Source organism: Nelumbo nucifera, chromosome 5, assembly GCF_055504915.1.
Source record: "Nelumbo nucifera cultivar China Antique chromosome 5, China Antique-T2T, whole genome shotgun sequence".
Lineage (NCBI taxonomy): Eukaryota > Viridiplantae > Streptophyta > Magnoliopsida > Proteales > Nelumbonaceae > Nelumbo > Nelumbo nucifera.
This window is the reverse complement of record NC_142653.1, coordinates 34,938,578-35,082,756: the sequence shown is the minus strand read 5'-3', so window position 1 is coordinate 35,082,756 and position 144,179 is coordinate 34,938,578. Positions and strand designations below refer to the sequence as shown.

The 144,179-nt window shown below is 37.8% G+C and overlaps 9 protein-coding genes and 1 non-coding gene across 16 annotated transcripts; 3 read left to right on the top strand and 7 right to left on the bottom strand.

The window, feature by feature from the left end:
- Positions 1-14,494: 14,494 nt before the first annotated feature.
- Positions 14,495-21,502, bottom strand: LOC104590330 (putative Histone-lysine N-methyltransferase ATXR5). Its single transcript, XM_010248946.3, has 6 exons — positions 20,933-21,502; positions 20,737-20,823; positions 15,701-15,930; positions 15,481-15,581; positions 15,182-15,394; positions 14,495-14,986 (listed from the first exon to the last, which is right to left on the bottom strand). The coding sequence occupies exons 1-6, from the start codon at positions 21,366-21,368 to the stop codon at positions 14,827-14,829; spliced, it is 1,227 nt and encodes a 408-aa protein (XP_010247248.1). The 5' UTR covers positions 21,369-21,502; the 3' UTR covers positions 14,495-14,826.
- Positions 21,503-27,535: 6,033 nt separating this feature from the next.
- On the bottom strand, positions 27,536-32,985 carry LOC104590347 (ABC transporter G family member 22-like). 2 transcript variants are annotated; one of them, XM_088887054.1, is made up of 11 exons: positions 32,835-32,985; positions 32,152-32,621; positions 31,855-31,958; positions 31,489-31,727; positions 30,989-31,144; positions 29,418-29,601; positions 29,021-29,329; positions 28,635-28,920; positions 28,219-28,499; positions 28,023-28,130; positions 27,536-27,921 (listed from the first exon to the last, which is right to left on the bottom strand). In XM_088887054.1, exons 2-11 carry the CDS (start codon positions 32,606-32,608, stop codon positions 27,664-27,666), a joined length of 2,382 nt encoding a protein of 793 aa, XP_088743180.1. In that variant the 5' UTR covers positions 32,609-32,621; positions 32,835-32,985; the 3' UTR covers positions 27,536-27,663. The 2 variants fall into 2 exon arrangements, with proteins under 2 accessions (XP_088743180.1, XP_088743179.1); XM_088887053.1 differs by having other exon boundaries at positions 28,219-28,518; positions 28,639-28,920.
- A 28,000-nt stretch (positions 32,986-60,985) lies between these two features.
- Positions 60,986-68,297, top strand: LOC104590331 (uncharacterized). The gene is made up of 4 exons (XM_010248947.2): positions 60,986-61,309; positions 63,627-63,744; positions 63,823-64,048; positions 68,099-68,297. The coding sequence occupies exons 1-4, from the start codon at positions 61,155-61,157 to the stop codon at positions 68,125-68,127; spliced, it is 528 nt and encodes a 175-aa protein (XP_010247249.1). The 5' UTR covers positions 60,986-61,154; the 3' UTR covers positions 68,128-68,297.
- Positions 68,298-70,402: 2,105 nt separating this feature from the next.
- On the top strand, positions 70,403-71,758 carry LOC104590332 (protein MKS1). The gene has a single exon (XM_010248948.3). The coding sequence runs from the start codon at positions 70,603-70,605 to the stop codon at positions 71,401-71,403; it is 801 nt and encodes a 266-aa protein (XP_010247250.1). The 5' UTR covers positions 70,403-70,602; the 3' UTR covers positions 71,404-71,758.
- A 2,037-nt stretch (positions 71,759-73,795) lies between these two features.
- LOC104590333 (Amino acid kinase family protein) lies at positions 73,796-80,139 on the bottom strand. The gene is made up of 7 exons (XM_019196501.2): positions 79,649-80,139; positions 78,160-78,304; positions 78,022-78,075; positions 77,708-77,799; positions 74,918-75,144; positions 74,289-74,465; positions 73,796-74,202 (listed from the first exon to the last, which is right to left on the bottom strand). Exons 1-7 carry the CDS (start codon positions 79,843-79,845, stop codon positions 74,093-74,095), a joined length of 1,002 nt encoding a protein of 333 aa, XP_019052046.1. The 5' UTR covers positions 79,846-80,139; the 3' UTR covers positions 73,796-74,092.
- Positions 80,140-80,795: 656 nt separating this feature from the next.
- LOC148791403 (beta-amylase 1, chloroplastic-like) lies at positions 80,796-84,795 on the bottom strand. The gene is made up of 4 exons (XM_088888164.1): positions 84,611-84,795; positions 81,277-81,487; positions 81,066-81,176; positions 80,796-80,975 (listed from the first exon to the last, which is right to left on the bottom strand). Exons 1-4 carry the CDS (start codon positions 84,793-84,795, stop codon positions 80,796-80,798), a joined length of 687 nt encoding a protein of 228 aa, XP_088744290.1.
- A 3,788-nt stretch (positions 84,796-88,583) lies between these two features.
- TRNAP-AGG (transfer RNA proline (anticodon AGG)) lies at positions 88,584-88,655 on the top strand. Its single transcript has one exon. It is a non-coding gene; the product is annotated as a tRNA-Pro (tRNA).
- A 3,012-nt stretch (positions 88,656-91,667) lies between these two features.
- LOC104590334 (PHD finger-containing protein 1-like) lies at positions 91,668-103,172 on the bottom strand. 2 transcript variants are annotated; one of them, XM_010248955.3, is made up of 6 exons: positions 102,706-103,172; positions 94,384-94,469; positions 93,002-93,598; positions 92,680-92,898; positions 92,467-92,591; positions 91,668-92,376 (listed from the first exon to the last, which is right to left on the bottom strand). In XM_010248955.3, the coding sequence occupies exons 1-6, from the start codon at positions 102,706-102,708 to the stop codon at positions 91,787-91,789; spliced, it is 1,620 nt and encodes a 539-aa protein (XP_010247257.1). In that variant the 5' UTR covers positions 102,709-103,172; the 3' UTR covers positions 91,668-91,786. The 2 variants fall into 2 exon arrangements, with proteins under 2 accessions (XP_010247257.1, XP_010247256.1); XM_010248954.3 differs by lacking the exon at positions 102,706-103,172 and having other exon boundaries at positions 94,384-94,709.
- Positions 103,173-110,169: 6,997 nt separating this feature from the next.
- On the bottom strand, positions 110,170-113,787 carry LOC104590348 (Concanavalin A-like lectin protein kinase family protein). Its single transcript, XM_010248977.3, has one exon. The coding sequence runs from the start codon at positions 112,353-112,355 to the stop codon at positions 110,220-110,222; it is 2,136 nt and encodes a 711-aa protein (XP_010247279.1). The 5' UTR covers positions 112,356-113,787; the 3' UTR covers positions 110,170-110,219.
- A 114-nt stretch (positions 113,788-113,901) lies between these two features.
- MFL1 (Mitochondrial substrate carrier family protein) lies at positions 113,902-138,526 on the bottom strand. 5 transcript variants are annotated; one of them, XR_016076180.1, is made up of 3 exons: positions 137,100-138,526; positions 132,221-132,621; positions 131,394-132,150 (listed from the first exon to the last, which is right to left on the bottom strand). XR_016076180.1 is itself a non-coding variant. In XM_088887513.1 (2 exons), the coding sequence occupies exon 1, from the start codon at positions 138,392-138,394 to the stop codon at positions 137,147-137,149; it is 1,248 nt and encodes a 415-aa protein (XP_088743639.1). In that variant the 5' UTR covers positions 138,395-138,526; the 3' UTR covers positions 113,902-116,287; positions 137,100-137,146. The 5 variants fall into 5 exon arrangements, 4 of the variants coding, with proteins under 4 accessions (XP_088743639.1, XP_088743641.1, XP_088743640.1 ...); XM_088887513.1 differs by lacking the exons at positions 131,394-132,150; positions 132,221-132,621 and adding an exon at positions 113,902-116,287; XM_088887515.1 differs by lacking the exons at positions 131,394-132,150; positions 132,221-132,621 and adding an exon at positions 113,902-116,278.
- Positions 138,527-144,179: the final 5,653 nt, after the last annotated feature.

Below are 144,179 nucleotides of genomic sequence, written 5' to 3'. Positions count from 1 at the left end.
CATCTGCGAAATCTTCTTCTCTGCGATTTCTCCCTTTCTGCGCCGCCATCTTCGATCCAAAATAAAATTAAATAGAAATCCTATTTCTATTAATTATTACATCAGATCGAATGCCTATACATTGAGTCTAAAAAATAAAAATAAAATAAAAAATTATTTACAGACCAAATGTAATAAATAAATCAGGAAACTGCAAATCTTGCAGGTTCCCTGCGCAAACCAAGATTTCGATCTCCTCTTGTACGAACAGCCCATAAATCAAGAAAATCATAAAGAACAATTCTAAATAATAATCAGATTTATATAAAATTAATTTCAGATTATTCGCCCATTAATTTTGGGAAAAATTCCCAAAACCCATATCTGCGCAAATTGGGTAGAACACCATCTGCCCATTTGCGCAGGTTCAGATCTGAAACAAGATGGTTCAAGATTTGAACCATGGCTCTGATACCACTGAAGGGATGAGAGATCCATCCTATGGACGCCCAAAGATTGCGGAATAAGGGGCGAATTTCAAAAATTTTTCTCTCCCTTCAACTGGGAATCGTATTCCCTATTTAGAAAATCATATTTTCAAGGATCAATCTTGAACCATAAACTAAACCAGATCTGAACCAAAAATAATGGGAGAGGATTATACCTGATACAGAGATGTAATATCTCCCAATGGAGGTGTTCACGCCCAAGGAAGAATCCAAAGACTGCTCCCACTGAAGATGGCGCAGTGCAGGGTAGAGCAGAATCAGCAATGTTCTTCCAAAAGAACTTGACCCTTCTTAAGGATCAACTGGACGACATGAGTACAGCTCCAATCAATCTTTTCCCTAAAAGATTGAAATCAAGATCCAATCTTGATTGCTCCCAATGACTGGAGATTGAACTGAAGGAATGGCAAAAGCAGGAAGGTGGCGGCAGGAGAGAATTCGCAGTATGCAGGAAATCTCTCAATCTCTCTTTCTTCAAAGAGAAGAATGCTATGGATGTTGTTGTGTAGTAGGCTGCCGCCCCCTTCCCCTTTTATAATCTCAAGAGGGATCAGCTCCTAATCAGATTAGGAGCTGCTAATCCAAATCATATTTGGGTTAGAAGTCCCTTAGTGATAAGGGATAACCCTTATCTTATCTGCAGATAAGATCAGCTGTCTCCTAATCTAATTAGGAGGTTTCCAGATCTAAATCTCATTTAGATCTTGGACTCTCTGAGTGGATAGGGTCTAAGCCCAATCCTTTCAGCTGACCCTCTTTAGAATTCGCCCCCTTTAAATGACTGATCAAATCAGCCCAGTTCGAAATGGGCTTAAGGCCCATTTAAGGTTATGTACTCAAAAGGCTTCCAAATTGCTGCCCAGTTGGGCTTCCTTGTATGGCGTGGGACCCAAACATTGATCTACACATCAGCCACATGGGTTCGGCCCAGCCTTTGTTACAAGGCCTGGCCGAATACACTGTTAATGACAGTGCACCCCCTGAAACCCATCAAATGAGCTCTATGGACCCAACACTTACACTAAGTGGTCCCTGGGCCAAGCCACCTTGTAACACCCAGGGACTGTGGGCAGATGCAAGATTAGCCCATCAGGTATTATCCTCAATGGTCTTACACTTAACCTCTCAGCCCATAATGATCATACACTACCCGACAAGAGAGGACCTCTCCCTCGGCTGCAAGGAACAGTGTTGCACTCTCCACTTATGTGGATCCCGGGAATTAAAACCTTTTGCAAACATTTTAGAAACCATAATATATATATACTTTTATATCTCATATAAAATATATTTTGCAAAAACAAATCTCAACGGTTGAAATCGGCTGCCGGCAGTCTTGGTTTCCATCAGTGAGAGTGCATCCCCGATCATTACCTTTGTCCGACAAAGGGGCTGATCCTGTCACTATGATCACCCACTCAGATGAATTCTCGGACTGTCCCAACATACCCAGGTTTTGACCCCCGCTAAGGATCTCACTGATTGGTACATCAAAGACAGCCCAATCCGACACCTAGTGCAGTATCATAATCGAGTCTAGGGGTCTTGTGTAACTTTCCAGTTTTGCCCATCAATCTCCAAGGTCCAGGGCAATACTGGAAATCTGGTCCAGTTCATAGGTTCAATGAATCCTACACTGTATGTGCCTAGGGTCTCACCCTGGCAGCTGAGACAGGCCACCCCAACCGACTTGGTGGCACCACAGTGTCAGCCTTGTCAGGATAGGTCTCCCCAGACCGACCCACTGGCTGTGAACATTCTAAACTAACACAAGTCTCATTAAGTGTCCAGTTTAAGGGTATTACACAGAAACATACCAAAGGGAACATGAATCAAATATGTATCTTTATTCATTTACAATAAACTCATAAAGTACATCATTCTGATTGAAGCTAAAGGCATACAAAACTGTCTAACAAGGCCACATGGCGGGTCAATGATGGAACGTTGAAAAACATTGTGTTTTATTGGGTGAATTCAAACCAGCGCCTAAAAGGATTGCCCCCGACAACGTCCCACAGCACATCCCTGCTGTGTACTGAAAACATCACCCGATGATGATATCATCATTTCTGAGATTATCATTGAAAGATATTTCTAATACACGGCAGGGATGTGCTATGGAACGTTGTAAGGAACAATCTTATGGGGGGCTGATTAGGTCTCTCGTTGAGTGGGCACCGAACAAATAAAACAGTGGTTATTTCTAAACTCTTAAATTATTTCTTGTTTGCAGGAAGGAGGATGCTCCAAAACGGCAACGGCAATGGTGGACATACCTACCTTCCTGACCCTGGGGGAGACTATCACCCTCCTAACCCATAAACAGAACTTCTAGTAGATGGAGAAATCTGGTTTACATACAATATCTACATGTATTTTATCAGTTATATATATGAGAAATTTCTGCTGATTATTGTGCAATAAAAACCTTGTTATTTTACACCCTTTATGCTTTATTTATATAGTGAAGTATTGGTACATGTGTTAAATTTCAAAAGGAATATTATATATATAGAGTTCAACAACGGTGCATTGGTGCATTTACTCAGTTAAATTCACATCTCAACCGATTATATAAATACATCTTATTTTTCATTCATTCATGTTTCACAAGTGTATCCTAGGCCCATACTAAGTATGGGCAAAAGAGAAACCGATAAGCGTTGGTGGATTATTTAAATTTGATTATCTAAATTGACTGCCACTATTATGATATCAACGGTCATCATAAACCACTATATACATGAAGAAGACTCCATTCACCACAAATGCTGTCAATATTATCGCCCCGTTTGGCATATCTTTTCATGTGAATTGTTGGTTTTTAAGAAGTTTGAAATTCTGCAATTTTGTCTTTTCCTATTTGGTTGAGAGAAGATTTAACCATCAAAATACATTATGCCAAAAAGATGTATGAAGCCTATTCTGAATAACTTTTGAGAAGCTTTAAATGGAGTTCTTTTATTTTTATCAACTCGTTTTCGCATTGAAAGACAAGACTTAACTAAACAATTTTCAAACTATCAAATTCTTAATGCAAAAGCTCACTATATCTTTTGATTGCCAGAGTTTCAAGGAGATCTTTCAAAAATAACTTGCCAAAGCACCCCATATTGTGGCAAATTCTATGAACACTATCATAACTACTCTTGATTGATTTGATTGGCTGAATTGTGATCAGGCCCCTAGTTGGTTCAATCATGCCCTAAAATTTGAAACTCAAGGGGTGGTTCATTGATATGTTAACTGGTTTGTTTGAGCATTGACTCAAAATTTGGAAAAAAAGAGGGGCTATTAATGTTGCAGGCATCAAATACCAAAAAAAGTTCCAAAGTATGGAATTAAAAGATAGAATGAATATATACCAGGTTTTGGGCTTGGTTCCACACTTTTGGGTTTTATATTAGGGTTGGGCTCTCAGGCTCAAGAATTGGCTCAATGATTAGGCCAACCTTGGATTTGCCCCTTATAAGAACGGTAATTTAATTTACATGGCATAGTACCTCACTCTTTATGTAGCAACATTATACTTTTTTTGAAAGATGGATTTGGGGTGTAATTCAATTTACATAAGCCACCACTCGGTTGACATATATATGGAAAAGTATGGACAGACCTAATGCAGATTTTTTATAATCACGATAAAGTTATAAATATTCAGAAGGTCCATCCATACCTGCTCGTGAATTGACATCAATTATATAGAGAGACAGATTTTCAGAAGGTCCACCCATACCTGCTTATGAATTAACATCAATTATATAGACATGGAGATAGATACATCTTTTCAAACGTCAAACTTTTGATCAACATAAAATGACACTTTGGTCAGGTCTTTTCTTTTTTTTTTTTTCTCTCTCTCGATTTTACTTGGAACAAGTATTTGATGCCACGTGTTAAAATTCTGACTTAAATACTTGAAGGTCGATGACTAATTGAATGCATCAAATTGGATAATTTCAACAACAATGCAACTGTAGTTGGAATGCTTGACTAAACAGATTAACCGAAATCAAACACAAAACAATGCAGTTCACTTGCATAGAGGTCATGGTTGATGACTCTTGAATTAAATAATTCTACCACATAGAAGAGTCTTATATCTTGCTTTACCTCCTAATTACGTAACTTACCAAAGCAATAACGTAGGTGGCGAAGGCGCTCCATGCACCTTAAAAATGACTATCAACGCCAATGTCTATTAAAGTTAAAAACCTCTTTCTATGCTTTGGTTGTAACAAAACCTCCTCTATGGTTATGATTTTGAAAGTATGTATGGTTATCTCCCTTTCGATATTTTCAAAATAAAAATAAGGCCGATATAAATATATTTATTTTTCAAAATACCACATTTACCCTTGATATTGTTCATCTGAAGACTGCAAGTTATGGCTCTCTACATGCAACAGGAGATGGGATGGGACTCCAACACCAACATCACAAAATGGGAAATGGGCAGATTGGATTCGTTATCCTTAACGAAACCCTCACCCAGTGGGAGACTTTTCTTGGTTTCTGGCATCTCAAATTGGTCATGCCAACCTTAGTGTTTCCATGCCTCCACTTCCCTTCAAATGGGATCCTTATTGCACCACTAGTTCAAGGGTGTTGTTGCCAATTCGCACATAGGGTTATCAGTGATCAAGAAATAGAGAAATATTTAGAGAGAAATTCTGCTGTAAATTGCATCTTTTGGTGGGGCGTATTATACTGTTTCAGTACTTATTTTTGTTTTTTATTTTTATTTTTATTTTAATCTAGATCATTGCACATATGATTTAAGGCACATGTATCAACAATCCAAACCCCATGTCCATATAAATCAAGTGTGTTCAAGGCAAAAGTAAGAGCAAAATTTATACCTGCATAATCTTCATAAATAGCAAGGCTAGCATGGTTACTGTTGACAATCATTTTTCCTTTGAGCAGCTTTGCAATTTCTTATTGAATGAAGCTGGATAGTTGTTCTGTATCTTTCTCAGTCTTGTCAGTCAACAAATCAAGTGTTGACTCAGTAGAATTAGCTGCATTAATTCTCTCAGTTGCTCTCTGATCCTTCAAGGGTTTATTCCAGTCAAGATAGCCATGTATTTTGAAGCAAGTCTCCCTTGTGTGTCCATTGCCATTGCAATGATTATAAAACTGGCTTTCCTTTTCTTTCTTGCTAAAATCAGATGGTAGTTCAGATTTCCCTTGTGTGAACCTGGCTTTTGTGCATCTTACTTGTAGTTCAGATTTCCCTAAGGCTTTGCAAATAAGTTTATGCTCTCATTATTATCAGTAAATGTCATCTGGACTACTCTCTGTTTCTCTACCTTCTATAGCATAGAATATGCTTTGTTAACAGATGGTAATAGCTCCATGAAAAGAATCTGGTCCTTTACATTATCAAAACTATCGTTAAGCCCCATCAGAACAGAGAAATATTTAGAGAGAAATTCTGCTGTAAATTGCATCTTATGGTAGGGCATATTACTCTGTTTTAATACTTTTTTTTTGTTTTTTATTATTATTTTTTGAAATCTAGTTCAGAGGAATTGATTTAAGGCTGATCTACCCCCTTGAATCACTTGCCGACCCAAAACACTCCTGTAAAGACATATCAGAAAGGCTCCAATACGAATCAAAACGTATGGATACTTTGAACCTTGCATCCTGATATCATCACCTTCTATTTAGAACCAGGAATAAAGGAACCTCCCTGAATTTAATAAGATCGATGCTTCTGCTACAAAACGTTAATCCATTCAAAGTTTCAAACGAAGTTTGACAATCTCACAAGGAATTTAAAAATATCATCTCTACCATCGGTTTTAAAAGAAAAAAAAAATCAAAGGTTCTCAAAAATCCAATTGTGAAAACGTAATCAGAATTTTACTAGTAATGAGAACTGAGGTGACAGATATTCAACAGAATAGCACAGCAGAGAAAGGGAGAGGTCATTTCTCGTGAGTCTATTGAAGAAACCGATGAGTTTGAAGGATAACCTGAATCGTCAATTATGCGATGGTAATGCAAATTGTTCTTTCTTTCAGTGAAACCTTGAAGTTGAAGGATACTTTTGTAATTTCAGTGCCTTTATCATTGAAAAAATGACTAAAGGGTGGCAATTCAAAAGGTCAGGGGAGGTTTTTTAATGATCAAAATACAGGGGAGGTTTATATAATTGTCAGAAAAACCAGGGGAGGATTTTATATTTTACCCTTAATCTAAACGATATATTAGATTCAAGAGAAATTGAGAGTATAGCAGATCCAATACACAAATCTTATGCAACTATTATATTTTAATTACCAATCAATTATTTTCTACTTTCTTGTTTTTATTTTTGTGTATTACAAATTAACACATCAACCTAATATTAAACCATTAAATGTTATGTATATAATATTTTTATTTTTAAATTACATCAGATTCATTAGAAATATTTCTAAAATACATATCATATGCAAATGTATAAATCTTAATTACTACAATAAATATTCTGTTTTCATATTTTAATTTATTTATGTAAATTACTAAAAATTAAAATTTATATTTTAATAAGGATTGAAGGATTTGACAGATCATTCATTTCATTAATGTTCATAAAATAACAATCCTAATATCTTTTTTTTCCTATTTTTGGTCCATTATTCATATATAACATTAGTTATTTGAATTACATGTAGCCCCCAAGTTATATAAAACATATATTATTTTAAGTATTTGTATAACACTGGAAGATGGTCTATTGATACCAGAACCCTGACTTGGAATACTTTTGTGTTCAAATTCTTACTTTTTCTTCCCTTTATTTTTTGATGAAAGTCTGAAGCCAGATGAACTCATTCATTATCACTTAAGGCTACTTTGGACTGAGTACAAATACAAATATGTACGATGTAAATATATGCAAAATAATACAAAATACAAGATTTTGCACTCTATAAATTTGTATTTATACTCTTTCATGCTCAGTTTGGAATAAGTAACAATGCAAATACATACAAAATAATACAAAGTACAAAAGGTTTTGCGCTCTATAAATTTGCATTTATACTCTTCCAAACTGAGCCTATATGCGTCGATTACAAGTCATTAATTGTTTAGAATGGATAAAAGAAAAGAAGACATGAATACCAAGTGATCCAGTAACACAATCACCTTGACAAGGAACGAGAGAACCGAAGGTCGTGAAATTGAACCCTAGCTGACTGCCAAACCACCTAAATATTGATCTATTCTGATGCTTCCAAATATGGAGCCCTTAGGCTCAGTTTGGAAGGAGTACATGCAAATACAAATTTGTAGAGTGTAAAACTTTATATTTTATATGTATTTGTACAGTACATATTTGTATTTGTATTCCTACCAAACTGAACCTTAGTAAAAATATGAAGCCAGGAACATAGAGATCTCTATCCCTTGATTACCATTAATTCTTTCAACCAGTCCTCAAATCTCCACGTAGGAAAGTAGCATTGCAAATTGTAATACATTCCACCCAGTATTGAATCAAATCATACTACCCTCGATACAAATCCTCAAAGTTTAAAAACATCCTCAATATATGGAGTTTGTTGTCGCATTAATAGCACCAACTGGTAGAGCATTTTCTAAACATTATCAGAGGAAGCACAATATACACAAAGAAGGATATGGTTTCATTTCTAGAAAGTGCACCATGAAACAATTCCAAAAGCGAGTCCAACATTCATGGGCAAACCCAGTTCGAACAGTCTTTACAGTCTTGGATTGAGAATATCTCCGTATTTATGTGCTTTATTTCATGGGAAGATATTCCCAATGTAAGGTTGCAAAAAGCAGTTGCAATGGTGTGGGTATGGGCTTGCCCTGATGGAAGCCTCCCCAAATCAACGTATGCAAAATGCAGTTGGAACGCTGTAGGCATGGACTTGCCCTGACGGAAGGCAATCTCTCAATAAAAGCAACAAATGACGTTATGATCTCCCTACCCCGATTCATAGGAGCTCGGATCTCCTACCCACAGGACACTACAGATATACATTGGGAACGTCTTTCATGTTTACATGCTAGCATTCATGGGGAGATATTCTCAATATATAGCTGAACATCTGTTAATAGCTCGGTCTAGCAGTGTTCATGGGTGGTAAGAGATTAACAAATTTGGACCTCTGTTAATGGTTTTATTAGATTAATTGTAGGAATCAGCAACTGACTGATGATGCCAACTATCTTGTTTAGACGTAATAGATCTGAGTTCCTGTTAATATACATGTGTTACACTTTGACAGAACAGCTTTGACCAATCAAATCATCCTTTGAATTATCAAGAATACCACATGATTGGTCACTTCTTTTATGATAATAGTTCATTATTTGCCCGATATCATGTCTTTTCGGTATCACAGTTGAACAGACACATTCTTGGATGCTTGTTTTTCTAAAACAAAGTGAAATCTTTTTTAGTTTATTTAAGGAAAGCACCCCTGTTTCTGAAACAAAGAGATGAGTATTTTTTTAAAATGTTTTCATATCCAAGCAGCTGACATGGACTCTGCTATTGTGTCACACGCTCCCCCCACCCCAAAATATCTTATACACATCTTACAAGTATGAACCACAACAGTTAAGCCTCCTCTCGAGTTTGATCTCAATCCTTGCACTTCTGTTTTGTTTAGCATTAGGTTTTGAATGAATTAGGCAAGTTTATATTGAATAATTAATAATTAGATTTTCATACCTGATTTTAAATATTTAAAAAATATGATTTCTAACTTATATTCTATTATTTCCTTATAGGTTGAACATGGTAAAGGATATGCTTCACACGTGGGGATGGAGACAAATATTTTCATTTTGATGTTATACATTGCTTTGTTTTCGTTTTTATATTTTTTAGTGCATTAAAATGCAAAAGCTTCTCAAGTTTTTTGTCATTTTTTATATTGTATTATTGATGTGGGACCCACATGATTCTAAGATATATATTTGCCATTTAGTGTTGTATCTATATCTATATATGTTATTATTTTAATTAATGAAAAAACAAATATAAATGAAATTTGTAATCAGACCAAACAGGTTACAAATTTTACTCTCGTTGTTGCTGTAAAAAAGTTTTTTTTTTTTTTTGAGAAAAAAAGCATTTGATTCGTAGCAATGTTTTCTAATTTTTTCTATTTTTACTCTTTTTTTTTCCATCTTAAAATTTCATTTTGAACAAGGATGAGAAAGAATGACAATTGAACTAAACATGGCCCAGGTATCTGACATGAGCAATGGGGAACAACGAAATCCAAGAACTTGTAACTAAACTTTCATTTGCAATAAAGACTTTTTGAACTTTCAGATTTCATTTGCAATCCGGTTAGGGACGAATTTCGCCTGCTTCGAGGGAGACAAGAGATGTCCAATAAAAACCAAACGGTTTTAAGGAAAATTCTTCAATTAATAAGCTTTGAAAGAGGAAAGGAAGTATAAATACAGACTCATACAAATACCCATAACCCGTTAACACTCTCCCACTACTGACCCCAAAATTCTTCTAATTTAAACCACATTCAATAAGTGGGACCACTAATGGCCTATTAGTGGGTATGTGACATTCCCACCCCCTTAAAATGGACCATGTCCTCAAGGTCCAAGCTTCAACGAAACAAACGCAGCCTTATAATGCATGTGACTCCTCCATGTTCTTCCCACGATTGTGGTTGAATCCAATCAGCTGTTTTTGTAAATAACTTCAGGTGGGGTCCTCGATCCATGCTTGTAGATCTCTTATGTATCCTAGCAGCCGTGCAAGAGTCCTCTACTTGGTTTCCCAGTATAAGAGCTAGGCAGTTCCGGGTCATCTCATAGGGCTTCGGAAAAGTGAAGCTGCTCAAACTTCCCATTATGGAGCGTAGGCGAATACTCCAAGACGTTCCACAAAGCTCCATATAGGGATTGTAGATGCCTTTCGAGAACAAGAAACCAAGAGCTTGATTCTATTGTTATCTCAGCAAATAATGGAAGAAGAGCAATAGCACAATCACTGTTAAGAATGCCGGTGCAAGTTCCCCCGCCATCGTATGTAGAAATATTATGAGGTGGAGGTTTGGATTTCTCTGCTTCTGTTTCAGTGTCCTCAATTGACCTCGAGCAGCAATTGCTAGGCAACGTTATTTCCCTCTGTAATGGAACAATCTTAAGCTGGTTTGTCCAAGTGGAACTATGCAGAGCGTGATGGACTAATAGAGACGTGTTGACGAAGCTGGAAATCACCCCCATCATTTTCTTCTACCCACCAGAATCGAGTAAATTCTTTGATTTGGACTTCAGAATTCCCCATCGTTTTGGCTTTAACTGATCCGCTAAATCATCAATCTTCTCCCAATATTGATTTCGCCATAGTATCTGCAAGTGAGCGATCCAGTGGAAGGAGGAGTAAACCTCCAAAGGTTCCGACTCTTCTTAGGTCATCAATCGTGATCATTGTTGTCTTTCTGCTCTTGTGACCATTCATATTACAAAACTCCACAACAGAAGCCTGACTGAACTCTTGAAAGCTAGTTGGAGTCGCATTGGTTGCCTTGAACTTGACCGTAGAAATGCCTTTGCTCCTCCAATCTTTAACCGGTGGATAGATGTGACCACATAATTGACCGAGTAGGAATCCAAAAGTCTGAGTGATGAGATGTTAAGTGACATGGATGCCGAGTCCGATGGTGGGGACATGAATTTCAGCCCATCTTTTGGAAGGAAGAATTCCAGTTTTGACAGAGTGGTGATCGGTCATACAACTGAAGCAACACAGACGTCTTTGGACAATGTCGGGGTGGCACTCGTAGCTGCTCCAGTGTGCGAGGAAACTTCACCCTCGTGAAGTATCACCAACGAGAGTCCAAGGAGGGACATGAGCGACCGGATTTTCTTGGATTCCTTCTCCAATCAACTTCCTCGTAATTGCCTTTTTTCCAGCATACTCTTTTGTGAGCCACCTGGTGCGTTGAGAGTTCATAATATTAACATCCATAGAAAAACTCATTGCCGGAAGTGAACAAATAAGGGATGATGCAACCGAAAGACTACACTGTACTGCTTGACCAGCCTTGACAATGGCATGGACCACGTCTTCTTCATCTAGGTTGCCAGAACCAGCAGGCCTAGAATTGGTTGTAGGAACTTCAAGGGCAGAATTAGAATAGGTGGTGATTGCAGCTTTATTCTTTCCAGCATCGTCGTTGTGGTTAACGTGGTTGAGATCATATTTAACTATCAGAGACAAATGGAAATCATCAAAAGTGAATACTTGTTTCTCACTCTCTGCGATGCCATCAAGCACAGCGTCAATGGTGTCATGGAGAAAACCGGGGTACAAATGAATGGAGATTGAACGATTTCCCATTGTCCAAGGTGGGTCCCAGGGAATGCTCCCTTCCTCCATCATCTTAACTTGATAGCGCAGAACTAAGTTCTTGTCCCTACAAACTTCATTCCCTTCCCTGTTTCGAAAGTTTTGGAGATGATCACGCCAGCTCTATGTTAATTTTCGTCTCCGGTGATGATGTTGGCATTTAAAAATTTGATAAGCTCTCGTTGTAGATCAATGCCTTGGTTCATGTGGTAGTGAGAGGTGATGTCGAACCTGATTGTGGCTTCATAAGGGTCGGTTCCTTTATAGGACTGAGCTGAAACCCAAGCACAATTCTCCAACTCACAGAGCTTACTGCTTATGGAATTACTACTCCCCTGGGAGATTTCTTCAGATAAGAAGGGAGAGAGGGGAGGTGAACGTTCTGGTCTTGAGCTCCACCGATTGCTGGTAATCATTGTAGTAGCATCTCCTTTAGTTGCCATGGCAGAAACAAACTGTTCACTACTGCAGCAATGATGTGTGACTTCGCACATCTCCTTTAAGTGGTCTAATCTTACTGACAGGCCTTCGAACATGTGATTCATGGTGGAAAAGGTGAAAGAATGAGGATCAATAGGTACCATTTGAAACGACAAAGTAGTGTTAGAGTTAGGTTTCTGATGGCAATGAAGCGATGCAGATGGTAAAGATCGAGATGGAACACTATGGAACTTCTGAATCGGGGTTGATGAGCGAATGACTAAGGAGTCACGAGGATGACGAGTAGACTTTGGAGCCTGGAGTACTCCTTTTCCGAAAATCAGAGGAGAAAGAAGTGACCTCCACAATGGTTTCTTCTTCTTTGCCGAAGACAGCTTCCAATTGATCAAAACGAGCCATGAGGGAATCAGACATCTGTCTGAAACATTCCATCATTTGCTGTTGGCCAGCAACCAACAATCGAACCTTTGAATGTAGTTGAGAAAGCCTGCGCTCAAAACCGGGATCCACGCCTGTCTCTGATACCAATTGTTACGAACCCGGTTAGGGACGTAACGTGAGTTTCGTCTGCTTCGAGGGAGACGAGAGACCTTCAATAAAAAACGAATGGTTGTAAGGAAAATTCTTCAATTGATAAGCTTTCAAAGAGCAAGGAAGTATAAATACAGACTCCTCTAACAGATTCATCCAACTACCCATAACCCATTATGTTATGTGACTAACCATGACACTCTCCCACTACTAACTGACCCCAAAAATAAGAACCAAGTTACCAACAAACTTCACAGCTGGGGCCACATGGCTCTCCACTACTTGCATAGCCCAACAACTAATAGAAAAGCACGCACTACATAATTCTTCTAATTGAAACCACATTCAATAAGTGGGCCCACTAATGACCCATTAGCGGGTATGTGACATCTCCATTTCCCTCTCCCTGTTAACTGGATTGACAACATGCCATTTCAAGATTCATTCATGTGAGCGAAAACACAATATTTTAAAATGGTAAAAATGGGCAAGGCCTTTTTCCCGTCCACTTTGAAGTAAAGGTTATATACAGTCATGTAAGAGAGGGAAAAATAATCCAACAAAAAGGTAGTTTGGGAATTTAAAAAGTTTAACAAGCACATGAAATTCACATGAGAAGGGGCGAAGTGTTGGAATCTGAAAATTCAGGGGGATCTTTGTTCCAAATGGAGGTTTAGGGGCTAAATATTACAGTGTGGTAATGTTGAATGTTAAAAGTGTATGGCTTTAAAACTAATGAAACACGACAAACCAAGCATTTTTAATATTTAAGACCGTAACGTACCACATACCTCCGACATTTCGGTGGCTTCACTCTAGGAAGCTCTCACTTCAAATAGCAAGTAGTAAGTAGCCCTCTCCAGTCCACCACAGCTCACTCTACGGTGAATGTAAACTTCTCCATGATTTGAATTTGAGATGTGGTGGAAGGCTTTTATATCATTTGTTACGTGCTTGACCAATACACCTAAAGACTTTATGCATGCCTGTATCCAGGCTTAAGTTTCGGGCCTGAAACCTGGGTCACAATGCAGAGCACAGCCCAGCTGATCAAACCCCATGGCCATGGGCGAATATGGAAAATGAGTTGGCATTTAGAAGGCATATATTTCTCCCCCAACACCTCCAAAATAGTGCTAAGATTCCACTAGACATGTCGGCCTGTGTTGTTCATTTACAGCATCACCGGTATCAGATGCTTGGCCAGAAATTGCCCTGTATTAGCACAGATCGTCTGTACTTGTTATAGAAATCTTTACAACAGTGCTCGGGATATAGATAACACCATGACCATACATCAAATCCTTATCTCAATATGGGAAGCCAAGCTTTTCTTTTCTTTTTTTTTTTTCAAGCGGTTACATGGAAGGCCATATTTTGCCTCCAAAATAGCTGCACTGCAATGAATGCCAACATGAATGAAATGTAATAATCCCAAAGAGTGACAACAATCAACAACCGTGACACCGCATTGAAAAGACATTTTCCAAAAACCAAAATATAAAGTTTTATAAAAGAGCATACAAACTTGTTGGCAATTCCTTGTTTTACAAAATGACAAAAGAACATTCTGTAGTCAATCTGCTTCTCTCATGACCACGATGGGCCAGCATTTCATATTAGGCATATCCAATAAGAAATAATAATAGAAGATAATGCTGATTACAAATTACAACAAGTAAAACCATTGATTTGGAAAAGCATTTTCTTACATCAACAATTCCAAATAATTAATTCATGAAATTCTGAATAACAATCTTCTTGTAAACCCTTTCTTTTTTTCTCATGGCCATGAAATGGGCCAGATTTACATATTAAATGTACAGTACTTGTTTCAAGTTGAAATAATTAGAGAGGGCATGATGCTGATTTCAGCAGAAACAATATTGAGTAAGCTGTGTAAGAATCATCAGGAAACCTAGACCAAAAAACATCCTTGAAAATCTAGATTTTTGGTATCAATTTCAGATTCATTTGGTAAAATTGTAGTCATAAGCAAACTCAGATAAAATGATGAGTCGGGTATTCCTGCTCATATCCATTGTAGTCATAGTATAGCCTTTCACCCTTGGCAATATCACGAATGGCAACCAGTAGGACTCGGCATTCACCATTTACATTATACCTGACGCATTTTAAATTCTGCTTCTTCCTACCTTCCCTGCAACAAATTGATAAATAGAATTACTTTTGAAATCTTCAAATGGAAATAAATAAATTTTTAAATCAGATAAACATTGGATAATAATTTAGGGTTTTCTTTATTTTTATGGATCTACCACAAGGATTCCATAGATGGTCAAAGATTGTATATAAAAGAAAATACATAGAATAACATTAAATGGGGTACACTTACGGTGTATGATTATTGATGCCATTAATGAAGCGGGCAATGTTTCCCCGTTTATCAGGGCAGATAACAAGGCTATTTGATGGATTTTTTGCTAAGAGGAGGGTCATCATGCTATCACAATCATCATTTTCACGGTTCTTAATGTAATCAACATCACCGGTATATTCCGTAATAAGTGTCATATCCTTTATATGACTATCAGCCTCCACTGTGAAACTGCATCAAAATATATACATTTGCTTAGTTAGCTATATTAGAGTAGCTAAATAACCAACAAAACAGCAGTAGAATATTGGAAATACCCTTCACACGAATCAAAAACCACTAAAAGGGGAGGCCATTCTCCTCTTCGACACATTGCTCTGCAATGCTCTAATGTTTCTATATCCTCCTTAGAGAGAACCTAATGCAAAAAACTTCCCCAGTGTAATTAACATTCTAAACTGGAAAAAGAAAATATTGACAAAGTTTCTTGCAAATCTTAAGCCATAAAAAATTCCAAGAAAAAGCATTAGTATGAACCTGCATGCCACCATCTTCAAACCTGGCCTGGTTGGCTGATTTTGGGGCCATGCCGGGCATGTATGTTAGGTCATTGCTGAACTCCATGTGCAATGTCATTAAAGCATTAGCAAGGGAACTCATTTGTTCTAGCCTCCGCTCTGGATCTTCTGTGGGATTAAATGGCAATAGTCTCCTCCTTTTCTTATACATTACTAAAGGTACAGAACGTCTCCTGCGCTTCCTAGAATCTGAAAATCAAGCAAGAGGATGAAAAGATGTAATAAAATAGAAAACATAGGGGGAAATGCAAGTTAAACCAAACAAATTAAACATCTTAAAATATTGAACCAGAATAAAAATGAACTTAAAATCTAGAATGATTTCAAGATAGATCTGAAACAAAAAGACAAGAAAAAATAATGTCTAAAACAACAAATGCCAACTGAACAAAACCTCATCCAAACCATCTGGGGTAGGATAAGAAAATCCGCCCCCCCCCCCCCAATATTCCATCCAGGGCTATATCATCTCCATTAAGTTATGAGCTCCCCAATTATTTTCTTGCTATCTCAACCCATGTCCTTTATATTCTTCCCATAAGTCCCTTAAAACCCACTACTTGCATCATATTACTCCTTAGTGATGAAATGGGTGGTTTTCTATGCACATAACCAGACCATCTTAAGTCTATTTTCTCTCATTCTATTAGCTATTTGGACACTTGGAGCTACTAATAAAAAATGCACTTACTTCTGATTTTGTACTTTCTAGTCCTGCTACTCATCCATCTCAGTGCCTGTATCTCTGCTACATTCATTTTATGGACTTAGTACTCCTTGAATGCCTAAGAATATGCTCCTCAAGTTGATTTGTAATCTTATCCTTTCTAGCCTTGCCAATCCATCTCAACATCCTGAACTTCATCGCACTTATCTATGGATATATTACTTATTAATTTCCCCAAACCTTGCTCCATACAACTTATTGGCTTTATATTGTATCAGTAGTATAAATTTCGTTACCTTTTCTCAAAAATGCAATATTACATATTTTAAATTCTTTTGTGTGCATTCTATCAAATACCCCAGAGTACCTTCACTTAAATCCCAACAACCTAACCTCCTCTATGGTCATTATAAAATATTGAAGTGCCTGGCAAGGAGACAATACTCATTCTGAAGTGTCTGCATGCTCCTAATATCCCATTTCTATGAATATTATTATCAAGGTTGTAACACATGCATATTATCTTTTTCTTTTTCTCTGTTTTTTTTTTTTTTTTGTCTTTGAAAAGTGATGTGTGTATTCATTCATCAAAAAAAGTGATGTATGTAATATTACTATAAACAGGAAGCCCCCTCAATGCATAAAAAGTATGGCAGAGTATATTCTGTAAGCCATGTACAAGATAAACATCTTCTAAATACCCAAAAAAAGAGAAACCTAGACTGCATCAAGAATAATAGATGAACAGTTTGAACTAAGCTGATCAAAGCTCGAACCATGAAAGCTATGAAAGAGCCCAAGCCCAGCAGAACAATAGCCTCTCAGTTTTACTCTAGATATCCAGAACTGAAGATGCCTTAGAGTAAAAAACCCTGCTATTTCATTGCTTCCATAAAATCCGGCACACAGCAAAAGGAGCAGCTTCCATAAGCTTACACCTCTATGACTAAACCCATTAAAATCCCAAGCTTGTAGGGGACTTTGTAAATCCACTGGTGTAACCAAGTCTTCCTAAATGTCTGCAGAAAATATGACCAAATCTGCTGCTACCTGACACTGGATGAAGATGTGGCTTCTCAATTCCTTGTTGAACCCATAAAGACAGCACACATTAGGAACGTATATTCCCTTATGGTTCAAATGGTCAATGGTAAGGATTATGTCATATGTGGCCGTCCATATGAAGAAACTGAGTTTAGTTAGAACCTTGACTTTGTTTTTATAAGCAACAGAAAAATTATATAATAAAGATGGAACGTTGACTTTCCAAATCCATCTCTATGAGATAGGATGTGACCGAGGACTCACCAACAAGGAGCATCCCACTCCCAATCCTGGAAATTAAATTCAAACAAAGGAAACCAATCTGTTCCTCTGATATTTCAAAACAACCAGCCACCATGGCTTCTATACTGGATGCAATTGAGAAAAGCCTACAAAAAGCATCAGAGAAGAAGGGTTGATCCCCATACCACAAAGTCCTTCCAAAAGAGGGTACGCTTCCCGTTGCTCAGAACCAGATTGATAAATCTTAAGAAAATCTCTTTGTGCTGCATGATTCCTTTCCAAATAGATGAGCCATACGTCTCGTTTGGAGGCAATGATGCCCAATTCATAGGCACAGTCCCACATTTCCCCCTAATCACCTGCCTCCGCAGATGTTCCTTTTCAATAACATACCACTACAACCATTTGCACAGCAAAGCCTCACTCATTTTCTTTCCCAGACCCCATTCTTCTTATGTTCACACATTAGGTCCCAAGATACCAAATAAAACTTCTCCTTATTTGGACCCTCCCAAAATTTCCAAAGAAGCTTCTCCAAAGCATTGGCAACTGAACTGGGGATGGAGAATTTGGAGGAAATAAGTTGGCAAGTTTGACAATGCCGATTGAATTAAGACCAGTTTGTCCCCTATTGACAAACAGCTGTGCTTCCAACTAGCCAATTTCCGCTGGAACCTCTCTATAATAGGTTCCAAACTGTTGTTGATTTGAAATTGGTCCCCAGAGAGAGTCCTGAAAACTTGGATGAGAACACACCCACCCTACAGCCCAACATTATAGCTAGACCAGCAATATCTGGTAAATATACTACAGGTATCGGCTCATCTCTTGTGAGGTTAATCGTCAAACCAGAGGCTGCTTCAAAACAGATTAGAAGGCATGTTAAAAAGAAAAAATGCTCCTTTAAAATATACATATATTATCTTACTTCAATTTACAAACCTTTAATTGCATAGAAGTGTGAAAGCTTTCGTTTTCTGATTAGTGGTAACAAAGGTTTCATCAAAATACAGCTGTATGAACATGCATCTTAGGGTGTGGGTGGGATTGAGTAATACTTCACAGTGAAAATGTCGACTAGTTGCCAACTAGTCACTTGAGAGCCATACTAAAGGCAGTATTAACTAGTCAGTCAATAAACATGATGTGGTTGCCCAGAATGACTAAGCATTGACTGGGACTACATCAACTACCAACAGGGCAGCCGAATTGGCCTAGTAAACCACAAAGCTATTTATCTCTAACTACTTCAAACAATACTATGCATGCCTTTTTTTCTATGTGGTTATCTGAAACTGTTTAAAATAATGTAATATACATATTTATTTTGTAACATGCATAATAGTTACTTTAAGCATTTGCAGTGGCACGTCACTGAGTGAGAATCACAAAATAAAAGAACAAAAATGGAGGAAAAGTTCTATTAGGTCTTCTTCCAATTAGTGGCATCCTGATAACGGAGTTGCCACAAACAAGGAGATACCATCAGATGGTCAAGGTTGAATTGTTTCTTTAGTAAACAAAGACTGTCAAACCATATCCTCAGCTTGTCCAGTACACCAGTCTTTTTTTTTTCCTGATCAGTAACAATCAAATTTTATTTATTAATAAAGAGAGATAAAATCCAAGCATATATATGAGTGTTCATTTTAGAGATAGGGAGTCTTATCTCTACCCCTTTTCATTTCCTTCAGATTTTACAAATATGCTCCAAATATGAGTTCCATCTCCACCCAAACCATTTGATTTACAAATGTGTCCAGTCTCTCTTTTTTTTCATGGTTGTGAAATGAAGACTGCATACTAAATGTTCAATATCATCTCTTTTGTTGTATATTTGTATTAACTTATATATGAAATTGCATCAAGATCTTAAATTTAAAACATATCCTTTATATGGTCAAGGTCAACTAGTGAGTGCTAAGGCACCAACTGGTCACCACATGACCTGAGGAGGCCACAATGACTAGTCAACAATGTTGACAACTCTGATTCTTTAAACCCTTCTAAAGGAAGACATCTGGCTAATGCAACCATCCAATGTAAAGGCCTAACATGTGGATGGCACTATGGAAAATATACAACCTACAAGTCACTTCAGAAAAGGAAGCATTCAGTACAAATTACTCCTCAAACAAAACTCTAAACCCATCTAACAAGGGGTGCTTTCTGGGTACCAAAGATTTGGCATCTCTAATATAATGCATCAATCTCCAAGGCCCACAAGATCCATCTCTAATCCACCCAATGTGCACATAAAATTTTCCATCAACCATAGTCTCTTGAATCTGACAGGAGACCAGAATAGGCCCTGAAGCAGGTCCAAGATCTCAATTCCAAAGGATCAGAGAATAATTGAACCTCCACACTCATTGTTTTACAAATGCCATCGAAACCAGATAGTCCTACATGATCCAATATCTTTCAAATTATAATAACACTTAAGGGAGGGAAAAGACCTCTACTACCTCCATCCAATAGGGGAATAAACTCCAGAACTAACACACTGCTCTCTGTTTACAGAGTCCACTTACATGCCTTTGAACTCCATGAGAGTCAGGGTTCAATAAACAATTCTAATTGTGAATAGTTCAATGAGCTCCAAACAGAGTGTGATCTATCTCCAAGAAGACCAAAACACTCTCCTTGGCTCCTCCTAAATGCTCCATAAAAAAAAATATTTTCACATGATTTTTGCAATAACAATCCTCAAGAGACCTCACTTCATGCATAAACTATTAATAGATGTGCAGCAAGTGGTTCACCTAGACTAGAAACTCATTTAAACTTCCTTGCAACAATTCATTCTGGCGCCAATTGGTACTCTCTTGTACACATCCAAATGATACAAATAGCCAATGTCTTGTCATTCCGTCCATGAATTATATAAAGTTTCTCAAAAGAAACGTAATATGATCATCATCAGAACCATTAAAAAACCAACCAAGAAATAAGAAGAAGCTACATTAGCAAAGAAAATGGTGATTTTACAAAACTAACAGTACAATGTTGACATCAACGATGATTAGGATGATAACCACCTTGAGGTGAAGAACATTTCTCGGGTGTATCGAGACATATTTGAATCCGAAAAAAGTCTATAATCTTTGTCTGCTTTAGCGGAAAACCTGAAGCAGCGCATGTAAAACCATTACTGCATTTGTTCCAAAAATTGAAATCAATCCTCAACCAAAAATGGAAACACCAAAAAGCATAAAAGAGAATGAAAATCCCTACTTCTTACGCTTCTCTCCCCAGAGCAGCTAGGGCAAAACCAGGAGCCAATCGGAACACGAACAACGATCGGTCTCAAACAACACATGTGAAACCCCTTATCGCATTTATCGCAAAGAAGCATCTCGTCCGGTCGATCACCAGACCCGCATTCCTCGCACCTCACATCATCGTAATCACTGTCGAGAACCCTGTGCTCAGCCGTTTTCATTATCTCCTTCAACGATTTGTATTTCTTCGGCGGCGGGGGTAACGGCGAGCTGGGGCATCTCGGCGCCTCTGTTCGTTTTCCGACGGAGCTTTTGAATTGGAAGAGCTTTTGCTCTGGCGCATTCGATGATGGAGCCATGGTTGCTCCGGCGTAGGGGGGCAGAATGGAAATTTCCGAGGTTGAGTTAGGGTGGATTAGTAATTTTGGAGGCGGGAAATTTTCCAGCATAGGTTAACCAGTTTTGTTGCAGAAAACGAACGACGAGAGAGAGAGAGAGAGAGAAGATTGATAAATGAAGAAATGGTCAGAAGCAAGGCGACGGAGGAGGCAGCCGCTGACTGCATTTTGCATGCTTAGCTGAGGTGGCCTTATGCTACCTGCTACCGTGCGCCTGTAGTGCGAAAGCAATATTTGCCCATGAAAGAAGTTGATTGGGTCAACTTGTACGTTTAGGGCATTTTGAAATTTTCGGACTTTCGTCGAGTCTTCGGTTTATGCCCATATCCGAATGTAAATTTTGTTCATCCTGTCATTCAAGAGCTATCTGTATAAAATTTTGTTCATCCTGTCGTTCAAGAGATGTCTGTATGGGCCGGGTCTGGTTCGGGACAGACTGCACCTCAGTCTCGAACCTATTATTAATATGTGATAGATCTAGAATTGCCCCAATTCTTAATCGGGAGAATCAGATCAGACCAGAGTAGACCCGATTATACTTGAGATTTATAATTATCATATAACTTAATACTTTATTTTTGACAAAATGCGTTGATAAGACGAATCCGGATTCAATACTTACGCTCAGTTTGGAAGGACTACAAATACAAATATGTAATGTGCAAAATCTTATATTTTGTATTATTTTATATGAATTTATATTGTATATATTTGAATTTATATTCCTCCTTACAAATAATTTAGATGTGACAATTTGATCCATCTCTATTGGATCCATTGATTCGAGGAAACCCAAGATTAGGGATCGGAGACGGGTGGAGTTGGTATTTGTCCACCCCAGCCTGACCCCGGCCCCAAATTTGTCCGTGTAAACAGATCGAATTCAAATCGGATTAGGTAATATTTGAATTTGAATTCGATTCGATATTCGACAGATATTGAAAATTAATATTTGAATTTGAATGTGATTAAATATTCGAATATTCTATTTGATTCAATTTGAATTCGAATCTGATTAGCTATTTAGTATGAATAAGATATCCGAATTCGACCGGTTAAATATTTGAATTATCTGAATTCGATCCGATTATATAAAATCTCGAATTTGAAATCGGATTTTCAAATACCATCTAGAGGCAGGACAAGACAAATTCAGGGATGTTGTTCCCCACAGGGATAGAGATGAATTAGGACTTTTAGCTCCACCAAGGTTCGAGGTGGGGATGGGTGAGGCATTTAAGTTCGGGGTTGGGGATGGAATAGGCAAAACCTGTCCCTACGCCGCCCTGTTGCCATTCCTACAACACTTGTATAGATTGTAGCCTTGCATTGGAAACATCTCCTCATGGATGAAAAAAATAAGTACAGAAATGTTTCAAATGCATGATTGTATCATGTATGTGTTGTGAGAATCGTGTGAAAACAAATTTTGTGAAGATTGAATCCAGACTCTAATAAAACAAGTGTTGGTAACCAAAATTATCTTATTTATTAGGATAAATTACTGAAACCTCTCCTGCATTTTCTGATAGTTGCGGTTCAATACCTTACTTTATACCAATAGTAATGTCCTTCCTGAACGTTTTGACATTGTTGATTTACACCCCCTCCATTAATTGAACGTTAGAATATTAACCAAAATTTCTGATGTATCAAGATTGGCCTTAGCCGAACACGAAGTGGATAACTTGCCATAGCAAGAACACAGGGAAATGGGATCAGAAAAAAGAGAGGCATCGAAAGGCAATATCAGATGAAGGAAGTAATAGGATAATCAATAAAACTAATTGGGATTTGACATTTAATGAAGCAAAGCAATGTTATACAAATTGGAATAAAAAAGGGAGTAATTCCCATGAATGGATCATTGGAAATGGATAAGGAATTGTCTCAAAGATCATGGTTGGTGGTAGGGGATTTTAACCCTATTAGATCCCACCCAAAATGATAAGATAGGGAGAAGGAGAGTGACCCCAACCAAGTTAATCCCTTCAATAATATGATTGAGGATTGTAATCTCTTAGAGATGGAGTTGAGGAAATAATTACACGTGGAGAGAAATAACTGGATATATGAAAAACTACATAGAGCTGTTATCAACGTAGGGTGGGTTACCATTTACCCAGGTGCCTACATTGAAATCCTCCCTTTCTTAAATTTGGACCATATTCCCCTTCTAATTAACAACGAAAATGCAACCAATTCTCTGTCAGTTTGAACTAATATGGGGGGAGAATGCGGATATCAAAACCATTATTGAACAAGACTAGAATGTAAGGGACAAAAAAGAAATAGAAATCAAAAGATGGTCTTTGGGAACATTTTACAAAAGAAGAAGCAACTTCTGGAGCTTCTCAAGGAAACCTAGACTTAGTTGGAACATAACCCAGGTAATAGGTAGGGAACATGGCAATTCAAAAGAAACCAAACAAGCTGATTGAGGATATCGGCTCTCTTCAATGGGGGATCAAATGGCACAAATGCTTACTTTTTCACAAAATACTGGAATATCATTGGAGCAGTAGTAGAGGAAATAATCAGGGCTTTTCTTTCATTCTGTTAAAATGAAAAAGGACATACATAAATAAGACTTTATTGCACTAATCTCAAAACAGGAAAATCTGACTAGGATAGACAACTTCATGTAACGTGATTTATAAAATCATTGTCAATGGACTCAAATCATATCTGAACAACCTAATAATCCCGTACCATAGTGCATTCATATTCATACCAAGGCAACAAATAACCGATAATATCCTCATTTTCCATGAGATGATTATGATGAATATGATTAGTATGAGGAAAAAGGAAAACAAGGTATCCTAATCTAAAAAGAAAAAGCTTATGATAGAATGGATTTAGAAGATCATTAAAAATAAACTTTGAGGAATTTGGGATTTCATGAGAATTGAATAAACTGGGTAATGCAACGTATCACCATACTCAACGAATTTGGTAGTCACCATACATTTTTGTGTTGTTTGGAGAGGTCTTATGTAAACTCATTTCAAGCAAAGAAGATACAAAGAATCACCATCTTGGGACCAGGGTCTCGACAAGTGGACCAAATATTCCTCCCTCTGCTCCAATTTCGTGGTTTTGGAGATGGACCCTTCAAACCAAGGTGTTATTAAAGAAAGGATTAGGATAGAAAAATAGGAGATGAATTATAGAGGATAATATCAACTTTAGGACAGATCCTCTAAGAAACAACCTTGGGAGTTTATGAGATAATGTGGAGACCAAACCCCAAAGGGTAAGTTTATAAGCAAAAGCGCTTATGCCTTGGAAACTGAAAATATGAGTATGAATTTGAATTCCTCAAACAAACAAATCTGGAAACTAAACAACCCACCCAAGGTCATTTTCTTCCTATATCCATCCACAAAAGCCAGGCTAGACAGGTGGTGGGGGCTGAGTGAAATTACCCACCCAAGGTCATTTTCCTCCTTGAACATTGAGATTTGTTCTAGAGGAGTGCTATGAGATTTGTAAAAGATTCTAGCTGACCAAAATACCCTAAAAAGAGTCATTTATGTCTTAATTGAATAGTGGGTTATAAGTTGGAACCCACCTTAACTCACTTCTTATCCGTGTATCCAACACACTCAATATTTTTCTCAAAATACAAAAAAAAAAAAATACAAGACACAAAAATTGACAAAATAAAAAAAAATACTAACAAAAAAGGCAATATTTCAAAAAAAAAACATAAAAGATGATAAGTTTTCTCAAAAATATATTTCAACCAAAATTGCAGAAAAAAATACATAAAATGATAAATTTTTCAAAAAACTATATATCTCAAATAAAAAAAGGTAAACATGCAGTAAAACAAAGAAAATGATGAAATTCATAAAAAAAATCAAAAAATATATATAATTCAACAAACTACACATAAATTTTAGAAAAACACAAATTTTATGAATTTTATGGTCGGTGTAATAGGAAATGGCAAATTTATAAGTCAATTTACCGTTGAAACAGTCAATTTTCAGCAATTTACCCTATTTACTACCTATTAAATTATAAAATATATAACAAAAACTAGTCCCAATTAATGGGGACAAAACTGCAAAATCAAAACCAACATACTATTCAATTCAACGTAATCTCTAGTTTTCCAGCCCAAGGTTTTACCATTAAACCAGGTAATGGTAAATATAATGTTCAAAATTTTACCAAAAAATTCCTATGCAAAATATTCACACAATAGTAAATAGACATGTATATATGTATATTTTGGATTTTTTTTTATAAAAATGTTAGATACCAAATTACTAAAATACTTGGTCAAGCTCAAGTGAAATTTCAAGCTCTGAGTTTTTGAGTCAAGTCAAACTAAAATAGCCGAATACTTGACTCAGTTCGACTACAACCCTTTTATGATAAGATAAGATGGCACAATATAAGGATTTTCTTCCAATAATTAACAACTTTCCAAGTTTAAACAAAGTATATACGTCAGTATACAGTTGATATTAGTAAGAGAATGATCACACCAAATGGGAGGCCAAATCACTCTTGATTTCATGTATAGTTGCATTTGCATTTCGTGAATCACTTGAAAATTCGAGTGCGCATTCAATTGAATTATGTATTGGAAGTTAGAATTTCTATGAATTAAAAGTTAATGCTTAGGTGACAAATGAGAATTGATTTTCTTAGTGACACAATTTAAAATTTCTAGTAATTCACTTGCCATGTTTAAATAAATATAAAATTAAAAAGTTAGGAAATTACTAGTTTAATTTGTTCCACCTCAAGAATTTTTATTGGTTTTTTTTTTTATTTTATTTACCAATACCTTCACCTATAATTCACTATCCCCTATTTGTCACTGTTCCAACTGTACAAATCAATAAAAATTTATCAGGGGATGGAATCTGTAATAACCCTGGGGAAATTTATATTTCTTCATGAATTTCTTATATAGTTGGTCTATATGGATTATATATAGAGGTTTGGTGGAACCGCCTAATTTCACAAATTGCTTCAGGTTCCCCTTTCTCATATGCATCAAAAGAAAACCTTATAGGGGTTTAACCACTAAACCAGGCCATAGACAAACTGGGTTGTTTCTTCTCAAAATTGGCTTCTACTGTCACAGAGCAAATCCCTCACCATTTGTTTGTCATTGTGGTAACAGACCTATCTTCTATATATCTAGAATCTTCATGTTCTTGATTATCTGGAATGTGAAGCTGCTACCTAGATCATTGCAGTTGACCTTTCCATCCTAAAGAACAAAAATGTTCTTCCTATTTTCTTATTTTTGTAGTTTTATCTATTACATTAATTTACAAAATGACTACACAGAAATGTTTTGCAGTTTCATGCAATACATTTGGATCTTGCAGGAGCACCTGTAACAAAGTTGAGGAATAGTACAACTGGATGGGAGGTAATTCTTTACTTTTCTTCTTAATTCATTTTCTTGTGATCTTTTCTTATAGTTTCTTTACAAACCAAACATAGATCCACCAAGAAATAGACTACTAGAGTTGCTTTTGGTTTTCATAAAAAGAGAGAAACAGAAAGTTGAGGGTACGTAAGTTCCTAAAACATTCCATAATTCATAGGTTTATGGATTTGCATCGAAGTATAATCAAATTCACAGGTTTTAAAATCAAGTTAGTCACTTATTTCTGATTATATTTTTGTTTTCAAGTAATTTGTACCAAACAGTACTTTTAAAAATAAACCCATTTGCATAAGAGCTCTTTACCATGGATTATGGGTGAAGAAGATCTAAAATGAAGAAATGATACAATAATGCAACTGCTTAAGATTAAAACCATACAAAAGGGGATGATTAACCCATGATAGATCATGATTTTTTTACCCTTAATAACACTCGTACCCACATCATGTATTGTCAGTGGAACCAATAAAGCCCCAATCTCAAGCATATCAGATAGTTTTGTTTACACAAGTATTCTCTTTAAAACTGCTCTTTTTTCAGTACATAACACTTAACAAGTAGCTCATATTCTCTGTTGCCCATGGGGCTCCATAAAGAAGCATTGTTGCTGTTTCACCAATTTGACTCTTCTCCTCTACGCCCATGTTCAAAAAGAAGAATCTGCAATAACTATTCTAACCAACATCTCTGACAATGTTAGTCTAATCAGAGTTTGGCAGACTGTTCATATATATAAGTCATCTCATGAAATTCAGAACTGTCATATTTAGAAGAATCACTAATTCCTTAAAGAACATCACAATAATATTATTAGGTAAGAATGAATATTTATGAAGACAAAAAAGGAAAAAACAATTTCACTCCCCTAGAGGTTGGCTTGCAGATATTAATGCCTTTGTTAATTTGTTTATGAGTGTTCTATGCTGTTTTCCTAAGTTTCATTCCTCGTAGGAAGATATATGCCAATAATCTGTACCCAAAAATCATTGCAATCATGGCGCCCACTTCCTTTCCACCATTATCAGTTTTAATTTGTCTAATGAAGGGAGAATCAAATGACTCTGATCTATGATCTAAACCCGAGCAGGAGCAACCATACTGAATCTTAAGTAGTAGTCTGTATGTGTGGTAGTTGAAAGAGATGTAGCGTATCCACAACATGAAAGATGGAACCTTCTGCATCCATATTTGAAGAAAAATGGGTGAAAAGTTCAATATAGTATCCCAAATTTTGTTTAAATAGATCTTTCAGCTTGTACAGGTTAGGAGCTTATTACCTGCACAAAGAATCCTCCAGCTAACATGAAGGTCATAATAAGAACTGAAGCCAGTGTTGTTGCTTTCTTTACATCCATGAAAGCTGCACCAATGGCCAATCCCAGACCCTGCATATAACCAGTGGTCAATTGCAATGTCTACAGCTTCATTCTGGTACAGAATCTAGGTAGACTACCATGTTTTTTGCAATGGTACCTGAGCTGCTACAACGCTGAGGAAAACTGTCAGCATGCTCAAGGAAAAAGTAGAAATGCTATGCTTTAATCCCACCATAAAGTAGACTATCACCATAAAGACAATAGGAAGAATGAGATCTAAAGGAAGATCACTTGCGTTTCTTGCTATGAAGTATGCGCTGAGCTTATACATTCCCACTGCTCTCTCTTTTCCTAGCATGGCTTTTTCTTGTGGGAATGCGAAGATGGATGTGAATACAGGAAAGAAACCCCAGAACACTGAAATGAAGAACAACAGCCCTGCCTGCATTTTTTTCTCCTTGTATTCCAATCAAATGAATGACTTCAAAAGATAGTAAAACTTGGATAAAACTATGATAGAAAGGAAATTTAACCAGGTATCCTAGTTAACTAAAACAATGAAGATTGCGATACTTGCCTGATCTTGTAGCCCTTTGGGGGATGCAGCATCAGAGTTCCACCAGAGCAATCCTACTATTATTGCAGTTGATATTACTTGGGTCACTCTCACACAGCTTAAATATTCATGGCGTCTCTCCTTCAGGCCTCTCCTGAAAAGAATTGAAAACTGCTCCCACCAAGATGCCCCCCATTCTCTTGAATTTGACCTACTCTCTATCTCACCATCAACTGCCGCATGCTTTAGAAGCATCCTCTTCTCTTTTCTTGCAACCCTTGTTTCATAAGCATCTACAAGATACTGCAAAGAAAATGAAGTGCAAAAATATTTCAAGGCATTGTATGCAAAGGAATACGTAATCAAATAAACAACATGAAGGCCATCATTATTAGCTAAGAACCTGATGGACATCAGTGGGGGAAAGCCTTCCATTCTGCTTTTCAGAGTTTCTGTGGCGGAATAACACTTTGTCCTCCAATAAAGATGGAACTGATTTGTCATTTACGTTCCCATTTGCAAGATCAATCAGGAACTCTGCTGGGTTCATAGCTATGAGAGGAGAGCAACCAATTGAGGAGAAATATTGCATAGCTTCAGATGCTTTTCCAAAGTACAATGTATTGCCTCTACCCAAGAGAATTAACTTATCGAACTTATTGAACAGTCTGCTTGATGGCTGATGAATTGTAGTCACTACTGTTTTTCCAGCCTATGATACCACATTATGAGTTTTGGCTATGATGCCTTTCTAAATTACAGAAAGTTAAACAGTTCCATGGTTTTTTTTTTTTTTTTACCTTTGCAATGCTTTGTAGCATTTGAACTATTCTGAGTGCTGTTGTTGAGTCCAGACCTGATGTTGGTTCATCTAAGAAAAGAAGTGATGGGTTAAGCAGGATTTCATTGCCAATACAGACCCTTTTTCTTTCACCACCTGAAATCCCCCTAACAAATGCCCCTCCAATTATTGTATTCTGGCACCTGTAACAAAATTTCAATAACTGTTTTGCTTTACAACTGATGGTTAAAAACTTCATTAAACTACCTATGCTGATTTCTGCATGCCTAATGGATCCTCATCGTTCCCATTATATATAATTAATTAAATTTCAGCACAAGGTATGGGTGGGGCTGTGCTTGTCCACACTTCAAGCCCAATGGTTTTTTTGTGTGAGGAGTGTGTTAGAGAATAAAAATCTATTCAGGGACCTTACCTGCTTAAGCTTTTAGGTTGAATGGTTATTCTTTGTACATTCCCTTTCCTGTTCCCCCTGAGTTTTTGTTTTTCTTTCCTTGCGTACCTTTCACTTGGCTGTGTTTGGACGGATTAATAAGACATATTGAATTGGACCAGCCCAGACTTAATGGTCCAAAAGTATTTATTGGATTGGACTGGGCCTAGTCCATCCGTAATAGATTTATATTGGATTGGGTCGGATTGAACCAATGTCAATGGACCAGGTTTGGGCTGGAAGTTGGAGCCAATCTAAATTAAAACCAATTTGAACAGATTGGAGGTCCAGACATTGAATTGGATTGGTCCAAAATGGTCCAAAGTATTCATAGGATTGGACTGGACCTGGTACATCTGTAATGGACCAAATTGGATAAGACCAAATCTGGTCCAATTGACTCTGCTTCCCTTCCTTTTCCTACATTTTCTTCCAAACCAAACACAGCCTTATGTTTTGTGAAAATGGTATTCCATCCTGTCTGCCGTGAGAAACAGGCAAGCTAAGTTAAGCATTGATGTGGATGTAACAGTATGTACATATGCAAAATCCTTGTCTTCGCATGGAAAAGAAAAACTACTGCCTTTTGGATGGTTTTTGGAACTTCATTGCTAAAAGAACAAATGGGAATAACCCAACTTATCAGGGCATCAAATCATATTTTTGTTGCATCTCAGTGTCAATAAACCAGGTAAAAGGATGAAGCCTGTAGCCATATCCATGCAATATTGGAGTTACTACTAACTAACTAAACTTCCCTTTCATTGACCTATTTTGGCTACAACTTCATTTTTGTGCCTCAATAATATAAACATTTATAAGCAACACTTGACATCCTTCTCTGTAGTTTGCAGTCTAAACCTACTTACTATACAACAATATCACAAAAATGACTTTTTGAGCGGATAATAGGATTATACCATGAATCAGAAGCCTAAATATTACATTAGTAGTGTGATATGAAAATTGGTATGTAGTATTAGGACTTGGGAGTCAATGAGTCATTGAAACCCTTGAATGTGGTTCCCTAAGTTTATTTGGATGAAATTGATTTGTGGTAGCTTCTGATAATCTGTCATGGTTTACCTAATATATATCACAGTAATCTGAACAGACACAAAAGTTGAGAAAGTCACCTTTCAAGGTCGAGTTCTCTTAGAACATTCATGACTCTTTCTTCTTTCTGTTGTTTGGTAAGTGTTTTGGGAAGACGTAGAAGAGCAGCATATGTTAGAGTCTCTTTTACCGTGAGGTGAGGAAAAACAACATCATCTTGCATCACAAAACCAATCCTGTGATCATATATACCATTCAATCTCTTAGTAATCACTTGATTGTGACTTGGCCACATAGAAATAGTATTAAAGTCTCAAACAGACTCTTTTCTCATTTCAGGTTCTACTTTCTCCTTTACTGCATGATTTTGTCCTTAGCATCTCATCGATCTCATATATAGTTTGACACGCACCATATATATGGATACATTAAATTCCAAGATTGTCTGGTCAGGCTCTTTTATCACTTTGCATGCATCCCATGTAGGCATGACTACTAGAAATCAATGCATGCATCCATCCTTGCATACGTGTATGTATGGTTTTTTACATATCAAAACTAAGCATATACATACGTATACCTTCGCTTTAGTGACTTGGAATATGGTTGATCGTTGTAAGTAATGCTACTGGCGGCATCATTCGTTGTCACCCTTCCACTGAGGAGATTAAGTAAAGTCGTTTTACCACCACCTGAGGGTCCCATCAGAGCAAGGACCTCTCCCGGTTGTACTGAACCCGTAATCCCATGGAGTATGTAATTCTGAGCATCCGAGCTTCTTCTCTTGTTCAGAACTACCTTGTATTTGACATCCTGGAACTGCAGACAATAGCCATGGAAGTTAAACCATTTCTTATTACACCCTAGAGCTACAGAATTTGTGAAAACTTGAAAATTTTCAACTAAAGGAGCCCATCTCCATCTCTAGTATAGCATTAAACATTACCTTCAGAAATATGGGCAAAGTAGGTACTGTCTCAATTTTCTTCCAACCGCAGGACTTTTTATCTTCCTCAAAAGATGAAGGGAAGTCATCTACAGCATTCGCATCTGGTATTGAAGGCAATTTTCAGTGCAAATTGGCTCCCAGTAAAAGTATCTCCGTTGGAAAAGAAAAAAGAAAGGAAAATAGTATATAGTAGTGGAAGCACTAGAATTAACTGAACACTTGGCCCAGTTTCTTATTGTTCAATTCAAATTATGTTAGCTTGCACAGTATGTTAATTAAGAAGATAGTACTTACTGCGTTTTGTGTTGTTCAATCTCTGAATATCTGAGATATCATCTGAGAGTATAGTGTCTCCAGTGATTGAAAAGAAGCCTAAGTGATTGCTAGAAGCAGTACTACTGTGCATGGAACTCATCTCGCTAAAGCTTCCAGTGGCATTACCAACAAGTCCATCTATATCTACATTGATCTGGGTGCTAGATGATCTCGTTTTATGGGCAAGTTTTAGGCTTGGAGATTCCATTTTTATTCCAAGGTTTCTCTTCTTTCCTGTGTTATTTCCATCCTCATCAGGTTCACCATCTACCAGTCCAATTATGCTCCAACTTTTGTTGCTAGCTTTATTTGAGGATATGGGGATAGATTCTTGCATCATCGTCGGTCTTGATGCAGTCTCACCGCCAGTATCAGTACTGAAATCCTGCGACTGCTCAAATTTTGTCACTGCAGCAGATCCTTGCTTCACCTCCATATATATGTGAGTTCTATTAACAGTAGACAGAAGAGGTACAAAATGAACTTTCAAGCTCAAACTATAACAGAAGAGGTACAAAAATAATATAAACAAGAACAAGTGCTAGCCAAAGTCATGCAAGCTGCACTCTGGTTAATTTGATGATGATCATCATCATGGATTGTGGTAAAGAAGGAGAAAATAAGAAAGGAATAAAACAAATTAAGGATATATAGGAGATCACCTGAACTAGTGAGAATTGAAAGATCTCCAAAGTGCACAACTCCTAGTGAGAAAGACCTTCAAAGTTGTGATCACTTTGAAATATTTCGCAACTTAATTGGGTGACTCTAAGTTTGTATGGCGGGATGAATATATGCCCCATGAGTCACTACTACTTTTATCCTTTCTGATAGCAATGGACTTTTGTGTTTGGTCCACTGTTACTTTTTACTTTTTTATAACTTTTTGGAGTAAAAGCCCTTCTTTGTTCCTTTCTGGGAACAGTGAGTCAATCCACCATGTGCCCGGGTTTGTTGCCTCATGTCATTTTCCCCTTTCAATTTGAGTTAATTAAACATAATGTATGCTTTTCAAAGTAGACATCTTCAGAGTAAGAGGGTCATTTAGATGAATCCATTTCAGTTGGATTGAAATGGGCGTCGGCATAATATTGGATTTAGAATCAAGGATTAATGCTCTGAGTAAATTAACCTAATTAACAGTAAGGAAAAGAGTATAGAAGCACTTTTTCAAAAAGAAAAGCTAGTTGTTGGATTTCCTGGCATGGAAGGCAAGGTCAGGTCCAATGCATTTCGGTACCTGATAACTGATCAAAAGATTCAGAACCACGAAAAGTTGTCAAACAGCCAACAAATCTAACGTGGGATGTTAGGAGATGTCCACTGTATTATTTGCTACTGTGAGAACAGGAAAAAATATGTATCCGAAAGGACCAAACATAACCTAAAATCTGTCCTTAAGTGTTGTTTGAAACCCGTGACGTCATCTTTGAGCATTAACGACAGATTCCTCTAGAAGAGTGGTTTCTTCATTGGCTTAAATAAAGATAATTAATGCTAATAATCCCAATCCTACTTGATTAAGACTGAAGCTTCATTATGGAGGATCAGGCTTCACCCTCATTTTTCTGTAGCTGATAGGAATAATAGCTAGATGCCTGAGAGTCTGAGACATGCGGAAATACCACAACCAATTCATGCAGAAAGTGATCATGAAAGCCCAGAATACACATTGGGTTTACTGATCGAAGAGAGTATTTACGTAACTGTTCTTCATGTATATAGATATTAACTAAATACAGATTGGAGTTTATTTTGACTGCATGATTTCCACAATGACTTCGTATTTCTGGAATGCTTTGGAGCTAAAATCTTCAGAAATAACAAGTCATAATCAAAACATGACCAATCAAGCAATAGGTTTGTCCTTGGCTTTCTAGTGAAAGAAACTCAGGGTCTGGTCCATCGCTATCCACAGTGACCAGCTTGGGCGGTGCCCTGAGTTCCAAGGCAGAACGTGAGTCTCAAACAATCTTTCATCTTTTAATTAGACCATATAATAGTTAAAATTTAAAAGTGGTCTAGTCGTCATCTTGAATGAAACTTGAGAGAAGGGTAGTCCAATATTACCACATGCAATGTGGCTCGTGGTTATAGATAGACTTGGTGACCCATCAGTGCTGTCAATAGGCTGGGTCTAGTCTGTATAGGGTGATCATAAAAATTCGAAAAATCGAACCGAATCCATCGATTTGGTTTCAGTTAGTCGGTATAAAAAATTAATGGTTAATCGAATCAATGAGTATACATATATATATATATATATATATATATATATATATATATATATATATATATCAGTTGTTGTTTATAATATATTATAAAAAATCAAAAAAAAACTGAAAAACCAACTAACTAAACCGGCAGTTAACTAAACTGATCAACTGGTTAACTGATCGATGGACTTTGGTTCTGTTTCGGTTACTAATTTTCCAAAAATTAGTATTAATGGTTTTCCAAAAAATCCGGTAGTACTGGTTCAATTTCGATTATTGATTTTCCAAAAACCGGTAACTCAATGCTTGATGCAATAAGTAAATGTGCAGAAACAGTTTCAGACCAGACCCTACAGTTTTGTGGGGTCTGACCAGTGAAGACCCAACTATAATTGACACAGCTATATCTTTTTATCTGTAATTTGACTAAAAACCTACTTATTTATTAAATTGACACATTTCGACACCATAATATTTAATATTACAAGTTTTATCATGAGAAGAATGGGGATACATATGTTTGTAGTATACCAATTTGCATATAAACTTATCTCGACCCAATTACAATAAGGACACATAATGCAGACGTAGGCCCTATATAATTGGGCCGACTCAATTTTGGGCCAATCGGATGTGCCTAACTCATTGGCAGCCGATGTAATCCATGGTTGTAATGGGCAGTTAAACTTTGTTTAGAGCAAAACCAGTGTGATGAGGTAAGCAAGAAGATTCAAACAACATAGAAAAAGGTTATAATCGTTTCTTATTCTTGCATTATGTGTTGCTGTGGTTTGTTCTGGCACATCCAAACAACCAACCAAACAATGACTGCTCTAGATTCTGATGTGTCGTTTCCTTCAGAGTTGATATACATGTGGACCTTGTCTCTGTAAATCGTTTTCCAGATGAAATTTACCTTTCATCGATCATCTAACACAAAGAAAGATGCGATCCCACGCGCAAACTGAGATATCTCCTATGTCCTGTTCATCATGTTGAATGTACTTGTGTTATATAAGGGTTTCTTAAAACAAACCACTTTTGCTATGACAGTGTCAAGATGCAGGGTTAAAATAACCAAATCAAAGCCTTTAATGTGTTGTTAAAATAACAGAATCAAAACCTCTGATTTATTGTCATGGCTCCACCTTAAATCAAATGAAGTGACTTATTGGTGGAGCCATTGCAGTATATATAAGGCCATGATCTTTTTTTTTTTTTTTTTTTTTCAGCCGTGCACTATGACAGTGTCATAGCAAAGTGAACTCTTGCTATGACTCTACCTTCATGAGGCCACAGAAATACATCTAGGGATGACAATTTTGTAGGAATTTTTAGGTATCTGACTTGTCCCGATCCTAATAGGAACCATTTATCAAAATCCTATAGGGTTTGGGACGGGTATGGGATTTTAGATTAAAATCTTATAGGGTTTGGGATGGGTTTGAGTTTTGACTTTAGGGTATATCTGATATTTGATACCTGGTTTTATTTGACATGGGTAGCCGTTCCCGATACCTGATTATAAACCCAGTTATATATAATTATAAGAAATAAAAAATGTGGTATTATATAATATAAACCTAATATAATATAGAATATATTAAGAGAAATTAATTAAGTAGAAGCTAGGAGGAGCCCTATGGCCTATGACATTCTTAATTGGTTATTAATTTGCAACTTTGGAGATGGTTAGGTTCAAGTCCAATCCAAGCAATACTTTTAGGTGAACTGCTTGTTTATGAAATTTAAATTTTTATTAGTTAATTTTAAAATTTTATCGATGTAATTATTATTAAATTTAAATGGATTTTAATTTAATTAAAATTTAAGACTGCAAAATACAAATGGTATCTATTTGTCTAAATTCAAATTAAGACTCAATTGATTTTGTCAAGTTTAAGTCCAATCCAAGCCACATATTTATAGGTGAAATATTTGTCTATGAATTTTAATTTTTTATTAATTAATTTTAAAAATTTATTGGTAATTATTTCTAAATTCAAATGGACTTTAAATTAATGTTATTAGGATTTGGGATTGCAAATGGTATCCATTTGTCTAAATTTAGATTGAGGCTCAATTGGTATGGGTAAATTCAAGTCCAATCCAAGCATTATTTTTAGATGACATACTTGTTAATTATTTTTAAAATTGCATTACTATAATTAAGAATGCAAATCACATCTATTTGTCAAAATTCAAATTCTAACTCAATTTGAAATTATAGTCTTAATTGAAGTGTTTTGGATCAAATTTGACTCTCACAAAGGACAAGGTTGGGGGTTATAACCTTACAAGTATGGGGGGATGAGCATAGCTACCCTCATCCTGAAGCCCCTAACCTTACAAGTGGAGTCAAATGAAAGGTTGGAAACTTGAACCCCAACCCCTCCAAACATTCATCCCTATTGTCTAAACTATAAAGAGGCATACAATCTTCCAACCTTGTATGTTGAACACTGGATACCTAGAATTTGGATAAGAACAAGTATAGTCTACTTTGTTCTTTGTCTTAGGATACATAATAGGATTTTCAAAATAAAAACAAAAGTTTTCGTTAGGTTTGTAGCTTTGTATACAACTAGGTGGCAACTCCTTTCATACTGTCAATCTGTTTTGATACAAACACTAATAAAGAAGAACTGATTTGTCAATCTGTCCTTTCATATTATTTAGTTGATATGCTGCACACATTACTAATAAACCAGAAATGATCTACACACCTTAACTAATAAATAAGAATCCAACAAATGGGAAAGACCATGATATACAAAGCCAAGCTAATCAGAAAAAAAAAAAAAAAAACTAATAAATGGATAAGAAACAACTTACAAATAGATAGCGAACAGATTAGAATAAACTAGCATGAGTCACATCATGGATCAATACCCTTGATCTGAACTTTAATTCATGATTTAGCCTTAAACACTGAGATCACTACTTTAATGCATGTTAGACAAAGGATTTGAAATTTTCTTAATAAATTAATATACTTTGAATTTTTATAGTCCATTCATTCAGTTCTGTTGACATTTACTTAGCTACTGTATTTTCACAGGCTGCAACTTGGGATCTACTTCAGCTAAAACCCACTCTAACCTGTTTACCATATTTCATTAGCAAATCTGTTAACTTTTCTATGAAATTCAAGAATAATTTGGCCAGTTCCAAACTGGAAGAAGTAGAGTACCAAGAGCCATGCCAATTGACTTGTTCAAATGTGCACAGGAATGAATTTTTAAGTTAAGAAAATCAGATAGGCCATACTAAACCAACCAACATTCTTAATGATTTGTCGAGAGCGAGGCTGACCCAAATAGGTTGGTTCAACAATCTAGGCTTAATTGGTCTATATTCAATTATTAATTTGGGTTTGATATAGAGAAACTTAGTTGGTCTATAGTAGGCAAATATATTGGTTGCACTCAAGCCCTCTTGCTTGTTTGCTTATCAACTAGTCACTAGGAAAACAATGCATATATGCATTTCTTTTTAGTGTGGTGCAGATATAATACATTTTTATGTGTGCTTAAACTTGTTCATCCAAAAAATATCCATTCATTAAAAGATAAAGATCCACTGAGATCAGTTCTGACTTTGTTTAGTTGTTGTATTTTCATAGGCTGCAACACAAAAATAATCTAATCAATAACCAAAAAAAAAAAAATACATTCTATTACTTGTTTCAAAGTTGAATTTCTTTTATTAACAACCAAAAAGTATGAGTGGAACAAAACAAAATAGTCTAATAATCATAATCACTATCATCATCAAAGTCATTATATTCGTCATCCTCATCATCATTTATAGTATCATATTCATCCATGTCATTAAGGTTGAGTTGGTTAACATCAAATTCATCAACCATTTGGGGGTCATCAATTAAAACCTTTAAACCTTGAATGTCATCTGTGCCCTAAATAACACCATCACCAATTAGTAAGGCATTATCTCCTAAAATATGTTGGTTGCATGGAACGCTTTCCACAATAGCATCAAATTCTTCCATTTGCATTTCCCCTTGCATGCCAAAGTTGTCTCTAGGTGTTGCCTTCCTAACCATATAACCATATGCCATGTAATATCAATAGGATCTTGGACATAAAGACTTGCTCTGCCTGAGATGCCAACACAAACGGCTCTGGAGTATTCAAAGATCTCTCAAAGTTGACAAGTGTGAAGCCAAGTTCATTAGTTTCCATCCCTTGTTTTCTATTTACATCAACCCAATCACATTTGAACATCAATATCTTTAGACTTTCATAGTACTTTAGTTCAATTATATCTGTTAAAATCCCATAATAACTAACTTTCCCTTGTATGGGGTTTTTGTCCTCCGCACTTTAATAGCTTGAAGTTTCTGCAGTTACACAAACACCACTATTCTGTCTTCTTATTACCATCGTGATTTCTAGTGTGGAAGCGGTAACCATTTATAATGTAACCTTGATATGTCTTTGCCATTGGAATGGACCCTTAGATAGCCAAACAAGTTTCTGTGAGAAGCTCTGAATTGCAACCTATTTCATGAATAATATAAAGTTTGAGTTATTGCTTAGTTCTAAGTAAAATTTTGAAAATTACAAATTTTAATCCCCATTACTTACTTTTTTTCTTAAAAAATCCATGACTTGTTTGTAAAAAGATAGTCAACTCTTCTTCCATTTCAGCAACCTCGACATCATCATTTCCCCTTTCCTTGTTAAATTGGGTCTCAACCCCATCCAAGTACATAAAGCAGAATGTTAAACACTCATCTGCCAAGTATCCTTCTACAATAAGTCCTTTAGGAAATGCTCTATTATGTACATTCTTCTTTAATGTAAGTAGGTACCTATAGAATAATATGTCAGGAAGTCAAGCAAAAAGGTTGGTTAATTAGATAAAGTGACTTTTCAAATTGCTTCTAAATTAAATAAGCCAAGGCAAAGCATACCTCTCTATAGGGTACATCCAACGGTATTGTATAGGTTCAGCTATTCTAGTTTCATCCACTAAATGGATAGGCAAATACATCAAAAAAATTGGGTGGAAATATTGTCTCTAAGCAGGAGAGTGTTACTGCAATTTGTCTTCCCAACTTTGAGAATGTCCAACTGCCTTTTTAGAGCATAAATCTCTAAAGAAGCCATACAAGTCAATTAGGACTGAACTAACATTATGAGGCAAAATCCGTCACATGGCTAATGGAAGTAGTTACTGAATTAAGACATGATAATCATGGCTTTTCAATCCTAATATCTTGCGTAATTGAAGGTTGGCGTGTCTAGAAATGTTAGATGCGTACTCATATAGAAGCTTAACATCTTTCAAAACTTGGTAGAAGTTTGTTTTCTCCTCATTTTTTATTGTAAAACATGCAGGAGGCACCAATAACTTGTTGGCTATTGTGGGCTTAATGTGAAGAGCCGGTCTAATTCCCATCTTTTGCAAGTCAAGACGTGCTTGCAAAGAATCATTTGTTTTTCACCCTTTGTGCTCCAACCTGACAAGTAAGCATAAGCAAGAAAGTCACTTATAATTCATAAAAATGCTGCCATCATTCGAAAAAATTCCTTTGCAAATGCATCATATGTATCAACACCAACATACCATAATTCCTTCAAATCCTCTATTAAGGGTTGCAAGTACACATCAATGTTCATCTTTGATCTAGAAGGTCTAAGAATAAGCAATGGTAGTATAGTGAATGGCTTCTTTAAACAAAACCATGGGGGCAAGTTATAAGGAAATAGAAGCACTGGCCATGTATTATGAGAAAGACTAATTATACCAAATGGATTAAACTGATCACTAGCTAACCCAAGTCGAACATTGTGAGGCTTTAAGGCAAAAATCTCCATAATTTGCATCAAAACTTTGTCATGTAGAAGAATCAACAAGATGTCGTAACACATCATCACTATCAGAAGCTATCTTTGATGACATAAACAACCTCCTTAGCCTCGGCAAGGAAACTGTCAAAGAACATTAGCAATAACCTTTTTACTATTTTTCCTCGAACGTGATGTCTCTGTCTTCCATCTTGTTTCACCACAATGAAAACATGATTCTAAATTTATAGTCTCCTTCCAAAACAACATACAATGCTTGGGGCATGCATATATTTTCTCATACCCGAATCCTAAATCTTTGATTATATTTTTTGTCTCATAATAGTTCTTTGGTCACCTTTCACCTTTAGGAAGAGCATCTTTAATAAAGGCAATTACCATGTCAAATGAATTTCTGCTCCAATTGCATAGACATTATTTTATGTGAAATTTGAATGATGAATGCCAAATTAGAATATTTTTTTCTAACCGGGGTATAACTCTTGTTTTGCGTCTTCTAATAACTTCTTAAATGTTTGGGCATTCATATTAGTTTCTCCTTCATCATTGTGTTCTAACTCTTGAAACTCATCATTAGCATTCTCCATTGGAAATGTATTGAATAACATTTCATGAATACCATCATGTATCTCACTGGGTAAGTTATTGGCTCATGATTTAATACACAAGGCAATGACTCTTCCCCATGGAATTCCCAGCACCTATAATTATTCACAAAACCCTTAGCAAAAAGATGGTCTACCACCTCATCCCTTGTTGCCCATCTATCATTGCAAATGTTTATATATGGACACACAATTTTTCCATCATATGATGAGTTAGCTTCAACCTAGTTCAAAAATTGAACAACCCCATCTATGAATTCATCCATATTCCTACATTATCCAAAGATAAATTATAAGCCCTCAAAATATTGAATCTAACATAGATATATAAGAGTATGTTCTTTGTAGCAATTTTACCTCTGCATATACATCCAACTCCTATCCTCCATTGAGTGCTTCTATTAATCTATAATATTAGTATATAAAAGAAAAAATAGATTTCTTGAAATTTAGTAGTAGTCATGCAAAAGCATTGTTGTCAATTGAAAATATTATTTGATTAAGCAAAAAAAAGGATAAATAATTACATAGTAGATTTATAAAGTCCCTTCAAGCTCACCACTATGTGGGTTAGCACACATAAATTTAAAGCATGTAAACATCCAAATTTAACAAAAAAATAGAAATAAAAAATCTCAATGTGGAAAAATCATAAAATCCCCTATAATTCCTCACCACATGGGTTAGCACCTTCCATTACTCTCTAGTGGTGTATAAAGAAAATAAATAAATAAATAATATATATATATATATATATATATATATATATATATATATATATATATATATATATATATATATTGTTTCTTAGGGTAAGGATGTCACACACCCAATTTTCCACTAATGATAACATTTAGGATTAACTATAGTTTCATGGTACCCCCTGGCTACTACCATTCAGCTTATCATTTAATTAACTCTCTTTTGCTACTGATTAAAATAAATGCATTTGAAATTCTTCTCATAGTGGGGGCTTTACTTATTCTAATCAGCTTTTATAAATAGGATAAGTCTTTTAGGAGGACTTGTGGTCAGGAGATTCTCCACTATGTCTTTCTTATCCTAGAATCTAAGCTTGTCCATGTTCAAAAGCAAAACAATATCTGAAATGGCAAGCAAGGAAAGGAATGGGATGGCTTGGGATATGAAGTGGAAGTGTTGAAAGAAATGTTACTTGCAATGTTAGATGTGGATTTTTCATGTAAAGCTACAAATATCCCAAATAAAGTCATCCTATTAAGGATTTGCTTATTTGGGGGTTGGCTACACAAAATCCTTTTTCTCCATTCCTAAGGGCACATCTTCTGTTGCAACACATCACTTCTGGATTGTTGATAAAAAAATTACATCTTTGGAGCATTTTTAGTTCTATGTTAGGTAATAATAATACTTTATAAGTTATGGATTTATTTGGATGTGGATTTGTGTCATTTTTTTCATGGCAAAACCTTGGTCAATTTTGTTTTTGACAGGGAGTTTGATCGACTTAATTTACAACATATTCCTAACATTTTCTATGAAGATGATATGGAAAATTTTCCTTCTCCTAATGTGAGCAACTATTTAATTTCATAGGTAAACCATGAATAGGTTTAGGCTCTCTACTCATTATTATCTATGGAATAAAAAAAAATTTGGATGGATCTAACATCAAGGTGAACCGCTAACATCTTAGCAAAACTTGCAGCTTTTCATGCTGCTAGTGTGACCTGCCACATGATGGTTCCATCCATCATGTTTATGGTGTTGCATTTTGTGTTCAACCTCTAACCCTTGCCCCTACATGTGCACCAAATATAGCTCTTGGTGATCTGCTAGAATTGAATTTTAGGTTTCTCCTTCACCTATTTTGCTTTTAACATCCTTAATTGAATTGTTGTTCAGGATGATACTTCTTCAAATGGAAACAGAGATCCACTATGTTTTGAGGGCATGACTAAAACTAAGGTTGAAGGGAGATTAAAGGTTGTATTACTGCTACTTTTTCAACTTACTCTCTCTCTTTCTCTCTCTCTCTCTCTCTCTCTCACTCCACATACACACACACAAGAACACACCTTTCTTTGGAGAAGATTTAGAGGGACAGATATCTCAGTCCTGGATAGAGTAAACAAAGATAAGAGGTCCTTGCTTGGCTTGTCAGGATTTTGTGGGTGGTGGGATGGTGATGTAGGTATATCCTTGGAAAGTCATATCTTTTACCTTAATTGTACTTTGAGAGTAAATTGATGAAAGAAAAAAAAATCTGAGAGTAAAGAGAAACTTGTTGATGAAGCATAATAATTAAAAAAAAAAAAAAAAACTATTGATCTATAAGCAGATCAAGTAGATGACTGAATGGGGAGAAACCATTCAATGTCAAATTACCATTCATTCTCAGGTAGCTTTTAAACTAAACATAACTGTATGTGAAAATGATATCTATAATTGGAAAATTTGCAGTCCAAATTTGTAAATTTGTTATAGAAATCTGAGGTTACCTTGAATCCTAAAAAAAAAATCAGATTTTCAATGGTTGTATTTCTTGGGTTAAATCACAAATTCAAGAGTGAGAATGATGCAAAACAACCTATTGATAAAAATTTCAGTCTGTCATATACTTCCATTTTGGACGACACTTGAAACTTGAAGAGACCTCAAAAGAAACACCAGTTATTTTCTTATCAACAACAAAATAGATTGCATTCAATTAAGAGAAAAATTCCCTATTACCCAAAAGAATGGGTGGCAAGCAAGAGGAACAAGGCTATCATTGGCTTCGTCATTCAGTTAACGAGAGAAAATTTTACACATACAATCAACTTAATGTAAAGAAACCAGAAATTAGTAAAAATAATAAATTACAAATCTGTCAACCCCCTACCCCAAAGGTAGACTAAACAAAACAGTTGTCACTTACATCCTTCTCCAAAGGTATCCAAATTCAAAGAATCCATGTATAACACCTTGTGAATATAAGTCCTAAAAATTCACATCAATCAACATAAGTAAATAATATTAAGGAAAGCAAGACATAGCAAACTAAAAGGAACAATTAGACTAAAGGCCACCTTTCTTGTAGTGTTGCAACTGCTATGAATGTAAAGCTTCATTTAGACTTACATATCAGAAAATGTGCTAGATGATGCAATGCTAGGCAAGGGGAGAACAGGGAATTGATGTTTTGGGGCAACTTGCTGTAAGAGAATTAGTGTAGGGTGAGGAATTGCCTCGTTGGAGTGCTAGGCAACTTATATCATGGGGATTCTCAGCATTTTGTAAATATTCATTCTTTCACTTGATCATTAAAATTTTCACAGTTACGTACAAATCAGGAAAAAAAAAGGCAAAGTTTAGACTAGAAGAAGGTGTTCAATGTTCTCTGTGTTTTGGAACTACTACTACTTGCCAATAGCATCTAATCATCATTAGCAATACTAATCCTCAAAAGTGGAGGGTAATCAAGGTACACCTATCCTCCCTACCTTTCACAAAGAAAAATAATGGGAAAAACTTGTGGCTGTCCAATTCAAATTATCTTGTTCCACATTGCAGTACACAAGTGGAACCTTGGTTGGGATCTCCCAAACTCTAGAAGAAATAGGATTACCAAAACAAAACCCATTAAATTCAAATTATCTAGTTCTTTGCTCTCTTGTAGAAGCAAGAGACTCAAGACTAGCAACTCACTGTTAATACACCCTTAACCCATATAAACTAGCATTTATAAATGGACTTGGGTTCAGAGTATAAAAAAAAAAAAAAATCATAAATATGGCCAAATATCCATTGCATAAAAAAATCTATCAAAATATTGTAAACTCTATTAAACATAACAACAAACCACCAGAAGAAATCTTGTTTTGAAAGTAGACATGCATTTTCTAGTTATGCCATATCAAGACTAAAGCAGAAAATTTCAAACACGGTTTGAGCCATAAAGTATAAAAAAAAAAAAATCATAAATATGGGCAAATATCCATTGAATCAAAAAATCTATCAAAATATTGTAAACTCTATTAAACATAACAACAAACCACCAGAAGAAGTCTTGTTTTGAAACCAAACATGCATTTTCTAGTTATGCCATATCAAGACTGAAGCAGAAAATTTCTAACACAGTTTGCACCATAAGGTATTAACAAGAAAAGGTGCCATACTTAGGATCATAACTGTTCATACGACAAGAACCCAAACAAATAAGCGAAGCAATAAGTTATTAGCACATTGAATCCAAGCAAAAAAGTCCAACATGCAGCATATACAGACTATGGTTTTATGAAAATCATAGATCATAAATTAAAGCATTAGATGATTCATAAACTGAACGCATAAAACAGCTAATGAAAAAAGAAGAAAGATGAATAAAACAGAGAAGAAAAAACGAAGATGATGCAAACCTTGCGAGTCGTAGGTGGAGCTTATGCCGAACGAATAGAAAATAAATTGAAAAACAAGAAAGCCTTGCAGCCATGGAGAGAGAGAGAGAGAGGGAGAGAGAAGAAGAAGATGATGATGATGATGATGAAGTAGAAGAGGGATAGAAAAACTCACCGTTGCTTTTGATTTGAAGAGAGATAGACGAGTGGAAGACCAAGGGTTTTCAACTATATTCTACATATCTAGGCCGGCATCCCTTTAATCGATTATAGAGTAGCTACTAACCCAAATCAACTCCTCCCGGCTATCTAGACGAAAATAAGCCCTTACTCCTTGAACACCGACAACCTGCGAGCACGAACAGCAACGAACCAAGGAGAAATAAAGAAGGGAGAGATAGACAGAAAGAGTGAAACAAAAGCAGAGAGAGGTGCAAGCAAGAAGAAATGCACGAGCGAGCAATGTTTTTGCTATTTTCTTTTGTTAAGTGATGAAAAGGAAAATACCCGCGCAAACATTCTATGAAACCGTGGCTAAAATATATACACGGACAAAATATTCGGTTGCTATATATGAATTTTTGCAACCGTTTTTTGTTGGTTGCTGAAAAAATCATGCTAAAGATTATATGTCTTGTAGTTGACGTCAAATTAAAAAAGAAAGAAATTGGTAGGGGTGCCCATCCAAACCATGGGTAAATTGTTGAAACCCAAATGGTTCGTCGGATTTTAAAATATTGAGAACCAAAACTAAATCAAAATAATTGATTGGTTTAGTTTTTTACTGATTCAGTTCTTTGGTTTTTTATATTCACAATATATATTATAGATGAATATATAAATATATGATATATTAAAAATATATATGTACCAGTCAGTTGTTTCATTTAACAATTGATTTTTATATAGGTTCATCCAATGTTTTCGAACCGACGTTGGACCAAATGGTCGGACCTTTTGGCCGAGGAACCATTCAGCAACTAGTTTTATTTTATCCCAATCCTGGTTCCTGGTCAAAAACCGTTAAATTGGTCAATGACCCATTTATTCGGGCGGTTGAATTGTATACCCGTTTAATGGTTTTTTGTCATCTTTTATTTTAATTATATTTTTAAATTATTTCGTTAGAACAAATTGTCCATTCGAATCAGACGGTCAAACTATCAACCAAAAAATCAGTGGCCAAAATGGTTCCAGTCTCGGATCGATTTTTAAAACATTGGGTCAATCGAAACTAAAGGACTTTTTTATTTTGATTTCCTTGGTTCGATTCATTTTTTCGGTTTTTGATGAACATTTGATAGGGTTTTATTATAAAACATAAATCTCACATATATTACATATTATAATATATGGTATTATAATCGGATTGGATGAGTTGAGACAGGTTTAATGGATTTGGGACACAACGGTTTGAGAAATTGAAAAGAAAAGTTAAACGGATTTGAGATAAAGGGTACCTAAGCGGGTTCTGAGATGAATAAGATAATTTATACGACACCCAAACTGTTGCCATTCCTAAATACATATAAGACCATAATTCTCAGTTTTAGCCACATGCCACGACATTGCTATAGTAAAAGTGAATTCTTCTTAAAAATCCTAGGCTTCACCACTTCAACTAAAAACTCACAAATTATTTATTTTGGTCCTTTATTTCATTTTATACTCATTCTTTTTATGGAAGAAGACAGCATTGGAAGCACCCCGCGCCCCTGGCTCAATTGGCTCAACGGGGTGCAACTTGGGCGAGCTTGGATTGAACATTCTTTAAAATTTGAACAGGCCAGGCCCAAAGGCCCGAGGAAGTATAAACTCTTCAAATCGAGCGTCCACATCACACTATTGACACAACTGATCCAACCTAAATATCAGCAAGCCAGGACTACTGGAGCTTGTTACACAGCACAAACTAATATGAGGTTGGATATATATACATATATATATAAAGGTTGTCAGCTAGTTTGTTAGTAAAGTCTCTAGCTGATTGAGATTGGATTCAGTCCTTACAAAGATTGTATTTATAACTTTTCACAGCCACTTACAAACGTGTATTGGGAAGATATTCTTAATGCACAGATTCAAGTGGTTATAAGTATAGTGTGAGGACGGCCTTTTGAGGACGAATCTGAGTTTTAACTGATTGTGGAAACCTGAGATGAAAAACGGGATTTGCTCTTCACAGAATGCACCTCACACCAACCTCACAGTCTCATCCCACCGTGTATTGAAAACATCTCTCCACTAATAACAATATAAACTAAAGGAAGTGTTCTTGATGTGTGGCTGGGATGGAGCTGTGAGGTCGGTGTAAGGAGGGCTCTATGAATAATACATCCTAACTCCTGAGATGGAACCCTTCCTACCTTGAATCAGAGTAGCAAACACCCAATCGTAAGTGGAGTCACAAAACAAGTCTACATCTATCCTGAAAAACAAATTAACTAACGTAGCCAGCTTTGAAAGTGGCTTTCTTCCTCAATCCTCGGTCTATCCTGTCATAAGCCCTTGAATGCAGAAAAGGGCAAAAGGGAGTTACTACCCTGTGGGCAGTAAGACCAGATCTTCTCCTCACACCTGGCACCTCACATGCATATCCTACCATGCATTGAGAACATCTTCCATACTTATTAATTATCATTCATGCAGGGTGGATATACCTGTGAGGCGCCCATTTGTAAGGAACAGATCCCGTATTATAGGCAGTAGGCTGTAGCTCGTTTATTTGCCCCACATCTACCCCGTATCTCGTTTGTTGAAAGGACCTAACCAAAACCCATGTTTCATGATTTTATTTCAATTTTCGTGATGGACATGGGCCACATAACCCATGCTTTATTTTATTTTATTCATGCCCATTTATGGTTTTATTCAGAAACGCAAATGCAATGTAATTATACAGACAGACACTATTTTGATGTTTTCATAACGGGGACGGGCATTAAACTCATTCGGCTAGACTCAACCCAAGCCCAAAGTTGAAACCACTCATCGGGCCAAGCTTGGTCCATCGCTCCATTTAGGGCCCAATCTGAGTGGGCTGGGTTAGTATAGATTCTGACCCGTCTTTAGAGCATCATGTTTCACTTGAATTTACATACACATGTCTATATGCCCATGAGAGAAAATCCTCTAAGTTGTCCATTTGCTAACTCCTCCTATCCATATAGTTCTATGTTAGCATGCTCTATCTTTACAAATCTTCAATTTTTTTTCCTTTTCATCATAAAAAAGGGACCCCAGAAAAAGGGGTTCTTTCTCTAAAACATTTGTTGGGAAGGTTAAGGGTTTTTATGTCACCCAACAATACTTTCATGTGGCTGATCTAGACTATATATCTATACTATTATTAAAAGTGTGAAGGAGAGTGTAAAACTTTTGTTTGATTAAAATATCCAAATTTTTATTTTGGTTGCTATTTAATTGTAAGGACGAAAAATGTAATTTGAACACTCACTTTTTTCTCATTTAATTTCCTCTCATTAAGTCTTATATTTAGGTATTATTTTCCATTCTTTCATTGATCCTATATTAATTAAACATATTAAAGAAAAATAAGTGTAATAAAGAAAAATTATTTTTATTAATGATAGAAATAAAATAAAAATTTAAACCAACACAAAATTAGAGTTGTTTTCCTGTTTTGTGGTGAGTCAACAATTCAACCTTTTGGATCAAATGTGTAAACCCTTGATGTAAGTGGTAGTAACAACAATAATAATATAAAAACACTTAAAAGTACACAAAATATACAAAAAAAAATTAAAAAAATAAACATTTGGGCACATCTCTAATACCATATATTCATCATATTAAACAAAAGTAAATGTGGCAAATAGGAATAATTTTTTATAGACATAGAAATATAAAATATATATATATATACAAAATTTTGGAAACATATTATTTACTATCATCTTCATCATAAAAAATTACCACGTGCAAAACATGTGCACACTTACGAGTCAGATACAAACAGGGGAACCACTAGACTGGCTACATGTTCAGTCCACTGCCCATCTCAGGACAAAACCCAACTTATATTGCACTTCTATCCAATCTATAATAACCATTTCAACCTTTTATTTATTTATTTATTTTTATTTCAATATAAAACTTGTCCACGAGCAACATTCTTTGAAACACCTAACAAAATCTTATGATTTAGAATTGTACAGAAATTCATTACTCTTTTTCAGCTCTAAACCAAGTTTTCACATAGAAGATTCCTTAGTTGTTTAGACAAATTCACTTTAAAAAAAAAAACCTGTTCACCAAGCCTATAAGCATGTTTATATTAGAAAAGAAGCAAGATTTTTGTAAAAGTCATAATGGTTGAAAAAATAATAAATAAATAAAAGAACTCATATATATCAGTTTGAAATTTTGAACACGACTTAATAGTTCTGAATCTTCTGATCATTATATTTGGTGACTTTTTTGCTTTTATACTTTGAATTTTATATTTTCCCCCTTTCTTTCTTACTTTAATGGTCGTATGAAGTAAGAAGAGAAAGTCTAGTAACTAAATTGTATTATACAAAAGGGTAATGCATAGAGCAGCTTCCCTAAGTCAAGTCAAACAAATTTATTGTCTAAACAACATGCATGGACTCTTTCTGCCTTGTGAGGAGATCATCTTACCTAGGCGTGTCAGTGGACTGGTTTTGGGTTGTACCCATCCAAATCAAAGTTAATTTGAATGGATTGGACGGATTAATAAGACATTAAATTGGACCCGATCCATCCATAATAAATTTATATTAAACTGGATCGAATTAAACCAATATCTAACCCATTGATAAAAGACAAGAATACAGGTGTTAATGGATCAATCCAAAATGATCCTAAGTATTCATTGGATTTGGACTGGACCTGATCCATGTATAAAGGGGACTCATATTAGATTGGATTGGATTGGACCAAATCCAGTCCGATTGACACCCTAATCTTATCATTCAAAGCATCCCTCAGATAGGCCTAACAAGTTAATCTAATTAAAGAACTCACACTGCATTTCAAGCGCCAAAAACAAGGTAGGCCTAACAATTGCATCAGTTGAGAAACCTCCTGTCTAAAAGAGTGAAGGACCCAAACTCTATATACATTATTTCAAGGTATTGTTTGTACTACCCAAACTATACAAGTACATTTTACCTTCCATAATATCTTAATCATGTGGCCCTTCTAACTGTGCACACATCACAGTTTAATTAATTAAGAGGATGGGGACCAAGGTTGGGGCAAAGGGTAGGTGGGTTTCCAAAAGCTCGAGAAATGCAGCTTTTTCCAAGAAAGTAGTGAAATTGTTCTTTGACCTTTTCACATTGAAATAAAAGAGGCATTGTAGGGATTGTCTCAGGTCCAGGAACACAGGACCACCAGATTCCTCTCTTGTCTCCATATTACTTTTTTGAAGTTTTGAACATGAGCTCATAGTTTTGTTCGGTAATATATGTGTTTTTCATCTCTTTCGCTTTTCAACTTTGAATTTGATTAGCTATTTCAACTATTCTAATTACAAAAATATGCAAAAAAAAAAAGCCTAATTTTATTACTACCCTTTGCAAGCATCAATCAAGTTAAGTGAGTGATTAGGATGCAAAGAAATTAGATATGATTGATGTTTGGCTTTTGGAGCTTTCCTTGTTCAACTGAATGGAGCCAGAAGCCAAATGCCAATTAGAAAGTTCAAAAGAGGGTTCAAATAATCAAGGTGTTCCACTTAGGAAGGGTGATTTGATGGAGACAAACAATTCCTAATAAGGGCTCTTATCGTATGTGCGAAAGTCAAGTTAGATAGGCCAAAAATTGTCTAAGTTGAGAAGCCTCACAGCTAAGAGTAAATGACCCAACCTTATCCAGTCAAGTTGAGGGAGCCTCTGAATATTTGATCACTGCCATACATCTTCCTTAACAGTTTGATAGGAACCCCAATGAACAGGTCATCATCTCCCTCCATAACCATAAATATGTGATCAATAAAACCGGTTGAGTGTTGACTGATTGACTCAAGGAAAGAAAAGAATTTGAGTGGTCATCTCTGCCAGTAAAAATGAAGAAAATGGGATTCAAGCCCAGGTCTTAGGTTGAATTTTTTTTTTTTCTTTTTTTTGACCACGCCCAGACTTTTCCAAATTACCCAGCACATTCCTATGTTGATGCTAATTACTCCCACCGATACATATTTCTATCCAAAGGATACTATTAGAGTCTGTTTGGTTCGTAGTTGGAATCAGAATCGGAATGGTGGCCTATTCCCATGGTTTGTTTGATTTAGACAGGAATGAAAATGGGAATTGGAATCAGCAGAAATGGGATTTCATTCCCAAAGAAAAGTCTGAAAATGGTCATTCTCTCAAATGGGGGAAATGTCATTCTAGTAGGAATGAAAATGAGATTCCGATTCCGCTCAACCGAACAGTTAGAATAAGAAAAATCCATTCCAATTCCAATTCCAATTCCAGACCCCTATTCCTACGAATCAAACGGGGCCTTAACAAGTAGACCTCTTGTAGGATTACTAATTATCCCATTCACATGTAATGTAAGACATGTGTGTAAGTAGGGTGCAACTTGGATGGATTCAGGTTGGGCTTTTGTCAAATTTCGAAGGGGCCTAATCCAAAGCCCAAGCCTGAAGCAACCTAAAATGTTAACTCAGGCTAGCCCGAGTTGTAGAGGGCCTAATCTTTTATTTTTGAAAGCATAAATACTATATCATACTCATTTATCATTTCTTTGTAAAGGGTAGTGATTTGGGCGCATTCAATTTTATAAAGGGAGCAAACCCTAATATTTAGACAGCAAATATATGTTCTGAGAGACAAAATAATCCCCATGCATCAACTTTTATATCATAATAAACAATGATTTTTCTCGTCTTTAAACTAGGGATTGTGAGGTTCATCAATAATTGAATGTGCCCAAATCAATCCCCATGATAAAAAGTGAAACAAGAAGGGTTGAGACTTAAAATCTAAAGATGCCACAAAAGGGAGATGATTAAATAATAACATTTAATCTGTTATTTACTTTGAGGGAGAAACTGTGAAACAAAATTAAGAGAATCATTATTATACTAGTAACTAAGATGATAGATGAGTAAAAAGATGGTGGTTTGTGCATGATTTATTAGAAAGAAACAAATATAGAAAAAAATTAGTAATATTTCTGAATTAATTGGATGGGCAAATTTGTCCTTTACAAGAACAGGACAGAAATAATTGCCTGATGTTGCTTTTGGTATAAAAAAGTTAGATGAAGCAACTTTGAATACCTTCAACAGCCAAATAATTTGACTTTTCTTCCACTTAAAAATTTGGAAAATTTGGAAAATTTTATCTTCAACAGCCAAGGAGAAGCTTTTTCATGCCATAGTATCTTTAATTCCACAGCCCTCCCACCTAGACTGGAAGAAAAGAGTTACTGTCACAACTCATTGCTTGCTCTGTTCAGAAGGATAGTCAACTCTCTCTCTATAATCAAATTTAACTAAGGCAAAATTATCCCTTTATATAGTACAAATTTATTATATATCATCAAATAAAATAATAATAATGGGCTAACCCATTATACAATATATTTGTATATATAAATATTATAATATAACATGAAATATAAAATAATATATAAATAGTATATATAAAGTCATAGGTTCCGACTATAATCCTTGCCATATATGCTAAGCCTGGCCCATGATCACCCCTAAAATTCCTCATCTGCGTCTGCTTTGCAATGAAAGGAGTCATATAATATAGCAGAATATTTTAGTGTGAAATTGTTTTCTAACACCAAAGGAGCACGTACTATAGAGGGATTGACTTGGGCCGAGAGACAGGGCCCATAATTACTATAGAGACTTGGGCTGGTAATGGGCTCCATAATTACTTTCCATGTGGGAGATCCTTAGACAGGGCCCACATCAGAAATCAACATGATGTTCAGATATTCTCTTACATAAAAAAAGCTGAGGTTTTAGACAAGGGTTGGCCCTAGGGGTGTTAATGGACTGGTTTTGGGTTGGACTCCGTCCAAATCAAAATCCATTTAGATGGATTAGACGGACCACATATTGAATTTGGATGGATTGGACGAACCAATATGATATATTGGATTGGACCTGATCCGTCCATAACGAGTTTATATTGGATTGAGCTAATATCTAATCTATTGATAGAAGATAAGAACATAGGTATCAATGGACCAGGTTTGAGTTGAAACCAATCTAAATTAACAGGAATTTGAACAGATTGAACAGTCTTTGGACCGGTCCAAAATTTTCATTAGACTGGATTGGACCAGGTCCATTTGTAATGGACTCACATTGGACTGGACCGGATTGGACCAAATCCAGTCTAATTGACACCCCTAGTTGGCCCCAGATACTCTTCAAGCTGTATATCCAAGAAAGAGGGCCCAGACTGTGTAGCTAGTGATACGATGGATCTTGTATGAAATTAGGGGAAGGGGCCAGGCGTAAGGGTGTCAATGGACCGGTTTTGGACTGTATCCATCCAATCCAAAATCAATTTGGATGGATTGGACAGAACAACAAGATATATTGGATTGGACCAATTCAATCCAAAATATTTATTGGATTGGATTAGACCTAGTCCATCCATAATAAATTTATGTTGGATTGGATTGGATTAAACCAATATCCGGCCCATTAATATAAGATAAGAATATAGATGTCAGTGAACTGGGTTTGAGTTGAAACCAATCTAAATTAAAACAAATTTGAACAGATTGGACGATCCAAACATTGAATTGAACCAATCCAAAATTAATGATCCAAAATATTCATTGAATTACACCTGATCCATTTATAATAGATTCACATTGGACTGGATCAGATTGGACCAAATCTAGTCCAATTGACACCCTATTAGAGGGGATTGACTGGGCTTACTGTGGGTACGGGTGAATAATACCCTAGACCCAGCCCTGGCCCTACCCCAGTCCGGTTGGTGGAGGCCTGTGAAATGATAAATACATGGACAGTGCTGCAAGGACCCGCTTCCATGTGTTCTATTAAAGATCTTTTGGTGCAAAACTAGCTCCGGAGAACTTGTCAATCACCAACAATATCTATCTATCTATCCGTTGATTTTATTTTTCATATTTCTTCTCCCAATATTTTTTAAAATCCTTGCTATTCATGCATTATATGTAATTTTGATATATTTTTTTTTTTATATTTTAGAATGGTATACATGCATACCTGTGAAAGTAACCAAAAGATATATATGAAAATGAAATTGGAATTAGCTAACTCAGTCTGGCTAGATTTCTTTTTTCTCTCTTTCCCTCAAACCCAAAAGCTATGAACCTAAAAAAATACATCTTGTTTGTAGAATTAGTCTTCCTTATGCACAAAAAAAAAGAGGTCTTGATTTTTTGCATTCATGAATGTTTCTTCTTATGTCAGCATATTCAAATAGACTTCATTAGAATTGTTCCAACCTTTCAGGTGGGAGTTTCCATTGAGCCGGTGTTAGATTTGACTGATGCACAAACATTTTAGAATAGCGTCAACTAATAACTTGACTAGGGTGAACATCTAATATTGGAAATTAAGTTTAGTATGGTTTGGGTACGGATGTAGTAGGCACGTTAGGTAAACATAATGAATGAGTACGTAATAGTTGTGTGACACATGTCTCAATTAGTGCATCTTTCATCCAAATGTTTTTATTCTATTAGATAGAAATTATTCATTATTTTATTATTTTTATCAAAATAATTAAAAATAAAAAACAATAAAAAAAGAAAACTTATACATGTTGATAATTGGGATTCATTTAGGTTTTTTTTTTCATTGTTTTTTTATTTTTAATTATTTTGACAAAGATAATAAAATAATGGACAATTTCTGTATGGAACAAAAACGTTTGGATGAAAGACACATTAACTGAGACATGTGTCACACAGCTATTACATGCTCACTCATTGTAACCCATTGGAGTGTGATGGGACGAAAGTATTAATGCAGTATAATTACTACAATATTCTAAAGTGAGGCTCATTCAAAAAATGTTTCAACAACTCAATTTTTTCTATTTAGAAATGAAGATGATATGTTTTTCTGATAAGTTATATTAAAAAAAATTGGAAACATATTTGCGATTCTTTGTAAAATAATATATATCAGTTTTGTTTTATTTAATTACTTTTATATATTTAAAATAAGATAATGTCATAATTGTTATTTCCATCCTTCTAGGTAGAAATTTAATTTCAGTTAAATTTCTGCCCCTTTTACATGAAAACAGAAGACAGTTTCAACCAATATTTTTTGTTGCACTTAAAATGAAGGAAAAGAAATATTTTTTTTTCTTAAAAATTGTTATTTTGTGATAATGAGTAAAATGAGTAAAAAACATTCCTTCTAATTTTTCACATATCTTTAATTAATTGAGATTGATGGTGTAAATGTTTTATATGATGCAATGCATAAAAAACTAAGGGCCCTTTTGGTTGACAGTGAGAATTAGAATTTTCTATTCTCATAAATTGTTTGGTTCAGACAAGAATAAGAATGAACAGGAATGAAATGTCATTCCCAAGGGAAGGATAGGAAACGACCATCCCTCGGAAATGGGAATGAGATTCGGATTCCAGACTCTTATTCCCGCAAACTAAGCAGGGCGTAAATTCTTCAGGTTTTGGCGTCCAATATAAGCAAAATGAGTCCGTATCTAACCACGTAGCTTCCAACATTATCTACAGCTGCATATCTCAGATATGAGCGCTGCCTCAAAAGTAAACGCTAAACAGTATAAAACATGCATGTTTGCGGTGTGAGACTGTAGATGGATCATGTTGGAAAGCTGTCTCAATACTATAGAGGTTAACTTTGGCTGTTGGGGCCTAATAATATAGGTTGTTGAGACAGTTTTTGAGTTGGACATATTCTGGGCAGTTCACTCATTCACGTTTATGTTTTGATTTTTAGTAAAAATAAATTAATATATAATTATTAATTTACCCCTTTTCATAGTTTGTACCATGCATTGGGTGGTACAAGCAAAACATCAGGACACGTTTTCTTTCCCTATTTATTGTTTTCCATGAAAATCATGGAACCAAAGTGAATTGAATTGGTTCTCTTAAGCTAGCTAGCCGTGTATGACTACTATCCCTTCAAACTTCAATCTTTAATTCTGACTTCTGATCTTCTATTTCTAACAAAAGCCAAATCTTGTAATTCTCAAATTTCAAATTGTCTGTTTTTGGGAAACCAACTTCTACTTCTTCACACTAGTAATAAATGCATCGACTAGCTTTTTGCATCGGATAGAGGTGATTTTTTAATTTTACTATTTATAAGACGTTCAGGCAACACTTGTTATTACTACGGTGCATGTTTGGTACAGGGAGTATTTATTAGTTGTCAACTAAGGTAGGGAGTATTTATTAGTTGATTACTGAAAATCAAAAGGGATTATATCTGGTAATGCCAATTTTTGAACATTATTATCAATAAAAATAATTTTTTGAATATAATTTTTAGATTAGACTAACTTTTTTTAAATATTAAATAAGGGCACAAATATTGTTCATCTCTTCCCTCAAGACCATTAAAAATCTTCCCACCTCCGATTTTCCTCTCTTTCGGCAGTTTGGTTCCAATTATTAAGCCTGTTAGAAGTATCTAAAGCAGTTTTGAATGGCATTAAAACCTGGAAATTGGGATTAGAAAAGGTCTATGAGTATGCTAAGTGGAGAAATTAAATACATATAATGAAATGCAATGGGTTTTGCTATTTTTGCTTGCACCAAGCTAGCAATTACAAGGGTGAACAAAAAATTAAAGATCTGTGATCAATATTTATTAATCTTGATAGAGATTTATTCGATAGTTTGAAGGGGGAAGGATGAAGGAGATGAAAGTGTTTCTGCCCTTATTTGATATTTTTTAATAAAAGTTAGCCTATTTTAATAATTATGTTAAAAGATTATTTTTATTGATATTAGGGCCCAAGAGTCCCTTATCAGCTACAATCCTGGTACTAAAGTTGCCCTTATTAATCTCCACGTGTAATGTTCCAACAAGGATAAATGGTATCTTTTAGTTACTTCAATTTGTAATGGAGGCTTGATGGTGGTGTTCACACTGTATCATTTCTCTAGATGTTGCCGAGTTAGTGGTATTTAGACCTGGCAATTGGGTTGGGTTGGTCAGGTTCGGATTGGGTCAAGACACTTTGGGTTGGGTTGGTCAGGTTCGGATTGGGTCAAGACACTTTGGGTTGGTTTCAGGTAGTGTTGAATTTCAGGTTAGGTTATCAAATGCTAGACCCTAATTAACCCTAAATGTTCAGGTTAGGGTTGACACATGGTTCAATTGGGGTTGTCCTAAGAAAAATAACTGAAGTTAAAAAAAGATAAAGAAAAAATACATGAAAATTTCCAAAATTAAAGGAATTAACCTTGAAATTCCAAATATAAAATAAAAAAAAAAACTCAAAGATTTAATAATTCAAAGAGTAAAGACTAAATAGTAAAAATTAAAGAGTGCAAACTTCTAGCAATGCATAAATAGTCCGAATTAGACCTGACAATTGGGTCAGTGGGTTGACCCATGACCCAACCCAACCTAGTATTTTATAGGTTTGGTTAGGTTGGGTCATTCTCAAATTCAGGTAGCTAATAGGGGTGGATTCAAGCTAAGCCAAGCCGAATAGTATGAGGCTCAAGCTCGGCTCGAGACTGTTCTACAAGGCTCGAGCCCAGTTCAAGCCAGAACCTTGAGCTCGAGCTCGATTTTGAGAAAAAAAATATTTTATAAAAATAAAAATTATATATAAAAATATTTTTATTTGATATTTTTAAAAATAAGAATTATAATAAATAATAAATAATAATTATAATGTTATTATTATATATATTATTTTCTATAATTTTATTATATATATATATATATATGTATAAATATATATTCGAGTCGGCTCACGAGTCGAGCTCTAGTAGGCTCGAGCTCGGCTCGTCTCATAATCAAGCCAGTGAATTGGGCTTGATCTCGAGCTTGAGCTCGATTGAAACCAAGCCGAGCTAAGCTCGAGTAGCTCGTGAAAAGCTCGGCTCATTGCCACCCCTAGTAGCTAAATATGAGACCCTAACCCTGTTTGTTCAGGTTGGGTTGGGTAGGGTCAACTTTTTGCTATGTCTAGTGGTATTCAGTCTTCACAACCTTTACTCTCAATCTAACACCATTATTCAACTTTGGGGTTTTTATTGGGTGCAAGTCAAGCGAGTTGGTTCGGGTTTTAGTTCAACCCAAGCTCAACTCTAAGAATTGGGCTTAAAATCCGAGCTTGAGGTCAAGCCCAAACTATTTAGCACAAGCCAACCTACACAAATGTGGTGTACTTCGGTTGGGTTCGAGCTTAGGTCAAGCTTGGGCCAGTCAATTAGCCCCTACTAAAAATTGATATACATGTGTATATGTATGCATGCATATATGCATATATGTACAATATTAAAAAAAAATATGCATATATGCATGTATGCATGCAAATATATACCTACATATACACATATACATATATATAATCAGGCCAGACTCGGGCCAGATTCGGGCTTTCTAAGGGTTGGGCCCAAACCTAGCCCAAAAAAACACTACTTTAAGTATGCACCAGATGACCAAGCACTAGAAAATCAATAGGATAACTGTGACATAAAACACAAATGAATCTCTTAATTATTGCAAGGTCCTTGACCATTCATAGGCTATTTGTTCACAATAAGAAGAATCTTCAAGATACGACAACTCTTAATTATTAATAATCTTGCATGCAAGAACCTCCAAAAATTGCTCACCATAAGAGAAACATAAAGTGCTTCCACATTTGGAAAACCATTTCAAACCACCCAATAGAAGGTGCATACGAAGAAAGTGATGATGATCCATTGTATCTAAAAGTTTTCCTATACAAGTGAATCAATGGGAAAAAAAGATTGCCATGAAGATAGCATCCCAACGTTTCTTCATTCAAAAGTTAATCAAAACTCAAAAGATAATTACATAACATGTTCCATTTCAATAGATAATAGGGGACGTACCTTTTCTTCCAAATGGTATGTTCATCCTCAATGTTTCCACCCCTTAATTCCAAAAAAAACTTTTCTCTTTTATCAAGAACAGAAGTTTTATGGAGAAAAAGAAAGGAATCGGAAGGCAACTTCTATCATTGAGAAAGAGCAGTACAAGTGCTGAAACCCAAATAAACTTTGATCTAGTGGAGGCAAATAAGAACTTAGCAACTTACATGCTTATTACAAGGTCCTCAATATCAACTACTTCTCCTAATTACAAAAGTTGTGTTCCTATAATGTCAACTCAGAGCTACAATACCTAAAAAACTAAACCCAATGGGGATTCTGAATGCCTTGGTATTAAAAGCACAATGTTATATTTACTAACTCTAATTAATTAATAGCAATTCAATAATGATGAAATTATTGCTTTAGTCATGATTTTCAAACCATCGTTGGCTAGAACGGTCTAACCATTTGTCTTGAAAATCATCCAAACAATCAGTTCCGTTTCACCCCCTGAATCACTCCTTTGCCAAAAATGATTGGCTTGGTCAACAACCTACTAATCCAAGTGGCTTAACTGTTGATCCATTTGATTTAAACAACAGTGTTTGGTCTTTTTTTTTTTTTTTCATCAAGCCATTCATTCAGACTGAACGGTTGAACCACTGACTCAAAAACTGATGGCCAAAGCAGTTTTAAGTTGGTTTTTGAACATTGGTTTTAATAAATATTAAAAAACGAAAGTGCAAAGGTAACGAACACCAGTTTTGGGGGAAACAATTAAAGAAATACCTAATACAAAAGAATTTGCAAACCTAGATTCCTAAGAAATTATGTATTTCAAAAATTGGTTGATAGAGATCATTTGTCTGGGTATAATCCTCAAACATGATACAGATAAATTGGTGAATAGATAGAACTCAAGTTCATAGCATTTAATTCACTTTTTAAAGATCTTCATATGCAAGTCTCCTTCCTTCCATCTTTAATATTATTTTTTGCATTCCTTTTTTTATTTTGTTTCTGTTTTTCTTATTTCTGACGCTTTCCAATTAAATCACACTTCCACAATTAGGCTAAGAAAAGCTACCAACTGACAATCTTCTTTATAAATCTCCTTAAATGGAGATCCACTTCTTGTTTCAATTCCATTTCAAAAACGCTAGCCACGTTCCGAATCGAAGATATATATAATATGAATCGCATAACCATTAAAAATATTTCAGATAAAAACAAAGAAATTTATGTTACATAAAATAAAGGGAAATTTATGATGAGGGAAAGGCATGGTATCGAAGAGAATTTTGATTAATAACACCTGATTAGCTACTACGTTTATGATTATAATTAATAGGTCAAAAATTTTTCAGATATCATATCTTTTCATATCATAATTGAACCCACGATGGATAAATCCCTTAAACCTGGCTTTAAACCTCCCCTCAACTTTGACCTACCCTTAAACCTCGCCTGGGTTTCTTGAAAAGGACTTAAATTTCTCTTCAACTTTGACTGCCCTTAAACTTCTTCCCCTAACCTTATGGGATAAAGGGGTTTACAGACTCCTTCAATTACTTTCAATTGGACAAGGCACTAAGGCTATGTTTGGTTTGAAAGAAAAAGTAGGGAAATGAAGGAAAAGATAGGGAAATCTATACAAGGTTTGTAAAAGTTTCCCTACTTTTCCCTTCTTTTCCCTACTTTTTCCTTCAAACCAAACATAGCCTAAATGTCTTCTTTTTTTTTTGCAGCATTAATTAAATGTTTATTACGCCTATATTAATCCCTCCTGTTAGTAGATTTTTCCCCGTTATAACTTTGCCCTTAAATTATTAATATGAGTAAATATGTTTTAATATTTCATTTTTACGCACAAACAAATTCTTTTCTTGCATAAAGAGAGGTTTAGAGAGAGAGATGGGGAAGAGGGAGGTGGTAGAAAGCTGCATGGATAATCTGATGATAGAGATGGTATCAGCGTACTGTAACCAATTCTATGCCACAAAGCCAGAGCTTGCCGCCCGGAGGATAGAGGCCATCGGGTATCATGTTGGTCACCAGCTCTCCGAGAGGTATACATTCTCCAAACCTTAAGCAGTTGTAGTGTTATAATTGCACAGTTTTCATACAATTAAGCTCCTGAAACGTATTTGATTTATTAAAGATCTATGACGATTTGAGCTTTGTGTTGTCCAATAGTAGATTGGAGAATTTCTTCTGATTAGGATCCTAATTGAAATAAGAATTTCACTAGTTCATCATTAGTTGTTTCATATTGTTTGGGATTCAACAAGGACAAGAAGGAAATTTAAATGACATTGCAAAACATATTATTTTAAAGAAATATGAGAAACAATTTTCTGAGGATGAAATGATACAAAGAAATAACCAAGGAAACAAGAAGTGAGGCACGATAAGAAAGTGGAGTGATGCCAACAACAAATCATTGACTCTTAATGGAATTTAGAAAGAACTCTTCTTTTTGACATGCGCCAATTTCTCTCATTCAATGGACCTATGAAGAAATTCTTGTCAGATTAATTGCATGGATAAGAATGCTGGGTTTGGAAGAAATCGCTTCAGTCAGTGCAAGATCCATTCGAACACCGTTCAAACAATCTTTACAGCCTGAGGATGTCTTCAGGGCCTTACACTGACTGAATCTGATTTCGATTTGGAAGCTGAAATATTGTAGAGAGTAGTGTTTGACAAATCCTGTAATATCGTGTGAATTCTAACAAGCATATTACCTATACAAATAAATCTATATGTTCATTTTTTTTTCTTCATTAAGAACCAAAACTCTCCATAGGACAATGAAGAGTTCATATAGTTTGCTAATTATTCTTTATGACAAAGTGAGAAAAAATAAACAAGAAAAGAATGAAATCTCTAAACTGTTCATTGGTAGCTAATTAATCAAGAATCCATTGGTTTTCAGTGTCAAAATTTTGTATCCAAAAGAGATATATAGGAAAAGCTAGTTTATTCATTTCTGACAATAGTGTAAGGAACATGGACATGGCAAAGATGGTTGGATCTCTGAAGGTCAGAGGAAATAGCTGGGGAATAAAAAAAAGATCTCTATCCAATGTACATTGAACTATAAAAGACTTATGATATAGTTTCTAGAGTGACAATATGGTGAGTTTTGGAAAAGAAAAGGGTTCAAAATAGGTATATAAACCTAATAATTAAGGATATCTATGAAGGGGAAAAACCAATGTTAGAACACCAATGAGAAAGACTTCAGATTTTATAGTTGCAATGGGTCTTTATTAAGGTCAGCACTTAGTCCTTATCTATTTGCATTGATCATAGATGAATCAACTAAACATATTTAGGAAGAAGTTCCATGGTGCATGTTATTTGTAGATGACATTGTTTTAACTAATGAAATTAATGGACTAAATACAAAATTAAGTTTATGAAAAAATGTCTTAAAAAAAAGAGGTTTTAAAATAAGGAGGACTAAAGCAGAGTATTTAGCATGTAATATTAGTAATAAAAGCAGTGCAAATCAAGATACACTTAGGATTGGAAACCAAGAGATAACTCAATGTGATCATTTCCAATACCTTGATTCAATAATTAATAACAAGAGAGAGATTGAGGAGGATATCATCCAAAGAATTAGAGCAAGTTAGGCAAAATGGATGGGAATTTAGACTTTTGTACAGAACAGAACGTTGGACAGGCAAGAAACAATATGTCTAGAAAATAAGTGTGGCAAAAATGCAAATGCTAAGATGGATGAGTGGGGATAGGATTAGGAAAGAAGTCATCTATAGGTACCTAGGAGTAGCTCCAGTAAATGAAAAAAAAATGAGAGAGAGAGAGAGAGAGAGAGTTGATTGAGATGGTTTGATTATGTGCATAAAAGATCACCAACAACTCCAATTAGAAAAAGCGCAATTTATTGCAAGTGAAGGGTTAGAAGAGCTAGTGGTAGACCAAAAGGAAATGAGTAGAAGTAGATAAGAAATGGTTTAAGCACTAATAATTTCACAATGGATATGGCTTTAAATAGAATGGATTAACAAAACAAGATTCATGTAACCAACCTCATATAATTGGAATAACGCATGGACACACTTAGGCCAAGTTGCAATACATGTTATGTCAAATTCAGTTTTTGACTTAAATCTATATCAGTACCCCACTTAATGACTAACTCTTTGGCATACATCTCGGCTTAGTTTCACATTACCCAAATGATTTTGTAAAGTTGAGACCATACAAAAATTGATTTTGTAAACTTGATAATGGGCCACTTGTAATCTTTACTTGTGATTACCACAAAGACTTATAAAGAGAGAAAAGATTAATACTTGTTTATTTTATCTCGTTATATGGTCATCTCTTAACCTGCCCTTGAATTCATTTCAGGTATACTATGGAGCATCCTCGATTCAGTGACCACCTTGAGGCAATCAAGTTTATCTGCAAGGATTTCTGGTCTGAGCTCTTCAAGAAACAAATTGACAACTTGAAAACCAACCATAGGGTATGTTCCAAGAAGCAAAAGTGTGAAGAAAGTAGGTCACCATTCTCTAATAATAACAAAACCAAGTTCATCTTGCAGGGTACCTTTGTCTTGCAAGATAATCGGTTCCGTTGGCTTACACGCATGTCAATATCTCCAACAAACACAGATTTGTCTCAAGACTCTTCTATAACTACAATTGAGAACAAAGCATTGCAAGCCACCAGCATGTACCTCTACTTTCCCTGTGGAATTATAAGGGGAGCTCTTTCAAATTTAGGAATCGCTTGTGCAGTTTCTGCAGATATGTCTAATCATCCTGCATGTGAGTGATAAACATGACTGCTTTGTTAAGCTTCAGTAATGCAATAACAAAATTGACAAAAGAAAAAGAAGAATCTAGGCAATTACAGACACAAATGGTCATAACTAAGAGGCCTAGCCCTATAATTTCTAGAATTGGATACTAGTAAGTATCTGTGTAATGGACTAAGTTCTACATTTTGTATTAGGAATTGAGCTTATTAGAAAATTAAAGTCGTTTCGGTTAGGTTGTTGGCCTGATCTAGATTTCACCATTTGGGCTTTTATGGGTGGGTGAGGATGTTATCTAGTATAATTTACAGACCATGACAATTAGTGCCTCACCATTCCTTTGTTAACATTGCAATATTCATCACCCAAGATTTATCCCAACCATATGGGTTTGGCTAACATGAATCATGTTTTGCCATTCTATTCTATTTAATGCCATTTGTTATTGCAATATCTCCTAGGAATCTAATTTTCTATCCTAATCATTTTCTGACATTTATCTTACTAGATCTGTTGTTTACCGATTTGCTTCTATTTCTGGGTTTAGATGCTGGGTCAGTCATTTACTTCTTTTTCTAGGTTTTGATTATAGATTTATTGTTTACCAATTTGCTTCTCCTTTTACATTTTCTTGAGTCTAATCTTCAAATACCTCATTATTGGCTTCTTTTGATGAAGGTTCCTCTTTCCCCTACATCTAGAAGGCTAAAGGTTGTGCCTCAAGGCTAGTTCCTCAAGGTTTAACAAGGCATAAGCCTCATAAAAAGTTTTAATTAACAAAGCTTATAAATAATTAATAAATAAACTTCTAATTCGCCATGAAATGGAGAAAGTGAACAATGGTGCTTATATTTAAAAACGAAGGCGATCGATATACAAAGTTACAATAATTATTATGAGATTAAACTTATATGAGCTTCACTACAAGACTTTGGGACAGACTAGAGAGTAATCAAGAGGAGGTTACTGCATGATATATTGTTTTATAATGGGGGAATCAACAATGGAATTCATTGACCTAAAGTAAAGTAAAGTTTAGGGAGAAGAAGAGAGACCTTTATATGGTATTCATTGACCTAAAGTAATCATATAATATAGTTCCTAAAAAGATAATATGGTGGGTTTTATAAAAGAAAGGGGTACGAAATAGATATGTGACCTAATTAAGGGTATGCGTGAAGGAGCAACAACCAGTGTTAGAACACCTTTCTAAGAGCACATGAAAGTTGCCATGATTCAACACTTAGCCCTTATTTGTTTCCATATTAAAGAGGCATGGTGTATGCTGTTTAGTAATGACTTAATTTAATCAATGAATCTAGAGAGGGATTAAATGTAAATTTAGATTTGTGGACAATTCCTTAGAAACAAAGGTTTTAATATGTAGGACCGAAATAGAATATATGCAATGTAAGTTTATTGATAATAAGAGAAGAAATCAGTGTGCACTTAGGATTGGAGGCCAAGATATATCTCAACATAACCTCTTCCATTACCTTAATTTAATAACAAGGGAGAGACTGGGGAGTTTGTCACCCATAGAATTAGAGAAAGATGATAAAAATGGAAGGGTGCCATCTAGAGCCCTTATTTTAAAGGAGAATACCCTTTAGGCTAAGGGGAAAATTTTATAAAATACTCCAAGGCCAGAAATTTTCTGTGGAGAAGATGCTGGGAAGTTAAAAAATAACTTCCAAAAAATGAGTGTAGTAGAAATGTGAATGTTCAGGTGGATTAGTGGGAAAACTAGAAAGATAAGGTCAATATTAAGTTAATTCAAAAGACCTAGGATGGCTTTAATAGATTATAAAATGAAGAAAAGTATACTAAGATGGTTTGGTGTAGTAATGAGAAGACCATCTACAACACCAGTAAAAAATTGAAAGGTGTGATGGACTATAAGTTGAATGAATTCAAATCAGCCCCCCACAATGTCCCACATCATCATCTCTGGTATCATCACTGAGAAATATTCCTAATATATGGCCGGGATGTGCTGTGGGACATTGTGGGGGGTTGATTTGATCTCAAGTTGAAGTGTCTAAAAGAGCTGTGGGAAGACCAAAAGGACATGGATTGAACTAGTGGAAAATGATTTAAGTGGTTCATAATTTAACAATGGATATGACATTGAACAAAGCAGCATGGCAGAATAGGATTAATGTTGTTGACTTCTTATAGTTGTTGAGAGCTTAGTTGAGTTGAGTCAAGTAGAGAATACTATGGAAATTAAAAATTCTATAAAAATACAATGTTAATATAATCCAGTAGCTCGGTAAAGTGATTCTTATGCTTGGAACATAAAGGGCACATTTTTTTAGTTTACATGAACTATGAATATTGATCTACCTTTCTAGGTTGCTTTATTGCATATCTATTCTGATATTCTTAAATCATGACAAATAAGTCCAAGGAAAAATGTTCCCTAAATGGGATCAAGTAGGGAGCTTCCCTACATAAACCCACATATTTCTGCAACATGAAGAGATCTTGTGGTTGATCTAGACTGTTTATCAGATAGGTCAACTGGATTCACCACATGTTCAATCTCAGACTCCGTATCAGCCTTATGCCTTGCTTTTCATTGGGGTTTTCACAACTAATATCAGTTGTTCAAAGTTCAAAATTTTTAACATAAAGGCCCCATTCGTTTTTTGGTAAGTGCATTTACCCATGTTCTTTTGTTTTTCAAGTAAATAAGGCAATGATCATTTTATCCATAAAAGTCATTATTAAAAGGGGCATTTTTGTCACATTCAAGTGTTGGCAACTTTCCCCCCAGGTGAAAAAGTTATTTACCCACCTAGGAGATGGATACTACTTACCCGAGTAAGTGATACATAGGAAAATAAACTTTTCCTAGTCCTTAGATAAATCTGAAAAAAGAACATGGGATTCTTGGTCAATGGGAACCAAAATCCCATTGACCAACTTCCCCCCTCTCAAAATCAAAATCCCACATAAATCTGAAAAAAAAAATAAGGGGGCGTTCTTTTTTTGGATTTTGAGAGGGGGGAAATTGGTCGACAGGAACTTCCCATTGACCAAGAATCCCATGTTCTTTTTTCAGATTTATGTGGGCACCAGGAAAAGTTTATTTTCCTGGGTATCACTTCTCCTAAGTGGGTAAATAACTTTCCCACATAGAGGGAAAGTTGCCAACACTTGAATGAGACAAGAATGGCGCCTTTAATAATGGATTTTTATGGCTAAAACGGTCATTGCCTTATTTACTTTGGAAATAAATGAACATGGGTATGCACTTACCCAGGTAAGTGTTTCCCAAGAAAAACCTACCCAGGTAATTGCATTTACCCGGATAAATAACTTACCAAAAAGTGAACGGGGCCTAAGAGTGGGCTCATTTTGTAAACATGGCAAACAATTCTGGGTTGAAATTTGTTTCTATGATTAGAGTATGGAGGGAGGAATTAGCAGACTCGGAGCTCTCTAAACTAGTTTGCCACGTCTAAGATCTTTAGTCTTTTAAGGAAGCTTAGTAAATATCCCAACAACCAATCCTGCTCCCTAAAGTCAAATCACTCAGGCCCTGTTTGGTTGAGCGGAATCAGAATCCCATTCTCATTCTTGTTGGAATGGCATTCCCCCATTTGAGAGAATGGCCATTCCCTGCCCATCCCTTGGAAATGCCCATTTCTACTGTTTTCAATTCTCATTCTCATTCTTATCTGAACCAAACAAACCATAGAAATAAGTCATTCTGATTCTGATTCTAAAGGATTTTGATTCCGATTTCAATTCTAATTCCCATTTTGACTGCAAATCAAACAGACCCTCAATTGCTTATCATCATTATTGTTATGGTTATTGATAGTAAAGACAAAAATTTATCGATGAAAAGACAACAAAAAGAATGTATTGGTGAAACAATTCCAACAAAAAAAAAATGTTTCTTTAAGTTTTAGAAACATTAGATATCATTAGGTCATTGTAACGTAGTTCCTTTTGACTATTATTTGACTGAAAATATGCATTTTTGGATTCTTCATCCCATTCGAATATATATTTGACATATTACCTTGTTTTAATTGATTGACAGGTTCATTTGTGGTTCGTGTAAAAGCCTGATATAAGTAATATTTTGTTAGAGAGAAGAAAAGCATAGAGAAATGATATCTTACTTTTTGGTTGTGGATTTAACTGATTTGGTTTAATTATCACCTTAATAAATTCAAAGTATTCCATTATGTTTTTTATTTTTTTATTGCACCTCGAAATCTTTGTATATTTAGGGGGCATTCTATAACATGAATTGGTTTTCTTATTGTTGGTTTCAAAAACAAATCAAAACCATCTTGTTTAAAAACAGATTGTTTCTTAAAACAAAAACATAAAAAATATATTCTTGGTTGTAGGTGTATTTTCTATTTTCAAATTTGAAACAGAAAACATGTTCTTGAATCTAGTTTCAAATTCATGTTTTCATCTAATTATTCAACATCATATTCCATAAATTATATAATTCTCATACTAAAATATTTGTTTTTGTTTTAGAAACCAATCTTTTGTTGGTTTAAAAAACATATTTTATCTTTCAAAATAAAACCAACTTGTTTTTCCCTTTTGAAAACAAAAACAGAGTTCAAGAACATCTTATATTTTTTTGCTGATGTGGTGATTTCAAAAACAAATGAAAGCAAAAACATTCATGTTGTAACCATGGACTCTAGGCTTGTGCTCCCTATAAGTGGTGCCATTAACTATAAGAGCCACTAATGGGGCCTAGAAATAACACACCAGCATTGTGACATCATTAAACATAATAGTAACCATGGTAAGTGTTGGGATTCACATGTGAGTAATGTATGAAATAAAGAGACACCCACATTGGAAAGCAATGAGAGGTGCAAGGGATTCATACGAATTCAAATCAGCCCCCCACAAGATAATTTCCCATAATGTCCCATAGCACATTCCCACCGTGTATTGGGAACATCTCCTAATGATAAGTACCAGAAATGATGAGGCATCATCGGGAGATGTTCCCAATACACAGTGGGAATGTGTTGTGGGAAGTTGTAGGAAATTATCTTGTGGGGAGCTGATTTCAACTCCTCATATACAAGAGTGGCTTATAACCCAATAGTTTAGGCTTTTAGATTGTAAGTGGTGCCCATGAAAAGAGCCTATAGGCAATACTAGGAGTGTCAATAGGTTAGGTCTGGGCGGAGTTTAGGTAGAATTGTAACTGACCTTACAAGAAATACTAAGAACCTAAAACCAAACCAGACCCAATAGGCTTTGTAATTTTAGACCCAAAACCAAACCGATCAATTTTCAGGACAAGTGGGTTTGACCAATGGATAGATAGAACCAGTTTCAAACTGATGATAATCAAGACAATATATTAAGAGCCAAAATCGACCCAACTGGTCCGGGTCTGTCAGGTCGGACCCGACTCACTGACATCCTAGGCAATAGGAAATGCAGCACAGACTGTCAAAAGTGGACAGCCAAAGACCAAAGTTTTGTCCAAAATCGGCTTCAATGCACACTATCCACACATCCTTTGCAGCCTTGCATTGAGAATATCTGGAGATATTCCCAATCCGGGGTTGTAAAAAGCTGTAATCACTGAAGCCGATATCGTTTTCTCCATGGAAAAAGTGTTATTCTTACAAAACTAATGAATGGACCATATCCAACTTCATCCACTTAATCAACTATTTTCCGAGTCAATAGCATTGTTGCAAGTATTGAACTCCAGTTTTGAATTTTGAGAAGCAAACATAATCGATTTTGTTTAAGAAAGTCAAAATTAAATTAAATTTTGGAGTAAATATCTTACGTGAATGGTTTTGTTTTCATTTTTGAATTTGCCAAATCAGCAAAAAAATAAAAAATTGTTCTTGAACTATAGTTTTTTCCGTGGAACAAAAACAAGATGGTAATGATTTGAAACCATCAAATTGATGTAACCAAATGAAAATATGTTCTCTAAATCAAAAATTCAAAATTATTTTTTATTTTATTTTTAAAACAAAAAACTCATGCATAAAGGAGAACAAGTGAAACAATTTACATTAAAGAACACACCCTAACTTGGGAAAGCTGCGGCTGCCGCTGTTGTTGGTGGGTTTCCATTGACGTTAGCGCTTTTCATTGGGGAAAGCTGCTGCTATTATTGTTATTGAGAAGCTTGGAAGTGGAAGCCGTCAATGGAAACCCACCAAAGAAAAGCGCTCACTGGTTTACAATAATATAAAAGTATAAACAATAGAACAGGGTCAGAATAGTCATTTCACGTTACTCACAATCGGACCTCTTAAATGAGATGACGTGGGTGGCGTACATCACCATTTACCTATCTGACGTGGCAGAGGCCCCCGCCCCCACCCTCCCCCATGAGGAGCGAGAGACAAATTCAAAGCACCACCACGGAACCGGCCCACTCTCTCTAGTCTCTAGACTCTACCAGTCCCAAAATTTAATGCCCGAAAAAAGAAATCCAGGCCCAAGCCCCATTTCAACACAATTTTGGGGCGGGTTTATTAACTTTATTTTAATCCCCAGTTTCCATTGACTTTGTGCGCTTAAATATTGATGTCAGCTCTTGAGTTTCTTGATTTCAGAGAGATGCTTTATTGCCTTTTACCACAACACCACCACCACCTTCCCTCATCGCCTGATCACTCCCTCTTTGATTTTCCGGTCATGGACTTCTCCGAACCCCCCACCGGCAGGCCCTCTCCCCGGAGGGAACTCCAGGGCCCCCGCCCAACCCCCCTCAAAGTCAGTAAAGACTCTTACAAGATCAAGAAGCCGCCGGTGCCGCCCCAGCCGTCTCACCCCCCGCAGCCGCCGGCCCAAAATCGCCCACCAGTTATAATTTACGCTGTCTCTCCCAAGGTAATTCACACGGATGCTAGCGAGTTCATGACATTAGTTCAACGCCTTACTGGCCCGTCTCCGACATCGTCTGATGCTTCCGACGCCGGGGCTGGTGCTTCTTCGTCTGCTTTTGATACTACTTGTGCAATTTCTCCGGCAGCCCGGTTCGCGGCCATCGAGAAGACTAACACCTCTCCTGACAAGTCAAGAAGGGCGGTTGATTTGGACATGGCGCATGGAGTAGAAATGGGTGCTAACGTGGAGAGAACGAGTTCAATTCCGGGGATATTGTCGCCTCTCCCGTCTTCCCTCCCACCCATCTCTCCAAATTTCTTCTCCCCACCGTCTGATCCGACTTCGCTCGGCTTCCTGCATGAACTCAGCCCCATCTTCCATGGTAACAAGAACTACATAGAAAGCTTCTTCATGTCCAGCCCCTCCGCCTTCTTATCACCTCCTAATATTTCTCCCACCCCATCACTTGATCTCTTCAATCCCTTCTCAGATTTTTAGCCATCTTTTCCAGCAGAAACACAGAAAAACAGATTTAAGAAGAAGGGGAAAGAGATATCTGATTTGGTTGACACGAGGGAGAAGAATCTTCTCCCAATGGTGGGGCAATCGGTAACTCATGGGACAGAGGTCACAGAACTTGGGACTTGAGAGGTATTTTTGGTTTTCTTTTTTCCTTCTTAGTGGTACAGTTGATAAGTCTTGAATGGGCTTTTAACCATGTGGGCCATGTGTCGATAATCCAACCCGCATGTCCTTCACATCTTATCTTCTTTTTTCTATCTGATAACATTTTTTGTTAACACATGTGGCTTGTAATTTGTAACAATAACCGTTCAATTATTCTTTTGTATTATCCTTCTTCCCTTAGCTAGGGCTTCTCTACACTTGCTTTTTTTACATGGTTGTTGATTAATGTGGGGGGTGTTAGGCATGTATGCCGTTGGCAAAATTGGTGTTTCAGAAAATGATAGTATATTTAAAATCGTTTTTCATAAAAAATAGTGTTCCAAATTACGTTTTGAGAATCGAGAAGGCATGGTCTAGAAAAACGCTGAATTTGATGTTTTTTTTTTTTTTTAATTTAGAGCTAATTATTGCTGTTGCCCTAAAAAAACGTCCTATGTAGTAGGCAATTTTTCCAAATAAAAATAAACACCATTTTATCAAAAAAACAGTACTTCTAACCTACACATTATACAAACGGTGCTGTACATGCTGCACCAAATACGTAACTGTTCTAAGACCCTGGCACGAGCCGGATGGATGGCTGAATCGGGTTGAACCCAAGACTGACCCAAACTGCACAATAAAGTGGGTGGGCCCGGTTTCAGATTAAACAATAAATTGTTTACTCATAAGCCACCCACTGTTGAACAGACCTATTTTGACAGGTCTAACTGACCAGCAGGTTGGATTGAAGTCAGTCCAAGGTCTTCTTACAGGCCTGGTCGGTCAGTAAAACGTTCCAGTCCGTGTTGTACTTAGGCATTGTGACCACCTTGATTTACTCAAATAACCTTTTCGAAACAAGGGAAAGCCACACTCTGATAAGGCTCATTTGCATAGAGATTTGGAACCACCAAGTCAATTAACCAAGTCATTATTTATTTCTTTTGATGGCGAAACGTATATGGCGGTGGCTTTGATGGACCACGTTCAATGAACAATACGAAATAAAGAAGATTAGAATTAAATATTAGTTTAAGTTGATGAGAACAAGGCCACAAATATAGTTAGATGGATGGATTAAAGTTAGATTATGGCTAGTAACAATCTGACCATTTTGGATTGAACAAATATATCTTAGTCTTATCTATCAAAAAAAAAACATCTTAGTCTTGGATGAACAAGGGTGTTTTTCTACCACAAAGTTGGGTAATTACGTGCAAGTAAATGTTTGAACTTCAATAAATGGGTCAGCCTCACTGCCTCAGAGGTAATACCATTCTCTTTTGGCGGCCCATGTAGGCAGCAGAAACATGGATTCCCACTTCTCAGAAGGGATGTGAAGGGCTTACGTGGCAAATCTAGTCAAGTAGGGCTGACATAGCAAATCCCACTCTGACTGATGACCATATTGACTAGTCATATGTATAGAGCTGTCCAATATCAACTCCATCACCAGTCATGTATTTCACTTTTAATTCATCTCTTGAAATTCTTTCAAGTATACAAGAGTGGTGTCAGTCATTTATAATGCAGTGAATCAAAAGTATGGAAAAAGTCGTTTATCATAATTAGGCCCACCCTGTCATAACCATGTCCAAATTTTTTTTTCAAAATCTAATCAGAAAAATCAGATTAAATCCTTTTCCCCAAAAATCAGATTTTCCTTTAAAACTGTTGATTTTAGTCAGTGAACTGCTGAACCGAGCGATTAACCATTTGAACAATTTTAATCGTTTTTTATTTTTTTTAATTTTTTAATTTTTTTGTCAGAACTGGCCAAGCATTTATTTTAAACGATCAGACCATTTAACCCAATAATCAAACCCGTGACCGTAACAATTCAAAATTTTAAACACCTCAACCTATAACACCCACACCGGCCAGTAAATTAGCATCAATTTCGAGATGACACCTACCCCAACTGTAAGGTAGATCCAAGACTTCTGTGGGTGGACTGCACAGTACAAACCCCAATAGTTAAAAAGCTTGGAATTCCTGTGGTTATTCGCCGGCCTTGTGAAAACTATTTCATAAATCAATTTCAAAAGACAAACAAAAAGTTGACAGTTGTTTGTTTGCATTGTCAGGTCCAAACCCAATTGTTCCCTTTTGTTTTTTTTTTTTTTTCTATTGGCCAATGGCTATCGAGTATCAAGTGGATGATAACTACTACATGCAATTCTAAATTAGTGTTGGTTGTAGAGTCTCGCCTAGTCAAAGATTCCACCAAGTCCTCCAGCATCTAATTCTAGTATTATACAAAAGATATTTACAGTGTGGTTCTTCATAAACCATCACCCACTGCAGCACTGCTGAATGAATCAAATCAGAAGCCTGAAATCAATTTCTCCAAGCTTAAAAAACTATAATGTTTCTTGTCAGATTCCCTCAATCTGGCACTCTACAGATGCTTTGAGCCGTTCAGTTTAGACATCAAAGCCTATTAGGAGCTCCCAGAAAATTCCTAACCTCACAATAGAAACAATCACCTTCCAAAGGTGCCAACCCTCTTGGCTTTTTACATCTTTGCTGCAGTTGAATTCCATGTTCCACCGATCAAAGTGCCAACTCTTTCTCCCCTAATTGCTTTCGAAATATTGCCAGGCTTTGTTAAATTGAAGACAACAACTGCATCATGAAAAAAGAACCTTGGTGTAATCAGGGCATCAATGCTTTGCTTCTGAAAATAAACCAATTTAAACACTCTGCCATACCAGGGATATTGTTTTCTTGACACAAAGTTATGGCTGTCATGTCCATTACGGATAGATCCCTTGATGTCACATCATGGTAACTTAAAGAATCAAGGAGCTGAGCATTTGGGTTAAACCTAGGGTCATCATCATAGACGCCATCAACGTTTGTAGCCTTGAGTACAACTTCTGCATTTACTACATCAACAATACAAGTCAATATTTTGTAAGCAAGGTACATGGTGTTCTAAGATCCTCTATTTCAAAGAGAAATATATTTACATATGGTACTAAATATCTGATCAGTTACATCTTTTAGAGGGATTTAAGCTAGGGCACTGCCCAGCCAGGTTCAGATGACCAGCCATTACGGTGCCATTACCTGCAAATTTAAAATGGTGAGCATCTAAAGATCTCATTATCTTGTACGGAACATAATAAAGGTTTACCATGGAAACAAGTTTAACATCAATCGAGGGCAACATCCCAGAAGTCCATCTTTGGATGAATAGGATAGTCTACGTCCATAAGAGGGAAAAGGATATTCTAAGTTAGGCACACAGATTGGATAGTTGGAACCTACTCCATAATTGACTTTAAAATACTAAATTAGTAATCTAGTTCCACCAATATAAAAATATTTGACTTACTTTCTGCACAGCGAAGGGCTGCAGCAGTATCTGTTGTGAAGAAGGGGTTCCCGGTTCCTGCCGCAAAGATAACTACCCTTCCCTTCTCCAAGTGTCTTATAGCCCTTCTCCGAATGTAGGGCTCTGCCACTTCAGACATCCGGAATGCTGTCTGAACTCGTGTTGCGATTCCGATACTTTCCATCGTTGCTTGCAGAAATATTGCATTCATTACAGTTGCTAGCATCCTAAACAATTGGAAAATCCAATTAAAGCAGTTGGAAGGAAGTTAACTGCAAGCATTTAATTACTGAGACTGTGCTTCAGTGGTAATTATGCCCCGGCCCTGGGCCCCAAAAAGAACCAGAAAGAAGAAACAAAGAAGAAATAAACAAATAAAGGTACCAAGGAACCTATTCTTCCAAGTTCACAATGTTTCAGTCCAAGTTAATTATCTTTAAAAAAGATAGGTTGTTCATTTATACAAGTCCCAGCAGAGTTGCGGATTCGAGTCCCGCTACCTGTTACCATCTACCTTGAGAGTAATTAGTGTGTCACTGTGTTGTGTAAAATAACAAAAATATATAGGTAAGGCCAGCCAAGTAGGAAAATAGAATTGCTTGAGGTCATTGCACTGATGTGGGCCAGCCCATCTTGAAGTCCCATGGTCTGCAGCCCATCATGCACCTGAGATGGCCTATAAGCCTATAAGCCTATCCCCAGTCATGTCAATCCATTAGCCTATATGTGATATTTCATCATTATTTTTGAAGAGGTCGCATATGTTGGGAAGTTACTTTAATAGGGGGCAATCATAGAAATGAGGAAACCGTGATGCTAATACACTTATTTAAGATTTTATTTTAAATTTGATTAAATTTCCTTTCTTGAGAAAGTTAGCTACACATCCTAGTTTAGTTTTAGAGAGCATCCTAGTTGTTTTAAGAACAAGTCTTTTTTTCAGGATAAGTAAAAGGTTAGTTTAGGAACTCTTGTTTGTAAGTTCCATAAATAAGACTCTGGATCTACTAAAAACAGGTTAAGGTACCCAATCATGAACAAAGACATTGACAATATACTGTTACATTTACCAGCAACTGTCATACTTATTCATGATTGGGTTACGTAGCCCATTGTACACATCCTGTGCATAAGGAGTTCAAAGGCGCAAGTAAAAATGAGTTACAAATCAGTGAACGGTATTCTTTTTGTTGATATTGTAAATGAGTAAATAATGGCTACAGTCTTCACATTCAGCATACCTTTTGCACAGGTGTAAAGGCCTGCATAATTCTCTCTTGTATTTAGCTTGAGGGAACCTTCCCCTCTTAAATAATATAATACAATACTTTAATTTTTCAAAAAAAAAATATATTATCTGTATCTTGTTCTTGTTTTGCAGAGAAGTTCAAGGATATAGAAGCCAATATGACCAATCAAGATCAGAACCTTGATTATTCAACCACCTTAAACGATCAGCAAATATCCATTTCTTGTTCCAATTGCCCTCATTTTTCTTTTATTTTATCAAATCTTCTTATTAAATCCCAATATCCCAATTTTTTTTTTAAGAAATAATGAAATATCCCACATTCTTTTTCTACAAGTGCAAGAATGTAGGTTTGAACTGAGAGTAGACACTTCATGCACAAAATACTAGACATTAGGTTCCCAGTCCACTCCACCCTCCCAAAACACATTGGGTAATGCCCTTTCTTTATCCCACATCCTTTTTTTTGGTAGTTTTCTTAACTTAAAAAGCCACTAACCTAAAGGAATTCCATAATGACAAGTTATTAATTCCAATTTTCCCATAGGTTTCATAATACCTAGAAATGCTGAGATCCCATTATCCCATTCCCACTAATTTTCTTGTCACTGTATACTGAAATATTCCTGTAAGCCCATGGACTCTGCCAAGCTGGTGGACAGATGATGACTGTATTCAGGCTCTGAAAGTTTTGAGGAGAATAGCGGTGGAGCGAGTTTCACGGTGGAAAAAGAAAAAGAGGGAATTGGTGAATTTGTGTGTGTGTGTGTGTGTGAGTGTGTGAGTGTGTGTGAGAGAGAGAGAGAGAGATCGGGTTCAAGGGTGACAGAGGAAATCTGGGGCCCAGGGAGGAGAAGAGAGAGTTCAGGTCCAAGGGTAAGAGAGAAAATCTGGGGCCCCAATCAGAAATGGGTACCCTATCTATATTTTTTTCCTTTTCCTAAAGGACCTTTTTCTAGAATCTTCTTGCCATGTCAGCAAGTGGTGGCCAGTTATTTGCCAGTTGTTGGTCACTGGCCTATGCCCATTCTGCCTTTCAACTTGTCTTGAATTGCCTTGTAAACCAGGTTAGCCATTGGTTTAAGATGGGTTGAACCAGGTTCATGGTCTTTTATAAATCTATACTTTTACAATCTCTTTATGTTAGTAAGATAAAAACAAATTTTAGTATACCTCTTACGAAATATTTCATACTTTAGAGAAAATCTGTGAGGCACACAGCACCATCCTACACCATGTATTCACCATACAATAGCTATTAAAGTTCAGAATACATGAAGAAAGATAACTTGATTTAGATTTAGGATTCAAACTACAAGTCTTGGAGTAATAATGTAATATCAATCAAAAATAAATAAGAAAAAGAGGGGCATCAGTATGTCTGTTCCCCAGCTGAGATGCAGGTAATTACAACAGAATTGAAAAACAAATAGCTCATCAAATAAACAAATAAATAGGTCTTCAATAAATCAAGAACAATGATGCCTATAACAATTATCATCTGAGATAATGCATCAAAAAAGATAGCAAGAGTTTTTTACCCAATATAATCAGCAGATGAACGGTCAAGACTGCTACTTCCTGCCCATGAAGATCCACGGAAGATATTTCCCCCACCAACTACTATTGCAACCTAAACATTCAGTAAAAGAAACTAACTCAGACCTCATGCATCTCAAGATGAGGCAAGCAAACATATCAGTTTACAACCATCCAAAGAAACGTGTCATTTTAGTTCCTAGATTCAACCCAATCCTACCACCAAGAAACTGAATCAAACATGAATTAAAAATCACTGAGTTGAATGGCAAAAAATGCAAACCAGATAGAGCTAAAAGACAACCAGAACATTTACCTCAATGCCAAGCCGAGTTACAGATGCAACCTCCCTTGCAATGGCCATTGTAATCTGCAAAAGTGCAAATAGCTGCAATGATTAATAGATAATCAAGGGACGCAAACAACAGATTATACTGAGTCACCCATTATCCACCTTTGGATCAATATTTTGTGTGCGGTCTCCTGCCAGTGCTTCTCCACTTACTTTAAGCAAAACCCTTTGCCATTTATATGGCCTTGACTTTCCAGCTTCATCCATTGATAATCTGAATGGTGTTGTAGTTGACATCCGAGGTTGTCTGTTTGCATTGAAGATATTAACAAGTAGACAAGCAAGCACATGATGCTCTAAGGGGTACAAATTTGTTATGTCTTACCTCCTAAGTCAATTGAGATGGAAAATTAGCAAATAAAATCTGAAAGCAAAAAGTTTAAAAGTTCAAACATCAAAGATATGAGCTTAAATTAATGAATTCTAGAATGAGCTAGCTAATCAATTGTCTATAATGCTAACCAAAGCACTTGCTCAATTTTCTGGGAGGGTCATTCTAAAAACTTAAATTTTGTATCAACTATGGTACAATCACTGATCTGTATTTCAAATGGCCAATCCATCTTAATCTACTTTCTCTTTTTCAGTCACTAATTTGAATTACCCTCAGTTCCTTGGAATACCATACATTTATCATTAGTATTAGCATGCATTCATCACAACATTCTCATACCCTCTGCACTGATTTTAGGAATGTTTTATTTCTTGGTTACCAAAATAAAATGTACCCATTTCAAAAGCTCTAGTTAGCACCACTTAGCTCAAGAATGGAAGAAAGGGTTGTTATGTCTTTTCAACTTCAACAAAAAACTTTTGCAATAATTTAGTGCAGAGTCAAGGATGAACCAGTAAAAAAGATTAACAAGATGCATCTAAGCTTCATCAACAATTGATGATGGTAGTTTATTTACAGTATCAAATATTCATCCTACATCAAAAGCCAAGTGGTAAATAAGCTATTGGTACTACTCACTAATCTGGGAGCACTTATATACCTTAATTTCTTTTATATGCTCTTTCCACATCACTTCAGTCAACCTGCCCCAATTTCAACCCAAGCTCACATAATTGTAACTGTCTTAAAGAATAAATATCTAGCATTCTATCCATCAGGAGATGTAAATAGGTTCCTTATCATTCAGAAACTTTATCAATTGCCTGTGCTGAATGCCGATCACTTGTAGAAGAACAGTTAAACATAAACTGATGCGCTAACATAAAAAATGCACTCTATCTTTTCGTGTTTTTCTCCCACTCGGTAATTCTTATAGCAGAGCAAAAATGACAATGTGTCTAAATCTACCAATAACGGCATATACATTGTTTTACCTTGAATAACCAATTCACAAAACACAAACATTTCTAAATATAATATCCAATTGCGATTTCCTAACTTCCTTCCTAAATATTCTAAACATCCAAGTCCAAGACGAACAATTGGTCTCATGGCTTACAAACTAGGCAAGTAGGTAATCGTTCATCAAACTCCGTTCACCCAAAAGAAAAACAAAATTAAAACACAAAATTACTTGCAAGAAGCATACCTGAGATTCGATAAATAAACAGAAAGAACAACTTGCAAGAGGCATACCTGATTTTCATAGACTCCGAGAGTGGACCCATTTCAGAAGAAGAACAGTTAAGAACTATCCTCCCAGGTGTGCTTTGACAACCCATCATGGGACGACTTTTGAGTCTAACAGGAAACAGAAGTGAAGATGAATATGAAGATTGAGACAAAAGGGCGTTAAGAGACATGGTGGGAAGAAACGTAGGTGATATAGCCATTACAGCGAAGCGATAATCACAAGAAAGCGAAGAAACATCAGAAAGGTGTTACTCAAACAGGCCTTCCCTGTTGAATTCGTCGTCGTCGGTAGAGGATTCGCCGGTTGTTTCAGGAGATATTTTCCCCTCAGTCCGTCACTCGGCGCTCGCTGTGTTGTTTCACGAGATATTTTTCCCTCGCTTTTGGTTTGCACTTTGGACTGGGGAATGGAGATAACGTTTCCTTTTTCCTTTGAAAGGAGCACAATTGCACAAAGATGTTACTATCACAGTTGCTTTTGTACACCAGGGAAGAAGGTCTGCTTATATAAACACGACCGATCAGCCATCAGATTAGAATCCAAAAGAATGACAGTAATACGGGAGTTGCATACGTCGATTGTCGACGCGTGGATGATGGCTTGAGGTTTGACGATTTTAGCTGTCAACTTTGGTCAGGGCTTAGGCTTGAGTTATGCCTCAGCAGGGAAATTGAAAATGCCCTTGCCAATTGCTTATCCAATAAAATGGTGGGTCCATATATTGCAATGCAACATGCTTTTTTTTAATAAAACGAAGGGCAATTTCAATAAAATCCTTAATGTTTAGTTAATTAACTCCACTCTTATTGTTTAGCTATTATATTATTAACTTTTTTTTATAATTGTTCGAAATCTCCTATTAATTTTATGTCACACTTCGTTCACATAATATTACATGAGTAATAATTATTTTAAAATTCCTAAAATGCCCTCCCGGTGTGGTGATAGGGAGTGAGGTAAGCACTGAATGTTACTAAGTAGAAGCAGGTGGGAGCGAGTTCTAATTCCGCTTTCTCTAAGCTCAAGGACATGAGACCGGCTCTCGTAGTGCCAATGGATGTCTGCAATCTTCACCGAGATCTTGACACCGGTGCCTTGGAAGATGGACTCGGCCAATGACAGTATCATTTCACGGTGGTTCAGGGGCAACTAGGAGTACCAAGTGAGGAAGACTTCACCATAGGCACTATTCCAACTGGCACCATCACAGTGGAAGAACTGGGTATCCTCTGGCCAGTTGTTGTAGTGACCAGCATCTGTAGGGCCACTATGACCCCACTCAGGCTTGCTAGCAACTTCAGCGACAACTTTCAAGCTATTGACCATGTACTGCAATCATCCAAACAGACACACCCATTTGAAAATGGGAAGATATCCGATCGTGCAACAGAAAAGATGGAAGACCCTTCCCTTCCTTACCTTGTCGAAACACTGGAAGGCTTCTATACCTGGGAACCTCCATCTTCCATTCTTCTCTGGATATGAAGGGTAACGGAGCTCTCCTGCTGGAACCCATTCCCACTTGGATTTCTTGAATGAACAATGCAATTCCAAGCTAAGCGAATTGATCGAAAATAGACTAAGCTACCGATGCTAAAGATTAATGCAGAGAAGTAAGTCAAGTAACTACCACGATGGTGTCGCCAAGAAGGTGTTTGAAGTTGTCCCTGAAAGCTTGCATGAAGTCAGCATAGCACTGAACGAGCGTTTGACCCTTGAGCACCAGAAGGTGGTCGCAGCCCAAAGAGACATATTCATAATTCCTCTTTCCCCATTGATTTGTGTAATCGAGGTCTGGATCTCTCTCTATCTCTTCCACCACCCATTTAGGAAAAGGAATCCTGAATCACGATATTATCAAAATTCAAAGTGTCAGGCCATGGATGGATCACATGATCCACCTACAAAACAGAGCAAAGCAGAGTAGATTGGAACCCAACCATCAGAACAGAGAAACTGGAAACGTATTTTCCTAACAGTAACGAGCCTTCTCCTCGTGTGTCTGAACAACAAAGAAGTCGGAATCAGAAAGAAGAGAAGAGAAGACATATGCCTGTGGATGTCAGTCTCTCTGAGCAAGAGAGGTACCTTGCTTGGGCTTTTGCTTTGCTTCTTTTTTCCCCAAATCTTGAGTGTAACATCAAGTTTTGGGTTTAGAGCGCTGCTCCATCGTTGTGTATTAAGAGCGCTGCTCCGCCGTTGTGTGTTAAGAGCACTGCTCCACCATTGTGTTTAGATCCACCGTTGCAAGCAGCGGCGATTGAAACAGGGAAAGGGAGAGAGAGGAAGAGAACAAAGGGGAAAAGAAAAATCTAACAATGGAATGGAAGAAAGAGGGGAGAGACCGGATCAGCGTATTTGGGCGCACCTCAGGGGTCTTCCTGGTGGGATGAACGAAGGGAAAATTCCATCCGTCTCCAAAACATCATCATTGGAATTGCACATCAGTTGGGTTTTATTTGAAATTTGATGAATAGTGAAGGGCTAGCACTTAATGGTGATATCAATTTTTAGCAACGGTAAGGATATTTTAAGAGAATATGTAAACAATAAGGGTATAGTTAGTTAATTTCATAAACAATAGAGGTAATTTAAGGAAATTACCCTAAAACGAAATTTCATTTTAGATAAAGCTCTAGGCACTGGTCTTTTGGATATACCATGGAACTGCCATACTCTCCAGGATAAGACTATCTTTTTGTATTAGTCTTTTAAATTATGGAAGATATAGTATGTGCATATGTCAAGGAATATGCTTACCATTGTTAGGGGTGTCAATTGGATTGGATTTGGTATAACCCGATCCAGTCCAATGCGAATCCATTTATAAATGGACCGGACCCAATCCAATCTAAATCCAATACAATCCATTAAAATGTAAATGGACAGGATTGGATTCAACCCAATCCAAATCAAATGAAATATCAATTTTTTTTTATATTATCCAATCCAATCCCGGGTCGAACAGTCCAATCATCCAGTCTGACACAGACAGCCTACTCTAATAAAAAAATTTAAGTATATTAAAATAAAGAAAATTTGGAACACTAAAATCAATTTTTAAAACAGGACTGGACAGGGAACCGTTCTAGGGTCTAGTTCCCGGATCGAATAGCCCAATCATCCGGTCTAACACAGACAGCCCACTCTAATAAAAAGATATAAAATTTTTAAAAAACCCAAAAAATGGCCAAAAGCCCTTCCTAGATCGAATGGATCGACCACCTAGGTCAGTGGTTCGCTAACCAAACCAACAGTTTTTTGCCAAATAGTAGTTTTGGGGTAAAACGGTCCCTGATTTCTTTGGTTTTGAAAGCATTGATTAAAATCAAAGCATCTTCACAATTTTTTTTTTTTAATTTGTTCATTTTATAGATTAATCTTCTTCACGATATACTATTAATCTTCTTGATCTCAAAAAGCTCTTTTTTTGCAAAATTTCCCCCAAATATGCTCTACAACTAGCTAGTACCTATAAAACACAAAAAGGTTCTGGTTTCCGGTTCTATTGTGAAGATTTGATTTAAGTCCAAATCAAACCGATAGGAGTTTGGATGAATTTATTTGGATTTAGTCCAACCCAATTTCTATACTTGGCTGTTCAAATTCAATTGATTAATTTTAGTTCGGATTGGATCCAACCTAAAACCGATCAATTGACACCCCTACCCATTGTATAGCTAGGGAGGCTAAACATTATGGTTTTCAACTATTTTTGGGAGGATTCTCGTCTTTTGTTTGTGATTTATGATTATTTATAATGTTATACTTTTTTTAGCAATAAAAAAACGAAATTTCATTAATTAAGGGCAAGATACATCAAGAGGATAGTCATGAGCTACTGGACCCAATAATAAAATGAACGACCTTGTTTGAGTTGCATGAAACATGGATAAAAACCACCAAAGAAAAGTCACATTTCTCAGCCATGATGTCCACAAAAATAGGCCAAACCTCAAAAGGAGGGGAGATAGAACTAGAGGCAGAGTTTAAACACTTTAATAATAACTCATAGTTAGAGAGTAACACCATAGAATTTTAGCCAATTGTAGACTAGAGAAAATGGCTTATGCTTCAGCAAAGATGGGAGATTGCGGCATCATAGATGAAGAAGAAGCTGCCAAAAACTTGTTCTCTCTATCCAACACAACAACACCTGCCCTTGCATACCTATTCGTAGAAAAAGGCACCGTCCACCCAAATGTTTTACAAAATGTGTGTGGGGAGCACTGGGGTGGATGCCAACAGATCTAGATCATGCCAGGCCAATCAAACTAGGGGGTGTTTCTGATATACTCAGAATCTACGCCACCAACTTGTTCAACCTAATAATAGAAGATAAAGGATTATGAGGACTACTTATATGTATAACATTGTTGCTATTATTCCACAGTTGCCAAGATATAACAAAAAAGAACAAACACGGCTGCATTTTATCATCCTTAGAAATGGAACTATCCTTCACCCACTATAGAAGCATATCATGAACCGAGACAACAATTTCCATCAAACCTTATAGACTCGCAATGAAGGATTACATGATCTACTATTTCGGGATGAAGAAGGCAAACAGGACACAAAGGATCTGAGACCACTTTTTTCTTCTAGAGGTTGTTGTAAACAAGAAGGTTTTTGTTTAACACTCTCCACATAAACATTTTGACCTTGGGAATAACATCTTTATTCTAGATGAAATTCCAAAGTTTTGTGTTGTCTAGGTGAACCTAACCTCTATGCACTGTTTGCTACCATTTGAAACCTCAATTTCCATCTTCTAGGCCACGTAAAAATTCAATTTCATTGAGAAGTTGTCAGTTTTCTCAAAAAGCCAAATAGCCATATCGCTCACCTCATCTTTAGGAATATATATATATTTTAATTTCCTCCACTAGGCTAGAAGGGAAAGCATTCATTAATCTATCCAAGTCCCAATCCTTAGTTGCTAGGTTTATAAAGTCAATCACCTTTTCAAAGAGGCAGTCTTAGGGCTTATTGATGTGAACCTTGCAATCCAAGACAAAGGGAATCCAAGGATCGCTCCAAGAATTGCTAGAGAAGCCATCACCAATTTGCCCAAACCAACCCTTTTTTTAGAACCTTCTTTTCCATCATTAAACTTCTCCAAGCCCATGAAGCATATTGGTGACATCTTGCACTGAGGAGGGAAGAGTTAGGAAAATATTTTGGTTCTGGCCCAACAAAGAGTTAGGCCTTTGAATTACTCTCATACATTGCTTGGCTAGGAGGGCTTCTCAAGTCTCTAAAGCCCAACCCACCTTCTCTTTTGGGTTTACAAAGCCTTGCTCAACTGACCCAATTAATATTTGGCCCATGGTTTTAACACCTCCACCCAAACCTCCTTTGGATACTACTCACTTCTTCACAAATTTGTTTAGGAAGAAGGAACATTGACATAGTGCAAAACCGGGATGGAATTTATGAAAGACTTGATTAGAACTTCCTTACTTGTAGTAGACAGATACTTCTCTTTCCAACCACTTGCCCTTCTATACACCATATCCACTACGAAGTTAAAGGTTGTTTTCTTTAACTTCCCAACCTCTGTAGGCAACCCTTTTAATTTTTAGAAATTTTGAAATCAGCCTTTAAACTTTTGGATAAGCAGTGTTACTAAAAAACACCTTAGACTTGGAAAGACCAACTTTTTGACCCGAGACCATCTCAAATTTTTTCAAGAGAGAGAATTTCCCCACCTTTTGCATGGTTTGCTTTGCCAAAAATGTAACTAACATCCACGAAAAAAGGATGAGAAATAGTTGGACAGTACCTTTTCAATTTAATACCCAAAAATTTTCCCCATTTCTTTGTTTATTGAAGAGATTTAGATAACACCTTAGAAACTAGAAGAAAAAGGTATGGAAATAGGGAATTACCTTGCTAGAGTCCTTTAGAAGGCTTAATAACCCTACCTATAGAGCCACTAATCAAGACTTTATAAGACACTACACAAATACATTACATGATCCATCTTCTACTTTTCTCACCACATCCCATCTTAGCCATTATTTTATCATGGAAACTCCATTCCACTCTATCCTATGTCTTCATCATATCTAACTTAATAGTCATGTACTTTGACTTTCTTTTAGATTTGCACGTAGAATGAATCACTTCATGGGCCATCAAAATCTTTGTCTCCCGGCTAGGAAGACAAGCTTGAATCGGTTAGCAATTATTTTTGTAATGATTTTATATGGAGTTTTGTATAGGCTAATTGGCAAATTTTTAACCAGAGTTAAAAATTTCTCGAGTTGCTTCAATCACATTAGGGCCAACTACATCCTAGTATTTCTGAAAGAATAAGTAAGTTTGGAAGACCATTCGAACTCTTGTTTTGGCTCTTCTCATTGATTGATTGCCTTTCACTGAATGTGTGGAGGTATGTAGAGTTTGATATTTCCCATAAGGGGCATCCTCAAAGCTAGAGGTGGGTGGGTTTTTATTTCCAATGGAAAGAAGGGAGTGGATCTCGGTCAATGGGGTCATTTTGGTATGGTCTTCTTCCAATGGAGAAGAATGCAATGTCCATTGGATTTCTCTCTATGCTTCTATGTGCAACAATATATCTAGAAACAATGGTTGCATGTGGGATGCTTAATCTCGAGAAGATGATGGGTCTAGAACTCAAACAAGTGGTACTAGATGATCTCTTGATTCCTTCATTTTCCTTCATTGGAAACACATTGTTTGATGTGGACATGATGCAATGGATCATGATGAACTACCTTGGTTATGAATTGGAAGCCACTCGTTTGGGCTACATTGCAAATGAAGAGTATGTCTCTCCTCCTATGAGTGACATGGAGCATGTTGGAAAGCTAATGGAGAGTTGTTTTGATGAAATAGCTTCTAACCATAATTTATCTGTATCAAGATTCAATGCTCTTGCCGAGTTAATCCTAGAACAAGCAAGAACCATAGATATATACTTGAAGTCTCATCTTGCTCCGACTGACATGAAGAGCAAATTGTGCCAAAAGCTATCACAGGAACTAACGCAACTCATAACCATCGCCTCCCTGTGCAAATTGTGCTTCAGGTTCTTTACTACGAGCGACAACGTCTTCGAGATGTTATGGTTGGTGGCAAACTCATGGGTGGGGGGGAATTTCCTCTTTCTCTATTAACCGAACCAGTCCACTAATCATCTTTTTCCTCTTCTATTCTGCCACCATTCTATGTTCATCCTCCTTCTTCTTCTTTCTCAAAAGGGTAAAATAGGATTTGTAGAATTTTCAATAAGTTCATGTGTCTTTTCATTGATGGAGGGTATGTTCAATCAACCCATAAGGTATATTTAAATCTTTTTGAAAAATTCACAATACCTTTAAGTCAATTTATGAAAACTCAGGGTATATTTATGCCATTTTCCCTAAAAACATCACTTTTAAGTTTCTTGCAATGAAAATAATATTTTCACCTTTTTATTTATATGGCACCTAACTGGCAACAAATAGCAATACAAATATGCATCAAACTTGGATAAATTGTGACCATTATCCGAGAAAATGGCAATGATACCAAGCACTAGCTAATGATTTTTTGAAGACCCACTTGGTGTGTGTATTCAGCCATATGTACAATAAATGATTTTAGGGCCCGTTTGGTTCACAAAAATATGGGTTTGGAATTGGAATCGGAATGGGCTATTTCAATTCCAATTATTTGGTTGGGTATAATCGAAATCCCATTCCCATTCCTGTTAGAATGACATTCCTTGTCCCTTAGGAATGAAATCTCATTCTTGCTGATTTCAATTCCCATTCTCATTCCTAACTGAACCAAACAGACTATAGGAATAGACCATTTTCATTCCGATTCCAACTGTGAATCAAACGGATTCTTGCTTTTGTTTTTTTTTTTTGTTCAAAAACCCTTGACTTTGTAGCATATGAATGTGGATTTATTCTCTTGTTGTCATGGTATTATTCTCTTTCCGGGTTTCCCAGCTCACATAACAATTAACAAAGCCGCTGTACGAAAGCCCTCCCAAAGGGGCACTCATTGCCTGCTAAATCTAAGTCAAATTTAGCTACAAACATGTTTGCTCCTTTGTAATATGAACATTTCAAAGATGGGGTGGACTTTTAGCTCCAAGAAAGTCAATAAACCTACCATCATATAAATTGGATACCCCACCCACTTTGCTAGAGGCTTCATCACACGCAGAATATTTAAAAACAAAAAGAATACATAACAGAGCAATCTTTTCTGTCCACTGCTAATTCCAGGTATCTCTTCACTTGTAATGTATGTATAGATCAAATATTTGATGATTTTGATGTCTTTGTTTATGACACTTCACCAGCATCCAAAAGGACTTTGGACAATTGGACCCACCCATCTCACCACTCTCAAAGAATTACTGTTTTTTTTTTTTTTCTGGGTTTCTGTTTTTAACAGAAAATAAGAAGCATAAGAGCAATATAGAGGGATCATTGTCTAATAAATTAGACTTGCTTTAGCAGGCTCCACCCGAGCGGCTTTTTTAGTTTTTTTTTACTTGTCGGCAGCGCATTTAGCACATGGACAAGGGGATTGAGGCCTGAGAAGGGTGGGGAAAAGCCGGCCGACCTGGTTGAGTGGTTGGTGGTTTGGAATAAATAAAACAACTAAACAACGATGGATTATCATCACCCATCCCCATGAACCATGTGCGGCACAGGCACTTGAAGGTTGGAGACCATGGAAGACAATGAAAACGACCAAACACTCCCTAATCCACTAAGCTTGGACCAATCAGAAATCGTCAACATTTTAATTCCCAGGCCATTTTTTTGTTTTTTTTTTTATTTTGAACTCAGAAGTCCAAACCAGACAATTAGAGGTTGGATTACTTGATTCAGATTTACCATTGTTAATGTGAGCGATGCCTTCGATCAATATAAAGGTACAACGACATTTGAAAATCAAAGTGGGCATTTGGTCTAGTGGTATGATTCTCGCTTAGGGTGCGAGAGGTCCCGAGTTCAATTCTCGGAATGCCCCTTTTCTTATTCTGGCCATCCCAGTCAACTTTAAAAAAACAAATCTGGGCAAAATATTTATTTATAATCCACGTTCTCACCTGTCATAGTGTCATTGTCCCACACTACTGCCAATGTTTTCAGATGGTATAATTAAATTGATGTTATTTTAAGCAAGGTGAAACTCCAAATTTCGGGTAGATTAATTTAAGATAGTATTTTGATTTTTTTTTCTCATGAAATTTCAGAATTGCATCGTATATATTGTCTAAACCGTAGGATATTGTGTGATTAAGTTTAATTATAAAAAGAAGTAATGTGAATATTAAAGTATTTGCATATTAAAAAGAATATTAATATGATAAAAATGATAAATATTTACCGGAAATTTTTGATAATTTATTAAAAATCTTGACACAATATATGGTATGATGCATCCACTGCACCCTTGTAATTGGCTGAATGTAATGTTAAGTACTTTATCTTGTTAAAGGTGAAAGTATAATACATAGAAAACATGAACTAATGAAATGTAAATAGACTTTCATGACATCTGGATTTAACCCGAAGAGATAAGACGGGACAACCACCATATATGTGTATGTGTGTGTGAATATGTCACATCATCACAGTTCAACCCCGGTTGAACCTCTAACCCGTACCTCTTCTTTCATTTTATGCCCGGTCTGGTTGTTAGTTATATACATGCATTGGTTATTGTTTGGATTATGGATGTAAAAGGTAGCGTCACTTAAGCCGTCAATTGCTCAATCCCTCTCTTCTTTTCTCCACTCCTAACATTGAGCATGATCTTCAAAAGCCTAAGCCGCAACTGGGATTAAGTGCTTTCATTTTCATCGTAGAACAAAAACCTCTATTTTTATATGATGAATCAGAGTTAAATATTTGCAATAAATTAAAACGGAAAACAGGAGAGGAGAGGAGAAAGAACAAAAGATTCATAAGATTTCTAGACGAAATCTGGTAATAGGAAATCCCACGGAAAATAAATAGACAAAATTTTGATTTGGGATTGAACTCTGCAGCATCTGTGACAAAGAACTTCGTAGGATTCGGGCTTATAGGCTGAGACTCCAGCTTTGGAGTCAAAATCTGGAGCTTTTTTGTCGTTACTCCAAACCACTTAGTTACGGAGGCTTTTCTCTTTTGTCCAAGACATGTCTGGGTTTTCACTGCAGACCGATTAATTCCATGGAATCCTGGACATCACGTCGTGATGACCACCGACCGACTGAAGCCGTGATTGTGATCGCAATCGGATGGCTAAGGTCATGGTGGCTGCCTCAGTTACGGTTGTTCTTGGAGAAAAAGAGAGAGAGAGAGAGAAAACTCATCATATGCATGCATGATGGAGAACCAGCGGCGCTAACGAAGATTGGAAATACATTAAACTAGTTACTACTAGTTTTGTTTTCTTTTATGAACACATTAAAGTTCTCCAAACATAAAATTTTGAAAAATGCTGTAGATCACACCACGGTTTCAAGAACGGACAGGACCAGACAATTGGACCGGAAAAATCAGGAATCAATTTCATTTTACCCCAGAACTATCATTTTGGCCAAAAAACCATCGATTTGGTCAGCAAATCACTGATCCAGGCAGTTAAACCGTTCAAATTGTCTAATGGTTGTTGACTTTTTATTTATTTTTGATTTTTTAATTATTTTTATTGGAACGGACCATCCATTTTATTCACACGGTCAGACCATTCGACCCAGAAACTGGACCTCTGAACGATTTATTGTCCGGTTTAGTTATAAAAACTTTGGATTACACCATTAAATCTAAAATTTTACATGCATGAGTGCCTCGAAGCTTAACTTTAATATCTATTATCTGAACAAATCCCTTCCTGGCGTTATAAGGCCCTCATTCAATTTAAATTTTCTTTAACACCACAGACCACAGTACCTTTATTGAATGAATCCTCAACTAAAAAATATATAAATAATATATACTTTTGCGGTACAGAGAGAAACTGTTAAAAAAAATTCCACACAACATCCTGTATGCAAGCAATCAAGTAATCGCTCCCTATGCCCAACAAAAAGTCTCAATCACGGCACTGAAAGATGAACCTAACTACAATAATACCCTTATGGCACCAATTATATTAATTATATTTAGGTAAGTTTAGAATACTTACTTAATGGACTAAACATATATTTTGGGTCGGAATCACGCTAATAAGCACTTATTTACATAACCCGAATAAGTGTGTTTTCTCAGAAATAAGCACTTAAATGAAAAGCACAAATTCTGGGCTTTTTTTAAAGTGATTATTTACATAACCCGTATAATTGCATTTTCACCAAACGCTCATGAATAAATACTTGTTTAATAAGCACTCCCAAACTCTTACCTTAAACAACAAACCATCCAAGATTTTGTAGCCTGTCAAATCAAGACTGATTGTAGAACTCATCATATCTCTGGCAAAACAGAAAGGAAAAACATTTTAAGACGATAGATTTAAGGGTTTCTTTATTTGCTTTCTAAGAATCTAAAAAGCGCTTTCTCTAATTTGACTTTCTTTCCTTCTTTTTGTGTTCCAGGATCAAAGGTCGCACCCGGTTTGCAGTCATTGATTATTAAAGCAAAGACAAATACGCTTTCGATTGTTTGTACATCTTTCCGAAACTAAATCATAATGCACTACTGAATTTCCGGCTTCAAAAACATGCCATCATCATCTGCTGACGATGGGCTGAGTCTCTTCTGTTCGTTAAAATGGTGAAGATGGCCTGGTTAGTTGCTCGTGAGTAATTGAGATGAACAAACGTATTAATTAGTCTGTACTACGTATCATTCCAGGACCCCGCTGATACGCCCCGTGTATCGGAGGTTTGACCAGTTCAGAGGGTAAATGAGACCTAAACCGCCCCCCGAACCGATTGCAAAAAATAAATAAAAAAATAACCAAAATGTGTATCGATTCAGCCAATACGCCGGGCGTATCGATGTTTTGAACCTTGGTCTGTACTAATCATCCATACTCATCCATGAACAATTAACAAAGGCCATTAACTACTTTTTTCTTGTAACTTAAGACGATTTACACTTCCGATGATATTGCAAAACTCAAGTTAAAATTGAAAAAAAAAAAAGTAAAAGATGTTCCTAAAATATTTACAAGAGTAAATCAACAAAATCACAAGACTTCTTTTTGGGTTGCTTAAACCCAGATCGACCTAATCCCAACTCCAGGTCAAGCCCTTCACTATCCACTTTTGATAAAATAGCAATATTCTCCACCTCCAATGGAAACAGTCCCAAACAAGGCGTGTCCAAATTTATGCTTTCCTCTTGGCAAGCATCAAGGGGATGCTGCCATGGTGCTTCCGGTTGCAAAAGTTTCACATCGCAAGAACTTTTATCCCTGATCTCTTCTCCATGGGTAGGCTGCTTTTCCAGGTCCCAATCATGATCACTTGATTTCTCAATTTTGTCAGAATATAAAGTTTCGGAATCGTGAGATGATGTGGACTCTGGAGAACAAATCCTAGCTTTAGAATGCAAAGAGGATGAATCCGATTCACAATTGTTAATCATGCTGAGAGGACCAACAGGACTCTCCCTATTAGTACAGGTCTTGGTGCATTCCCTTTTTTCGCAACCAATACCCTCGGCTGACTTGGCACTATCAATACCTGGTTCATGGGGAACTGGAATTGGCCTTTGCCTAAATACACCCCACAGAAAATAATTTCCTAAAAATTCTGCAAAAGAATTAGTTGAACAAATTGTTAGTACCAATAAAACACGCAGAATGCCTTTCAGTTTTATACAACAAAATCCCAAGAGCTTACTCCGGCATGATGGTGGCAACTCAAGAGAAGGGAAAATCAAGAGCTCAACAACTCCAATCACAGCCCTAAGTGCAAGCTCCCGGTCAATTAAGTCATACAGCAACCTGTCAAACTTTGTCTTATCTCTGTAACAATATTAACATAATCATGAGAATGAAGCAACTCCAGGAAACTAAAAGCAGAAGGTTAAAAAAACGCCAAAAAGATCAATACCTCTCTGTTATGGGAAAAAAATAGAGACCAATTTTGTTGTCAGTTGGTGGTGATCTACAAAAAGTTGGGGGCCAGACATCAAGCTTCGGCAAAATTTTCACATCAAGCAACGGTGGCAATGCTTTTGCCTCCGAAGTAACTTTTGAACAAGCTAGGCTTGATACGTGGGCCACACATGGAACTGCACCATGGTTCTCATTACAGATGTTGAAGGATCCCCTGAAAGTAGTACAACCCCCACAAGTAAAATCAGTACCAAACGTGCAAACAATAGGAAAGGTGGGGAGTTGGGGAAGGAAAAAGAAAAAGAAAAAGATCTTACGTCCAAATAGGATCAATTATTGGTTGTGCAGCACCAGAGGAAGGACATTCTCTAAATGACTGATGGCAGGCATCCAATGATGCTGGAGAAGTTCGACCTTCAGCAGCAACAGCTACCTCAGAATCCGGAGCTACTTGGGAGCTTCTAACCTCAACATAAGCACCCTCTTCACCAGAGTTGGTTTCATCATTCAAGACCAACCTTCTTCTCTGTTTTTTAAACTTGCCTCCTTCACTTCTTCCACCACAACAATGTGAATTCTCATTCTCCTTATGCGAGAGAGGAGAATCACTCACTACACATAAAGTCTCTGGAACTACTTCCTTGACAAGTGCCTCAGTAGGCTGCAGAATGGAAGCAACATCAGATCTTTGTGCATATGTTTCAGCTTCTGAGCAATCATTGCTATCCTTCTCCCTCTTTCTCAGATTTGTATAACTTCCAGCAGCTCGATGGTGTTTTAATTTTTTGCGTCTACTTCTCAATGGATGTGAACTGAAACTCTTAAGAAGAAACCTCTCGGCAGTCTTTGAAATGCATTCCTGACATGTCCAGATTACCTCCTCATTGGGTGCTGGAAATTTATCTAAGCAGTAGCTGCAGAACAAGACAGATAGAAAAGCACATAGGTTAAACCATTTTCTCTACACAAATGAAAAGAATCAGTAATATAGTAAACATATTAGAAAAATTGCAAAATAAAGCATCAATCCTGAATCCCAGTTCCTTGCTTTTCTTTTATATTGAGGTGCATTTATCTATATGGAATCCCACTGTTCCAGGATACCTTAAGCTTGCATTGACCAATCAATTCAGTTTTAACTTTTAACTACTAGGATAAAAACCAATTAAGATTTCAAGCTTGCTGCTCTTTTACAAATTTGACTGTCTGCCATCTTCCATATATGAAATCATGCTTTTTCACACTGAATAAAATTTTCTTAGGTTATAGCATGAAGGATCTTACACTTTCCATTCGGGTTGGCAAGCTATGGTTTCTACTGTCAAAGGATGTGATCACTTGTCCCATTGCCAATCTCTTTCTTTTTTTCTTTTTGATCAATACCCATTGGCAATCTCTTCATTGTATTGAATACTGCTTGTAATTTTACGTGTTTGAGTACTCAAGGGGTCCAGGCCCCCTGTCTTAGGGCCTTGATTGCCTGTTGTATCATCTGCTCTTTGTTTCAGTAATAAAATTTCTTACCTTTCACAAAATAAAAATCTTACGCTTGTTATTTAAACCTGTTTACCACACATTAATTTTCTTCCAGAGTTTGAAACGTCTTCTTACTTTTTCAACTTTTGCTAAAAAAAGGGCTTGTCTAACACAAGACTTGTGTGAAGTACAAGCAAATAATGGGGTCTGCAATAGAGCATACCGGTGTTCTGCAGATATCTGACACTTAGAGCAGTAAATTAGGAACTCAGAGAAGCCTGTTACACCACATATCTGACAAACAGTCGCCTGCAACAACAAATTGAAATTGCTAGACTTCATATTTATAACATATCCTACGTTAAAAGTACAAGGAACACCAATTATTAGCCCCAAAAGAAAACCAGAAAGCATTGCCCTCCTGGACAATAACCTCTAAGGACCTAAATGATTAGAAAAACTATTGTTCAGATTAAATTTTAGCTCCAAAGGGTTCACATGATTAGGAAAATGTGCAAGAAGAAAACAGCATTTTTTATTGTTTGAAAACAACTTGATTAAATAAATATTCTGTGTAGATGGTCTTTTCCATTGTCATAGCAGGCTATAAAAAACTGCATCATTGTAGTTTTAATTCCTAGATCCTTCAACTGCATCACCAAACAGACAATATTAGCATAGAGCCATAGACAAGATTGCCTTAACCAACAGGCATATTAAATTTAGAATAGCATTTTGGGGAAAAAGGATTGAGTTTTGAAATTCCCAACATTCTGTGTGTAATATTCAACTGAATCTTCCTACCAGCAACTCGAAGATAATCAGTGCAAATTTAAGACACAAAGCAAATATTTGCTGGAACCCACCTACAAGCAACTTTTTAATCTATTATTGAATGAAGCATTTGGGCAAAACATGAATGCATAAAGAGGGTGGAATTCATATTTTCAAGCACATCTTGCAAACAAAGAGGGTTAGAGATTGAAACCCAAAAGGACTGGTAGGAAATACTGAAACTATGACAAGCACATGCTTAAATCCAAGCAGGTCAAACAAGAAAGGTGAGAAAGGAAATATATGAGCTGTTATACAGCACAGACATCATATTCATCAAAACCCGTAATGAGAAACCAAGCCACATCAGAGCACTCAGCAAACCAAAATCACTTCTAAGAAGGAAGAAGTGTTACCAATGTGGTAAAGCCATTACCAGTCATTTTGACTTTAGTTGATGCAAAGAAAAAGAGGCATTCCTAAATTTATAATATTGATTCAATCTTGTAAATAAGTTAATATAAGCTGAAATTCTAAAAGAAAAAGAGTGCCCTTTGTTTGTGCAACTCCATACAAACATACCACAGATTGGGGAAAAAACTTAGAAGAATTCCCCCGGTTCCTTGTTTTATTTAATGCTTATTTCATAATTTTTAGACCGCCATACAACAGTGTTCCATCACAAATAGTTAAAGCGACAGTAAGAATATAACAAAATGTAAACATGTGCTATGTCGCTTCCAAAAATTAGAGATATAAACAACAAACAAACAAAGCCTGAAAATGAATTTGTGATTGACTAGGTTGACTACAATGACCAGTCATTATTCAACTAGCTCACTTAGCCAATGCTCAGTTCTCCCAAGCAACAACATTATGACCATCAACCGACTAGTAAGTGATGTAGTCAAACATGCACTCAACTAACAATTCGATCAACTACTAGATGACTAGTTAGTGCGTTGATAGCACTTGAAAGGAGGTGATACAAATAAATTCTGCATGTAAGAAAAAATGTTTCACTAATCTCAAATTGAGACTAATGGTCTATGGTCAATTTGAGACATCGGCACACCAAACAAAAAGGAAAAGACATGATGTCAACAAGCAAGAAGAATGGAGGTGAAAAAAAGAGAGACATACATCTTAGAAACAAATATGAAACAAGCTATCTCTAAGGGCTTGAACTTAACAACATACATAGCCAAATTGGCATATTACAAGTGTGGAAAGATTTCAAAGGAGGGATTTTATTCCGTTTCATTTATACTAATAAATGAAAATCTAGGAAATAAAATATCCAAATTAAAATTAGAGATGGAAATTTGACCCGTACAAGTGGGGCACCGCCCAATCAAGGTGGGTTTCTTGGCCAATGATCGGGGTTCGGGGCAGGTTTATAGTCAACCCAGGCCCAACCCTAAAATTTGGGCTTAAGGCTCATATATATATATATATATAAAATAACATTATATATTATATTTAGGGGTGTGCAAGTCAAGCAGGTTTGGTCGAGTTTATAGTCAACCCAAGCCCGACCCAATCTTCCCAACCCAAGCCCAATCCACACTCTAATTTCATGCACTCGGGTTAGGCTTGGGCCTGGGCTAGGCTCGGATTGGTTAATGAACCCACTCTAAAATTATATATATATATATATGTGTGTGTGTGTAAATATGTATACAAATATGTATATATAGGTAAATATATACAATTGTACATACATACAAGTATGTATGTATGTATGTATGTGTGTATATAATGTATGAATATATATATGTAAATATGTATACAAATATGTATATATAGGTAAATATATACAATTGTGCATACATACAAATATGTATGTATGTATGTATGTATGTATATAATGTATGAATGCGGGCTCAGGCTGGGTTTGGGCTACCTAAGGGCTAGGCCAAAGCCCAGCCCAAAAACTAAAAAAGCATGAATTCTTGGGCCCAAGCCCAACCCGTGCAAAATTCCGAGTTGGGTCAATTCGAGCTCAGGCTAGGCCCGCTCAAGTTGCACCCTTAATTATACCATATTATATTACACAATATAAAATAGTATATTATACTTGTAAGTATACAAGTAGGAATGACCAGGGCAGAGAGGGGCAAATTCGGGGATCCTTGTTATAAATAGGAATGGAGAGATGGGGCCAGAGTTTCTAACCTTGTCAAGGTTAAAAAACCCGTCTGAGTATATTATATAACATAATATATATATATATATATATAATTGTTAATACATGTTGATATATATCATATTATATTTTTTTTGAAAAGGTAAAGTAATATTTATTGAAACAAGAGATACACAAGGAAAGCTGAGATCAGTCCCAGAAAGGCTGACTAACCAAATCAGCAATTACACATTCCACCAAGACCTAGAAAGAAAAAGAGCAAACACATTACAATTTCTGAATGCCTCGAACATTGGTAGAAAATTAAATGTATATTATTAAAACATTTATTTTATTAGTAATCTCCATTTTCGATTAGATAAATTCAATTGTATGAGCTTGTTATTCAAATTGAACTGATTACCATATTTGAACTATTCAAATTTGATTCAATTATGTCAAATTTCAAATTAGGAATCAACACCTAAAGGGATTATTAGAAATCAATACCTGAAGGCTACTTGTCAATACTATCAAGAAAATTATAAAGACTTCAACAAATCAATTCTAACACTTAAAAATTGGATGGAAAAAAGAGAGCCTTACATATACTTTTAACATAAAAGGGGAATATAGGCCTACACTTTTCCCCCCTTTCCTGTTAAAAAGGGGTTTACAGAGAGATAGATGTATGATGATGGTCCATTTGATTCACAACTCCAATTCCAACTGTTTGGTCAACAAAAACTAGAAACTGATTCCCACTCCTAGCATAATGGCATTCACCCTTGTGCGAACTTTTTAGGCCATAACTTTGCACTCTCGTGTCCAATTGGGGTGATCTTTTTTCTTTTTTACTTTGGTAACTTTTTAAAATTTATGTATCCAAAGGGGCCTAAAGCACCTTGCCCGGCTATTTTTGCCAAAGGACCCTTTTTTGGTCCTCAAATCACAATTTTTACCATTTTTGTAAATAAAAAATAAAAATTAAATTTAAAAATATAAACATAAACTAATACTTATATATATTACAATATTAAAGCTACAATCAAAACAAGCTCTTATTGAATAATTCTAGATTGAGCTTGATTAGGCTCAATTCAAGTTCAAATCTTCAAGTAATCTTAATTAGTTATTTGAGCTCGAGCTCAACCAATAAAAAGTTCAACTCGAAAGCTTGTAAGCTTAGCTCAATATATAGAATATAAAAACATATTCTATATATAATATAAGAATATGCCATATATTATAAAGTATAAGGGAAATTTCCTTAAACTACCCCCATTGTTTGCGAAATTGACCAAGTATACCCTTAGTATTTGACTACTCCGTAATGATACCCCTATTGTTTCTAACAATTGACTACCTCTAGCCTTACCCTTAACATTAACATCCGTTAATATTTCATCAAAATTTACAAACACGTGATGTATATTTTTTTAAAACCCAATTTTACCCATATCCTCTTCTTCCTTTCAACAACGATAAACTCTCTATCTCCAATCACTTATTCTGATAAGTTGTCGCCCAAACACTCGTTGACATCCTCAAAAAACAAAGGGTGTCAACTTATCTTAACCCAACTGGCCCTCAAATTCCTGTTAGGCTCCGTTTGGTTTGTGGGGTAGGGATGAAAAAGGGAATATTCCAAAAAATATTCCCTTTTCTCATATTTGTTTCAAGGCAAAGAGGGGGATGGGATGAGAAAAAGGTGGGATGCGAGATCCCAAAATCGTGGATTCAGGGTCACACCAAAATAGTGCAACCCCAATGGGAAAACTCAAGAAAGCTTGAGTTACGATCTCCCTCCTCCCATAAGACGACAGCAATGTCAGAGCACAACCATGCCAGTGGGATCATCGTTGTCAGAGTTAGAAGAGCACGAGCCAAAAGCGACAGCGACGACAACTAAACAAGTTACGGCAGAGTTAAAAGAGCATGACCATACAAGTTACAATGGCAATCGAGAATAAACAGAGAGGTTGAAACGAGAAGAAGAGAGGAGAAAGAGAGTGGGAGATGTGGGAGATGAAGGGGGTAGTCGTCGCCTAACTCGCCTTTGTTCGTCTCGAACGAAGGAGGAAGGTGAACAATGCCATTTCAGAGGTGGGAGATGAAGGGGGTAGTCGTCACCTGACTCGCCTCTAATCATCTTAAACGAATGAGGCAGGTGAACAGTGCCATTTCGGTCCCCTTCTACACTTTCTCATCCCATCCCACCCCAATAAAACCAAATAATGGAAAGTTAAATTTTTACACTTTCCCATCCCATCTTTTCCTATCCCACACAAATCTTCCCACAAACCAAATAGAGCCTTAGGGAATTGGATAAGAGCTGACCACTTATAATAACAATTAACAAACAGTGTACACAGGAATTTTAACATTTACCAAAAGTGTCATAAAAGTCTTCATGTGCCCTCCTACATTGACAAAAGCTATCACTTGCTTAACAAGGCCAAAAATGGCCTTATAGGCCTTTTTAGACTAATTCACATACGCAAGCGAAGTGAAACACTGAAGCTCCTATTGCTGAGACACAAGCATAGGTCAATGTTGGTTGAGGGCGAGGAAGTTCGTCTGCATCCTCGTCATCCTCGAAAAACAATGGTGTCTTCATCATCAACGTCTCGCCTAGTACCCAAAAACAAACAATACCCTTATCGCCAATTCTGATTTCTTCTTTAACCCTCCTCAAGATCCTTGATGAATCAACAGATGAGAACCGCCAAGGCTTAGTAACACAAGCGCAACCTATGGAGGGATAGATCTCTTCTTCATCTTTTACAACGCAACTAATGTTGTCAAAGATGACAACGATCTGATTTTATCAAAGGGGAGAGAGAAAGATCTAAAACATTATTCAAGTAAACTCAGAGCGCAACTAGTTAACACTCAACAGTCCTTTTATTTGTCGGGTCTCAGAGTATTTGATGTCAGGTCTCACAAGATGATGATTCCCCGCCTTGCGAGATACGAAATAAAAATGGCACCATGAGATTTAAGCAATGATGGCCGAACAACAATGCTTTTTGAGAGTTGAGGGGCTACAAGTGGAGGGCTTCTTCCTTGTAGTTCGATAATCGACGATAGCTAGAGCCAGAGTAGAGAGCTTCTTTGTCTGATAAGCTTTGTTAACTTCAACAAGAGCCTGAGTAGAGAGTTCATTGACACGATCACCACTCTCTTCTAAATGGAATTAAGGAGTTGGAGATCTGAATGACGATTACATATCAAACTCTCTAGTTGATTTGTGAAAACAAAACTACCTGTTTTGCACTATTTTCTCTAGAACTATGTCCAAGAGAAGAAGCCCAAGTTAATTCTTTATCCTTTGACCTTTCTCTCTTTCTACATGACCATGGAAATAGGGTCACACCTCTAAAGGGATCTCACTTCCTTGCTTTCAATCCCCTCCTGTGTTGGTTTCTTTCCAACTTGGAAGTCCCCAAATCCATGAGATTGTAGTCCATTCTAAGGCTTTATTTATGTCCTCTTGACCCCTCTATGTGTCTTCTATCGACATTGAAGGAATATGAAAGTGGATCAAGCTCATCAACATGATCCTTACTTGGTTGTGTAGAGACCTCGGATGGGCAATTGGGGGTAACGTCGTCCGTGAAGACAACCAGATCTACGACTATGGTGGCACTTGTTGGGACAGAGAAAGCCACCATAACCAATTGTGACGACTCCAAAGTTGTTCTCTCCCACGACAAAGAAGCAATACCACTCTCCCATGATCACAAGAATGGGATGAGCTTTGAATTTGATTTAAGGGCAAAATGAACATTTCAGCCCTTCCATTGATATTTTAACGACAATAGTACTTTTCCAAAAAAGTAAGGGTGTTGTTAAACAAAAGTCAAACAGTAAGGGTATACTTAGTTTCACAAACAGTAGGGGTAGTTTAAGGAAATTGCCCAAAATACAATTCATACATAAAATATAAAAACATAGTCATTTTTTGAACTTTCAAGCAGAACTCAAAAGCTCAAACTCAAACCAATTAGTATTTTAGTCAAAACAAGCCAAAATAAAAAGCTATACCAAAATTTATCTCAATTCCCCTAAAATAATTACATCTAAAAATAATTATATATAAACAAGTTGACATGGCACAATCTAACCCATTCAACCCAAATGGTTAAACAAATGACCCACAGCTCAAAGGCAAAAACAATTTAACCTCTAGGTTGGTTTTTAAAACATTGTCTACAACACAATCCAAAATAATTTATACTCAGTGACAAGGCTTGGAGAGCAAAACCTAACATGGATTAAAGATGAGGAAATAAATGTGGTTAGGGCGATAAGGGTTCAACCATTGGAGGAGGGAAATAAACATGGATGAGGATAATATATGTGAGATTTCTAAGCCATTGGGGAGACCAAGCTTTCTCAAGCCCCATAAACTTCATTCCTAGTTAAAGGGTCTAAAAGGGCAAGGGCACGACAAAAGTGACACAAGTTAAGGTACTAAGAAATGATGTAAGAGTCCCATTTAACAATAGATAATGGCACTAAACCAGATGAAATGGCAAAATAAAATTCACAAAACCAACCCCATAGGTGAGATAAGGCTCGAATGATAACAATGATTTATATTTTTATGCTTAAAACCACGAAATCATTCTTGAAAAATAGCAATTTACAACCAATCTCAACCAAAGAGCAAAGAATGGAAATTGGGCAAGACATGGACCAGGAGCCACTCCCCATCCCTATCCTTGCAAAAATCCCCATCCCTATCCCCACTAATAAAGACAATATTTCGCCTAAAGCCTTCCCCACAAGGATCCCCATCCTCACAAAAACTCCCCCTATAATTTTTTTATGATGTCAAGTTCCTTTTATTTTTTTTATTCAAAAAGTATTTTTAAAAATAAATAAGTTATAATTTATAATCCCATCAAAGTATATTTGAATATATTCAAACATGTTTAAATACATCCAAACATATTAAAAAAAGTATTTACACAAAAAAAAAATATTCAAACATGCTGTCCCGGTCAGCACCAACAATGGGATAGAAATTTCCCCACCCCCACGAGGGAAAATCATCCCCATTGCTACCCATTCGGGACTGGTCCCAGTAGGGATAAAGGAAAGGACTATTGTAGAAATTCTAAAAGACACTTCTACTTACCAAAACGACTATTGATTAGACCAAACTTTCAAAACCAGACTCAAAATGATAAAATTAAGAACCAATATAAACACTAAAATAGACCTAATATTTTTACCCACCACTCTATCTCTCCACACAAATAAAAATAAAAATCAGCAAACTTAAGGCCAATCTCAATCTAAAAGCAATAGTCCAATAATGATGTTCTCCAACATTTTATTTAAGTCCAATTTAATGAGTAGAAAATCTAAAAGACAAACTATACTTACCCAAACTACTAACACTACTGACCAAACACAATACAGTACCTTCAAAACCAGATTCAAAAAGACAAAAACCAATCATAAAAACTCAGATAAACCTAACTAGCAACATAACAAAATCAGAACAATGAAGAGGAAAACATCAATAAAAGAAAAAGAGAAAGAATACAATAGCAAGAATCCTTCAAAACCCTAAAGCAAGCTCCGAAGAACACAAGTTGACACAGAAACCGGACAATGCAGCATTACCATTGGTACAGCAGATTCACACGACGATGACTTCCACCAATGATTCACATTTCTTCATACGAGCATGGAACTCACAGATAAGACAAACTTAGAGAGAACCAGAGTGTAGTGATAGATAGAGTGACAGAGAAAGAGACAGCAAGACGAGATAAAGAAGAATAAAGCAGGATAAATATATAGAAAAAAGATTCAACGCAGATTAGGGTCAGTGTTAAGAGGATAGAAGAAGCAGGGACAAAGAGCCCCGTCCACCGATCATAGTGAAAAACATAGAAAGACGAGCAACGTGGAAAGAATCGGTTAAGAGCAGAAAGCCAGAAACGTCTAGAACAAGGAACAACACACAAACCAGCTATTTATGCAATACTCCGGAGTCCGGACTTTATTTCTGTTCTTAATCCACTTCACTACGATTTAAACATTGAAAAACAGTTTTTCACCCCTTCGCCTTTCCGCGCCGATTCTTCAATTTCGCCTCCACTTTCAGAAGCGGTTTTTGTTCCTGCACTTTAGTTGCATTAGGGTTTTGTTGACGTCACCAGTATATCCAATTTAATAACTTTAATCACATCCAACGAATCACAGTTCGCCACGTTACCATATACAGTATTCGACGATACCACGGCGGTGATGTAGAAGTCTAAGAGAATCGGTTTAAATTACGAAAGTGCCCTGCTGTTTAAATAATTGGTCACTTTAATAAAGTTAATTAAGTAAATTAAGCAATTAAATAAACAAATTAAAAAAGTAATTAATTAAATTTAATAAATAAAATTAATTAATCTAAATAAGTAAATTAAGCCAATTAAACAAAGTTTTAAAAAAATAGAAAACGGAACCACTTTAGTCAACAATTTGATTGTTTGGTCCAAATGGATTGATTCATAACGTTTTGAAAAAATGAAAAGTAAAATATAATTAAAATAAGATGTTTGCCATTTCCTACTCTCTCTCTCTCTTCTTCATACATATCACAATTTTCCATCTCCCTATCCGATCACCCATCATTTCTCTCCCTTATTATCAGAATTCTAGCTCCACTAAACTATATTGGTTTGATCTTTTATCGGAGGTAGCGATGGCAATTCTCCCCAACCCCAACGGGTAGCTAATTTTCCTAGATTGTTTTGTTAGGGCGAGAACGGCAACAAGGATTAATAGAAATCTCCAATTAGGGTCGGGGTAAAGGATGAGGAATGAGATCCCCACCTACCCCGACCCTGATTATATATATATATATATAAAAACTGTCAACTAAAAATTTTTGAGGATTTGAGTCCCTACGAGGAACTCGTCCTTATTGGAGATGGAGGACAATTTTTATCCTTAATGGGAATTAGAGTTGAGGACAAGGATTTATTTCAAAATCGGAATCGAAGATGAGGATGGGGAATATGATCCCTGCCCCAAACAAACCCCGTTGCCATTCATAGTCAGAAGGCATGTAGGTAGGGGTCTCACCACTTCCTTTTCTTCCCCCTTTTGCCCTTCCCAATTAGCTAATTAATTAAGCCAAATTCCTCAAACCTCTAAGTATAAACCATCTCATGTCCATCGACCACTTCCTTTTCTTCCCCTTTTTTCTTTCTCAATTAGTGAACCAAGCCAAATTCCTCAAGCCTCAGAGCATAGACCACATCATGTCTACCACCCTTACACGTGGGTTGATCCATTTGGACCAGACGTTTGAACTATTAACTTAGAAATTGGTGGTTAAAATGGTTTCGTTTTGAGTCAATTTTTAAATTACCTTGATTCATTGGCTTAATTTACTTATTTATATTGATTAGTTTTATTTATTTAATTCAATTAATTTAACTTTGTTTCCTTAATTAATTTAATTTACTGATTTAATTACTTAATTATCTTAATTAGTGTAATTTATTTCATTTAATTAATTAACTTAATTAAATAATTTAGGGATTTTTAATTAGACCCTAAAGTAGTTTACTTAATTAACTTTATTAAAGTTTGATATCTAACAAATCTATCAGCAATGTCTATTTTTGCCTACAATTGACCTTTTTATCAAAGTTTAATATCGAAAATGGCCTTTTTATTCTTTAAGGTCGAAATTGTTTTTTTTTCCCGCAAAATTCAGGGATTGTTAAAGCCAAAAATAATAATTTTTCAGCTCTATATAGGGCTGCAAATAAGTTGATCATATCCGATTCAAATTCGGCATCGATCCCTTAAGAGGTAGATTTGGATATCCCTTTTGATCCTAACAAATCAGATCGGATCGAAAAAGCCGATCCATTAACTTAACGAATCCATTTTGGATATTGGTTTATCTGATCCATTGTGATCAACCCAATCTGTTAATTATGAAATATACATATTATTTTATATATTATTTATATATTATATATTATTATATTATATAAATAATATAATATATTATTTATATTACATAATATAAATATAATTATAATCGAATCGAATTTGAATCGGGTATCGAATAATACATTCCAATTCGAATTCAAATCATGGTTTTAAAAATCTGACGAATCCTTATCGGATTCGGATCAGCGTAATGGATCGGATCGGATAATGTCCTTACCGAATCCGATCCGATCCATTTGCAGCCGTAGCTCTATGGAAAAGATTTGTTTTCCTTTTTTGAAAAATTTGAAATTCTGTTTATAAGATACAGACATATCAATTTAGCGATGCTAGCGAGGTGAGAATTTCCAAGCTCATAAACCCAACTTGGCATAGAGAATTCATAGGATCCTTGTCACCTTGATCCCAAAAGCCTCGATGAACCAAGGTGTGAACCACCCTATTAGAGATCCTGGGCATAAGACCAGAAGAAACACAGATTTTCAGACATCACCCTCATGGATGGACCGATGGAACCCGCTTTGAGCGCTTTTGCCAAAAACAAACCATGCTCGTCTCGGATTATAACTCTAAAGCAGATCTTATTTTCACCCACCAAATGGCAAAAGCACTTCAGTAAACTAATAAAGCGGTGCTTAAAACCAAAATTATCCCTCATTTTCCACAGAGTCCAAAATAATAACAGTTCCAAAGTTCTATAGGTTGGCACATAATGTATAATTGTTTGGTTTGAATCAGAAAATAATTCTCACATGCCAAAAAAGTATTAATGCAATGTAAGCCATGGGCTATTTAGCCACGTTTGTTTGGAACCGCTTTTCTATAAAAAGCGGTGCTTTAAGCCATCGCTTCCTGGAGCTGCAGCTCGTTGCTGCCAATAGAAATATAAGGTGGCAGTTATGTGGTATTGGATAATGGGTATCATTGTTGAAAATGTTTTCTGGAACATTAGTATCATACAAAAAAAATTGTTGTTGCTCCAAGAAACATCTTACATGGCAGCAACGATTCTAAACCAAAGAAAAAAAAGACACCATTTTCTCAAAACACAGTACTTTCAACTCATACATCAGCACTAATAAACTATAATTAAATAAAAATCTTAGTTTATAAAAAATCGTAGTTTTATAATTAACACGGGCAAATTTGTCCTTGTTCCATGTCCAAACAAAAATTATTATACTTCAAGTGTGAATCGGCTTGGGCTAGGCAACCTATAAAGAGGGTGTTTGGTTCTATGGGTGTTTATTCAAAAAGCATTGTCACATAGGCGCCACTTCAGCAATTCTCCTCTCATGCTCTCCGGTACACATCGAGAATAGCAAAAAGTGACTTCGTTTTTGGTGCACACCTACTAGTTGGAGAAGTTATTTCTTAAAACCTCCCCCAATGATTAGGCATTTTCCACTATTATGCTGATGTGGTGCCTAGTTGTCATAAATGGTTGTAATTATTATCTTTCTCGGTTTTGCAAGCAAATAAAATACAAACATTGAATGGAAAACATAAACGAAACCAAACACAGACAACATTGTCAATACATTATCAAATTCTGACCCGATATCTTTTATGTTTTTGGTTCACTAGGCTATACAATGGGGGTAGCCCATCCCCCATAGTTCCTTTTGGGTTCAATATTAATAAATTTTATCTAAAATTAATTAAAAACCCAAAAATAATGCATAGATGGATTGTGCTCACGGAGTCACGATTCAATCTAATTATGAATATCACATTGTTGTTAGGGAGTTAGGGAAGCAACTTAGCAAGTAGGGTTAGATTGAGAATCAATCGAAGCCCAACCCGAAGTCTTAAACCTCAAACGGTTTTTCTTGACAAATCCAATGTGATAATTCCCAAAATATCACATTCTCTAGGCTTAGATTAATTTAATTATAACTACAACCCAATTGTATATATTTCTAATATTTACAAAAAATCATATATAAAAGAAATAAAATAAAGCTATGGATAATATGAAAAATATCATTTTATTAAATAATTAACATTAGTTATTAAAATAAAAATTAATTGTTTATACTTTATAATAATTATTAGTTTAGGTTACTCCACATTTTCTTGACAAATCCGATACATCACACAGGTCCACTACTTAAAATTAAGACTTCATTTGTAAGTGATGTAAAACTTCATCGATGTAAAAGTTCATTGATGGAGTTTCAGACCGAACTATGAAGGACTTTTCTGACCGTTGAGTTTCGAAAAATGTATAATTTTTACATCGATTTTATTAATGTATTATTTACACTGATAATAAATATAAAACTTTACTTTATATTAATTTATGATGTAAAACTCCATTCTATCTAAATATCGATCTTAATTTACATTTTATCCAAACGTTGACAAAACTTAACTCATCCCTTGCAAACACAGTCCAAGGGTGGAAGAGTAAATGATGCCGATTCACTCCATGTAAACTCACTAACAAAGACAAGTCATCATACTTGATGAGCCCACCACCCAATACTGTTGTGATTTCTCAAAATTAATCATGACTTTTTGTCTCAATATTTTTTGAGAGTTGTCTTCCCGACGGCCGTGTCCGTTATTTTATTCTCTGACACCAAAACGCTGTTCAATGCAATGCTGCTCCCGCTGCTCTCCCTCCATTTTACACTGTATTTGGTTTAAAGAAAAAAAAGTAGGGAAGTCTTTACAAATTTTATATAGGTTTCTTAAATTTCATTCCTTCGATAATGATAATTGTAGCCAATGTTTTAAAAATACAACTCGGAATGGGGTATTTGAGTGGGAGAAGAATAGGTCAATACCTTCATAGCTTCACCAATGAATTGTAAAATGGGAGGGAAAAATGGTGTTTTTCATCAGATTAATCACTAGGGATGGCAATTTTTCTCATCTTAGACAGGTATTAAACTTTTCCGGTCCCATTGGGTTGAGGATGGAGATTACTTTGGTGGGGTGGGGATAGGGATTAATAGGGATTCCTGACTGGGGTTGGAGTTGGCAATGGGGAATGAGATCTTTGCCCCGCTTCAACCCTGATTATATATATTAAATATTATTCATATTAAATATATATTATTATATATGATATTGTTTATATTATCAAAATATATTTACAATATTATTTATATTTTAATTTTTTTATTTATTTTAAGTAATTTTATTTTTCAAAAAATACTATTAACTAAAGAATTTCAGGAATTCGGGTCCCCGCAGAAAACCCGTTTCTGTTAAAAATCGGGGATGGAGAACAACTTTTATTCCCAAGGACCCCAACAAAAATCAGAATCAGATACAGGGATTTATTCCAAAATCGAAGTCAAGGATGAAGAATATGATCCCCACCCCGTTAACATTCCTATTAATCACCATTACTTCATATCTTTCATATAGAGCACAAAAAATTGGTAAAGAAGTTTGAAATTTGGAATAAGAGATTCTTTGACTTTGACCAACAGGCGATACCTTCTTGGGCACCATAAGAAATTCCTTATTGGTCGAAGCCATTGCCTATGAGAATGCCCTTCTTGGTCGTTGTCAGTTAGATTATCATCGTTGCCTTTGTTCAATTACGCACACCCTTTCCGCCGTGAATTGCAGCCACACATCTCACAATTCATAATAGAGATGTTGACTACAATTCACAACGGATAGAGTGTGAATTCACGATGTAGTTTTACAATCTTAATTAAACACATTTAAAACTAAACCGGAGTGCATTAAAGCACCGATCCCGCATTTGAATCGGTAGCAAATGCGGGGAGCCTTAATCTGAACTGACTTGGCATTTTATGAATCCAGCTTGGATAAGGGTGCATTTGATTTGATGGAAAACGTCATATACTAATAACGTTTTACACTGAACCGTATAACAGGTGACCGTTACATTTTGAAAACCATGATAAAAAGTATAAAGTTTTACATCGATAAAATCGATGTAATATTTACATCAACAATTGATGTAAAACTTTATGTTTGATAAGGTTTTATATCGATTCATGATGTAAAACTCCACTTCATCCAAATGCTAATAAATCTAAACCGGAGTGGAGTTTTACATTGATCTTCATTTACACTTCTTCCAAACGTCAATAAAATTGAACTGATGTAAACTTTTACATTGTTCTTGATTTACACCAATTTCAATCGATTACATCCCTACACCTGTTGAAATCGGCTTTAGTGCTCACACTATTTGCAGAGTCCCTTCCAATCGTGTATTGAGAATCTCCTTATGAAAATAAGTATGGAAATATTCCTGGTGCATGACTTTAAAGGCTATGCAAATGGTGTGAGCACTGCAGTCAATTTCACACTTGCTACCTTAAATTTGGTAGCGACACAAGTAATCCCCTCAGGTTTGGTTTGCTTCTGGGTCAATGCGGGTTAGCAATTGGCCACGAGCCGAGCTTTTCACAAGCTATTTGAATTTGGCCTAGTTTAAATTGAGCTTCGAGCTAAGCTCGAACCCAATTTACTGGCTTATTTGCAAATCGAGTCAAGCTCGAATCTAATAAAACTCGGCTCATGAGACTCGCAAGCCTAATTGAGCTTCTACATATATGTATACATACACACACATAGAAAAATAATATATATAAAATAAAAATGGTATATATAAAATGTTTTTATTGTTATATATAAATAATAACTAATTATAATTCTTAATTTTTAAATATCATTTTATTTTTATAAAACAATTGATTTACAGTCAAACTCGAGTTGAACCGAGCTCAAACTTATCAACTTTTAATTCGAGTCAAACTTGAACTTGAGCTAAGTCTCTAGCTCAAATCAAGCCTCGTACTTTTTTGGTGAATCCAACTCGAATAGACTTTGCTCGACTCTAATTCACCTCCTAATTGGCATTTGGCAATAAGTACCTCATTATACAGTCACTCGGCCCATTTAATAAGGTTTGGGTCCACAAATTTTAGATCGGAGCCGTGTTCTTCCTTGGTTCGGTCCAATTTGGGTCCAGTTCGAAAAGGTATTGTAAGCTAGAGAAGTTTTCGTGGAGAGGTTTACTACATTACTACCTAAAGAGGGGTGTTTTTTTTTTTTTAACTTTTAACCAATCAAAATCCCATATGAATATGAATTTGTGTTAATAACTTGTTCCCAGGAGCAACATATAACAACATATCTTGATTACACATTGGAAGCAGAAGCTGGTATTAGCTCATATGCGTCCGAGGGGTTAACCATGGCGTGTCGCTTAAACCAACACTCCCATCATCTCTGTGCAGGATTTCTTCATAACCTTGAGGCAGCGCAGACTGCATTCTCAACACTGGCTTCCTGGTGGGTAAGACAGGGAGCGGCGCTTCCCCTCTAAGTATCCTGGCTGCCTCCTTCACTGTTGGCCTCTCTACAGAGTTTGGGTGAGTACAAGAGATCCCCACCATGAGCATTCTCTCAACCACAGCCTTGTCAAACCGCCCCTCTAATCTACCATCAACAGCTTCAATCAGTTTCCCCTTCAACCACATATCCCACGTCCAATCAGTCAGCGCAATCCCATTGTCGTCCACCGGTTGCCTCCCTGTTGCCACCTCTAGAACCACAACACCAAAGCTGTAGACATCTGTCTTCACAGTGGGTATTCCAGTATGAACATACTCTGGTGCGAGATAACCCATGGTCCCAGCTGGTATGGTCGCTACTCGTGTGATGCCGCTGTGTTCATAAACCTCTGCTAGACCGAAATCACCCAGTTTGGCATTGAACTCTGCATCGAGCATTATGTTGCAAGCTTTGACGTCCCTGTGGATTATCTGTCTCTCGCATTCTTCATGTAGGTAAGTGAGTGCAGATGCAACGCCAAGGACGATCTTCAGTCTTTGGTCCAATTTGAGCACCACTGCTGAACTGGAGCTCTTGTGGAGGATCTTATCGAGGCTGCCGCGAGGTAAGAACTCATAAACCAGGACTAATTCGTTCCCCTCACAGCACCAGCCTTGGAGTTGAACCAGGTTCTTGTGTCTTAAGCAACCCAACATGGTAGCCAACTCGGTGGTGAAGGGGTCTCTAAATCGATCGACCTGATTGATACCACTGAACCTTTTGACAGCCACAGTCCTGCCGGAGCCAAGTTGCCCTTGGTATACAGTGCCGGAGGCACCTTTGCCGACGATTCTGCTCTCCTTGAATCCCTTTGTGGCAGATTTGATCTTAGCGAGTGACAGCCTTGTGGGGACTTTGTTCATTTGAATTCTGCACATTTCGCGAGTTTTCGTGCCTCTGCCATCAATTCTCCTCTTTCTCGAGACATACCAAATTATTGCGCCGATGGTCACTCCCATGGAGAAGAGAAACCCAACTGCTCCACCTAGACCAAGAGCTATGTCCGTGATCATTCGTCTTCTTCGATGGACATTGGGGGACCCATTGTTGTCATCTGAATCATCTGCAGAATTACATGTGAAACAAGCGCTGTCTTGACTTGTATCCGATTCCAATGGCATCGTCTTCGGACGAACAAGCCCCGATGTTCTGAATTCCCACTGTTCGACCAGGTGAAGCGCCGACCCTCGTCCATTTGAAGCAGAGAAGCCAACGTGCATGAACTCTTTGTACTGCCTTGAAAGATCCACCTGGGAGGTGAGAAGCGGATTAGGAGGCCTGACCCTTGAATAGCCGACCCAAATCCTGATCATCTTCTCTGCGTCTTTGTAATCGACCCAAGCTCTGATGCGCCTCCCGCTCTTGAGATCAATCCCAATCGAACCCACATCGACGGAAGCGAAAGAAGCAACCGTGTTAATGTCGAGACCCACATGGTTGTCATTGAGGTCGCCGAGAGATGAATCTAGACTGGTATCGAATTCCACAGCGATGAACGGCTCTCCTTGGTTTTTGTTGCACTGGGTGAGACCCATATAGCCGGCGGAGCTGCAGCCAGTATCGACATTGGAGGTTATAAGGAATGCGAGACCGTCTCCGGGAAGAGAAGAAAAAGACGGAGTGATCGAGAAGGAGAAGGTAGACGTAAAGGACGCAACAGAGTTTGTTGTGGGATCAAGAAATCGAATTGGGTAAGCGTAGAGAGCTCTTCCAACCCCACAAGAAGGATAAAAAGGGCTGCAGGGTGGTTCTTGTGTGAGACTAATGGTGTTGTTCCTGAAATGAGCATCGCCGAAGAGGGTAACGTTCCCGGGCGGAGAGAAAGGCAAGGATAAAGACGGTGACAGGAAAACGAAAAAGATGAACAGAGACCACAGAAGCATCGGGGAAAAAGACGAAGATTTCATTCTGTCTTGGCCAAGGAGGCTTTTCTCAGCGGGCAGAGGGAAATGAGAAATTCGATTCATGATCCACGAAAAGGCAGACTAATCTTGAGAAAGAAAATCATAGAATTGGGGTTTTTGCACGTTTTAATTTCTGCTGAAAGCAACAAAGGAGCGAGCTATCGGTGTTCCTCCAAGGATGCAAAATTGCAGAAACAGAGTTACTGAGTCGGGTGTGTTAAGTAGAGGCAATTGATGGGAAGAGAGAGGAGAGAGGATTTAGATTTTCAAACAGCATAAGCAGTTCCCACACCATTGGGTATTAGGTTCGTGTCAAGTGGTTAGATGGCTTTGAATTGACCCAATTGGGCTGCCAATATGTCATGATCATATAGTGAGAATGTAAACGCCAATCGTTCTATAGCTTCGATTTGAACCAAAGGTACCATGGTTTAGGGGTGCAATTGGATCATATCGTTTCGGATCACCCCTAATCCGATTGATGTATATTATATATTTATAAATATAAATATATAAATACATATATATATATGTTATTTATTTATAAATATATTTTTATAAATTTATTATATTATTTGTTTATTATAAAAAACATGTATATATGTAATTATATATGATGAAAATAATTAAAAATACTTATATTTTTTGTTTTTACTTTATTTAAATTAGTATATTTTATTTTCTTTTAATAATTTATTAATATTTAAAGAAACAAGTCAGGTCGGACCATATCCGAATATCTGAATTACCGATAGGATTTGAATTCAAATCGAGTCTTATCATATCCAATCGGACCCGACATGAACAGTGTTGGATCATATTCGAATATACCCTTATTTGAATCCGATCCAATCCGTTTGCATCCCTACCATGATTCAATGTAATTTCCTCTTTGCAGCACTCGTGCACTTCCAATCGGCTAAAGGAAAACAACGTTTTTGAAAGGATGAAAATTTCTACCCTATCCGATGGGTATCTGCCCATACCCTCTCTGATGGGGGTGTTTTTTTTTTCTTTTTTTTTTGCTTGAAGGACATGTTTTGGGACACAGATGGGTTTTGGGATTCTACAATCTTGATGGGTATGGATAGGGTACAATATTAGGCTAAACTCGGTCCTCCATGATCCATATATTGTTGGGAAGCATATAAACTTCGTGTACAATGTTGAATTTAATAATATATTGAATTTTATGTGAAGAATAATTGATAGTTTATGTGTTTTCTATATGTCTTAATCAAATAAATGCAAATTTTGTTGTTTGTGTTATCTTACTTATTTATTGCATATATAAGACAAGAAATGATACGAAATTAGATTCGGGTTCTAAATCCAACCTGCTGCTACCCTTGAATGTGGAGAGGGTTTTGCATTTTAATGTATGGGAAGGATTTGGATTATCAAAATCCAACCCATTAAGGGTTTTAGGATGGATATGGGTTGGGAGGTTTAAGGAAATGGATAGGATCTATAATTTACAAAATCCGCTTTTTTGCCATCCCTAATTTTTCATCCAAGAACTATTAATTGGATGCGATGGCTATTCAGCAGGTTGTTGAACCGATGATAATTTTCTACCCAATAATAAGGCAGAGATGAAAACTTAATCTTGAAAAAAAATGCCCTTATGCTTTGGGTTTTGTGGAAATACAGAAATCAAAAAACTTTCTCTAATATTTCAACTCCTCCCTCTTTGGCCATTAAGAGGGCCCTTGAACATTTAAATGACTTCTGGAGTAGTACTCATTCTAAGCAAATTGATAAACCTACCAAATCATGGAGGCAAGTCATTTGGAAGAGCCCCAAGATGGGATCCATTAAAATTATTTTGACGCCTCCTATGTGGATGAAAGTTGTTCTATTTGCAAGCATTGCCAGAGACTAGCTCTTAACTTCAACCTTGCTGAGGCTTGGGCTACACCACCATCAACGTTGCTGAGGCTTAGACTGCTTGGGAAGCACATAATTTTGCACTTAACTTCAAAGATACCCCCATCATCATCGAAGGCAACTTGAAACTAGTAATTTCTTGTCTTTAGCAGTCCACTTCCTCCCATGGCGTTTAAGGAGCATAATTTCTAGATATAAGGAGCTCGTGGATGCTTTAACCTGTGGATTTCTTACCACCATGTCTTCCGGGAGGTAAATCAAGCGATAGATCTTTTAGCTCACTTAGCACTAGAGAACTCGGGGGATTCCCTCTCTCTTGACCCCTCTAATCTTCCCTCTAATTTGTCTCTCATTTGTTTTGCAGACTTATGGGGACGTGCTACCCCCGGCTTGTGTAGCACATTTCAGTTTCCATAAAAAAAAAGTGTTTCATACTATCAGTCAAAAGTATTAGACTTAGAACCGTTAGTGTTTTGGTCGATGTTCAGAGAATTTGATCGCACATCAAACCAGAAGAATTTCAATCCAGGTTTAGCGAGAGGTCTAACCATAGTGACATAATAAATAAAAAATATTATATAATATATACAATATATAATAATGTAATATGTATAATTATATAATATATAACAATATTAATTATATACATATATATATACACACAAAATACATAATTATATTCTATTATAGCATATGGTTTTATACAAGAATTAAGATTTGAGACAAAAAAAGGAAATTTTTTTGACAAAATAGTGAGGCATTTAACACCACCTTGGAATATATATAAAAAGTTACCTAAAACAAAAAAATATCACCTCCATTACACACCTGAGTATAAAGTTATGGCCTTTTGAAATTTACATATAGGTAAAAGAAAAAATTGACAACGGTTACATAAACTGGGTGAGGCCACTGGTTCCCAAGTTGGACCAGTTGCTGGACACTAGGCGTTTGTTTGGCATCGTTGCTGTTGCTCCAAAAAACGGTGCCACATCAGCGCCATGTAGGAAAAAATGGTGCTCTAGGAAACAACCATCTGTTTGTAACCGTTTTTCCATAGAAAATGGTGCTCCAAACCATGTCTTGGAAATTGGGAAGGCATGGCTTGGAGCAACGCCAAATTTGGCATTTCCTAGAGCTGTAGCTCGTTACTGCCAACAGGGCAGTGATGTGGCAGTGGATAATGGGTAGAAATGCAAAAAACGTTTCCTGGAACACTGGCACCAAACAGAAAAAGTTGTTGTCGCTCCAAGAAACGTCTTACCTGGCAACAACGATTCCAAAAAAAGGCACCATTTTCTGAGAAAACGGTGCTTCCAACCCATACATCAGCAGCACCATTTGGTGCTACATCTATAGCATCGATGTCAAACATATACTAGACAGTTATAGCTGTTTTTTGGCAATAACAGTTTTAGGGGTATGACTGAACCTGGGGGCCTAGGTCACAAACTGGATTTCCTACCCATTACTCTACTCACACCTACCCACCTTGAATTGTAGCCACACATTGCCACTTACATTGTGAGATGTGCGGCTGCAGTGTACTGTGGGCAGGGTCTTGTAGGTAGAGAATGTAGGAAATCTAGGTTCCCCAGGTCATGCTTTTACCTGTTCGACTGACTAATCTGGTCCAATTTTCCTAACATTGGTTTGAAATGTTTTTTTTTTTGGTAAAAGGAAGCAACCAACACTTCATTAAGTTAAACTGAACTATATAGATGGAGATAGCAGTGGGTTGTAAGTTATTTTAACCTGGCATGCAAATGCCAGGTAGGCTAGTGTATGAGCAGCCTTGTTGTAGTTTCTGTTTATACGTACAAACTCTATTTATTCAAAAGTAGATAAAAGTCTTGACAGTTGTGCACAGTGTAACTGGTTTATCCACTTCTTTAGTTGACTTTTATCCTGCAAAAAGTCTATCAGCTGCGATGAGTCACTGTATATCATGATCCTAGATATTTTGAGTTGGCTGGCTGCTCTGAGCCCTTGGATTAAGGCTCGGAGATCCGCATCATAACTGTCGATGGCCCAACATGGTTCTCCTTCAGCAAGAACTGTAACTCTGCCGGTGCATTTGATGATGAAAGCTCATCCTGCAAGACCTGATAGCAAGTCATACGACCCATCAATGTGAAGTGTGGCAAGAGTGTTCCTTTTTGCATCCCTTGGGGTGGTTTTCTTGTGATTGAAAATCAGGTAATTCTGGATCTCCATATAAGACATAGGATAGTACAGCCCTTCCCTATGAGATGTATAGCCTCTTGTGTCGGAAGGTTCTTTTTTAGATTGTTCTTTTAAGTAGAGCTGCAAATGGATTGGTTTGAAGCAAATATAAGGTAGATTTAAATTTGAATCTTATACATCTGATTTATTTTAGATTTGAATTGAATTGGGATTGCAAATGGATACTGAATGGCATTAATAAATTAAATAAACATGACCAAAATATTATATTATAAATAAAATTGAAATTGATAACATATATCGTGAATAAAATATATTGAAAATAGATTTTATAAAACTTGGATAGCCCAATGAACTTCACCCTCCCACCTCCCCCCCCCCCCCCCCCGAATTTCTAATATTTTCGGATTTGAAAGTGAAAATTAATTTTAGCTAATTAGCTACAAGGGTTCTCGGTCATATATTCGTTGATGGTGATTTTGGTAACCATATTATGACAGTAATCCCCATCAAATTCAGATTTGGTTGGACAAGATCTCTGGCTTAGTAGCCAGTTCTTAGATCTTTCAGTACAACTTCAACGGCAGTGAAGGAAGACTGTCTCCAACAATAATTACCAGTGTTGGAAGTAGGGGAGAAAATGAGTCGAACCAAAGTTAAGCCCAAGACTCGTTTGTTAATCGAACAGAGTTCAAGCTTAATGAAACTTGACTCGTAAGGCTCATGAAACTAATCAAGTTTGTATACATGCATATTAATAAATAATTTTTATAATTCTTAAATATTTATATGTAAAATAAAAATAATTTTTTTATATGTATAACTTTTATTTTTAAGAATCTTAGCTTATATTTAAGCTTCAGTCAAGCCGAATTTGAGCTCAAATCGAGTTTGAGCTCAAACCTCATGGATATTTGATGAGCCACGCTCGAATGACATTCGACTTGGCTGGGCTTCATCGCACCCCTAGTTGGAATCTGGAATGGGCCTGAACTTGTGGTGGCTCAGTTAAATTCTCACATTTAAGTCAATTTCTTAAATTTTGTTTTTTGTTTTTTTTTTTTTTTTTTGGGTAAGCCCAAAGCAAATTTCATTCATCATCACAACTTATATGAAGCAAGTCCCACGCAGATTTCTTACTTGTCCACATCCTTCTCAATATCATAGCCCATGAAGCCTCATTTCACTATGTTTGGCATCGATGCTGCATGCTGCTGATGTGTGGGTTGGAAGCACCAACAGTGCCTTCTTTCTATTTGGAAACGTTTGCTAGGTAGGACATTTACTGGAGCAACAACACTTTCTATTTGGTATCAGTGCTCCATATCTGTTTTCAGCACTAGTACCATTATAGGAAGTCCACGTCATTGCCACATCATGTCATCATTGGCAGTAATAAGCTGCAATCTGAGGAAATGTCAAATTTAGCGTTGCTCCAAACCACATCTTCTCGATTTCCAAGGCGTGGCTTGGAGCACTGTTTTTATGAAAAAACGGTTCTAAATATATTGACGTTTCCTAGAGCACTGTTTTTTCCGATATGGCGCTGATGTGTCACCGTTTTCTGGAGCAACGACATCGATGCCAAACAGACGCTTAAAGTAGCTTCACCTACAGCAATTGGAGTCAAATCCGGGCTGGTAACTAACTAATTAGAGGAAAAATAAAGCATGCATGCAGTTCCTTCCATGTTTGCATACTTGTATTAGAGGAGAAAATAGCAGCATGCATGTCCCAACTGCCAAAACCTCTAACAAAGATGATGCACAAGTACAACAAAAACATATTTCCCAGGATACGCCTATAGTGTATCCCAGCAACAATTTCATAATATATCAGAAACCAAGGACCCATCTTCATCTTTAAAAGAAAATTCATAAATCAATAAAAACATGTTTCTTGTATCTTAGACATCACCTGAATAAGAATATTTTATTTAAGTATCTCATCCAGTTTCATGTCAATTCATCTATCGTTCTTCAGAAATCCAGACCCATAGTAGGTTGTCTGTTTCTTTCAAAGTGTAATGAATTTCAAGCAGCTCACCAAGGTAGAAATAGAATGGTCGCAAGTCATTCCCGTGTTTGCATCCAATCCTTCAGTTGTATAATTTACATCTTATACATTGCCTAAGCCACATGACCTAGAAATCATATTCAATCTTTTCTCTGAATCCAATATGTTTTGCTTGGGTTATTCTGGTGTAGAAGACCATTCTCAATAATAGATACTGAGATAGACAGCTTCCTATTCAAACAGGCTACTAAGAACCAGTTGCTTCTTAACTAGCTAGTCTTTCCTGAAATGACCTTTTTCAGTTGGGGTCAGGCTAGCCATGCCCAACCGTCCAAGTTCTACTCCCAGTTATTTATCTTTTATACATCTAAATGAGATAGGTTTAAACCACCAAAGAGAATATATAGTGCATAGAAAAATGAGATTACAAATTTTCAGGTCATAACCTCCTATTGGACACTCCAAATGCATGACTGAAATCCTAGTTCAGCCAAGAAATAAGCCTCTAAAATTTACAGTGACGAGATAGAAAGTTAAGGAACAGCCAAAGATATAACCAGTTAACCTACCATTCATTTGTTCTCTCTGCAAAGATTTATGATCAAATTCACCACACCATCTCTGGTACCACGATCATTATGTCTAAAAACAAAAGAGGAGAGACATTGGCTAACGTCCTAACCTAATACTGAAAGGTTATATAAACTCGGTTCATAGATGACACATAACCATTGTTGCACTACCATGTAAAAGGATGATGAGAAGGAAGGGAAAGGTAGGGAAACCTGTACAAACCTTGTATAGGTTTCCCTACCATTCCTTTCCTTTCCCTACCTTCTTTTTCAAACCAAACACAGCCTTAGAGACTATGAGAAAATGGCATAACATTGATCCTTCTTCCAACCCTTCCCTTTCCATAACCCATTCTTTTTTACTCGTGTGCCTCTAAAGTTGCTTTGCTATATCTCCCACTTCCCAAAAAAAATCTTGTCACTTTTGTCATTACAGTTTTCCCATCAGCTCCAGTCAACCAGAGTGTACCACCAGCATTGGGGTGCTGCATGGATTGTAGGTGACTAGAACTATCTAGGCATTGTCTTCGCTATCATAAGAAGCCTATCTGACTTCTTTTCTGGGATCAATAACAATCAGAAATGTACTTACTGACATGATGAGAAAGACCTTCCTCAAAGGAAAGTCTATATGAGGTACATAATGTGGTTGTAAAGCAAACCACAAGTTTTGGAAAAGAAGTTTTAGCCTTGGCTTGTTTTCTTGCTTGGTGCTGATGCAAAACATCTTTAAGGTGTAAAATTCTCCAAAATTCTCCTAGGTACATTTCCATTCCTTGATTCTTATTTCTTGGATGACTACCCTAACTCGTATCATTTTATTTATTTGCACAATTTAATTTCTTTCTAACATTCGGACACCCTAATTATTTCCTACAAATGATTCTTGATTTTCTACAGAGACTATGCTTGACTAGTAGGTCAGTCATCATACATTGTGACTGATCCACTTAGAATGCTGTCTCTAACTAATTGTTGAATCTAATAAATCTATCTCCAGCAACTGTTTCCTTTGAATAATCTTCTTTTCAATATTTACAATGGCTTAATTTCACATTACTCTCAAATGTCAGCATGCATCTTCCTAAAAAAAATATAATGTCCTTCCCCTCCTATTTCTGCCTGAACAGAAATGCATAAATAAATTATCAGTAGATAAGATTTTTTCTTAGCAAATAAATGCATCCAAACAGAAAATGAAGAGAAAATCGAAGAAAATTTGCATTACATAGTGTAATGACAAAATCTTGGGCTGTCAAGAATGTAAATGGGTTTGAGTCTGAAAGGAGCCACTTTGTGCAAAATAAGCAAAAAAGTAAAGTTAGGACCATATCCAGTCCACCCCTCCCATGACCCTAGATAGCTGGACCAACATTGGTAATGGCCTTTAAGCTGATTGAATACCACCCTTCTGCACCAACAGAATAACACAATAGTTCACAGAATAAACTATAAGAATGAAGATATGCAAAAGGGGGGAAATCCCATCTACCTAAAGGGAAGTCATGATGACCCAATCCTGTCTCAACACAATGAATCCTAAAATCATAATGAATCATATTATTTCATATTATGCATAGGTAAATAAGCATGCACTGAACAGAACAGAATGGCAAAACAGGATTCATATAGCTGACCCCATATAGTTGGGACAAGACTTAGATGATGATGATATGCATAGATAAATAAGCATTGTAGGGTGGCATACACAATACACCTACACAAAGAGACACATACACTAATAGGAGATTCTTTCTAATCATGAACTTTGATTTGTATTTTTTTTTTTAAATAGAGCGAGAAATTTCTTAGCATCAAGATGGATAAAGAGAAGGCAGTACAATCAGCTCAACATTGCCAGTCAACATAAAAAAATAATCAACTGCAACAAAGCTGGTATTACATCAATTCTGATAAGCTGCACAGCAAAACTGAGCTACTTCGAGGGAGCTCTTCCTCCTAAGAAAGAAAGGAATTCTGGTAATGTTTTTCTGCCCTTCCTCAGACTTTCACAGAGATATTTATACTACTGCTCCTCATGCATAACAACCTGATTTACCTAAACATTGGGGGGGGGGGGGGAATTAGTTATGCTGACGTGTCCTCCTGGAGTAGACAAATTTGATAGGGGGTGCCACACGAGATATCTTTGGTAGACTGCCCGGCTGAACCCTCAGAACCTGAGATGGCTGAATCGGGGTTCTATCAGTCCCACCCCCCTTAGGAACAACCTTGTCCTCAAGGTTGAAATCTGGGAACTGAAGCTGAAGTTGGGACACATCTTCCCAAGTGGCGTCCTCTAGAGGGAGGCTCTTCCAATTAACCAGAGCTTGCTTGATCAGTCTAGCACCTGACTTCACCCACCTGAAGTCACTGATGGAATGGTGTTCTATCATGGAGGTTCCATCTTCAGAGAACTGGGGTAGACTGGAGATGACCTTAGCTGTTGAAGATAAGCAAGGCTTCAACAAGTTGACATGAAAGACAGGGTGCAATCCTGGAGTCGGGAGGTAATCCAGTCAATATGCCACCTGTCCTATCCGCTCAAGCACCTTGAAGGGCCCAAAACACTGGGGTGCCAGCTTTTGCCAAGCGCACTGAGCTAGGGATGTCTGTCTATATGGCTGGAGTTTAAGGTAAACCAAGTCCCCTACTTGGAACTCCAACTCCCTAAGTTTCTGATCATAATATAACTTCATTCTCTGCTGAGCTTTCTGCAGATGGAGTTTAAGATCTTTCAACACCTCGTCTCTTGAAGTTAATTGTTCTTCCACTTCAGCAACAGTTATGGGTCCTTTCTCATAAGGCAATACAGCTGGTGGGTCATGCCCATACATGATCCTGAAGGGGGTGGTTCCTGTTGACACTTGGTATGAGGTGTTGTACCAGAATTTGGCCTAGGGCAGCCACAGGGCCCATTGTTTAGGTCTGTCACCAGTCAAGCAACATAGGTAAGTCTCTAAACAGCGATTGAGAACCTCAGATTGTCCATCTGTTTGAGAATGGTAGCTGGTTGTGTGCAACATCTTAACTCTTTGGGTTGGAAGTAAGCCTCCCGAAAGTGGCTCATAAATAGAGGATCTCTGTCAGTTAGTATAATGTTAGGGGTACCATGTAACTTTGCTATTTCTTGGACATAAGCTCTGGCCACTGTGACTGCTATATATGGGTGTGGTAGAGCTATGAAATGGGCATATTTGCTGAACCGGTCAACCACCACCAGTATTACTGACTTCCCATGAGACTTGGGTAGCCTGGTGATGAAGTCAATGGTTATGTCATCCCATACCTTTTCTGGTATTGGTAAGGGCTGAAGCAAACCTGCTGGAACTTGGGTACTATTATACTTTTGCTGTTGACATGTGGAACATTTAGCAACATATTCCTTGATCATGGTTCTCATCCCTTTCCAGTAATAATGTCTGGATACCCGCTTGTATGTGCACAGAACCCCAGAATGACCTCCCACAGCTGAATCATGAAACATACAGACAGTTCCCCATAATAAACTGATGGATTTGCCACCACTAGTCTCCCCTTGTAAAACAAGGTGGAATCAACCATTGAATACCCAGAGACTGATGCTGGATCTCGCTGCCACTTGGACCTGATTTGTGTGAGGGCTGAATCATGTTGAGCCTCTGCTTTCACCTGTTCCAAAAGCTGGTAATGAGGTTGAGAAACCCCCAGCAAATGCAGTTCTTCAGCTCTGGAGAGAGTGTCTGTTATGTGCCTTAGGAGAACTCACCCCTAAAAGCTAGCTGTTAGAGGGAGGGAACCCAAGCACATATATACCCCAGAACAGCATTCCATACTACCGATGTGGGATGCCTCACATTAGCATCCCATACTACCAACGTGAGACAAATGGATCGTAACAGTATCTGCAACAGTGAACCGGGCTTGTACTCAATGTGGAAGTCATACCCCAATAACTTGTAGGCCCAACGTTGCTATTCTGGGCTAAGAACTCTCCGGTCTAATAAGTGACGGATGCTCCTGTGGCCAGTTTGAATAGTGAACCTCCTTCCCGATAAATAGGCCCGCCATTTTTGAATGGCTAGTGTGATGGCCATGAGTTCCTTCTCATAAGTGGACTTGGACTAAGCCTGAGGTGACAGAGCCTTGCTGAAGTAGGCTATGGGCTGGCCTGGTTGCATCAGCACAGCCCCAATACCGCGGCTTGAAGCATCTGTTTCTACAACAAATTCCTTTGAAAAATCAGGTAAAGCCAAAGTGGGAGGGGCTGTCACTGCCTGTTTGAGGACCAGGAATGCCTGTTCAGCCTTATCATCCCACTCGAAAGAGTTTTTCTTCAGCAGCTGAGTTAGGGGGGCAGCCACAACTCCATACCCCTTAATAAACCGGCAGTGGTAGCCAGTTAATCCCAAGAAACCATGTAAGGCCTTCTAGGAAGTGGGACGAGCCCATTCCAGCATGCAACTAACTTTTTCTGGGTCTGTATACACCTTCCCTCCCACAATGATATGACCTAGGTAATGTACCTTGGTCTACCCAAAGGAGCATTTAGTTGGCTTAGCATAAAGCCGGTGTAAACCAATAATATCATCAAAAAGACCAAAATGAAATGGCGCAAATAAGGTTTAAAGACATCATTCATAAGCCTCTGAAAAGTTGAGGGAGCATTGGTTAAGCCGAATGGCACAACCAAAAGCTCATACTGACCATCTGTAGTTCTGAATGCTGTTTTGTGAATGTCATAAGGGTATACTCGTATCTGGTGATATCCTGATCTTAAGTCCAGCTTAGAAAAGAATACTGCCTGTCCCAGTTCATCAAATAACTCTTCGATAATAGGAATGGGAAACTTGTCCTTCACAGTGATATGATTTAAAGCCCTGTAATCAACACATAGTCACCAGACCCATCCTCCTTGACTAAAAGGACTGGTGACAAAAATGAACTGTTACTGGGCTGCATGAATTTCTTTTCCAGCAACTCCTTCACCATCTTCTCTATTTCTAGCTTTTGATAATAGGGGTAATGGAATAGTCTTACGTTTGTGGGGGCAGCTCCCGTGTGAAGTATGACTTTGTGATCATGAGCCCGCTCCAGTAGGAGGGACTTGGGTTCCTAAAAAACATCCGAAAACTCTTGGAGTAGTTGTTGTAGCTGGACTTGTGTAGCAACTAAATCTTCCCCATTATCCTGATCGGTCAACACAGGTTCTGGGCCCATTTGGCCCAAGTGTATGAAAGTGGGAACACCATAGTTCTGGCAACATTTCAGTATAGTCTTAGGGGAATCTATAGAGGTTGGCCTTTGGTTCCAACCCTTGGAGCTAATAGGGCACTCCTTCAATGGTGAACTCCGTGATGAGTTGGTTCCAATCACAAAACATGGGCCCCACTTTTCTTCACAGTTGTAACATAAGCCTTTATCCCGTCGGGCCTGCATCTCAACCCACGGTAGTTTTTGATGAGGGGTGATTTGGCCCGACCTAGTAAGCAGCAGACACATGGACATAACCTGGTGATAAGACGCATGACTCAGCATTCTCGGCCACCTCGGCAGGTTGGGCCACCTCGGGTATCTCGGATAGCACTGAAACCCGAGTATCTTGGGATAACCCAGCCTGTCGAAGTGACACGTAGCAGCCTTCTAGAAGCTTGCCAGCCGTCTCCAAACCCCTCGGGATCATGCTGCACAACCGTAGGCTTTACCCTCATCCCGCCCGAATCAGAGGGACACAATGGGCCTTATCAGCTAGCACGTTATCCACCTTCCGGAGCGGAACGGACTCCTATAGGTCGGGCTGAAGATCTCGGGGGTGTTTCGTGAAACCCACGGCAGCCCAGCTATATAAAGGCATTAGCCCTTGAGACCTAGTTATGCGCGATTTAGTGCATTCTAGCTTTCAAGTTCTCAAGCTTTCAGTTCGCTACTTACATCCAGTACAAACTTAAGCATCGGAGCGACCTCGTCGGGCTAACCACCCTGGGTTCGACCGGCCTACTATAAAACCGATGTTCGAGCTGCCTTCCAGATAGGAGCATCCAGATCGCGCACTATCAATTGGTGCCATTTGTGGGAATCGCGACAAAAAAGCTAAGTTCCTACCTTCTTTACTTATATTCAACAACCTCAAGCAACACCGGAAAGAGTGCCGAGATGACCGTCTCTGGGGGGCAAGAGCAAGCCTCCACCAATCAAGAGTTCCCCACGGTTTGTATCGACCAATTTACCATCCCCTTACTATCTAGGGGATTCCAACAGTACAGACCCAACAACAACAATTTCACACCCAGCCGTTGCACGTTCCGCTCCCCATGTTAGTACCACCTTTCCATTTCCTGAGCCCTCCGTGGTTCCTCCTGGGGTCGGGACTCAACAGTTTGACGAGCTGGTGCAGAGTGTCAGGGTGATGCAACTACAGATGCAGCAGATTCACCAGTTTCAACAATACCAGCAGTATTATCTCTACCAACAATATCAGCAGTAGTTTCCACCACTGCAGCCGAACCAGAACCAGAACCCTCAGCAAAACAGAAGTCAGAACCAACCGCAGTAGAATGTGTGCCGATCTCCTCCTCGGGGTGCGGGGACATCCCAGGTTCCAACTCCTCGAGTCCGAACCCCACCTCGGGACAGAGTTGAAAGTCAGCACACACCCTCACCTTCTTAGGGGGCAAACCAGAAGGATCGGCCCAAGAGCAGTCATCACACCAAGACCGATCAGCAGCAACACTCGTGGTGTGAAAACCGTGATCCATAGGTCAGTAACTGCCAGCTCAAGGCTAGAGGTGCGGACTCACACCAAGACCCCCTGTCACTCGCAGCAACTAGCACCAAGTTCGTGATCGTGAAGATGCGGGTAACAAGAGCCAGTTCCCACCTCGCGACAGCATCCGGGAACGGGACCGCACTAGAGCCGAGGTGCTAGATAATACCGAGGTGAACAACACCAATGTTGAAGCCACGAAGAAGCGACGTCGCAAAACATGCCAAACATCAGCCAGGAACAGTCCGTCGAAAAGCAACCAATCGTTGGCACCGAGCAGGGTGAGGAAGTGAGCTCTGCAGCTGCGCAGCAGGCTCCTGTATTGTTGAGCTAGCCCTCCCCTGGCACCAGAAATACTCTCGACCCCAAGGCCACAAGGATTTAAGACACCCACACTAGAGACCTGTGATGGGAAGTTTGATCCCAATGATCATGTCGATGGTTTCCAGTCTCAGATGTTGCTTGCCGAAGCAGATGAAGCAAGCATGTGTGTAGCCTTTTCTACAACATTTAGAGGGTTGGCCAGGTTATGGTACATGAGTTTAGCACCGGGCTCAATCAAGAGTTGGGAGCAGTTTGCAAACATGTTTACTGCTCATTTTATCACAAGTAAGAAGTGCCCGAAATCTACAGCAAGCCTTCTGAACGTGGTCCAGAGGGAGAATGAATCAATCACGTGTTACATCAAGCGATTCAATGAAGAATGCTTGCAAATACTCGACCTAGACCCAGCGACATGTCTCATCGCAGCACAAAAAGGAGTTTGGCAGGTCAAATTCTCTTGGCACCTCGGAGTGAACCCCCCAAAGATGATGGAGAAGTTCCTTGACGATGCTGACAAGTTCATGAGGACGAAAGAGGCCCTCGGGTCCAAGGTAGAGCTCCAGCAAGGAGAAAAGAGGAAGAGAGATGATGAAGGCACCAGCTGCAGTAAACATCGACGGCGGAAGAGCAAGTCACCAAAGAGAAGTATGTCTTCATACAAGGGGAGCAAGTCCCCACCTCGGGGTTCCGGGTCAAGTCGACGATCTAGAACCCCTCCAATCCAAAGGACCACCTACACCCCCCTCAATGCAAAGCGAGGTGAGATCCTGATGGCGATCAAAGACACCGGCTATGTTAAGTGGCCACCTAGGATGTGAGGAGACCTATTAACTAGAAACCCAAACGTCTATTGCCACTTCACCGCGACATCAGGCACAACACAAAAGGTTGTCGAAACCTCTGGAACGAGATCGAAGAGTTGATTCACCGCGGGTACTTGAAAAAGTTCATCAAGCATGAGAACAGGGAGACGACAGACCAACAGGCCAACCAGAGGAGGGAAGCTCTAGAATCAAGCAGGAGGAATGATCAACAGCAACCACCCCGGCAACAGCCACCAGAGGATAGGCCAATCCACGGGGTGATCAACATGATCACCGATTGGTCTATCGTTACGGGGTGTAGCACAGCAGTAGGGAAGACCTCAGTTTGGGAGTTAGAGCATGAAACTGAGAACCCACCGAAGCGACCTCGGGTAGAGGAGCCCATCTTCACTGAGGGCGATGTGCGTGGGATCCAATATCCGCACGATGACGCCCTCGTTGTCAAGCTTGTAATTAATGACTTCGAGGTGAAGTGGGTACTGGTAGACTCCGGGAGTTCGACAGACGTCTTGTTCTTGGAGGCATTTGACAAGTTGCAGTTGGAGCAGAAAGACCTGAAGCTAGCAAACACGCCCTTAGTCGGGTTCAGCGGTGAGGTGGTTAGGCCCCTTGGCCGAACCACAGTGCCAGTTGCAGCGGGAGCATGGCCCAACTTAGTGCATTTCGAGCACACATTCCTGGTAGTCGCGACTCCGTCCCCCTACAACGCTATCTTAGGTTGGCCCATCCTGCATGCCCTACGTGCGGTGGTGTCAACCTACTACTTGTCCATTAAGTTTCCGACGAGCTGTGGAGTGGGGGTAGTACGAGGCGACCAACTTGAATCACATAAGTGCTACGTGGCCGCGTTGAAGGGCAAGGCAAAGTTGGCAGAGGACGTCGAACTAGAGCCACCACCCGAACAAGCAGAGGAGCAAGCTACCCCAATGGAGAAGACAGTCCAGGTACCGGTCTCTGACGCCAAGCAGACAAAGACCCTCCAGATTGGCACTCTGCTAAGCGAACCACTTCGGTTGCAACTAGTAAGTTTCCTACTCAGTAATTTAGATGTTTTTGCTTGGTCCGCGACAAAAATGCCCGGCATACTAGCATAATAACTCACAAGCTTAATGTGGACCCTTTAGTCATGCCAGTTAGATAAAGAAAACGAAACCTCGCCCCGGAGCGGTGGAGGGTAGTTGATGAGGAGGTCGGGAAACTCCTCGCAGCAGACTTCGTTAAGGAAGTCCAATACCCAAGCTAGGTGGCCAACCTTGTACTGGTGAAGAAGGCCAACAGAAAGTGGCGCATGTGCGTCGACTACATCGACCTCAACAGAGCCTGCCCGAAATACTGCTTCCCCCATCCTAGAATAGACCGCCTGGTAGACGCGACTTCGGGGCACGAGTTGTTGAGCTTCATGGACACTTACTCCGGCTACAACCAGATTAGGATGGACTTAGCCGACTAGGATAAAACAACTTTTGTAACCGAACTAGGGCTGTACTACTATAAAGTAATGCCCTTTGGACTGAAAAACACTAGAGCGACCTTCCAACGCCTTGTAAACAAAGTTTTTGATCCATTGATTGGCAATAAAGTTGAATGTTATGTTGATGACATGGTCGTGAAGACCCAGTTTTCAAATTCTTTAATTGATGATCTAAACTGTTTTTTTCAAATTCTAAGGAAATTTAACATGAAGCTCAACCCGAACAAATGTGTCTTCAGGGTCACGTCGGGTAAATTCCTTGGCTATATAGTGAACCGATGTGGCATTGAGGCCAAACCGGATAAAATAAAGGCCATACTAGATATGAGACCGCCCCAAAAAATAAAGGAAGTCCAAAGGCTAACTGGCCGGGTAGCCGCCCTAAACCGGTTTATATCTAAATCGGCGGGCCGATGTCTACCCTTTTTCAAAGCAATTAAAAAGAACAAGGACTTTGAGTGGAGCAAAGAGTGCCAGCTTGCGTTTAACGAGCTGAAAAAATATCTAAGTACACCACTGGTTCTGACCCGACCTGAAGGAGACGAGCTGCAGCTGCACCTCTCTACGAGTGACGAGGTGGTCAGCTCAGTACTAATCAGAGAAGTAGACTGGGTCCAACAACCCGTCTATTATGTGAGCAAGGTTTTGCAGGCATCAGAGACCAGATGTCCCGACATCAAGAAGCTGGCCTACGCACTAGTAATCGCAACTCAGAAACTACGCCCTTACTTCCAAGCACACACGATCGTCGTCATCACCAACAAACCCTTGAGGCATGTCCTATTGGAGCCCAAGGTGTCAGGCAGATTGACGAAGTGGGCCATCGAGCTGAACGAGTATGACATCCGGTTTGAGCCACGCCCAGTGATCAAAGCTCAAGTCTTGGCAGACTTAGTGGTGGAATGCACGTTCAGCACGTCGGCCCCTGAGGTGGCTGAGCCGGTTAGTGCGTCATAGGCGTCAACTAGTGCGGCGCCGGTCCCAGTTAGAGAAAGCCCAACCTAAGACGAGGTGCCCTAGATCCTCCACTTAGACAGTGCTGGACTCATACTGTATGGGCCGAGTGAGGTGAAGCTGGAGTGCATTCTCCGGTTTGGATTCGAGGCATCAAACAATGAGGCGGAGTATGAGGCATTGATAGCCGGAATGAACTTAGTGAATGAGATCGGCGCGAAGCACATTGTAGTATGCAGCGACTCCCAGCTGGTTGTGAACCAGGTGAATGGCGAATACGAGGCTCGAAATCCTACGATGATGGCTTACCTAGCAAAAGTAAGGGAACTCCTGCCGACCTTCTCCTAGTTTATCTGACAAGTACCGAGGTCAAAGAACGTTGAGGCCGATGCATTATCACGGTTGGCAAGCACAAGTGACAACACCATGAGGACGGTATACATAGAAGACCCGCCTCGGCCTAGCATTCTTGAGGAGGCAGAAGAGGTCGCTCCCATGTTGCAAGCAGAACCGAGCTGGGTTGACCCGCTTGTTGATTATCTACTCCACGGGACCCTACCAGCAGACCGCAACGAAGCTCGGAGGGTAGAGCATCAGTCAGCTTGGTACGTTATTATTGACAGGCAACTGTACAGGAGATCCTTTACGCTCCCTTATGTTGCTTGCGACCTTTAGAAGCAGACCGGGTACTCCTCGAGATCCATGAAGGCCTTTGTGGAGGACACCTGGGGGGCAAGGCGCTCGCCCAAAAGGCGCTAAGGCAAGGGTATTATTGGCCCACCATGAAAGCGGATGCACTCGAGCTCGTCAAGAAATGCGATAACTGCTAGAGGAACGCCAACATCCTCCATTAACCTGCCACCGACCTGAAGTATCTGACCAGCCCGTGGTCTTTTGTTCAATGGGGAATAGATATTCTCGGTCCATTCCCACTAGCAACCGGGCAAAGAAGATTTTTAGTCGTGGCAGTGGACTATTTCACGAAGTGGGTGGAAGTCGAGTCACTAGTAATAATCACAGCCCGAAACGTGCATAACTTCTTTTGGAAGAACACAGTCTACCACTTCAAACTACCCAAGGTGTTGATATCGGGCAACGGAAAGCAGTTTGAAGATATCAAGTTCCAAAACCGATGTGCTGAGATGGGGATCCAACAGAATTTCACTTTGGTAGCACACCCTCAGGTGAACAGACAGGCCGAGGTGACGAACAGGGCCATCCTCCGCTGATTGAAAGCTTGCTTGGCGCGAGCTAAAGGGTTGTGGGTGGATGAGCTACCCAGTGTCCTTTGGGCCTACAGGACACCATTCAATTTGACATATGGAACGGAGGCCGTAATCCCAACTGAAATTTAGGTGTCGACCTTACAACTTGAGGCGTACGATGGAGAAACCAATGACGACGGGTTGCGGACAAATCTTGACCTAATTGAGGAAGTACGCGACCTAGCTTATATCTGAACCGCGGCCTGCCAACAACGGGTAGCTCGGTACTACAATGCCCGGGTCAAGAGACGCCAGTTCTGAGTTGGCGACCTAGTACTCCGGAAGGTGATAGTACCTAAGCCCGACGTTGGTAAGCTCAGACCGAACTGGGAAGGTTTGTATAGGGTGAGACGATTTTTCGGCGAAGGCACATACGAACTCGAGACGATGGAAGGAAAGCAGCTACCCCGTGCTTGGAACGTCAACAACTTGAAGAGGTACTACTTATGAGCTCATAAGTCAGACATCCGCAAAAAATTTACCAAGTCCAGAAGACCACCGAGCTGGTCAGGGTGTACATAGGAGAGTAGATTATGAGTCGCTCCCAGAGCCTAAGGGCTAAGGTGCCGAGCTGATAAAAGACCTCAGCACTACATAAGACCCAGTCGCCTCCTCGGCATGGGCAAAATAAAAAAGCAATTCACTTTCAGCCTCATCGGTGTGTAGACAGGTCAGGTACATACCCTACAGTGTCCACACACCTCGGCTTACATTGACTTCGGATTATTCCTAACTATGCCTAGCTCACCAGCTCGGCACCTTGGGGTAATCTACACTTAGAAAAAAATTAAATTTGCGCAATTGTTCACAGAGTGGAGAACAAAATGTACTTCATTACTTCATTGCAAAAAAGGGAGGCTAAGTACATTCAAAAAAAAAAAAAAGAAAAAAGGGGGGAAAGGGGAAAGAAAAGAAAAATCTACTTATCCGAGCTCGGAGGCTCGAGACATTATGTACGGGGGGTCCAAGAAAAGAGGCAGAATTAGTCTTCATGGGGCTCCTTGCCCCCACTTGCAACATGTTCGAAAGTCCTGGATGGTTCGATCTCCATGGCGTCCTTGGCAGCAGCAACCACATCGGTCTCTATGACCTCGTCGATTGTAGCCCTCTCCATTCCTCCCTCCTCCTCGTCGCTTGCTTCCTCCGAGTCCGGTCTTTCTCAGCCTCCGTAGCCATGGCGTCGGTAACTCCAATAGTGGTAATGGCGTGGAGGTCGAGGTTAGGGAACTTACGCCTAGTCAACCACCGGCAAAGCTTGAAGCCCTTCCTATAAGCGCACCTGTGCCAATCTCCATCCTTAGCTCGCGGAATGTTGTCAAACCCTGGTACTCAGCAACAACGGCCTTCCTAGCATTCTCAATCTCCTCGTCAAAGGCAGCCTCACACTCCTTCAAGGTCTTCTTCAGCTCGTCAGCTTCCTTCATCATATGTTCAATCAAGTCCTGGGCCCGTGCATCGTTCTCAAGCTTATGGGTGAGACTGCGAGCCTTCGACAGTTTGACCTGGGCGGCAACGGTTCTTTGCTCAGCTTCTTCAACCTTTGCCATGGCAAATCGGGCCTCCTTATGGTGCAGCTCGGATTGTTGGGCGAGGGAGTGTACCATGGAATTCACCTACAAAAATGAGAATTAGTTCAACTGTTGAAGACCAAAACAGCTGGAAGAATTCAAGTCAAAGACATACCACCATACAGCTGCTAGCAGCCTTGGCCAACAGTTGTTCGACAGGCAGCCCGACATACTTTTGGGCCTTGGCGGGGAAGACCGCGTCCCTACTCTTCAGAAGGCTGGATCGAACATTCAAGACGTTCAGGACCACCTCGGGGCCCTCGCTGGAGGAGCCAACCCCGAGGGTAGCGCCCTGGCGTGCTGGAGATCGGGCCCCTTCGGGTGGGGGAGGTAGACTCCTTTTGTGATCTTCCTCGACCAGGTTGACGACTGGGGGCTCCTGGGCACCGGTGGTTGCGGGCTTAGTGGTCAGAGTGCTAGCGACCTAACGGGGAGCGTTGCTTTGCGACGTCGTCCTCTTCTTCCTCTTCTTCATATCCCCAAATAGCTCAGCGAAAGGGATATCAGACATGGTTCCTGTAGAAATCAACCACCAGATCAGTCAAAGTAATCAAAAGAGAAAACAAGGGAAACACGTGTGCCGAGGTGACGACCTACCCAGAGGACTTAGCCCGACCTCAATGAGCATCTTCTCGGCCAAGTACTCCTTTGCCAATAGCTCGAGGTCAACTAAGAAGTACACCTCCTCTCGTTGTATCTCATTGAGCTTGTCCTCGGGGTCCTTAATGCAGGTCCTCCAGTGTGTTGGAAAAGACCATCCCCCACTCAACAGAAATGGTGAAGTACCTCCTTTTCCGAGCCAGGACCTTATTCGGGTACTCGTAGAGGATTTTATATCCAAGCCGGTAGGAGATGTAATAGCTACACTTGTCCTCCTGAACGAGGCTGACGGAATTTATTTTGACATCAAAAAGCGGACTGAAGGTATCTAAGCTCAAGGGTATGCCGAAGTCGTGGAAAACTGGGATGGTCCCTACAAAGGTCCGAGCTGAGTTCTGGTGCAACTGGTCCATGGTGATGTTGAAATACTTAATGACCTCGATGATGAAGGGATGAAGAGGGAAGCGCAGCCCGGCAATGAGCTACTCCTCGAAGACTGTGATCTCGTCCAGGTCGTGTTGTCAGGGATATCCCTCCAAGGGGATAGAGTAGCTGAGGTTGTCGGGGAGTTTGTACTTGAGGACCAGGGCTTGGAGTCTCTTGAGTGACAGAGTTGAAGGACCGAACTTATCTGGACCTCGGGATTTCTTAGCACACTTGGGAGTCGAAGTCTTTTTGGGTGGCTTGGAAGTCTTTTTGGGCAGCTTGGAAGTCTTTTTGGGCGGCCTGGAGGACGACGCCTTCCCACCAAATGACTTACACTCCTGGACTAAAAGGTTATGTTCAGTTGGACTGGAATCTGTAGGGCTCGCCGAGGTGGTCACCTCTGTGGCACCGATCTCATGCTCTTGAGACAAGGTCACTTCGGCCGAACCGGGCTCATTCGCGAGCCGAGGAGGTTTCCCCAATTCGGTCGGACTCGCTATCGCCAAGGGAAAAACAAATACCATTCATATTGGAAAGGAAACGGACTGGAGCGAAGAAGGCTTACCCGAAGAGAAGAGAAAGCGACCTCAGACACAAGAGTAGACACCATTGACCTGGATACCAAAGCGCGAGCTCCAAATCACTACAATTCCAAAGCAAGGTGACAAAATGGGATCCCAAGGTCCCTATTTAAAGCCGCACTAACCGATCTTGGACGGTCCAGATCGAAGCAATCCAACGGTTCCTATAGAAACCGGTCGCACGACCCTTGAGGCGAAAATAGTTGAGCGCGCGTTTTGACATCCGCGGGGTTTTGGAATCCGTGTGACGTCCGCACGTTCCTGGTACGCGATCTGAGTTCTCGATTGAATCGGGCGGGTTGCCAAGGTCTGACCATCGAACCGGACACCAACTTGGAGGAAGACGAGCCAAATCGACTTAACTCCGCCATGACCTCCCCGCACCAAGTCAGGACCCTTGGCATGGGGAGTGGGGAGCAACTGATGAGGGGTGATTTGGCCCGACCTAGTAAGTTGCGGACACGTGGACATAACCTGGTGATTAGACGCATGACTTAACATTCTCAGCCACCTTGGCAGGTCGGGCCACCTCGGGTATCTCGGTCACCTCGGGTAGAACCGAAACCCGGGTATCTCGGGATAACCCAGCCTGTCGAAGTGACACGTAGCAGCCTTCTAGAAGCTTGCCAATTGTCTTTGAACCCCTCGGGATCACGCCATGCAACCGTAGGCTTTATCCTCATCCCGCCCAAATCAGAGGGACGCGATGGGCCTTATCAACTAGCAGGTTATCCACCTTCCGGAGCGGAACGGACTCCTACGGATCGGGCCAAAGATCTCGGGAGTGTTTCGTGAGACCCACGACAGCCCAGCTATATAAGGGTATTAGCCCCTGAGACCCAGGTACGCGCGATTTAGTGCACTCTAGCTCTCAAGTTCTCAAGCTTTCAACTCGCTACTTACATCCAGTACTAACTTAAGCATCAGAGCGACCTCGCTGGGCTAACCACCCCGGGTTCTCTGATCCATCTGTCTTGCAGTTTGACCGGCCTACTATACAACCAACATCCGAGCTGCCTTCTAGATAGGAGCATCCAAATCGTGCACCATTAGTTTTCTTATTGGGTAGGGGTTCTGGCTTGTTAATTTGGTTGACTTGGGTTCAACCCAAACTAGGGAAGTCTTAATAACTAAACCGGGTTCCTGTCTCAAGGGCGGTCCACAAGGGTCTTAAGGATCGGGCTGAAAGTCCTAAAAGACTTCTTACTTCTCTTGATCTTCTCTTCAAAGAGTTTGGCCAGACCCACCACTACTATAACAGTCGGAGGTCACATGGCCTTCACTTCATGCTTTTAGTCCTTGAGGCCCCCTACAAAACTTCCAACTAAGGCCTTCTCAATCTAGTTCTGAACTCTAGAAGATAGCTTCTCAAAATGGTTTTGATATTCTCTAACTGTTCCAGACTGTCGGATCTTGGCCAAAGATTCATCAAAGTCTTCGTACCCAGGTCCAAATCAGACATTAAGGGCTTCAGTGAAGTCAAGCCAAGTGAGTTGCGGGTGAGACCTCTGGTACCAATGATACCAGAGATTTGCTTCATCGTCTAGGTGGATAACCGCGGTTTGCAGCCTCTAGGAGGCAGGAATTCATGGAATGCGAAGTATTGCTCAGCTCTATTAATCTAAGGTACAGGATCATCACCTGAGAAAATGGGGAAGTTGATCTTGATCGCTCTTCCTGAAGGAATTCCATGCGGACAATGACTGTCTCCACTAGACCCTTCTTGCTCGCCTTCCCTGTTAGCCCTAGAAGTGGTCCTCTCAAACTGTGAAATGAAGGTGGTTATGATTTCCTTCATCTCCTTCACATATCCATCGATCTGGTGAAGATGCTCTTCCAAGAGATCGACTCGATCATCAACAACGTTGGACCTGGTAGTGACCATCCCAGATCGTGCTCTGATACCAGTTGATAAGCTACACAACAAAACTGAGCTACTTTGAGGGAGCTCTTCCTCCTAAGAAAGAAGATAAGAAGAAGGAAAGGAATTCTGGTAATGTTTTTCTACCCTTCATCGGGCTTTCACAGAGATATTTATACTACTACTATTCATGCATAACAACCTGATTTACCAGCACATGGGGAGGGGAGGGGGGGAATTAGTTGTGCTGATATGTCCTCTTGGAGTAGACAAATTTGATAGGGGGTGCCACATGAGATCTTTGGTAGACTGCCCAGCTGAACCCTCAAAACTTGAGATGGCTGAATCAGGGTTCTATCAAATTCCCAGACCTGGAATTAAATTAATAGGAGGTTTTGTTTACCATGAGCCACTAATCAACCTTTGACTATTGCTACTCCAGTACATAATTCAAAATGATCTAATTTTATACAATCCCACACTTGGAGGATGCAAGTGGATTACATTTAAACTCCTTGTCCTGCCTCAAATAGTTACTTATAATCAACTCGCTTGCATGCATAAATTCTTCAGCTTTCTCAAAACAAGGTTTGGAGGCATAGTCTAATCATTTGGAGATCTACCAATTTCTTGCCTTTATTTGCTACAAAAAAGGACAAATAATATATCTATGAGAAATATCATTTGTGATATCATTGGTCATGAGTTTATTGTGAACCCTCCTTCCCCAAACAAATGATATTTCTCATAGATATATTATGTCCTTTTTTGTAGCAAATAAAGGCAAGAAATTGATAGATCTCTAAATGATTAGACTATGCCTCCAAACCTTGTTTTGAGAAATCTGAAGAATTTATGCATGCAAGCGAGTTGATTATAAGTAACTCTTTGAGGTAGGACAATAAAGAGTTAGATGTAGTCCACTTGCACCCAAACAAATGACAGAAACAACAAAAAAATTAAATAAAGAGTGTGAGGTTTTCCTTTACAACCATAATTAGTTTTCTTTATCACTGATCCAAGGATTGTCATTTCTGGGGAAGAGAGTAGTCGGAAAAGAAACCATTCTAGCATCCTTATGGGCAGTAACTAGGTCTCAATGTTTGTTTTTCTGGTGGAAACATGGTTGATATGACTCAAAGTATAAGATACCTGCACTTCTCGATGTATTGGAACCTAGGCGCAATATAAAGTGAAACAGGAAAGGCGAAACCGATTTCATATTAATCTTCCCAGTGTGCTGTGTTCTGCTGGGTATGCATGTCTAACAATAGCAATTCTTTAGAAAATGAAAAATCAATACACTTATTGAAGAGATTGTCCATCAACGAAGAAGAAAACAAACTATAATATGTCAAAAAAAAAAGATACATTTACAACTAGAATCCTCATCTTAAAAATACAATTACAATAGACTTCTAGGATCGAAAACACATTTTAAACAGAAATTAAATTCTGCAAAAACTGTGAATTGGAAAGAACAGGAAAAGTCCTAGGTGCATATGAGGGTAGATAATAATTGTCACCTTTAATAGTTGATTTCATGCTTTCACATCAAATAATAACCATTGAATCAAGAGAGAACACTGGCCATCTCATAAGATTCCTTCCGGTTGAGATACTGATTCAACAGAATAAGCCTAGCAGTCTCAAATGCAAAGTAACCTAATGCTGCAAAACACGCACTGTGAAGAACTCGGGGCCCCATTCCACGGGTCAGCCCTACCCATCCCTCTTCCTTCAAAATCTGTTTTATGGTCGACGAAATTCCACCATACACAGCAACAACAACCTTATCTCTGGCCTCTCCCTGAACCTGAGTCATCAACCTGGTCTTCACCACATCAAGAGGTGTCGTGAGAGAAGCCGAAATGGCTCCTGCCAATGCACCACAACAGACACTCTGAAACGGCTCTAAATGAGCTTGCCCCGTTCGACTCAACACGGCGGCTTTCAAATATTCAAATGAGGAATAACTCAATACTCCAGCAGGCAAGTTTCTAAGCAAAGTCGCAGAATAACCAGCGTATAGACCCAAAATCCCATCTTTCTCCAGAATCCTCAACAGAACCTCCCAAGACCTCCCCGCCGCCCCCGCTTGCATTCTTTGAGTAATAAGCTCCTTGGGCACCATTATAGCAGAGGAGACAATATTGCCCATTGCACCAGCAGTTGGAGGAATAAGCAAGGTAGGGAATTGGGACAATTTAGATAGGACCGATTTACCGAATTCGCAAGTCCCAAAGTACACAGCAGAGGAGAAAGTCGAGCCAACAATAACGGCCGATACGCCACTGTAGAAACCCAGAATTCCCTTCGTTTGGAAAGTTTTGGCGATGGCATCGAAAGTTCCCTTGTAAATCTGGGCTGCCCCTTTTGTCTGGAGCTTAGTTTTGATGGTATCAAGAGGGTGGAGGCATACGTAGGTGAGAGCACCCGCAATTCCTCCCGCCGATGCTCCAATGACAGCCCTTTCGAGGACTGATAGGTTTTTCATCAGCGCCTGGATCTTTGTATTTCCTTTCGTTGCGGGATTTAGCCATTTCTGAGATCTGGGTTTTGTGTTTTCGTGGGGAACAAACGAAGATGTCAGGTTAGTCTCTATGGACATAGAAGTTGAAGAGAAAGTGAGGAAGTTGCCACTGCTCTTGCTGTTATTGGAAGCTTTCTCCAAGGACTGATTAGGTTTGATGCCTTGGAGATTTGAGGAGGATATGAGTGCGTTGAAGTGATTGAAGAGGCTGTCGAAATCGGCGAGGCTGCGATGGTAATCGGGGTTTGGAGATGGAAGACCAAGGGAAGCAGAGAGTCTGGCCTCCATGGTCTCTCTCTTTCTCTCTCCCTCTCTGTCTCTGTCTCTGTGTGTGTTTCTGGTCCTCAACTCCTCTTGAGGTTTCAGGCGATAGAAGTAGATCTCTCAAATAGTGACTCCGGAGAAAGATTTCGCTTGGCTGTCCCGATTCCAGACGTCCACGTCCACCGTTTACCTATGGTAACTGGTAAGCGCGTGGTCGGTTACGCGGGGGCATTTGGTCAATACGCATGGGAAACACGCAGGAGTTACAGAGTAATCTACGTAAGAGCCTCTCTATTTTCTGTTGATGTCAATGGGTCGGTTCTCGCCCGGATTAGTATGTATTATAGACCCATTTATTAGACAATATACGCGTAATTTGACAATAAACCTGTTCATCTGTCAATTTATCAGCGACACGTGTAATGCATACCCAGACCTAGTATAATAGGGTCGGGTCAGCTGGTTCTATTGGGTTTATTTTGACCAATTGACGGACCTACATTTTCAGTACGTTCTTTGTTTATTGACCGAATTAACCCATTAGAGTTGCATAGTTTTCCTCCCAAGAGAATGAGTCGGATTTGAAGCTAATCCAGCCAAATACAGATCCACTCCATATAAGAAAATGGATTCAATGGTGATATGGTGGGATCATTGTCGCGCCTAATTGTGATCTGATCTTTGTTGTTGGATTTGGGGCCACCCACAATACGATAATGGAAGAGGTCGGGTCTCGGGTCAAAATGTCACCAATAATCATTTGTATTGTACGCTATTAATCATTAAAAAAAATGGAAAAGTACTGACAGGCCTAATATAGATTTCTGAATTTTACTGCAGAGCTATAAATATTTAAAATGTCAAAACCCCTAATTCTATACATCAATATCCACAGTGAATTGGCATCTACCTCAAAAATAAATTAGGCTTAAAAATTCTAATCCTGGACTAAACCATCATTCTCTCTAAAAAAAGGCCAACTTTGTCATTCGCGACTGGCGAGTCATTGAGTTTTTTTGGCTGATAAAAGTTTGATTCACAGTTTGGTATAAATCAGATATGAGCAAAAGGTTGACCCGACCCGTAATTCCTACCTGACTCGAAAAAAGAAAAAGGTTGTCACCCCATATAGCGACTTATGTCATGCTAGAAGGCAGAATGACCCCATCCGGCCTGAAGAGAAATCAGCTTAGGTCGGGTTGGGTCACGAGTCACTTATTTCTAAACCAACATTTTCAAACTGGTTTTAACCCATACGGTCAAACCATTCACACCATTTGAACTGAATGATTATACCCGTATTTTGGTAAAAAAATTGAGTTGGTCAAAAACTAATTGACATTTGAACCATTGATTTGTCTAACCCATGGATCAATCCTAACTTGAGTATCTAGGGTTAGGATTTAGCTTTTGTTGACCCAATTCAAAATGGTCCAACTCAAAACCAACCCAACCAGCCCTGGTTGCTAGGTTTAAGTTTAATCGAACTTCAAGCTCAATATATAGGCTTGATTACATGTTGAGCTGTGCTCAAAATAGTATGAAGCTTGGCTCATGAACCTAATTTAACTTATTTATATGTATAATTCTTAATTTTTTTTATATGAAGTTTGGATCGTTGTTGAGCTCAAACATAAGAAGTTTGTTCATGTTGGCAATGGAGGGTTTCTCTAGATTGATTTCAAAGGCTAATGAACAAAATAAAATAGAGAGAATCAAAATTCACAGAGATGTCCCTAGAATTTCACACCTCCTTTTTGCTGATGGTGTTTTAACGTTTTGAAAAGCTAATAGGGAGGAGGCGGCAGCAGATTTTGTCGAATTACTTCATGATTTTCAAAGGTTATCTAAACTTCAAATTAATTTTCAAAAATCAGGTCTTTGGTTTAGTAGAAATACACAACCCATAGGTGCTAAAATGAATAAAAGACATGGGAATGCCAACTCTTTAAAGAGATTGCAAATATTTGGGTATTTCTTTGTTATGGAGGCAGAATAAATCAAAATCATTGTAGTATTTGTGCAAAACCATTCTAGAAAATTCTATGCCTCTTCTGTCTCAACTATTCTGCTGAGTCTATTTTCTATTCTTATGGCTCTTGCCTCCCTGACCATGTCGTTGTTTTCCTCTCAATCTCATCACAATCTTTCTCTCTCTTTCAAAAAAAAAAAAACACCCTCCCCTCTCTTATTCATCTCCCCCACCTCTATCTGTTTGCTTTTGTCTCTCTTTCTCCCTATCTTCCTCAGTTTACATGTTTTTCTAGTTATTGTTTTCGTTAATCGTGGTTTGGTCATGATATATAGGTTTTGGAGATGGTTGTGACCAATGTTTCAGCCAAAGATCCACCACCGAATGGATCAAATGACAAAAAATCTTAGTGGAACCAGTTCAACTTTACGAAAGTATTCATAACACACATTGTGTCATCCTTAAGTTGTACCAAAGCCATTCTGTTTCAAGGGACTATACTGATACAACCATTTGTCAGTGGAGAGGCATGAACTTATTCAAAGATAAACACAACACAGTCCTCTAGCTCGACGCTGAACTTGGAAGCCTCGGACGTTTACTGACGACTATCTCTGCTGTAGGAGCCAACCACATCCTTTGGTGCAACACTCTTTCCAGAAGCTCAACCAAATTGGGGGCCCTGAAACTCCCCCCAACAACCTTTGTTTGCATCTCAGAGATGGATATACTGAGGGACAAAAACTTGGAATTCTGCACTGAAATGGCTTGGGCATGCAGGTCAATCATGGAACAACTGATGTGCAAGGGTATGAAGGCCATGCTTTTCAAATTCTACACAACTTTCACTTCTCCCAAACTCAACCTAAATGCAAAATAATTCACATATCTGAATCATGATATAATAGGAAACCACACCAAAAAGTCCTAACTTTTTAAACTTGCTTTCCCGTCCCACCTCTCTCTTCCCACTTGTAATTCTTCTGACTCAATTTTATAGAAAAAAATAGGGGCCAAAGCAGTTCACTCTCAGTTTTACAGAGCAAAACAGGGGCAAAGATAGTCACCCCAGGTATGTATTTTCGGCATATGTGGGTCGGCTTTGATGAAAATAATGACTGATGGTCCCATTGGATCTATTTGGCAACCAAAACATGGTGCTTATTCTCATCAGTTTATTTGTTTTGTAGGTTTTTGGTGTAGCCAAAACAAGGGTGGTGCTATCACTTTTGCACTTTCCCAGCTATGTCTTTGTAGCCCATGTGCATCGTTTTTATGAAAACAAAGGTCAAAGGCGTCAGTAGATTTATTTGGCGTACCAAATTGACCGACCACTATAGCTTTTAAGTGGGCAAAGAAGAAGGTTTTAAATGCTCGAGTTTTATACAATCGGATCCAAATCCAAAAACTAAATCCGATATTAGAATGTGACTGGCTTATCCCTTGTGGTTCAGACGGTTTTCTTGATCCAGTCAACTCCGGTTTGGATTCTTTTCTTGATCCAATTAAATTACTTTCTAGACCAATTTATTTTATCAGGTGAACTCTAGCTTGCACAATTTTATTGATCCAGTTCATGAATTACTAATAATTAGTAGTAATTTTTTTAAAATCATTAGAAATTAGTTGTAATTTTTAAATTACTGGTGTAATTAGTGAAAATAAAAGGTAAAAATTATTAGTTGTGAGAAAAAAAAGTAATATCAATAATAATTTGATAATTTGCAATTAGCAAACCTTTTTGTTATTTTAGTAATTTGGTAATTATGGAAATTTTATTAGTTATAGTAATTAACTAATTTATTATTCAATAATATTTTAAAACTTTACAAAATTATGTGAAATTTACAATAATAATTTTGATAATACGAGAACTTTTAATTACAAATTATTAATGTTATACTTTGATTTCAATAATAATTTTGATAATCTAAGTCCTCCGAATAACATCATGACACGTGGCTTTCAAATGACACCCCGACACTGAGTAAGTTGATCACCTCGGTAGGTCGGTTGGAAGTTCCTCATATGGCTGACCCAAAAGTATCTCAACCCGGTCGACCTAAGGGGACCTCCGACTAAGGAGTGACATACCTTAGGGACAGGCTGAGGTAAGAAAAGTAATATCGGTGACCTACGAGGAATGCTCACTGACTTGTCACATAGATCCGTTATCAGACCAAGTTCTTCGGAATAGTAATGAGTTGACTGTTAGGCCAGCCTACCCGCATCACGTGCATCAAACCCAATCAGATGGACCTTAGCCCTCTACACATATTATGTAACCGACGTCATTACTCCCTCGAGTTAACGGAAATGGCTCTACGAGAACTTGAGACTCATTATAAGAAGGTCCCTGAGTACTCACACCTATATAAAGGCCTCATTTCTACTTAAAGAGGTACGCTCAATTAAGCTCTCGCTTTCTCTAATCACTTAAAGCATTCTAAGAAACCCTTGCTGACTTAAGCATCAGAGTGCCCATCCCAGGTAAAACAACTCGAGCACTCTAACTCTCTCCTTTTGTAAAACTATACATCTCGGCCATCTCAGCTCGGCCACCGATCATAAGCATCTGATTCAGCGTCTAAGTCATCTACCACGTGAGAGCTATCAGATCGCACTACATCAAATAGTATGATTTTGTTGTTGTGGTCGTGGCCACGAGATAGGCCTATCATGGCAATCGCATCCATCTTCGATGCCCGCCACCTTCCAGACATGTCCACTAACTCCATCGTTGACTCGAATGGCCATTTTACAAAAGGGTAAAATGGGTATTTGGAAAAAATATTTGCATCAGTAAATGTTTTCCGTCTGAATTAGTAAAGGAGAAGAGGTTTTTTGTCATTTTTTTTAATTTAAGGGTGGTTTTTGCTAAAGTGAAACTATAAGGGAGGTTTTATAATTGTCAGAAACTTTAGGGGACGTTTTTTGTATTTTACCCTTAGTAATATTAATAGATCAATCAGTTGGATTTTGAATTCAGTTAACAAAATATTTGGGTTAAGGGGGCTAGCAGGTCAAATGATATAAATTTTGATTATGCTGCAAATTTTATTTGGTTGGAAGAAAGATTTGGAGGTTTAGGTCAAAGTATAGTTATTCAATGTGATGGGGATGTTGCTAACTTGGGTAAGATTACTTATATGAGCTTTGTAACAAAAATTTTATTATGGCTGCAGGTGGTATAGGAGGCACATGGAAGGATTTGGTGGTGGATGAATTAAGAGCAATTTGGAAGGCTATTTTTCTTGCCAAGGATAATCAATGGACATCTATTTTAATTTTATCTAATGCCAAGAATATTGTGGACGCCCTCAATTCAAGTCTTGATCTTCTGCACAATCCTTCTTGTAGTCAAATCAGAGTGCCATGTCAGTACTCTCTCATGCTTAAATTTTACATGGGAGTAATAGATGTTTCAAATGTTCTTCCGTTCTGTTTTTAATATATTAAAATTTTAAAACAAATAAAAAACAGGAGTTTCGACTTCCAACTCCTATTACAGAGCTAAATATCCCTAAGCAAAAAAAACCTCAAATAGGAGTTATGACTTCTAAGAATTGAACGCCTGAAGCTCAGAGACACTCTTTGTAAATTTTACCTCCTTCCACAGTTCCACCCAAATGATTCAGTCGGCTCAAACTCTCAAATTCTTGTCTAAACCGCACTTCATGTATTGATCATTGATGACGCCGTAGGCATAGGTATATAAATATCTACAATGTTTGGGTCAGTAGACATTAAGTATAGAGCCAAACTTCCATTCAAGAATCTCACATAGCTCGGTTGTTTGTTCCTTGTGGTGATATCTTGCACTCGAAATAGGCCTGT

Excerpts from the sequence above, each read along its gene's own strand:
- MFL1 (XM_088887513.1), bottom strand. The coding sequence starts at position 138,394 with ATGGAGGCCAGACTCTCTGCTTCCCTTGGTCTTCCATCTCCAAACCCC.
- LOC104590332 (XM_010248948.3), top strand. The coding sequence starts at position 70,603 with ATGTCAGCTCTTGAGTTTCTTGATTTCAGAGAGATGCTTTATTGCCTT.
- LOC104590331 (XM_010248947.2), top strand. The coding sequence starts at position 61,155 with ATGGGGAAGAGGGAGGTGGTAGAAAGCTGCATGGATAATCTGATGATA. Across the intron at positions 63,745-63,822 it reads ACTTGAAAACCAACCATAGG|GGTACCTTTGTCTTGCAAGA; the intron begins GTATGTTCCAAG and ends TTCATCTTGCAG. Across the intron at positions 64,049-68,098 it reads TATGTCTAATCATCCTGCAT|GTTCATTTGTGGTTCGTGTA; the intron begins GTGAGTGATAAA and ends ATTGATTGACAG.
- LOC104590348 (XM_010248977.3), bottom strand. The coding sequence starts at position 112,355 with ATGAATCGAATTTCTCATTTCCCTCTGCCCGCTGAGAAAAGCCTCCTT.
- LOC104590347 (XM_088887053.1), bottom strand. The coding sequence starts at position 32,608 with ATGGAGGTGAAGCAAGGATCTGCTGCAGTGACAAAATTTGAGCAGTCG. Across the intron at positions 31,959-32,151 it reads ATTGAACAACACAAAACGCA|ATGCGAATGCTGTAGATGAC; the intron begins GTAAGTACTATC and ends CTTCAATACCAG. Across the intron at positions 28,921-29,020 it reads CCCCCACTGATGTCCATCAG|TATCTTGTAGATGCTTATGA; the intron begins GTTCTTAGCTAA and ends TTTTCTTTGCAG.
- LOC104590330 (XM_010248946.3), bottom strand. The coding sequence starts at position 21,368 with ATGCTGGAAAATTTCCCGCCTCCAAAATTACTAATCCACCCTAACTCA. Across the intron at positions 15,582-15,700 it reads TTGAAGATGGTGGCATGCAG|GTTCTCTCTAAGGAGGATAT; the intron begins GTTCATACTAAT and ends TTTTTGCATTAG. Across the intron at positions 14,987-15,181 it reads GGCATCAATAATCATACACC|GGAAGGTAGGAAGAAGCAGA; the intron begins GTAAGTGTACCC and ends AATTTGTTGCAG.
- LOC104590334 (XM_010248954.3), bottom strand. The coding sequence starts at position 94,574 with ATGCTTTCTGGTTTTCTTTTGGGGCTAATAATTGGTGTTCCTTGTACT. Across the intron at positions 93,599-94,383 it reads CAGATATCTGCAGAACACCG|CTACTGCTTAGATAAATTTC; the intron begins GTATGCTCTATT and ends CTTGTTCTGCAG. Across the intron at positions 92,377-92,466 it reads GTTGCCACCATCATGCCGGA|AATTTTTAGGAAATTATTTT; the intron begins GTAAGCTCTTGG and ends ATTCTTTTGCAG.
- LOC104590333 (XM_019196501.2), bottom strand. The coding sequence starts at position 79,845 with ATGGCTATATCACCTACGTTTCTTCCCACCATGTCTCTTAACGCCCTT. Across the intron at positions 74,466-74,917 it reads AGCCCTTCGCTGTGCAGAAA|TAAATGCAGAAGTTGTACTC; the intron begins GTAAGTCAAATA and ends TTGTTGATGTAG. Across the intron at positions 74,203-74,288 it reads TCAAGAAAACAATATCCCTG|TTGTTGTCTTCAATTTAACA; the intron begins GTATGGCAGAGT and ends TTCATGATGCAG.
- LOC148791403 (XM_088888164.1), bottom strand. The coding sequence starts at position 84,795 with ATGTCACCAATATGCTTCATGGGCTTGGAGAAGTTTAATGATGGAAAA. Across the intron at positions 81,177-81,276 it reads TTCTTGGCGACACCATCGTG|AAATCCAAGTGGGAATGGGT; the intron begins GTAGTTACTTGA and ends TGTTCATTCAAG. Across the intron at positions 80,976-81,065 it reads CCTTCCAGTGTTTCGACAAG|TACATGGTCAATAGCTTGAA; the intron begins GTAAGGAAGGGA and ends GGATGATTGCAG.